At 38.5% G+C, this 144,179-nt stretch overlaps 1 protein-coding gene across 2 annotated transcripts; it reads right to left on the reverse strand.

Moving 5' to 3' along the window:
- Positions 1-15,009: 15,009 nt before the first annotated feature.
- On the reverse strand, positions 15,010-88,432 carry ADGRL4 (adhesion G protein-coupled receptor L4). 2 transcript variants are annotated; one of them, XM_041421435.1, is made up of 16 exons: positions 87,952-88,430; positions 86,220-86,369; positions 50,550-50,702; positions 44,415-44,570; positions 43,826-43,896; positions 42,003-42,170; positions 41,730-41,913; positions 39,356-39,472; positions 38,068-38,261; positions 36,629-36,796; positions 34,920-35,123; positions 33,673-33,893; positions 33,512-33,578; positions 18,861-18,952; positions 17,138-17,306; positions 15,010-16,699 (listed from the first exon to the last, which is right to left on the reverse strand). In XM_041421435.1, exons 1-16 carry the CDS (start codon positions 87,971-87,973, stop codon positions 16,637-16,639), a joined length of 2,199 nt encoding a protein of 732 aa, XP_041277369.1. In that variant the 5' UTR covers positions 87,974-88,430; the 3' UTR covers positions 15,010-16,636. The 2 variants fall into 2 exon arrangements, with proteins under 2 accessions (XP_041277369.1, XP_041277370.1); XM_041421436.1 differs by lacking the exon at positions 44,415-44,570 and having other exon boundaries at positions 87,952-88,432.
- Positions 88,433-144,179: the final 55,747 nt, after the last annotated feature.

Raw genomic sequence — 144,179 nt, forward strand, 5'->3', positions numbered from 1 at the left:
ATAAGAAAACTGGGGCAAAACAAACAAAAGTGCAAATAGCAATTTCAGAACAAAAGGAGATTCCTCTGTACTGAGTGTGTCACTAAGCACAACATGCCCCAGCTATTGAAAAATATCCATGACTAATTGGAAATCTTCTGAAACAAATTGCTACTAAGGCTCATACAGAGCTATCCCACTTGGACCAAAAAAGACTCAATGCCCCTGGTGGCAACACTGAGAAAATATAAATACTTGTTATTTTCTGGAGTTCATTCTTAGGTATTGTCTTTTGGTTGCAGACAGTACGTGTGGCTCTGTGAGTAAGAATAGCAGAGCCAGCATGAGGCAAGGGGGTTATTATTCCTAAATGTTATGTTATTGTTCTTAAAACATTCTTCTGCTGAGAAACTGAGCAGCAAGATAAAAACAATGGTATTATACTCAGGAGAAAAAAAAACAACAATGGCTTTGGCAAAAAACAACTCTGGGAAATGGAGAGGAGGTTTTGCAAAGAGCTCTTGTTTTTCTTCTCAAGGCTTTACATGGGACTGAGCACACATAATGGCTAAGAGCAGAGACCAGAGCATTTAAATGAGCTTTTCAGAAGTTTACTTAATAGATACACGTTTTACATCAGGGACAGATGATAGTAACTTTCCTTGCCCTGAGTTTTTAATTCTGATAAAGGTGTGAGAAAAAGATAAACATACCTGCTCATGTTTATTACTATTCTAGTGAGAGAAAGAAATTTGATTAAAACTGTAATTTACTTTATAGCTACAGGAGTTATATGCTAGTCTTTGGTGCTCAATAAGTGTTTGTTATGTCCTCTCAAGCATTAAAACTGGTAGGTCCCCTGTCTTAAAATCCTTCACCTTTTTGCCAGTCCTCTTAATTTTTGTTCTTATTCCCTAACCCCTTTTCCAGCTGTCCGCAATTATAAAAGTAAATGATTTCAATATGATGCAAAAGAGTAAACAAACCCTTACCCTGCAATTGTTCTAGGCACTGTGAAAGAACAAATAATCATTTTGACAGGTAGACAGGAGACAGGTCAAAGTGATCTGCTGAAAGTCTGCCTTCAAGAAAGGACAGCAATGCAAAGCTTCTTTCCTTTTCTTCTTTGTTTTCTTTCCTTCCCCTCACTCTCCTAAATTTCAGGGTGACCCAAGAGCATTCATAGATACTGAGCTAAAATAGTGACTTTGTCACAGCAAACCATAAGGCAGACACTGCAGAAATACATGATCTTTTCTGCATTTTTTAAAGTAGCAGTATGAGATCCCTTTGGTTTTGCATAATGTTATAGAGCCATTTTCTCAATATATTACAATAAAATGCACTCTGAATATTAACTACTTAGAGATATGGTAATGAGAAACTTTCTTTCAAGAGGAAATTTTGGACACAGGAATGGGAAAGGTACAGCTCAGCAACTTTTTCTTTCTGCTTCTCACTGCTGGAAGAAGACATCCCATCCAGTTAAAACAAGGTGGGTTTGAAATAATAATTTGGAACCCTTAATTGTGTACTTTCAAAAAATCACGCAAATTCTGCAATATATTTCTGGAGACATCTATACACGTTACACATATATCTTCATGTGAATAATACATTTAAAAATTATTTTTAAGGACCTTCTGTGTCTTTTTCTGAACATTCATCCATGTTCTCAAGCTTTGGCCATCCCCCAGGCTGTGGGGATTAGATTTTTCTCCCCCTAATGGCAGCTAGCACCAACCATCACTTTCCAGCAGCTGCTCTGGTGGTATGTGGACAGCCTTACGGTGATGTGGGGACAAAGGGCAGTTGGGACACCTGCTCTGGCACTCCTGGCCTGCTGTGACCCGCGGGATGCAGCTGGGGCTGGGGGAGGAGGCAGGGCCTGGCCACGGTGTCCTGGCAGCAGGGTGGGGGCTGGAGGTCCTGCTGGCCCTGCGAGCAGGGCTGCCACGGGGGTGTGGAGGTGTCGGGGTGCCGTGGTGGCCCAGTGCTGGTGGCAGGCCTGGACTGCTCCTGCCTGTGCGGGGAGCTGGCTCCAGGAGGCACCACCAGCCCGCACCAGAGGCCTTTGTATTCTGGTAGCTCTCAGCTACACATTTGCTTGTGCTATTACTTCTCATGCTGGCAGGCTTAAACCACCAAGGGTAATCCTGGGACAAGCTACAATTACAACTTCTTTCTGTTGTGGAGACATGACCTTTGCCTGTTTGATTGCAGCTGGCTTTGGATCAGGGCCTGCAGCCAAAGCTGTGTCGCTAGCATAACATGCAACACTCTCTGCAGAGCCCCTAAGTATAAGCCATCACCTCTCTGATCTAAAATACACATAACTGCAATGAGCTGTGAGATCCTCCAGCATTTCACAGCATATACAAGAGATTTATTAACAAAGATTTTCTGTTTCCAGATCGAGAATTATACAGAAAGCCAAATTTTTAGCTTTCATGAAAAAATGAAGCCCAGAGTGTGAAGAAGGGGTGAATTCTGGGGGCGTGTGTTTCCCCATGGAAAAGGGGACACACCTTTTCCATGTACCACTTGGTAGTTCTATGAAAACAGATTTTCAAAGGAGCCAGAAAAACCTGACAAAATTGTTGTAGCTTTACAGTCCGGTTTAGGTTAAAACACAACTACTAAAAAAAATTTGGATCATGCCTTTTACATACACAGTGATGGTAAATTCTTATTAGTAATCCATACGCAACAGAATTATACTTCTGAGTTCATGAAAGAACTGTGGTTAAGACTAGTTCGGCAGTCGGACTGCTACAAAGGTTATCCTTTGTAGCATCCCAGCATCCCAGCTTTAGGCACAAGACAGGGCTGTCTGGATCAGGGGGACTCTGCCTGCAACTCCTCTATGCTGTGCAAGCTGGGACCAGACTACTCTGACCCTGGCAGCAAAGCAGGCCTGTGAGAGGAGCACTGCAGCTACCAGTTCACTGAATATCACTGAAGCTTCCAGCGTCAAAAAACAACACTAAAAATCTCTCTCAAACCAACTGCCCTGTCAACCTCTACATAATCCAGTTTAACTGTCACACATGCTTTGTAAAAGCACCAGCCTATTAAATTAAACAGAGTCGACTTCAAACTTGCTAAAAAGGGAACAGGACACCATGGATATATTTTGGCCAGGCACAGTACAATATTTATGGCCTTTCTTCCCCACTACAGTTATGCTGCAGATGTGTTTTATGTGAGTAGATATTGTTAGACAAGCAAGCCTTTCCACAGCATCACAAACAATCAAGCTGGCCTTGATTGGGCAGCTTGTTTAAACATCAGGTTAAATCCTTTTAAAGTGAAGTGCCTAATAGAGGTTTTGCAGCAGTGCTCTTAATGACTGTAAAAAAAAAAAAAAAAAAAAAAAAAAAAAAAAAGTCAAGAAACAAAATAAGAAACAGAATAAGGTCAGCTCACATTTTCTTTCAGCTAACTACTCCAACACACCTATCCCAAATTGTTTTTTCACATACATGAATTCTGCGTGGAATCGGAGGGAATATGTGTTTTTTTCATCCTCCCCAGCCAAGCATCCTGCCGATGCTACCCCACCTCCCTGAACCTTCCCCCCGGTCTCGGTTCCCAGCGGTTCCAGCCGCTGCAGTCCCGGCAGGTGGCACTCGGGCTCCGCGCCTCGGGCCGCGCTGCGCGGACAGGAGCGGAGAGGGAGAGGGAGAGGGAGAGGAGCTTTCTGGCCTGAAATCTCCGACAGCAGCGTCTGTCGTGACTGACCCGCAGGTGAGGCGGCCGTGTCGCAGGGAGAGGAGGCTCACGGCTGAGCATCACTGCAAACCGCCATGGAAGGAGAACTTAAGGCACAGTTATCCCCAGGGGAAATGCCTGCATCGAGAAGGGAATATATATATATACACACATACATATATATATACACACATATGTATACATATATATATACACACACATATATATATACACACATATATATATGTGTGTATTCACACTATAACTCCTACTAGTGTTAATGGGAATTATGTGTGTAAATCCCCAAATTGCCGCCTACAAAGATGAGAGTGTCCCTGCAAGGGTCTGAATTATGCATTTGAATTAAATCTGACTGTTGGGAAACTCATAACGCTGTAGCTCTTATTATAAATTTATACTTAGTAGGACTAAGTTTCACCTGAAACAACAGAGCCTGAAGTGTTATTTGTTCCAGCGCATTATTTTGTTAGATGTGATAATCAGCTCACAGCAGGACTGTGAGAGGCTACTCAGCTTGTTGACAATTCTGGGTCCCATCCAGCTTCAAGCAGCTTCTGAAGCAGCTCTGAAGCCGACAGAGGGGGATCCCAAACCTGGCTCCTCAGTGAGACATGGCCAGGGCACTGCTGACTGTCCACAGTCTCTTCCCAGGACATCTCTTTCCTGGGTGCAGAGTTACCTGTTCTGTTCTGTGTGCACTCCAAAGCAAAGACCACAGGTGAGACTCAGCTGCTGTTTCCAGCCCCCTGTATTTTGCCAGGCGGATGAGATTTTTTTTCTTATGAACTAAGTGCCTAAAAAAGCAGTCTGAGGTGAGGAAGAGCTTCAAATGAGTTCTCCTTGATTTACTGGGCTACTTTGTAGATTATTTCAGGAATTATGTGACCTAAGGGTATGACTTCCATTGGCATTACATTTGAATTAGGAAGGTGCCTTTCACAGGAGCTTTTGTCCCGCATTTATCATCTCAGCCTCAGATCTCTTTTAATCCCAAGGTATCCCTTCTCTCAAGGCTGCTGGTTTTCTGTCTGGTCTGAAAGGAAGAAAATCCTGTCCTGACCCTCATGTGTCAGCAGCTGGATTTGGTGAATAACCATGGTGCTGCAGGAGGGATGCCATGGAGTTGGGGGAGTTCCTAATAGGGAAACATGCCTAAAGAAGTCATGTCCATGGCTTCAGCCTGCCCTATCTTACCTTCATCACCTTATCATATGGCCCAGCGCCTCTAGGGAGGAAAACAGAGAAACACACAGGACAGCTGTGGAGATCCTGAGGCAGCAGGGCAGGTGTGGCAGGGAGGGGTCCCCTTTTCAGGGGTGTGCAGCTTACGTGTCTCAGGGATGCAACAGTGCTGGGTGCCAGCATGAGCTCCAGGACCACAGCATACAGGGATGGCCATAACCATGGTACAAAAAAACTGCCAAACAGCCCCTCACCCCCTCTCATGTGGTCATATTTTCTCCTCCTTCCTGTCTCTTTTTTGTTCAGTGCTCAGACACTTCATTTCTCTCAGCTGCCCCATGCGAGAGCAGCCATGCATGCCCTCTAATCCTGTGCAGTCCCAAGCTTAGGCTGAAGCAGACCAGCACTTAATGCCACCCTGGATTTAAATACCAATCACAGAAGCAAGGAATTGCTTTATTGTGAATGAATCCTTAATCTATTGAGTTATTTGGAGCAGCACAGTTAATTATTTTTAAACCTTCCTCTCCTACCTTAAGCCTGGGGGTGTCTGCAAAAAATTCACTTTCAAATCTTGTAATGGAATAGAAGTATTGCCAGTCCTCATTAGAAACACCACAAAAGCCACAGCAGCAGTGCTGTGTTCCTTGTAATGATTTGTTTTACTGATAGATCAAGCAGCCTGTTGACAATGGTTGACTGCAACTGACAGCCTCTTCTAATAAGATAAAGAAGCTGTACATTTTATTGATTATAAAACAAATTGGGTTTTTGTCTCTTTAAATTTTTTATTGGATAAAATCGGAGAACTTAGGCCTTTGAAACTGCAGCTTGCCATAACATTACAAGGAATTATAATCCTAACCTATTCATGCTTCCTCAAAGGCCTGACCCGTTTGCCATGCAAGCATGTTGTAAAATGCCCCACATTTACATACATATTTTCAGGAGCTTTTTATTCAAGAACTGCGGCAGACTGGAGAAAGAGAAAGAAGCTGAATGGGCAAGAATTCTCAAGATCTTGGAATTTTAAGACTCTTGCAATATTTTGTCACAAGCTGAGAGCTAGAGGCAGACATTTTCGGATAAGGTTCTTAGTTCTTCATTACACAGGAGTGGAAGTTTTTAATCCTTTCTGGCTCTGAAGATCTATGTTCCTGAACATCCTGGGGATAGAGCCCATATTGCTGAAATAAATCTAACACTTTCTACATCAATTTTAGGCTCAGATCTTAGAGAAACTTAAGGCAAAGCAAGATTTTTAAAGACCAGCTCCCAGTATCGGGACCCCCAAATCTGTTCTCAGCACTTTCTTGCAACCCCAGATGTCTCCCAGATGTCTCTCTCTCTCTTTCTTGCAACCATTCAGATGTCTGAATCCATGCTGTGCAGGCACCTTCGGCTCTGCCTGTGCATTTGGACAGAGAGGAGCAGGTGGCTGGGGGTGTGTTACTGAGTGACACCCAAGTCTGGCACAGTTTGAAGGGGGAGGCCAGTGAACACCTGTGACCATCAGCACAGAGTGCCTCAAAAACATCATAGTGTCAGCTTTACTCCACTTGCAGAAAGAGAAAGGGAGGGAGAAGAATTGCTTGTGCCTTCCCTGACACATCTTTGTGGGTAGGAAAGCTGGAGCACCTGACTGTCAGTAAAGCTGCACAGTTGAGACAGCAGCATGAAGCAGCCCTGACTCCTGGTCTCCAGTCTCAGTGCTGTTTTTGTTCTGTCACTCTTCCTGCTCTTTTCCTGCTCACCCACAGCAGTGATAAATGAGGAGGTGGGGGTGGGGTGGGGAAGTTTTGGAAGGAGCTGTCAGAGCACAGGCTTCCACCTACTCTCTCAGGCACTTCCAAAGAGAGAGACATTTGGGCACCTCTTGGGCCATGATTTCTTGCTTCAGCAGCTGAGGTTTGTCAGGAAAGCATACCCCTACTGTGCTGAGCAGCAGCTCATGGGCAGGTTTCTGCCAAACACTCCCAAAAAGTCAGAGATTTAGATTTGAATCCTTACAGGAGCTGGAGCACATGCTACCTGGACCCACTGCTCTGGGTTACAAGGCACTTCAGGATAAGTGGATCAGTGTCACCATTGCAGCTTGCTATGAATCAAGAGTGTAAAAAACAACCCTTGCTCTGTTATTATGCAGCTGGATGTAGGTTACCTCTCCCAGAAATGCTGAATCTAGCACAAAATGATAGCAATTGCCTTCCTAATCACATCTCTCTTAAAAGGACTGACTATTCCTGTACTCCTCTTTTTCTAAACTGGTTCGTATATATGAAAAAAAATACAACGTGTCAGATACCCCGAAACACCACCCTGAAAAACATCACTCTGGACTGAGCCTTTTGACCACATGACCCTTTCCATGTTCTCAGCCTCAACCTCTTTCAGGAAGGAGGAAACAGACACACGCATATACACACAGAGTCCACAGCAAGCGACAAGGGAAAAGTGAAACTCAGTTTCCAGTTTCTTTATGGTGGGCAGCTTGTGAGCTGCTGCCCACAAAGTGATGAGGCACCTTAAATCACTGCAGCCAGCGTGGCACTTTCACCTCTGATGTACCTCTGGCTCTGTTTAAGGAGCAGCTCCTCGAGCTGCACATCTGCTCTGCCAGCCTGGAAATGGGATCTGAAACCCAGCTCTTCCAACTGGCAGCACATCCACAAATGGTGACCACCCACAGTTTGGTGCTTATGTATCTTATTTTTTTTTAAATATTATCTGAAGTGGTTTAGTAACTCCATCATAAATTTCAGTGGGTTGTTTGGGTTTAGGAGACTGGTTTGAAAATTTGACCCAAGTATATGGGTTATTTCCAGGTAACATCCATTCACTCACAAAGAGGATGAGTTAAAAGCAGCTTGCAGTGCAGCAATTCATGCTACTTCTGTCTTACAGGGATGAAAAGTACTTTGGTTTCCTGTTTGTTGATCGGGTGCTTTCTCCAGTGCTCAAGTCAGTCAAAGGAAGAAAAAAAAAATTAACAGAGCTTTATAGAAATACTACATTCTTTCCTGGAGTGGAGGCAAAACAAACAGAAGTTTAAAGTAAACAATCTCTACCAGCAGATCTTTTCCCCTTTTATTGCATGAATTACAAAGCCCTTCAGCCAGCAGAAGGCAGAGAAAGTTCTGCCAGGAAAAAGAGTTATTTGAAAAAGTTTACTTTAAACTTTTGTTTGTTTTGCTGCACACACACACACATAAAAAAAAAAAAGAAAAAAAGAAAAGAGAACCTTTATTTTTCCACTTTAGTGCTAGGTAGAAATAAAATGGATTTCTCTTTATCAACTGGCATGTGATTGGCAGAAGTTGGCAGAAGTAAAGGCAAGTTTCCTCATGGTCATGCCTCTGTGCTCAACCATGACCTGGAAGAACATTGTGAGAGATAAAGCAGGACTGTCCTGTTCAACAAGGACATGTAGAGCAGTGGAAAAAACAAAATATGAGTGTCTCTGATCAATCCACTGATATAAACAAGCACAAAGCTACCAAACACAAACAGCCCAATTTTATTCTAATATAACTGCTCAATGAATATTTTTCTTCTAAATCTCTGTCCCTTTTGTAATGAGGACAAAAATTGCAGTCTGTTTTCATTCTCACTCTTGTAAATCTGGAGTAACTGGGAAAGAGATAAAAAAGCTCTTTGTTGGCTAGGACAAAAATTCTGACTAAAAAGTAAAGTGTTCTCAAAACAAAACCCATCACCTTTTGTGAAAAATGTTCCCATTTCTGATCGGTTCTAATGTTTTCATTTGAAACAGACTTCTTGATCAGAAGTTAATAAAAGTGTGTTGTGAAATGCTCACAGCATTTTATAAAAATGTATAACAAAAATAGGTGGTTTCGTGAAGACTTTATAATAGACAGAATAAGAAAAAGAGACAAAGGAAGATAAAAGGAGGTTTCTAGCAATTTATAAGCAGAGGGGGATAAAGCTGAATAGCAGTTGGATTAGTGCAGCATGAGTTTGTTTTTAAAGTACATCCCTTTTCTGCGCTTCCACCCTCTCCTGTTTGCCCCACAACCCTGACCTTGTTCCTCCCCATTTCAAAAGAGCCGTCCCTTCTTATTTCCCTTCTGACCTGCATTCCTCACTGCTGGCTGTAATGTGGCGATAAAGGCACCAGTAAACCCAGCCAGCTTGCCTAAGATCAGAAGATATGGAGGGTGATGTTAGCAAATTAACTGATTGGTATAAAACAAAGGGGGGAAAAAAAGTCGTCAGGAAGCTGAGAACTTTTGAACCCATTTAAACAAATACGTGGCAGAGGAGCAGGCTTGTCTGTTACAGGAATAGTGTCTGCAAGAGCCAAGCCAGAGCTTGGAAACCACAATCAGATGCAGCCTCAGAGAGCAGCCCCTGGTAGGGGAACAAAGCTGTTTAAGAAAGGGGAGTTCCTGCCTTGCAGAAGGTGGGACACAATGGGATGCTCCTCACTGCTGTTTCTGCCCTTGCAGACCTTGCTCCAGCCCCTCCACTCTGCAGCACCTGCAAAGAGACAGCCAAGCCTCTTGGGCACTCCCCTTGTGTGTGTTCAGGAGCCTGGGCTGGCAAAGAAAGCATGCAGTACTGAAAAGAATTGCAGTTAAGGCATTGAGACACACAGAGACGCATTTATTTAGTACTACTAAGATTTCCTGCTTCTCACCAGCACTAATACCTTCCTCCTGGGCTGGCCTCCAGATATACTGCTCTTTGTGGCTCCAGCTGGCTTTCAGAAATCTCCAAAGGGAGACTGGTCAGGGGAGGAGGCTAAAATAACCATAAAATGGGATGATTTCTGTATGGGCTTGAAGTAGATGGTACATAGTAGAGAGAATCTAACTTTTTGGTCATTCAGGTAGTTAAGATAGCACTGCCACTTGAAAGGATAGCTCACTTTAAGACATGGTTTTATGTAACTATTGCACACTATGCATGACCAGAAAGCACATTTCTGTTAATCCTTCTCTGCACAGACATACAACATGTGCAGAGAAAATATCTCTGAAATGGATGCAGCCTAAGGTTGCCAGATTCAGAATGATGCTACTCATTTGTAGCTCACAGCACATGTATTCCATGCACACAATATTTTTCTGAAGAAAGCAATAGTTTTAAAGGAGAAAAAACAACTAAACAAGACCATTCAAGCTCAGCAACAGTATAAGTAATATAAGCAGATCTCACAGGCTCACATGGTTTCAGATGGTGCAGAACGACAGGGTCTTTCCCTTCTTCTCTCTTACTGTAAACTTTCCTGATCTTCATGCAAGATTATGATGTCTGATTCATTAATGCATAAAATTTTTAGTCCAGAAATAATTCATTAAAAAGATAACACATAGGATGCAATTGGGAGTTGCTTCAAGGATCAGTTGACTTTTTCCACTTTTGTTTAGCTTCAGGGAAGACATCATTACAAAATTACCATTTGATGCTACTCTAATTTTCCCGATAATCCATAACCAGTTGGTGTTGCCCCCACACCCTGAGCCTCCTTTGAGTGCTACCACCTCCTCTTTCCCAGCACTACTCCCCTTTTCTTTTGGCAAATAGAGTTATTCAGGCAGGGAACAATGAGGTTCTCTAGATGACAGCTCTCAACTATCTATTTTGTAGCAGAATTTATTCATTTGTCTTTCTCCCCCCCCTTTAAAAATGTTACATATTAGGGTTAGGAGGCATTCATGCCTTTGTTTTGCTACTCACCAAGTATCACTGTTTCTACTTTTGTTTTCCTATTGCAGCACTGGTATCTCTTGCTCACTCCAAAGCCAAATGTTGCACTCCAGCCTTCTCAGCTGGACTGGAGATGGAAGAACTGAACTGAACTGAACTGAACTGAACTCAACTCAACTCAACTCAACTCAACTCTCAGCTGTACTGGGAACTGCAGGTCAGCTGTGGGAGCTGGGCGCTCCACAGAGGGAGGGTCTCTGGGGAGGTGTGTCCTCATCAGTACCTGCCAGGGAAAGGTGGACACCTGGTCCTGCTCCATCATTTAGAGAGGGAGTAAATGCAGCACTGCTTCTGAGAACAAGGAATCAAGCCCCAGAGTCTTTAGGAGTTGTATTATAGGCATTAAGTGTCAATCATAATGAAGACAAAGCAGAGCTGAGCATCAGAAGGGAGATTATCCTTCAGTAGGACATGCACTGTAATTTCAGTGAGGATATACTTTACTTTTTTCTGCTTCAATGCGACCCACTTGCGAGGGAGGAGTACAGGCTGCCTCTCCCTTAGCTGGCATCTAGACTAAATGGGTTTCAGCTGCTACTCACTTCATTTAGGGCCTAACCCCTGGACGACAGAAGCCATGACTCGTGCACAGGATTTTGATGAGTCCTAGCTAGGTATTTGCAATTGGTGTTTCTGCAGATCTCTTACACAGCATGGAGCATATTTTCAGCTTAAGAAATGTGACCTGATCTTTCATCTTGAGCATAAATGAGCTCATACTACCATGACTAAGGCGGGCACTTGCAAAGGGAGAGAAAAACCCCACATATGTTAAGTGACAGGGACAAAATCAAAAATGGCTGAGGACTGGTAATCAAAACAACTTGAAGTTCAAAAAAAAAAAAAAAAAAAGGAAAAAAAGAGAAAAGCCTCATAAACATCATGGAATGAAAAACAGCTAAATTAATTCCACTACTGATAATGAGCAGGAAGCCCAGTGCTTGGGATCATGAGTTTATGCAAATCTGTTATTACTGCAAATTGGCGTCCTAAGACCCTGATCATACAACACTTGCACATATGCTTAACTTTATGCACATGAGCAGCCTCATTAACGCCAAAGACTTAGTCGTGCATAAAACTGAGCAAATACGTGAGTGTTTGTAAGACTGGGATTTAAACACAAGGGAGAGAAAACAAATTTACTGTATCATCAACAATTATTTCTGAAACCCAGCAGAAGCCAAGGTGATGCCAGAAGTCTGCATAGTGCAGAAACATTCAAAGAGAGAGAGGAAGGGGATTTGGAAGTTTGTTGCCTTTAACTCAGTACATTAGACCAAATAATGGTGGGCCAGACACAGGAAGAAAACATCCCTGCCGAGATTAAAATATAACTTATTTTAACAAAGTAAACTGGATTGTCTCTTAGAAACATTGTTTTCAAACTTATGTATTATAAATAAGAACAGTTTATAATCAACCTGGATTTGACTAAATTAACACTGTCTCACAAAAATCTTACAAAATTAATTTAAATGATGTTAGGTTTATGTGGATACAGAGCTGACTATATAAATAGTTACAATAATTACAAAGGCTTACATTGCAGGGAGGTGCCTAATGCACTGCAGTGAAAACTGATGGTCAGTCTTGGAGCTAGTTTTATTTAGAATATTCAGCAATGCTTTGCGAAACAGAGGAGCTTCCCCTATGTTTGATGAAAATTCACTTTTTCCTTGGGAATCCAGAGGAGCAAATACAATAAAATATGAATACTTACCAGCAAGGCAAGAAAAAAACCAAGGAGCTGCAAAACAACATCTGCAGAAGTAAAGCTTCTGCCAAATTTAAAGAGATAGTTCTGGAAAAGGAATTCTGGAAAAAATGCAACCCTGCATGGAGAAGATGTAAAATAAGGCCTCCACAAAACATGATTTTCATAAATAGAATCAGTAATAATTTATGTTTCGTGATAATTTCAGTGTGCTTTTTAAGCATTTTTTATTTTCCACATGAAAAAAAAAGAAAAGTACATTCTTGAAAGTCAGTTTTACTGTTACTTTTTGGTGTGTATGGAATTTTTTTCATACTTTCTGTTCTTCTGACCCAGGAGGACTGCTGCTGTCAATACTGCTGTGTAGCAGTAAAGTTGGTGGAATTATTGCATTTCATATTAGTCACATCTTGCAGCGTGTTTTGAAGCGCCAGTTCCAGGGGCTCCAGGTTCCGTGCGTGGCCAATGGATCTGACTCCTGGCAAAGTCTGGATGAGTCAAGGGCTCTTGGTTCTCCATAAGGTTTGCTCAGGAGTGTTGTCATGGAGATACAGAGTCTGAAAGCAGCAGTCCTGTCCTTCTGTGCCTGCAGCTCCATGGACAGGCTGCCCACAGCGACGGCCGTGGGAGCTGAGCTGGCAGGGAGCCAGGCAACTTGTGAAAGTGCTTTAGCACGTTTGCACTTGACAGTTTGGTTGTTTTTAAATGGACTATCAGTGCATTGATGATCAGCTATTTTCAAAGCTGCATCCATCTTAATGGCTTAATTTTATACAAAAATTGCATGGGGGATGACTTTGGTGAGGTGGCACGGCTGCTTCTGTGGTCTCACAGCAAAGCACTCAGCACTGAATGTATGAGAACCAAGGGAAAAGAGTAACACAGGCTGGAGGAAGCTATTGGCCAGTGGCCCTCCTCCTAACACCTCTTTTCCCAGAGGAAAGAAAGTTTTAACTTCATGGGTTTTGACTTTTTTGTCTAATCTATACAGATTTCAAAGAAGGAGGTAGGGCTTCTCCTGGGGTTAATTGGCACATGGCAAGAGTGTGATTATGGACTGGCCTTTAAGGAACTATTATGGTAAAGGTATAAAAAGTGAAATTATTGATGAGAAAAGTGATGCTGGAAGCGTAGCAGCTGGAGGAATCAGCCCTGAAAATATTTGTTCTGCTTCACATAATCATGTGCAGCATTGCTTTATATGTGTGGTTTACAAGGTGCTCAAGTCCTGGCTTAGGAGCATCACCAGGTTCTGAGATGAAGGTCTGTGACAACTGGGGAGTGGAGAAAAGTCTGAAATAAATTTGCACTGTATTTATCTTTTAAATGACTGCCTGCTTCATTCCAATAGGAAAAGAACACAGAAGATCTGTTTATTAGCACAGCTCCAGCAGACTGAATCTCCCAATGGCTATGGTGATAATATTGCAGTTTCTTTGAAATACCATTCTAATTCTTCGAGGGAATATTTATTTCAGAATAGAGGAGTCTTTACCTTATTTATTGTATTCTGAAACACACCTTGAAATGCAACACAGAACACAAATTTCTGTTTGGTTTAATGAAAAAAATTCTTCATTAAGCAATTAAAACCTTAACATTTTACTTTTTATATATCTGGTCAATCAATGATTTGTTTTTACTTATTTATTTTTTCTGTTGGCCCCACTGGACATGTTACATGCCTCTCAAAAGTGTGTAATCTTAAAAAGTGTTGAACAAAATTCTTAGTTTTCAGACCAGTCAGCTAGTTGATCTGATAAATAGATAACATGAATTTACCTTTGGAAAAACTGTTTGCATAGCACTTGAGTGCAAGTTTGCATAACAAAATTGTAACTAATGCCTGATTATTATTTTTCTGATTTGATACCACAGACTAATAGAACAACCCAGGCTGGAAGGGATCTCAGAGGGCCAGCTCATCCACCCTCCTGCTCAGAGCAGGGTCAGGTTGAGATCAGGTTGCTGGAAACTTTATGCAGTCTTAAAAACCTCCAAAGATTTTTAACACAACTGTATGAACTCTCTGGGCAATCCTTTCCAACACTTGACTGTCCTCATGGTGAAAAGGGTTTTCCTCATATCTTGTTGAAATCTCTCTTTTTTCAATCTATGTCCAATGTCATTCCTTCTCTCTCTGCCGGGCTGGGGTTCATGTAACTGAGGGCTGTGACAAATAAACCTTTTAATTGCTTTTAGTTGCAACATCCTTCAGGGATAGGGAGGCAGGGAATCTAAAAAAATGTATCTGCTCTTTATGTGCTGTAGTAAAAGATGAAAACTCATCCTTGTATGTAAGGAAAACAGAGTTTCAATGAAGATCTGACCCAGACACAGGAGAGCAGTTTTCCTATAAAAGATGCTCTTTCATTGCAAGGACTATTGTAGGCTAAACATTTATGATATATTTTCTTTCCAAGGAACTTTTTCAATCTCCCTGAGCATGCTGAAGTCATTATATAGTTACTAGAGATGCTTTGTCCAGATCAGCTTACTATAGGTTACAGTTCTGCAGGAGATTAAAAATGATGGGCTGGTAGATATCCTTCTAAAAATACTCTTTTAAGTAATGTGTATCTGCATTTCCCAACCTTAGAAGAACATATGCAAAAGCAAAGGAAATACAGCAAATAATTGAGGGCAAATGATATGTAACAAAGTGAACTTTTACCATTGTATTTATTTAAATGAATGGAAATGTCAAAATTGAAAGCAAAGCACTCCAGTTTATTCACATATTTTACATTCAAAGGACCAGGAGATTTCTTTAGTATTTTTTTGAAAAATAGACTACTCTTTTTTCAAAAAACTCAGCACAGGCATGGAACATACTTAATGAAGCCTATCATTGCAGTGCATACAATGAAAACCTTGTGTATAAGGAAAAAAAAGATAAAAACTAAAGTTGACCATTACTAAAAAAAGATTTCCTTTAATATAAATAAAATTCAGACTAGAGCTTTGTTTTAACAGACAACACAACAGTGGAATTTATTAACAACTACATATTTACAGTGCCTCACTGGCAAAAATACTGGGCTTCAGGTGAGATCCTAGACACTTCCTGAGAAGGCAAAGTGGACAGGAAATTGCTCAGAACTTCACATAATTTTGGTACTAAAAGGGTGAAATTAAAGCATCCTTTTCAAATAAGTCAGATGCCATAGGTGGAATGGTTGATGCCTCGTGTTTGTGCTCTGATCTGCCAAATGTGCACCTCAGTACTCCCTTTGATTTTAGTGGTTCTGTACATACTCCTAAGGTTAAGTGCAGGATTGAGTCAAACTCGGGAGCCTCAGAGGAGACAACTGCTTGACTCAAAGATGCTATGAGAAAATTGCTGTAATTGGAATTTTACATGGTACAGAGCCACATTACCTTGAATTAAATCTGTCTTCTGCATGGGTGATTTCCACCACTTTAATTTGATCCCGGATTCCAACTATCTATGAAGTGACAGACATGTGAAAGCATCTTCTTCCCACAGCCTCCAAAATCATAGTGCCAGTTAAGCAGATCTCAGTCTTTTTCACAATTAAATAAAACGAGAACCAGATCTTTTTCAAAGTATTCACAAAATAATATTTCAGTTATAAAATGACTGTCCCACAATTCTTGTATCAGATCTGACCTCAGCTCTTTAGATCTAAACAATTCTTTAGAAGTTATAAAAATAAAGGATTGATTAATATACAAATATATATTTCAGAGTGATAAGAGAATAATATTAAACAAATTCCTTTTTTAATCTACTTTAAATTAAAAGAAATGTTTTCAAAAGTCTAGGCTGAAGCAGATCTTTATCTATTGACTCTTTAATGGAACCCATTCCCTGCAGATGGTCACATACAACTTAATGTATGAAGTTTTTTACTACAAAAGGATGGTGAATATGTTTCCACTAGCAAAGCACTTCATAAAATCTGCTGTGCCAGTTGGTTTTGGTATCTTGCTTTCAAGAACCGCAGATATTTTTAATATTAGACACAAAACCTCAGTCATGAAGTCTTGAGATTCTTTAGAAATTTGTTTCTTTCCCTTTTCTTTATTAATATTTGTTTTGCAATGGTCCAGTTTGTTGTGTATACTGTTAGTATACAGAATAATACAGATGTTCTGCATGAATGCACATGTATGCACAAAACCAGTAATTCAGTTAAGAGATATGCCTGCTCACTGGGTCATTTCATACTTTCACAATGCCATATTTTGCTGTAATATCCATAACAACACCATGTAGGTTGCTTCTTTCTTCTGCTGAGATGCTTTTGGGTGCTTTCCTTCCCTTTATCTCAAGCAGCCAAAACAGCAAGGAACATTTTTGAACAATCTATAATACTCCTCCTGAATCTGAAATAAAAATATTGAATTTCATTATGAAATAGATTTATTAATAGGTCTATATGTCTTTGAACTCATTTTGTACTGCTCCTGCCACTAGATGTTTTAAGGTGGGGCTGATATTTACTTTAGGACAGACCACTGAAGAAAGTATCATCCCAGGCTAGTGTGGGTGAATCTTGCTGCTAATTGAAAAGACTGGAGGGTTTATTGCCCACATTGTGCTATTTCATCAGGTTAATGACACTGTAACCAGTTTTACAGTTAAAAAGCCCCATTTTCCCATGTTTCATACTTAGTTTTAAAACTGGAGAAAATATGTGAGAGTGTAAAAACCGGACAGAGGTTCTGCCTCCACTGAAGGCAGAAGCTCAGCTTCAGGGCTGGGCACCTGGACAGTGCAGGGACATGAGACTGAGTCACTTCCACAAGGAGCAGGATACTTACCTTCCTAGACAGCACACAAAGAAATATGAAGATGAACATCCCCTGGAATGCATTGAAGATTGTAAAAAGATAGGCAGTAACCACAGATCCCTGGACCACATGGAGGACCCCGAAAATCCAGGTAGCCCCAAGGAGGAACAGGAGAGCAAGAGCACCACGGGCACAGGATCTGGACAGGAAGAAAACATTGTGAACAACACACAGGCACATGCTGCTTGCCTTCTCCTCCACTTTGGGTGCTGAATGCTGCCTTGGAAATTTTTTCACAGCTGCAAAGGCCTGAGAAGTGCAAGTGCAGGGGCTGCTCTTCGGGGTGTGCTGTAGCACTGCAGCATGAGCAAAGTCACATAATCACTTCGGAAGAGCAAAGGAGTAAAACTGGAGGGCCTTAAAACACTGGGTTCTTTAATCTTCAGATATGTTTTCTCTGGTGTACTGCAGCACCATATGATTTGATTTAAATCTACTGTTAGTGTAATTCCCCAAGGAAAAACATATGTCTGTTATGAAGCATTCCCCCACTTTTCCTCCTCCCCCCTATCTTCCTCAAAAAAATAACCCAGAAAAATGTTCAGTATGCTCTTAGGTCAGTGCATGTACATGACATCAAAGGATTCCCAGGCTGCCTCTCAGGTTCACTGCAGAGGACGGTGCCAGTTGTAAAACCAGAATATTTTTAAAATTCTGTCTCTTAAAAAAGAAAAAAAAAATGTTTTTAGAACACAAATACTCTCAAATAGTTCCTGGGTCAGCATATTGATGTCTTTAAATTGTAGGAACTGATTTGCTAAGATTTTTTTTTCCAAGATGCTGTAGAGCCCTGCTCACAGACTTGCACAAATTACAGCATGTTGTCTTGGAAATGAAGCCACTGATTACTTTCTTATTCTTTCTCAGCTCAGTCATTGCAGGACTTCCTTTGAACAGCAGACATTTTTAGCACTGTTCTCCTGAAAATGAATAATTTTCAACTTCATTAGAAACAGGCCACCACATGAAGCTACGAAAGGTAGGAATAAGAGAAAGTAATCAATCAAACAATTGCTAAATCCTAACTATAAATCTAGTGCAATGCATTGAAACTGCAGGAGTGTTCCTAAGCAACACAAACAGTAAGTTGTTTTCAATGTTCCCTGTAGTACACTTCAGCTTTTCCTGCACAAACGGTTTTCAAGGTCCCTATAAATCAGTTTTAAAGAGAGTGAGTTGATGGAAAAATCATAGCAGCATGCAAAGTAAAGAATCTGCTCCATCCCCCCAGTGCCACAGAACCATAATGTCCTACTGCAGACTTTTCCCAAGTAACGTGAGTGGCTCCCATCTCTTATCACTTGTTACTTCAAGGCAAATATTTTGGTCCCATTTCAGACATAGATTTGAATCCTATTTTGCCTTGCATTGAGGCTGTGGAAAATACTTAAGAAAAAAAGACAATTATTTCTTTAACTTTGCCATCAGCTTTTACTCTCTGGTTGATATCAGCCACTTGTTTTCTTTGTGCATCTTTCACACACACCCTATCATACAAGGTATGACTCAGTGGGAATAATGATTGCAAATTTTATGTCCAAATATATATAAAGGTAATAACAGAAAAAAAAAATCTTTCTTTTTCTACAAATCTCAGGATATTAAACTGTCACTTTTGAATACTCATTATCATCTCTGTCTGTATTTAAACGTACAGAAAGAAGGTAGAATTTGTACTGAATGGCAAACTTACCTTATATTTTCATAACAACTGACTTCTGGCTTTAACATTGCAGTGTGTCGAAATACTTTATAAATAATGACTCCAAAAGCCAACAAATTAACCTGGGGGGAGCGAAGAAAAAACCTTTTAGTTCAAACCAGGATACCTTTGAATGCCAATAACTGTTAAACATTTAAATTAAACAAGTCAGATAAAATTTCTGTGTATCTGAAATCTACAGAATCCCGTGCCAGAAATGGAAAAAGCCCACCCTGTTCTGATTCACTTCTATTAAAAAAATATGAGCCCTGAAACAAACATTGATCAAACAGGGATGTCCCCTACCTTATCTCAACAGTATCACTACCAGCAGTCTGCAAACGTTTATTGATTTTATTGGTAAATCTCTTCGATTTCCTGCTGAGATTATTTTTCCTAAGTAGCAATGAAGGAAAGGAAAGAAAAGGGAAAGGAAAGGAAAGGAAAGGAAAGGAAAGGAAAGGAAAGGAAAGGAAAGGAAAGGAAAGGAAAGGAATTTAAAAAAAGGAAAGAGAAATTCAGAAACTCCCAAAAAACCTTCTGCCCTCTGGGTTTTTATTGTACTGTATCATATTGATCTTGGAATATGTGTGTCTTTTGTTGCTAAATAACATTAATAACCTCATATGATTTGAGGTCTTTGGGGTGTGAAAACTTTCAAGTGACAGAAAAATCTTAGGGGCTTCCTTAAACAATAATATAAAAAGTCTGGCTTTTACTGAAAGACTTCTTGCTGTATATCTTCTCTTTTATGGCTTTTTTTCATAGATGAATAGTTTTGGTATTTTTTCCATGATTTTTTACAATGGCTTTGCTTTATTTGAGTTTGAAACAAAGAAAAGCAACTAAAATAAGCAATTTTGCAAATGATGCTCAGTTGTGATTCTGATCCTCTCTTGGCTTGTCTAGGCTTCACTGATCTTTCAGTTAAATTTATATTACATTCCTTTAAAAATGTGGATGGTTGCCTTCTTACTTTGCAGCATTTAACATCAGAATATATTTAAAATATTAGTAAAGGAACCAAATTTTAGCTCTGTGTCATTCAGGTACTATTTGTAAATCTTTGGTTGCAATCCCTTGGTCAGTTCCTGTGGGCTTCCAGCTGTAGAATGAATAGAATTAATGCCATCCCCAAGTTGTTTCTCCAGAAAGACTGTATGGTTTTCCCTCTGCTTCTTTTACTTAAAAAAACAAACCAAAAACCCAACCCAAACTAAAAAAAGGTCTCTGAAATAAAAACAAAAAGCTGCTAGAGCACAGCACCACTAGAAAAGGAATCACTTTCATTTGTTAACACTCATAAGGTATGTCCTTTGAACATTTTTCTTGAGTCAAGGGGGGAGGATCTAATATTAAAGCAGTCTCTGCTTTAATTAGCTGCATGCTTCTAGTTTAATGCAGCATAATATATTTACAATTTGATAAGACAAGCGATAGAGCTGATGAGCAGTTTAGGGAATTAATCCTTGAATACCTTGTACTAGTGCTGATTGTGAGAGCTATTCTGCAGCTCCTTATCTTTAAAATTGTAATCTATGATATCTCCTAAACCAGCAATTTTTCAAAGTTAATTATGAGTCAGTCAGCAGTTGTGGATAATTATATGCAGACTTACTTTTATCTTATATTTGTTGGTGAATAATATATCAAATAACTTCATGCATACACTGTAATCTGCATAACCCACCTAATGTACTTATTAATTTGAAAAAGGTAGCTGGAAATGTGATCAAAGTACCAGAAGTATGAAGAACACACTGCAACTTCTTTAGAAACTGCCAGAAATAGGTTCTGTGAGAAGCTGCATGGGCCAACCCCCCTTTCCCACAAAAACAGCTGCAGAACTGGCAAGGTTTTGGTTTTGCTGAGCAAGGACGGGGCGGGCAGCAGCTCCATTTCTCCTTGTCCCAGTGGGGCTCCTTTGCACAAATACCATTTGCACTGTCCGTTTCACAGCATAATAGGATTTGGCCTTCTGCATTAAAGTAATACCCATTAACTATGATCTTTTCATTCACCAACCCATTCTAATGGGAATAATCTGTATGTATCAGGAGAGCAGGGGAGGTTAACACCAGCTTCTTGGAGTCAGCTGCCAGAACACAATTATTGTACAATATGTCTCAGGTAGCCTCACAGGAGGTAGTGTTACAGGGTAATGAGGGTGAACTTAACTTCTGAAACACCAGCTCGTTTCCAAGATTTATTAAAGTCTTAAGTCAGTCTTTGCCCCATTTTTAAGCACTCCATTAATAAAAAATTTCTATAGCAAAGTGAAAGCGCATAGACTGGCTTTACACAATGCTTCAACCTAAGTTAGAAACCTCTGGAACTGCATCCCCCTTTGAGGGGGGATGAAATGGATGACAACAAAGTTGTAGTAACTACCCTGTGACACAGAAATGAAGCAAAGCACGAGGGAAAACAATAGCATGAACTCATGGGTAAATCCAGGAGGGAAAAACTAGCTAATGTAAACAATGTGTCAAGTGCAGCCTTTGGAGAAAACTGGTAATCCAAAAGATATCCCAAAAGGTATCCTAAACTTAATGCATCCTGCTTCAACCTGATACTCTGCTGGTTCTTTGCTGTGAACATACCAATGGCCTCAACTATTTCTGGGAAATGTAAAGTAAAAAGTTCATATTGGATGGCAGGACTGAGTATAAATACTAATAAGTTGAACTCATTAGGACTAAAGGGGAAATAGAACTGATATCCCCAAAGAGCTTTATGTGTTCCAACAAATGGAACGAGAAGTCAAATCACTTAAAACACCTAGCCAAAAGATACAAGCACATAAGACATTTGAATTTGTATCCAAAACTGAGTTTCAAACAGGCAGAAATTGAGGTAGTAGGCTGTAGAAGTAATCTAAAATATAGATGTACACAAGAAGTCCTGGATCCTCAAATTTTCTGTCTGAGAGAGAGGGGGTTCTGGGTGAGAGACACTGAAACATCCAAAAAGTTTTGATTGCTCCTTACAGCCAAATATTTTTTTATACTTACTTTGGCTGCAATAATGTGTTTTCATTTTTGTAACTAAACCACAGTCTTAAGATCTTGTTGAGTAAACCTTCAATGATACTATAATTAAGACTGCCTTAAGGTGACAGGCAAGGTGAGTGAGAACGAGGTGGCAAACTCAAGGCGTGCTGTCCCCGGAGAGGGAGCAGGCTGGAGCAGAGCAGGATGTGCAGGCAGCTGTGACACCGTGCTCAGGACAGGCTCTGCACAGGGCCAGCCTGGGGACGAGTTACCTGAATAATGAGCACAGTTATTCTGCAGCTTGGGGCAAACCCAGAGCGTGAGGTGCTGTGGCCTGGCCGCAGTTTTATCAAGTGAATAACGATGCTACAGTGTGACAAGGGGAGTTCTGGTGCCTTTGTTTTCAGTGCTATTACATGGCTGAGCAGTCAGAGAAACTGCTGCATGTCCTGAGAGGGGCTTCTCGGCAAGTCTAATAGACTAGAGGGGAATTGCATTGATTCCAAGCCCTGAACTGAATAATTTTTTTTTTGTATTTTATTTATTTAACAAACCACCCCAGACTGCTATTGGGCAAACAGTGCACTCAGTCCTTATGATTTTACAAAGAACACCTCTGACTTTCTCCCTACCAGGGCAATTCTCTGAAGTGCTGTGCATCCTGTGCCCTGCCTCCTCTGCAGTTCAGTGGGAATCATGTTTCACTCATCATTGCTCAGGTGCACTACAGGACTAATTTCAATAATTAATCTATTCCTTTCTTTTAAGTGGTTAATCAAAGTCAAGGACTGATACAGAAAAAGCCTCCACTCACAGCATCTTCAGGGAATCAAGTCTCCCTAAAGATATTTGTAAAAGTATTTTTAGCCTTCTTAAATTCTAGAAATGTTGTGGGATATTTATGAACAAATGGAAAGCTTAAAATATATTTGTGTGAAATAGACAATGAACAAGAGCAATTATTAGGATGTCCATGAAATCAGGATTCTGTAGATATGGGTAACTACATTTATGTAGCTGTATAACCCTGGATAATCTCTAAGGAGATACAAACCTGCAGGAGCTGGGTTGTATTGTACACCTGAGATGGAGTTTAAAGGAAGGATGATAAGTGTTATATCTCTCTCTGGGACATCACATATGAAAAGGGTCAGAAGGATTTACAGTTTTAGAGTGAATTCTGGCCCCATTAAGCTAATATGCAGAACACCAGTTAAATAGTAAAACTCCTATTGCCACCAGCATTGTCAAGGCTTTATCACTACACGCCACAGAGAATGGCAGTCCCAAGATATTCACAGGCAACAGTGGACACTGCTGCAGGTTTTAGCACTTAGATGTGTCATGGATGCAACTGTGGTAAACAGCAGAACAGTGAACTTTTCCTGCAGCTGTTTTGGGGATCTCCATGTTACAGTTCCCATGCTCAGAACTGTGATGTTGGTGGGTTAGGCCCGGCAGGCGCACAAGGAAGAGTTTAGAGCAATCTGGAGTGGTACAACTCCTAGGATCAGATCTGACCCACAGCACTGATCTGGATAATGTCCTCTTGTAGGAGAGAAAAAGCAATTTAGAATTCAAAGACATTTCCTTATGCTCTCCTAATCATCTGGTTAACAATAAGGAGACTTTGCCAAAGGAATTAGCCCAATCATATGTATTTTAGAACAAGGATGGGAAAAGCAGTGTATGGAGTTAACCTACCTCCATCTATATCTAGGATAGCTCTGAAAATCTGCTTGCAGATTAGTATCCCTCCCTCTGTCTCCCTAATACCTGAGCAGGTGCTCCTGCCATGAAGGAAAGCTGGGCATGGACAGAGCAAGGTGCTGCTGCTCTGGCTGCCACTCCTATCAGGTCTGTGACTGCCCTAGCAGAGAGCACTGAGGAATAATCTCATCTATTGTCTAAGCAAATGACCAGCTTCTCTGTGGATTGCTAGTATGTTAGAAACTAAGTAATAACATAAGAATGCACATGTAGGTCCTAAAATCCTAAATGTTCCAGGCTGCTGGAGTTCTGCTAATAACACATTGCCTAGCAACAGCTATATTTAAAATAGGTCCTTAATTCCACTCTGAAATGTACCTATTTTACATACTGGAAGAGTATTGTAGTGTTCTGTCCTCAAGTAAATATGATGTTAGTGCTTCACGCTGCATGAGATTCTCCCTGTGTAGATACAGAACGGTGAATAGGATGAGCTGAACACTGAATAGGATGAGCTACACAAAATTTAATAAAACTTGCAAATAAAAATATTTGCACTCATGTTGAAGAGCTGTAATTTATTTCATAATTAATTACAATTAAATTGTAAGACACAGAGTGAAGTGATCTATCATCGTTTTGCTCCATCAAGGTAGCTGAAAGCTGTCAAATTTGACAACTAAGACATCTGTTTTCCTTCTTCCTCCCTTTCTTTTTTTAAAGCAAGAGAAAGAGCACTTGAAAGCTCAGAGGGGAATGATCTGTCTTTCATGGTGGTAGCTAAGTTAGCACCTGGACTTCTGGTGGAATTAAATGGATCAGGACAGGGTATTCAAAAAAAATTCGTCCAATACTTTTTTTCTTGAGAAATGTCAGTTCATTAGCACTAAAAGACATTTACTGTTTTAGACTGTGTTTTCACCAGGAAACGCTTCCTGACTAGGATAGCTTTTCTGAATAAAACCAGAAAGGACACTCCTGAACAATGAAAATCCCTGTGGACAGCACATTTATACAGGATGTTGGAGACATGGGGCACAGTTTTCTGTTTTACTTAATATTCAGACTAGGCTGTGACCCTTGGTTTCTCCAGCTCTGTAGAGTTATTCACTTCTACTGCTACTGCTGGATCTATTCCATGCCATATAAATAATTAAATATTCACTGGAGCAGAAAGACCTGGATTTCCCTCACCCCCTGGTTCCTCATCCAAGATTATCCAAAGACAGTTTTGTTTAAAAAACAAAACTGCTGCAATTGTTTAATATGAGGCAGAGGTTTTGAGACTATTTCCAATACACATTATTTATAGAATGAAAAAGGAATTAGTAATTTCATGTACAAAATCTTTGTGTAAAAATATACACCCCAGCCTTTCAAAAGTTATTAAAACATTTCAAATACCAGCCTTTAAAGGCTCTCTAGTGTTACAAAGAAGAGAAGGTATAAGAAAGAGGCAGCTAATTCTAAAGACTCAGACATACTAGTTCTGATTCAGTCTGAGCACTTTACATTCAAACTTCAAAAATGAAACCCCCAAATCATTCCCTTTTCCTTTCTTAGTCTCTGTCTCAATAATTGATGAAACCATCTATATGCTGATGTCAGATCTCACAAAAAAGAATGAGAAAATTTCTCCTGCTGCTCTCTTAGGCATATACTTGAATTTTTTACATATATCATATCGAATTTGGCTCTTTCAAAAAATGTCTGAAGTTCAGAGCAGCTGTATCTGTATCAGTCTGTACAATGACCCTCATTACAAGTGTTTGAATTAATGAGCTTGTGATGGTCTGAGTTCTGCCACGGAGAGCAATACATTTCTGTCTTTCTGGCTGGATGGCTAATGGCTGGGTAAAACGGCAACGTTCAGTGGGTCATCGTTATTTCAGTCAGGGGAGAAGGGAATTAAGTTATTAACAATACAACCGTTTAAGCTTCAAAATGAAAATGTATGCTATATTAATTGCATAAAATTGGACACAAGCTGGCAGTCAAACAGTCAGGGTTTGTCTCCTGACTGATTTATCTCATTACCATGTCCCCAGTGAATATATCTTCTTGAAATCTTTGAGTATACAACAGCAGTCTTATCTGGGAGTAGGAAATAGAACAAAAAACATTAATGAACCCCCTTTAGGCTGTATTTTTGGGAAATATTTTCAATTATTCAGGGGTAGAATTTTATGCTTCTAAGATTTTAATGATTTCACTTGTTTTAAAAGTTAAAACACAGCCAAATTAGTTTATTACATAGCCTTTTTTTGTGGGGGGGGGAAGCTCACATAGGATTGCTTTTTATTTATGAATACTTCAAAGTTTTCTTTTACATACTTCAAGCTATAGAATTAGACTCAAATAAGTGTTTCTTTATATTTTTAGAACACTTAAAAGAAGATGTAAATAAATAAATAAATGGGGGTTCCATGCTTTTCATCAGGGTAAACAGCTTTGCGGACTTGTGCATTCAATGTTATTTCTTATTGGATTGCAAAACCAAACACATTATTTACTGTCAGCTCTGCAGCCAAGGGCAGGAGGGATGAACCAACAGAGCTGTACCTGACCTCACCCATAAATGTTACCCCAGTTAGATCCAGTGATAGGACTGGGGTCTATTTTGCTCACAGTGTAAATAATTTCTAGGTTTACTCTTCTTTCCCAAGAAGCTTTTGAGAAGATGTATTGTCTTGTGAATTGGGAGTGACATAAATCAGGCTGTTTAATGAACTGATTCAAGTTACATCAAAAAGTTCAGACTACACATTTGCTCCTATCCCTATGGTTTCCTTGCATACATGGAAACCTTTCTTAGGCTGCATCTGGAGCCTTGTGCAGGAGCTCTGCAGGTGTTTTACACAGCAAAGAGGAGTGAAATAGTTGTACATCATCTTTTAGTACAACTAGCTTCAGTGACTGGATGATCTACCAAGAAGGAGAAAGTATCAGGAGCATGATTGAGATGTGAAGTCTGAGAACAAGCTGTATTTTCAATTTTGGAGGTCTGAATATTTGTTAGAAAGCTATCCGTACTTTCCACAATTTGCCAAATCCTCTTGAGGATTTGGTCTTTTGCTTTTTCAGAACTATCTATGATTCTGCTGTGGACATGGTCACAAAATCCCATGGTGTGATTTGTTCAAAACCACAAAAACTTCTTTTAGTGTCCAGGTGAGATTTCCAAGCACAGTATTCCTGTGCAATTACTATAGTGAATTTAAGTTCACCTCTCTGAATGCCTGTCAAGGATGAATCAAAGGGGCAGTAGGATAGTGGAAGAAAATCTGATTCAAGTGAGATGTCATGTGGATGAAGTCATTATGTAATTGTTAAGAAAGTCCAAAAGACCTCATCAGTCTGTGCTAACTACCTAAAGCAAACCTATGGTGTCCTTTCAGTGAACAATTTAGGGTGAGCATATATGTTTATAGTAATTGTGCTTAGAACAAGGCATATAACAGAACCACATAGAAGATATTAAAAAATTATAAAACCCTAAAATACAAAACAACAAAACCAACCTATTTCAGTCAATTGTGTGGCTTTCCTGAAAAAAAATCCACAAAAGCTGATTATACATCCACTAAAAGAGTGGGCACAGTATGTCTTTCTAGAACTGAAGGAGGATGTGTGAGACATTAATCTGTGCTGAGCTCTGGAACATCTCAGGAAATCTGCAGCCAGCTGGCACATGCAGGTGCTCTTCTCCTTTCCCTTGACATCCACCTGTGCTCCCTCCCCTGCTGTGTCTGCTTGGTTCACTCTGGGTGACAGAGGACAAGCTTGAGTTTCAACTCTAGTGTCCTTCCAGTGACTGCAAGGGAGAACTTCATGTAGTTTTTTCTTACAGAACTACTAAGTTGATTTTTTAAAAAACAAACTTTTGTTTGGAACATCCTTCAAGGACACTTCAGCCTTCTGTGATGAATTTGTTACTATGCAATAACATAGGATCAAGTAATTTTTCTAATTACTTTAATATAACTAATGGACACACCCTCTTTTTTCTAAGTATTTCCAGGGACCATAGAATTGGGGATTTAATGGCAGAGAGCAGGAAGATAAAACCTGGATTCATGTGAAAGCTCTGGTCTTGCTGAAAAATTTCATCCATTGGGTTTGGCAATATGGGAGCTGTGTCTTGGAGATTGAAGCTGATCCTGTCCACTGAACAGGGAAAGTATTTTCTGACTCAGTTATTATTTAGCACAGCAGGTATTGTTGCTGAACAGCACTGTGGTTTAAACAAATCTGTTTCAAGCAAAGTTGCAGACTCGGTCTTTAATGCCACTATATAATTAATTCTCTCCACTTTATCCACAATGGCATAGGAAATGCCATGGAGACACCTTTAACTGAAGCCACTGAGAGGCTAATGAAAAGGGGACTATTACTCTTTAAAAAAGAATAATAAAGGCATTGCTAATCCCAGTAGGAATTTATTTCCACTAAAAAGGCAGACTGAGAAATAACAGTAGATATAAAAAAATGTTTAAAACTGCTATTTTCTGAAAAACATACAATAAACAGTAGAGTATATCTTTTACATCTATCTAAGAAACATAACTAAGCATTTATCACACAAAAAAAAAAAAAGTAGAATTTTTCAGAGCATAAATATTCACTGAAAAATGTGTGGTGGCGCTAGGTTTTGTAGTGGTGGTAGTCAGAGGTCAAGCAACATTTTTGATAATAATAAGAATATCAAGAAATGTCAGGAATACTGATTGTGCAATATTTCACTGAAAAACAGGGATAATAAGGTGAGGAAGCCCAAAGAGGCAGTGGATTTGACATCACTGTGATGTGACTCACCTCAGAGGGGCTGCTTATTTTTTTTCTCTTCATTTTTATTTTTAAATTGTAATCATGGTCTATCAGACTATGTTCTTTATTGAAGCTTGGGAAAATGTAATATCTTAGATTCTTTGAATGTTTTTTTTTTTTTTTAAAAAATTCAGTTCAGTTTGAATAGTCTAGATTAAGTACGTGAAATTTGTGAGTATATGAGAAAACAGCACAGTAATGGATTTGCCAGGAATTCTTCTGCATTGATTGCAGCAGTATTACTAATCCTGAATCAACCTAAATGTACAGAACTGAATAAGTATTAGAGCTGTCCATTAAGATTTGATAAATGCACTAATCCATTAATTTTACCTTTTTTTGTTGAAAAAATTATTTGACAAATAATGGTAAAATTCATCAAATAAATTATCTGATGAATGTATTTTTTAAGTAATCGACTAGCTCTAATGAATATGCAGGCAGTTCCTTAATGAAAAGCATTACTCTACTGTTAGCCTGCTTTCATCACTCATATGTCACTTTTTTGCATTTTGCAACTGCAATCTGTATATTTTATTCATTTACCCATTCATTTATACAATAAAGGTTCAAGCCAATATGGTTAATCAATCACTGAAGTTCTTGGAATATTTTTGCTTTACAGTCGATTATTCATTACATTTATTAAAAAAGAGCTTGGATTTTCTGGGGACACCACTCCCAAGAATTATTCTTGACTTGTACGTTCTAAGCCAAGTGCACAAGAATGCTCTGAAAATTGCAGGGTTCATGTATAAGGCATTTTTATAGTTGTAAACACTACAATTACCAATTGTTTCAAGAAACTGGAACCTGAAGCCAAGCCAGACACCTTCAAAGTCCCTAAAAACACTCATTAGAGGAGTAAAACAAGGAATAGCGTGCAGGAGCTACCTCCTCACTGCACAGCACTGGGATGTTTGGATAAAAGCCACAGAGAGGATTATTTGGATGATGTTCAATTTTGGAAACGTTCCAACCTCAAAGAGCAAGTCTGTATTTTTTATTACAGAGGTGATCTCAACAAATGATAGTGATAGATTTATACTGTCAAATGGCAAATTGTACCTATTAATGTTACAACACGTCACACTTCTGAGTCCTGGTTCCTCACAGAGGTGTGCCAATTTATTGTGACAGTGACAGTAGGTACAACAGTCAAGTCTGCATGACTCTGTTGATACTGTAAAGGTACAAATCATGTTTTCATGGGTGACTTTGAACTTGCTGCACAAAGCTCAGCTGAACAGATTTGATGGGAGAACATTGTGGGAGACAGGTATATTAGAAGGGTTGGCTAGAGCTGCACTTGGAATAGCAGTGATTCTTTTCCAAATTTTCCTTTTAATGTCTCGTAGACTTTCATAACTACAGTGTTAATAGCCCTTGGCCAACCCTTCCAGACATCATTTCTACTCCCAAACGGATAACTAATATATAGCTGAACCTCAAAATAGGTACAAGTGGAAGGACTTATCCTGTGTCTATAGAGTTTAAAAGATGAAGTTTCCAAAACCATCAGGGGTGCAGAATAAAACACTTACATAGATCTACTCCCACTCCAAAAGCTATGATGCCAGAGTGGGGAAAGTCATGTTGAAATCCTCCAAAATGGGAAGGAGTTTGTTGATGACAGATATCACATGCTAATCAAAACTGCAGCCACGTCAGCCTGGCGACAAATAGTAATTTCCATTCCATACACACTTATTACAGGGAGATTATTACTGTAAGAGTGTATTACAATAGAAAGGAAAGTCTTCTAGGGCTTCTTTTTATTTTCTGGGTTTTTTTCCTCCCCCATTTTCATACCTTTTATCTCTTGGGTTTATATTTGTCTTTGCCTCAGTCAGTCTCTGGATGCCATGTGTGTGAATGCTTGTCCCTTAAAGCTTGAGATAAACTCATATTTCTATTAAAAAGTTTAAATACTTGTTATAAATAATTTATCCTTACTTGTATGCTTTGATCTAATCTACTGCATAGTTTTAGTTAAAATGGTTGTGGTTCTAAAGATTACAAATATTAGGAGGAAGGAATAAGTTGTAGAAATTATCTTCAGTTTGCAGCTTGTTTTTTAAAGGTTTAAAATGCTCTTTCTTTGCTAAGTCCATCTAAAGAGTTTCTGACCCACTTCTTCTTATGTACAGTCACCAATCTAAGAATAATAATAATTTTTAGATGGGATCAATAGGGCCATTGCTTTTCACTTAAGACTTCTAATGGAACCTTAGTATTAATAAGCAAACACCTTCAGAAGTAGTGTTTCTGCTTAGGCAATCAGAGGAGAACTTAATTTGTACTACTGATAAACACTTGAGCTCCGTGTGCTTCATTATTACTACAGATTTACAGCCCAAGGACATGTTTGAAACTATGTGCCCTGAGACAGAAAACTCAGTGGCCCAGGAGTGGTTCTGTTCATCATTTACATGCTGTCTCAGAAGCATATTACAGTATAATCCAAACCACAAATCTCCTGGGTCCCACTCACAGAATGGAAACCACCATTTGGGTACATGGACATTTGTCCTGACAATGATTTTTATGGTTTTGTGCAAGAATTTTGTGGTGAGTAGCCCTCCAGAGAATTGGTATCCATGGTCTCCTAGCTATCTTGGAAAACCTGCAAATTCAATGCTATTAGTAGATGAAGTTTAGGATTAAAGGTAAACTTGAAGCTGCCAGACTTTTCAGCTTTGAATATGGTGGTTGCAGTGCCCTATCTGGTTACCCCAGAACAAAAGTGATGTTTTCTTATCAGAGTTCTTAATTAATATATTTTTTAAATTCTTTCTCTTTAATTAGCTGTGGGCAGAACAGAAATATTGGGAAAAGATTGGCTCCTATAATTAAAAGGACTGCCTGAGTGGCACTACTTTGGAAAGAGTAATCTTTGTCATGTTGAAACCCATGCAGTGTTCTCAACAGGAAGGCTGGACAATGGAAACAGAATTACTACCAACAATGTGCTTTCCATGGAGAAGACATCTGACGCCAACTTCATCTTCTAGTGTCAGTGCCTGTTTTCATAGGGTTTGCCATATTTTCCTTTACTACTTGGATAGAGCATGAGCAAAATACAGAGGTCCCTACACCCTTAGAAAATATCCCTCTTGAAGTTCAGGCTTCATTTGCTATCATTCCATCAAAACAAGCTGTCAAAACCCTCAAAAAAACCCTGGAGCAGCTGAAGAACCTTGCTGAAAGCAGATTGCCTTTTCCCCATGGCCTAGGAGCACGTTGTTGTGAAGAGACACTAAATGAAATTATGGGAATACTGTGGAAACAAGTTAGCACAAAATACTTCTATAACACACAAAAAGTGGCTGAACAACCACAGGACTCTCTGCTGTTCAGCTACAGGTCTTGGGCAAAGGAGTGTGAGAAAAAGAAACTCTCTGGCTGCTCTCCTCATCCATAGGAGGGCAGCACTGGCATACAGGCCTGGATCAACTTCTAACACCTCCCTTTTTCCTTTTAATTTGCAGGGATTGTTGGAAGATCTGGAGTGCTCAAAGAGTGTCTACAGACCTCAGAGTACAGCTTGCAGGATTTGCTTCTGCAGCCAGCCAGATTTACAGCAAAGCCACTGCAGACCTGCTCTGCCTCTGCACTGTGTACCTGAGATCCCCAGTGGGCACAGCTCAGCTGGAGCTGAAAACAAGGTTACAGATGCCTGCACTTGGGGCATTTTTATATGTTTTGATAATGTGATTTTCGTGTGCTAACCCTACAGAGGTACATCACTGTGCATAAATCTTTACTTGAAGGCAGATGAGGAACAGCAATGAGAGAAATAACAACAAAACCCCAGACCTGCTGCCTTCATGGAAGAAAAGATAAGGTCCAAATAGGAAACAGGAAATTGTAAACTTAAGAACTGTAAGAATATCCTAGTAAAGGATGATGTCTTGCCATGATTTTATTCCATCTTAGTAACCTGCTGGACACCACTGCTATCTTATTCAGAAGCACTGACCCAAGGGAGGTCGTGGTGCTTTGCCTCTCAAAATCTGCTGTGCACACCAGAAGGGTGAGATGGGGAGGCATAACCTTGCAGTTATATCTGGCGGGTTGTTTCCAGTTGTACCTGATATGCACTGGGAATTTGGCGTGAAATTTGACCAGAATTATTCCTGATACTTTATTCAGCTTTGAAATGGATAAATGCCTTGAAATAAAACTGTTTCACTACCAAGTTATATGTGTTAGGATCTTCCACTTCTTTTTTTAACAAATCCTCACAAATAGCTTAAAAAGCAACACAGCTGTAACTGACTTGACCATAGGTGTTGTGAGGCCTCGCTATTGCACCTTCTCCTTCTGTTAGCTCAGCTATCACTGTCAACACAGTCACAGAATAAAGCCCCATTACAGCTAGAATGGTTCCTTAAACTTCATAGCACTTAGAAATGCTCCCGAGACACCAAAAGCATCTCGATTCAGAATTGAACATGTAATACCTGCCAAATTTGCAGGTTTGATACCACTTCCAATAGGAATTAAAAAGGCCCTCTTCAGAGCTGAAATAGGGCTATCAATACTTGACTTGTCTGCCCATGTGAAATAGCAGGTTCTTTTCTCTGACGTCGCAATTTAGTTTAAAATGGCTTTGATGATGACAGGGTACATGCGAATGATAAAACCATAAAGATGACAGTCTAATCTTACAAAGATGACCGATCACTGATAAGAGATTAAGTCACACAACATTTGAAAAACCAGATTATCTGTCTGCTAGGATGGTGTCTGTGTAACACCTCCTGCTGAGCCATGCTGAGATGCCAGTGACATACAAAGATGCTTCTCTGTAAAAACCAGAAATGCTTCAGAAAATTTCACAAACCATTGGGATAAAATAAAGAGAGTAGGAAAAAAACTCCTCTGATATTATATTGGACTTTTTTTGTCAAACATTCATTTTTCAGACTAGTAAAGTATTTAGATGTACAGCATATAAATAATTTAGAGGTACTATAAAAAGGTCTAAATTAGTCAGTTCTGCCCTATAATTAGCACTCACAGCTATGCTGGCAGTGGGTGGGTGATTATTAAACACCTTTTATTATTGGCTTTATGTACTACAATAAAAATTAAAATTATACTTACAAGAATTATTAGACATGCTGGTCCTATAAAACTCCATATAAAGTTGTTCTTAGTGCTGAGCCAACATCTGAAAATTAAACAGCAGAAAATGCCTTGAAATGTGCTTTTGTGATTATTGTCTCCTTTTGTACAACAATCTGGACACAGGAACAGTGACTTACACTTCTGTGGTGCCATAGTACTTGTATCCCAGTGCAGCAGAGATTCCAACGACCACGGCTGGACTGACATAGCCAAAGACATAGAAATTTTTGTGCAAGAAACCCTTGTTGTAGATGACTCCCACAACTATAAGGTAGAGGTGAATACCTTCAATGCACATCCATGCAAAAGCAGCTAGAAGGAAATAATGGAGTAGTCCAGCAGTAATTGAACAGAAGAGCTAGAAATTCAATCAGAGAAAACAGGAGTCATAATTCTATTAACAGGTTTTTGTCAATATATATTATAATATAACAGCACATGCACAGCAACTGAGTGACCTTAAAGTGGGGATTCAGCCCAGTTGTAATGCTGGTTAACAAGAACTTGGCCTGCACCCATTTGTACATTTGCTCATTAGTGTTTTCTGCAGCAAATGGTAAAATAAAGAGACTACCTAAAAATAAAGAGACTACCTTCAACTTTCAAAATTAGGGTTTGTCTTCCCAAAAAAACTGTATAAATGGTTTGGCTAGGTTGATCTTATTGTTATAGCTGAGTAGTCTATATGCTTGATTTACAGAAAGTTAATTTTTTATTATTTTGATAACACTGTAATTAGGCACCACAAGGAATTATTTCTGAAATAACTTTTGTTATACAGAGTGTTTATAAAATTATATTTTTCAATCCATCAGTACTGGAGTGCTACCTCAGGGATAGCAGCTCATATTTTTTCAAGTGATTTTAAATCCTATTCAGCTACTTATAGAAGGGTATTTTGATAATTTATGCACAATTTAATTTCTTAAAACTAATCTGAGATGCAAAAATCAACACCCTAGCTTTCTGACAAGCAAAAGGGACAGGTCAAGATCTCCAATGTGGTCCTCCAGCTAACAGCTCAATATCTCAGATGTGAGCTTGGGATTGCAGCTCTGGCCTGATTTTAGAGAAAACAACCTGGGGGCCACCAGTGTAGCTTTATATAGCATCCTAAGTGAAGTGAAAATGCTAAACACATTGAGATCACAGTCTCAGTAAAGGTGACAAATTTTAAATGAAGCCCATGGAGCAAAGTCAATACACACCAGCTCAGATGAAGGCCCTGCTTCTTTAAATGACAATTTTGTATTTCCTGTTACTGTTCTGGCCAGTCAGGGTCACTATTGTAGGTAGGAAGTGTGGGGAGTAGAAGGAAGATCATATCTTATACTGTATATTTATTTTGCAATACAAAATCAAGGCACAAGTGAAAGCTACCCACCTTGTTATTGTTCATATTAATTCCAATCAGAAAAATAAGTTCTGCCAGGAAAAGGCTGCAGCAGAGGTTTTTGTGGATTGTCGTTCTAGTGCTTTGAATTTCACTGAAGAACCAGAAGGTGAAAATGCACATGGAGAGGCAAATCAACGAAATAATTATTCCTAGCTGAGTGATTCTTGTAAGAATGCTATAATTTGTAACACCCTGGGGGAAAATTATAATATAGTATTTAAAAGAACAGCTTTGTAATGTCTCAAGAAAGACCTCATTCTATAATAGAGTTCCTTTCTTCTTTTTTACAAAATATTAATCAAAACTCTTTGTAGAGTTTCACTGGAAATGTACACTTTGGATAATCTAAAAAGTATTGGGTTTTTGTGAGACAGATACAATTCTAGGGGAAATTAGTAATAAACTGCATATATTCCTGCTCTTGCATTTTCTGATATTTCTTAACAAAACTTTTTATTAACATCAGTATCTCCTAATAAGATTTTCAAAATCAGATCATTTCAGTGAATGACAAATACACTGGCAGTAGGACATCTATTAATATGACACAAACATTTTCTCATATAAAAGGACTTATCACAGCAGTGACTTAGATAAGCAAAACTGAATAAGTCTTACTGAATTTGCAACATGATCAAAACAAGACTCTGAAATAACAATCACTTCAAGCAAATGCTATTCCAGATATTTAACATGAACTTTCTCCAGAGAAACACAAGATACTTCAATACCGGACGTGAATATTTTCTGTATAAGAATACAATTTCTTTTGCTGTTTGCTATTTGAACAAAGAAACTCTGAAATACATGACTGTACATAGGCAAACAGATAGCATTCAGCTGACCATAAAATGCATCTAAGTATTTTTTTTACTAAATAAAGGATGAGAGATTCTTCACTTCCCAGCCTTTCTTTTCAAAATAACTATATGGGTACCTGCAAAGGTTTTAAATTTGAACTGAAGTCTTAGGATGCTATTTAGCAACCAGGAAACAGCCTCTATCAGCATGAAATTCACAGTGTGAGAGAACTGTCTCAATACAGTATATTCATGCTAATATTCTGCTTGCTGTCAGTTCTGATACCTTATAAAGCTGCCTCCTGAGGCAGGACCTGAGCTCCTGCAGATCCCCACTGAGACCCTGGAAATCTATGGGGCTTCTCAATATAAGAAGGACATAAATTGAATGGCCATTCTCCCAGTTTTGTGCTGGTCGTGAGTGTCCATGTTTAATAGTCATAAACTTCAGATTGATTATGCTGCTGCAAACTCTCCAGAGAGAATTTAAAGCAGATTTTTAGATGCCAAGGTTAGACAAATGGGTGGCAAAGTTTTGAGAGACAGAAATTCAGGGCCATATGGTTACTGACCACCAATGAATGGCAGATAAATCCCACAGCAGTATTAAAGTGAGATGTAAAATGAAATGCAATGCTCCAAAAATAAGCACAACAGACTGTGTTTTTGGAACAAGATACTTTGCTGCATCACTGCTCTGTAATACTGCAGAAAGGACATAAGGAAATTCAAACACATATGGGAGGAATTTTGTTTGCTTTGTGCACAATAAATTGTGTGTTTGCTGAACAAAACCGAGAGACAACCAAAAGTATGCAGGTTGCACTAAAATAAAAACATAAGGAATGAAAAGAGAAGAAAGTATCAGGTAAAACACTAAACTAAAATAGCACTTACAACGGAGCCACCTGAGGACATCAAAACAGCAAAATGAGTCAGATGATTACATTTGCATGAGATATGAGTGGAGTTGGAATGTGTCAGCTCACAGCCTTCTGTAGCCCAGTTGCCATTCATTGTGTCTGAGTAGTTCCAAAATGCACATTTAATGTCTTTATCTGCAGTCTGGAACAGAAACAAGATGTTCTGCTGATGGCAAAAGGCAGGATATTTCCCATCAAGAGACCTTTCTTACGCTAGACCGCACAATTCATTAAAAAGTTCTTGTTATCATTGGAAGGTTGGGAAACAAAAAACACATTCTGCAAGGCCTATTCCAAGCAATTAAAACGTGGCTGGGGATGGAAGCAATTTATTCACACAGCTAAAACCCCACCAAACATGTAGTCTAATCAGATTACTGAACCCTGCTGGCACCTGCAAAGATGTTGGAATTTTTACCTATTGAAAACATTGTTATATATATGCTTGCACCTGCTGAACATGGAGTAGACTCCAAGGTTACAGCCACATTGCTTATCCATTCCAAATGAGCAGCTCAAAAACTGAGACTTATTCCATGTATTTTACAAAGCAATCTGGGATAAAGCCAGGGTCATATCACACCTGCTATATCACCTGCTACACAACAGTGATGAGTAAGACCATTAGTATTATTTAGTACAGTTAGTGCTTACTAAATCCACTCAAAGACTAAGTCTCCCCTGTAATATAGGCTTTATAAATATATGCAAATTTATATAAAGGTGATTTCTAACTCAGAAGGGAAGTAACAAATTTAAAAGCTGTGGAACCAAGGTTTGCACCTTGTTCCATTGCTCATCTCTCTACGGAATTTCTTTCTTGTTATGTTTCTGATGATTCTTTGTGCCATGTAAGGTGATTTTTCACATATGATTCAAGCCAGCAAAAATCTGTATTTGCTGGAAGTAAACCTCTCAGTTTTAAATAAGTGTGTTCAGATTTCAGAAATAACAAAGCTCCAAAACTATAGGTTCTACTATTATCCCCTAATTCCAGGTTACCTTTTTTGCATTAACCTTGAAGCATTACTTCCCTTTTTTTTAAAGTATACATGCTTAACTGTCTGATAAACTTTCAGAAAGAAAACCCACCTAAATACAGAACAATCAAGACCCTGCAATAGTCTCTGGCTCAGACATCTACATTTTATCCATACTACAACCCAGCAAAGATGGCATTATTTCCCTTGCTTTAGTCCCATAGCAATTTTCCTCTGTACCATATTTAGTATATTGCACTTAGGATGTCACATTTGAGATTAATCTTGTTAGAGTAATAAATTGCAACTTCACATCAGCAAACAACAGAATTATGTCTTAGTTCATCATATGCTGCAGGTATGCTTACATCACATACAATGATTAACTAATGTTTTGTTTTACTTGAAGCTGATAATACAAAAACCCCCTTACCTTGGCATACTTTAAGGTAAATGTTATTTTCTCAAGCTCATAGAGTGTGGGTGGATTTGAGCTAATTGCAACAGCTATAACTGCTGAGCTTACTGTCTGTCTCTGCTCAGAGGGGTCTTTGGAGGAGAGGTTTTTAGGCGAGGAAAGCAGAGAACCGATGTTGCTGTACCGCAGAAAGACAACTGCTACAGTGCCTATCAATCAAACAGACCATGGTTAGGGTTTGCGAGTTTTTATGGAAGAACAAAATTGAAGGCATTAAGGAAACAATAAACAATAGACATTATTGCTGCTATTGCATAAAGTATGCAAAACAGATGGAGTCTTTGTGGAATACTTATAAAAATGTTTTAGAGACAATGAAATATAGCTTTATTTAAAACAATATAGCTGGCATTAGAAATAAAAAATATGTGTTTGCACTGGCAATACTAATTAGATATAAGCATATGGATTTTTCCTAGAATAATGTATGCTTGCTGCTGTTCTGCAACTGGTTACACATGTGGTGTCAACCCTTATAAACTGAAATGCCTCTGACCTGAAGTAAATACTGGACTTTTCTGAAGTACCTGGCTTGTTTTGACTTCCATTATATTGGACCCAGGATGGGAAAAAGAAAAAGTATTTTTAGGATGCAATGCTGATCTTAAAAATGTAGAGACTTTCTCCCTGGTACCACAATAAACCACATTTTTAGGTACTGATATGAGTCGAGATACAGATTAGATGGAAGATGAAGATTTAGAAATATCTACCATGTTTATTACATTATGTGGTATAAGTCCAAAGCTGTTTAAACACATGTATTTATATTTAGTGATATGTATTTATATAGTGACAACAGTAGTTGTAAGCCCTTTCTGTATCACTCTGAGGTATAAGCCAGATCTGGGTCCTGCTGTTTTGGCACTAAAGATTACAGGTTCTTGCCCCAGTGAGGTATTCTCTGAACAGAAAAATACACCAAATTTTGAAGGAGAAGTAGCACAGAGAGTTGAAGGGGCTGGTCCAAAGTCATACAGCAGATCTATTGCTGAGAAAAGGATAAAGCTCAGGTCTGTAGTACCAATGCCCAGTGTGAAAACTCATTGGACACACTGGATAAGTTAGAAATATCAGTCTTGAGACAATAAAGGAGAAAGGATGCTAAAAGTACCTTGTCTTCTTTGTAGTTAGCAGTGGGGAAGTTCAGCCTTGGTAAACTGCACATTTGGCTGTTTTCTAGTGGGTAAAATCTATCTAAGGTGTTTATTAACCCACCTACTCTCCCACCTTTGTTTCTTACCATTTGGATGAGGTTCCTTTCTCTTCTTAGGAGAGATCTTTATGTAATCTCCCCCTGTGTACACATGAGGGTGGATATGTTTCATGTGGTGTGAATCAAAAGCAAAAACCTTGAGTGCTGTAAAAGAAGAAAAATACTGTACAAATCACGGCTCCATTATGGCCTGCCATAATTTAGAGTTGGGTTAGTAAGTGTGCTACTGGATTGCATAATTACTGTGAATTTTAAAACTCTATCCTTGTGCAAAATATTTCAAGAAAAATGTCATTAATATAACATGTTTGTTTAAACATCTATGGTTTTTTTTTGCTTTCATGCATACATTTTGCTCTCATACTTTTTACTCTTTCCATGAAAAATATAGTCTCTTATTTACCTTGCCTTAAATTAGGTACTGGAAAAAACAATGTAGGTTACTTTAGGAAGAACTATTGCTTTATTAAAAATGTATTTCTGAAAGGGGCTACAAATCACAATTATAAAAAGGAAAGCATAAAATTCTCCACTGAATAATAACATTTGATAAAAGCCAACTTTTGAAAAGTATATATTTTATGGTTGTCTATCCATGCTAGCAAATACACATTGCACCATGAACTAATGATGTGTCTTGTCAAAAAGCAAACAAACAAGCATCACCCCTTAGGACAAAAACTACATTAGAGACTATTGAGCTCTTTACTTGCTTCATTACAGTGCTGAGTTTCAATCACCCAGGATGTGAAAAAAAAAAGAAGTCAATTGGGCTTTTTTTGAAAAAACAAAACAAAACAAAGCAAAACAAAATAAAACAAAACAAATCGAAAACTTGACTGACAGAGGAATATCACTAAGCTAGACCATCTGCATTGCTTATAGCACAGCACACAAAAATAATATGAGCTATTCAATAGACCAGCTGTCAGAAAATGTTTGTAAGGGCATAAGAAATTGTTTTCTTTGGCTGGAGTTTTGAAAAGCTCATAGTTCAAGAGCTTGCACCAAAAAAAGCAGTGGAGAGAGAAGGATGATGTTGTAGGTCTTATCCTAAAATAGTTGTGTCTGGCACATATGAGAACTGTGAAAAATATATTCATGCTGAAAAACAGTAACAAAAAATGTTAGTGTTTGGGTCCAATTTGGAAATGAGCTGGTTCAGTTTACCATTTTAGAATAAAACCATAGAATACAACCATTAACCTTTCAACACAGGAATTCCTCTCCATTCTCTTTATCAGCTTTTTCTGTCACCTTGGTGACCGATGCCTACAGTTCCACTGGAGGCTGCACCCGAATTCTCTCTTCCTGACATTCACGGCCTCAGCTCGGTGGTCACAGAGCCTCTGCTTTCAAGCAAGGGAGGTGTGGGGAAGGGGCACGGGGGCTTTACAGCCAGCCCCTGGTACTGCTCTGCACCTGCTGCAGACCCAGAGGTGCTCTGCAATGAGCCTGATTCCACAGGGTCTGTGTCGAGGGACAAATCCCTCCCTTCTTTTTCATCACTCTAATTTATTTTCGGAAAGGTGAAGGAAGAACAGGTGGCTTGACCTGCCTTGAGAGCACAGCGGGAATCTTACTCATCAAGTCATCATATAAAACAGCAAGCTGGTGAGAGACACTGAAGAGCTGTATTAAATCTAAAATAAGAAATCAGATCGCATACAGTTTGGGGACATTCAGAAAAATAAAGATGAAAGAGTAGCCATTGACAAAGGAATCAGCCATGCTTTATCAGGATTTCCAAAAGCAGCTGGTGTCAGCCTTACTCTGCTCTCAGTAGAAGGAATGGTAAAACTATTGTCACCACAGCAAAATCAGCAGGTATTGGTGGGAAGACACCAGCACACAGGGAGAAGGTAGGTGAACAACATGGTGTAGTTGGGACTAACCAATTCTCCTCCTGGGGAATTGCTCTTAAAATGAGAAATTCTTCTTGAGATAAAGCCACTCAAGATTAAACTCACTAGGTACAATCCTTATTACAAGTTCATTTATAAGAACTACACTGAACCAAAAAGAGTAAAAAAAATCTGTAGAAAGCAAGTCCAAATTTTGTTCCACTGGTGTTTTTTATACAGATAAGATGTATAGGATAATTTTGTGCTTATAAAATGAATCTAGACCATGTGAGTATGGCCATAATGAGAGATTTAAAGAGAATATAAAAATGAGTACCTACAGACTCTCAATTTATTTTTTTGCTCTGGACTCAAAGGTTTAGTCTTCAAAAATTATGATACCTCCACTGAAAGTCAGGTGTTAGTTACAAAAATCAAACAAATTAACACCTGTGTCTTTCACATAACACCACTTCTAATCTTCATAATTGTGCTGAAAAACTCCTCAGTTTAATCCACATCTAAAGTATACCTTAGAATAATTTTCTTTATCTTACCTATGTCACTTGCATTAGCATCCAGCTGGGCTGTCTTTTTGAAGCTCTGTGACATGAGAAGTGTTGCCTGCTCTGCGGTGTGCAGCAGCTTAGTCAGGCTCCGCCTTTGGTTATCCACAGGCAGAGCTTCCCAGACTGTAATTTTGTCTTTTTGTAAAAAATTGTTCACAGTGTTGACCAAAACCTGTAAGTAAAAGCATGTGTTTGAGAAGAGTCACATGCTATCTTTGGAATAAGGACAAACCCCACAACTCCAAGGCTTGATCCACTCACGTTAATGGTGGTGTTGCGGAGGGCTTCATTGTCAGAGTCACTCATGGTGTTCCACGATGCATAGGACAGTGCTTCAACATATGAAATCACTTCTACAGGCAACAGTGGTCCCAAAGTATTTTTATTAATTTCTTGCAGCTTCTCCAGAGGTGTTTTAAAATGACTAATCTGAAAAATGCCAGAATTCATAACTTAATGAAACAATTAAAGCCGTATTTCTGCATGTGAAAATGAACCCAATAGACTGATTTCTGTTAATTAACATACTGGTTTATAAGACACTTGTGCATAAACCCTACCCAATCAACAGGTTGACTATAAATTATTGAAATTACACATGTCTAGTATAACCTTCACAAGCAACCACGATTAAAAAAATGGTGTGTTATCATCACACATTTTTTTCCTACAGCAGCTAAGATGAACTAAAGTGAACTAGTAAATGTTCTGCAAAAATAGTTACATATCAATGATATGGTTGTTGTGTATTAATCTATTGACTTTTCTTTTAAAATTTAACTGAAGAGGTGGGAGCAGATAAGAAGTATTTGTATTTTTTTTAGTTGTTTTTTGTCAAATGGAAATTATAAAGCATGTAGTTGAGGGAACTGTACTGTCTATTTCTCCTTCAGTGCTTCAGCTTATAAACTGCTAAATGCACTTACATAAAACAGCTAGTTTAAAATATAGGCAGGAGAGTGTGAGATGAAGACTAACCTTCCACATTTCAGTCTCATGGCTGAATAAGAGAAGAATTCTTACTTCACAATACTGGAATTTAATTAATAAAACACTCAACATCTGATTTGGTATGATCTCTACTCTGCTGTTGAACAGCTTTTATGGGGCTTGATTTGCCTTGAGAACTAGAGAACTGGCTAAAAATCTGACATTTATTTACATGAAATAATTTTTAATTATTAATTTAAGTTTAGTTTGAGTATATATTTTAAAAAATCTCACTCTAAGATTCCGCTGTAACATTTATCATGCCTTTGTACCTAACTGTGATAAGCAAGTATTTTATCTGATATGATACATTGCAGGTAACAGAAAAAGTATGCTAACACTACCTATATGTAAAAGTAGGTTAATAAAATTTTTTAAATTAATATCTTTTTTAATCCAGTAACTGAATCAAATTGCTTAACATCAAATGGAAACATATACAATTGATTTTATTTATGCTTATGCTTCCTGTATCTTTTTAAATTAAACAATACTGTAGCTGAAGAATAATCAATAGTGCATTCATTAATATAATTTTAATTGGCTTCTGGAATCTCTGTTTCTGGGGAAAAAAATATTTTCTGGTGAAAAATACTCTGACCACAAATATTTGTTTCTAGAAATCCTGTATCTCTTTACACACTGGCCTTTGAGGAGTAAATAAACCAGCATACGAAGATGCTATGGCTCCCTTTTCTATTTAGTCACTTGTTGACATTACTTTAGTAAGCTATCTTGCCTTCCTTCTGAACAAGCAAATAATTGCACATCAGTAAATGCAGCAGTGTGTAACTCCAGAAATTACAGAAACAGCTGAGTTATTACCACACTTCTGAATTTTTCATGCATCATGATTCACTTTGCTGGAAAGAGAACATGCAGATTCCCAGCAAGTTATTATCATGAGTAGAACATACAATCCAGTTCAAATAACTTGAAATTATTAAAAAGCCTTCTGTCAACATCCTTAAGTTCAATTTTATGCTTCAAGCCTTTGTTAAAAACTGTTTAAGAACTATTATAATTGAAATAGCAGTTTCAAACAGAAACAATTAAAAGATTTGAAAATTAATCTACAAACCAGTGCTACTTACTCTGGCTAAAGTTCTATTAATATGTTCAGCTATACAGTCTTTGAATAACTCACACTTGGCCTTTGGGTTTTCTGTAAAAATAGAAAGGGAAACTAATTATACATTGCAGTTCAATCAATATTCAATACATACTAATTGCAAAAGCTCTTGTCCAGGTCATTCCCCAAACCACCAGCATTCTGAATTTATGCACATAAACCACAGCATTCCATTCTCCAACTACAATTACAGAGACTTTATCTTGGCCAAAATTATGGCATTGGGTTGGAATGAGCTGCTTTATTCAGGTAGAGGATTTGGTCCCTTTTATGGGACTTTCACAGATGGAGCAGAGAGAGCCCAAATTTACAGAGAGCAGTACAGATCTGACAACTATGAGGAGGCAACCATTATTTCAGATGGATCTCATCACACTGTTTAGCAAAAATACATTTACAAAATTATTCTATTTTCAGGAATTGTAGATGCCACAGCCTTGCCTCTTTTTCATGTCTTGCTGATTAATCTAACTGAAGATAAATAGGCACTGGTGGGTTTCTCAGAAGATGTATCTCTATAATAACACATAAACCTTTATAATATCATGTACCTTGGCAGGAAGTGCCATCATTTGGCTTAAACTGCAATTTTCCTGTGGATGGTTGATAACCTTCCTTACAGGAGCAGTTAAACCCTCCATCCACGTTTTCACATTTTGCATGATCTCCACAGGCAACACTTCCTTCATTGCTGCACTCATCTACATCTGCAAATATTGTGAGAAATTGAATTTTTATTAAGTATTTACAGAATAGCATCTTGCTGCTTTGTTGATAATAGCCCCGCACACTACAAGCAGTTTCACAATAAAATTTCATGTAATAAAAAAGCAAAAACTAAACCTACAATCTCAATGACAAAACCCCTGCCAATTATAATACTTAAGGATTAGAAGAATAAATCATAATTGATAATATTTTTATACCACCACTTTTATTGCTATATAATACTACACTGCTCATGTTTTAAAACCGTATTAATTCTATCATAACAAAATGGTTGGCATGATGCAAATCATCTGAAATCCATTTTTCAGAGATTAGACTAAATAGATTTTCTCAGCTCAGCAAGAAAAAGAAAAAAACCCTGCAGACATCTCTTTTAAGATGCAGCTTTAAAAAGACACTGCAAAAGCTCACTCTGACCATCTTGTTAATATAAGAATTAAAGCTGTTACCTTTAAAGTGCTTGGCATATCCTTTCTTTTTTTTTTTTTTTTAATCAACATTTAAATTACATTTGCCTAAAATGTCTTTTGTGCTTCTAAATAAATGGTCATTAGGTAGACAAGTTCAGTAACCGGGTGGGGCATAGTCCAAGAGTAAAACCAATGAATTCCAGTAAGGGAATCTATGAATTGATCAGTTTAGGAAAGCTGGGTACTAAATCCCTGGCTGGAGTACTGATTATTTTGCATTATTTGTCTGGCTAAGGATAAAGATCAAGTAACTCAATGGAGAAAGCAAACTGGGAGCTATACCAAATAATTCTGGAGAATGAAGTAATGGACTGTGAAGTGCTGTGCTGGAAAGGAGAAAAACATGAAGAGCTTTGGGACAGGTATATATGAAAAATGAAGTGGTACATGAGTGGGTTTAAATCAACAGCCTGAGAACTGAACTGAAGGAAAGGAAAGACAGTGCAGGGAATGGAGGAGAGAGGATGGCAGCTGCACTCAAGAACTGGTATGATGCTTAGTTTTGGAAAGAAATTGGTGAAAAAAGGAGAAGTGGTTAATTGTTAATTGGAAGAGAAGAGCTATCTGAATTCATAGGCAGCCTCTGCTCAGCCAGAATAAGAATAGACAAGCTGAAAGCAGAGATGGGGTGGCTGGATAAATACATTATTAGCATATGGGAACTAGTTTCACACTCTGCTTTTGGTACAAGAATCTTGGTGGTTTTCAAAAAGGAGCACAAAAAAAAGCAACAATACATGTGAAATAAGGTTATTATTGAAAAATGAAAAGATATACTGCATGCATATGGATATAGAGAGGGAATACAAAAAAAAATACATGAAGGATACTTGAGGGCCATCTGTCTATTTGGACAGAGGTCTTCCTGGGATTTAAGGCTGAAGTCCCACCTGACTTTCATATATCTCTTTTTCTCAATGAGCCAATGCTCTGATTTGAACCTGATATTCTGTGTTTAAAGCCAGAAGCTGCCATGGAAAAGCCATTCAGAGTCCTGCACAGACAGGAAGGAGATGTGGGGCTGGAGGTGCATTTGCCCTCCCCAGCACAGCCACCACTGCTCTGGAGGGAGAGCCACCAAGAAAGCTATGTGTTTAAATGGCTTGGTGCCAGCATGGAAGTTTAAAGCAGGAGGTTAAATTATCATTTTCTGCATTAGAGCAATAGTTTATTTCTATATTTAATGTCCCAAACTGCTAATGTTTCTCTTTAAGAAGTTGAGTTTTGCATTATCCGCATTTGTATGGTTTCTGTGACCTCAGTATTCATAGTTATGGAGCTAACCACATTATACATGAACCAGTCTGGCAAAAGGGAAGGAAAATAGCATGATATAGTGCTACACACAGGATACCTCATAATTAAATGCTGTCATTTAAAGACATAAGGCTAAAGTTCTTACTCTTGGCATTTAAATAACCTCTCACATCAGTAAATTATAAAGCTCTGCTTGAAACAACTGAGTGTCTGTCAGTGCCTTGTTGTGTGACTCCGTAAGACAGAGAGACTTTGAATGAAGTGGCAGGGGTGAAAATCATGACAAAGCCAGTTTGTCTAACTAGAAAGCACCATCACCCTCAAACCAAAGATTTCTTTGGCCTTGTCAGCTGCATGGAGGGCATGTACATCTAAACAAGCCAATCATCATGTAATGCAGTGCTAAAACACCAGCAATTGACAACAATCTTTGCCAAAACTTACAATAAAAAAAGTAATATTTGAATGCTTTTGAGAACACTAAGGATCAGGTTTCCATATGATTTATTGATACAAATGTTTCAAAACTGTCATGACGTTTCTTTTTATAAACTTTTAGATCAGTAAATAATTGATTTGTTATTATTGGGCAATCATGCAAATTCTTTTTGTAATTATATAAGATATAAAGTGTAATGGTGATTTTAATGAGAAGAGAGGATTATTGAAAACAAAATCAGAAATTCAAGTATTTGGCACATCTCTGGCAACAGGACTGCTATTTAAAGTCTCATAGAGACACTCCATTGAGTATATGCAAATAGACTTTCTGCAGTTGAGTTGTCCATATGGAATGAGTCCGTATCATGCTTATGTAATTTGCTGTTTTCAGAAGAAAAAACAACTCCTGGATGACAAAATTAAAAGGCAATATGCCTGAACTTGTAAGGTACTAATCAGCTTTGTATCCCTTTTAAATCAATGAGATTGTCAGGAGCAGCCAACAGTTTGTGACAGTTGCAAGAATGCAGCTTTTAAGTTCCTGCTTTGAAATGCTGTGCACAGTAGCTGCAGGCTTTTGTTTCTTTATATTTTGTAGCTATGCCTTTTTAACCAAATATGCAATTTTTGGACCGCACACGAACAACAGCTTGTCAGTTCTTTCAGCAATCCAATTTTAGTGGAGCTTTGGTGAGGATCCCAAACTCTCCTCCTCGATGTACTGTGGGAGCAGGAGCGGGCTGCCAAGGCTGTGTGAGCAGTCTTCACAGACAGCATTCCTGAGCAAAGGTTGAAGAACAGCAGCTTTTTAAACAGAAGAGCATTTGCCACAGGTCTGTAAAAAGCCCTGGCCTTTCAGTAAATATTCAAAACAAATCCTGGAGCTGAACTTTGAAGCTTTTATAATAGCTGCAATCAGAAAAATAATATCACCAACGCCACTTAGGCTAGTGTGAAAATGGATTTATAACCTTTTATTTTACTTCTTTGCTTTGTCACTCCTCATCTATTGCAGCAGGCAAGGAAATTCCAATTAAATTAAAAGTACGGAGAACAGTTATTATGTTCAGTCTTGCCAATTACAGGATTGTACCTACATCGCTTTGATTCTTCACCAGCCAGTCAAGACAGCTTGATGTCTACATTATACCTTCTGCTTATTAGTAGCTTGCAAGTGATTGAAAAGTCCAATTGCAAAGGGCTAGATGTTCCCTCCCCGTGTCTCCACGCTGTGGAAGGCAGCAGCACACACAAAGTAGAAATGTAAAAGGCTATGAATGGCAAAGGTAAAAGAAAAGTTAGCAACGTGGCCCAATGCCAGATCCCATCCCCTGTACAGCTCCCTTGTCACAGCAAAGGATGAGATGGAGAATGGGTGCCTTCCCAGTGCTCTCAGAAATACCTGAAGGGGGCTAATAGCATGTTCTCAGAAAAAGCAGAATGGCGTGGATGTCACTTTCATTCCACAGATGGCCATTTTCATGTTTTTACTCTGTTGACTGGGGTGAAAAAAGTAGGTTTCTATTTCACTTTTTTATCTGCAGCTGAACATTCAATAAATTGTGAAGTCTAAGGAAAAGTATGGCTTTTGCACAAATCAAAAAATAGATTTTAATAGCTCACTTTCAGGACAGAAGAAAAACATCTTCAGAAATGTAACATCTCTGCATTCTTATTTTTCTGTTCTTAATTTCCTTTATCATTTTCTTCTCTCTCTCCCTTCTTACTCTTCAGTTCCTCCTCTATCTGCATCTTTGTCATCTCTTCAGCAATTCTACCTGATAACATGGATGAAATACTTTTGACCCTCAACTCAAAACTCAGCATTCAGATTAAGGATGAGCCAACATTTCTCAAAGCCATTTTCCCAAGATTTCTTTTGATCTACTACCTTGGGGAACATTATCATTTCTTTTGATCTACTACCTTGGGGAACATTATCATTTTTTACTTGGGAGCTTATTGTGGTTTCCAAACAGGGAACACACAGGTATGTGCATGGACTTTGAAAGTGACTGCACACACATGGTTATGTGCCACAATTGCACTACTGTTTTGAGGGCACAAACAAATAGGGTTCGTAATGGCATACACTCCAAAATTCCAACACTAGTTTTAAAGTACTGCCATGTACATATATACATATATTCATATATTAAAAAGAAGATTTAAGACTTTGCAGAATCTAAAAATATATTGTGGGGCCCCATAAACTTGTGTAGGATGGATACCTGGTAGTTCTGTTCTGTGATTTGTACTAAATAGCTTGTACTCTATTTAAAATAAAATGTTGATATTTGCTTCAGCTGTCACCCTGAATGCACAAATATCAGCTGCTTGTGTGAAAGTCATATCTGCTACCTGTAGCAGCAGAACCATTGGGTACAAAATATCCTATTATGGTTTCCCTGATGGATAAGGAAAAAAATTAATTGTGGATCAAACGGTTGTGTTTAGGACTCACATGTTGGCAAAGTAATTGGCACACTTGTTTAATGAAAAAAGGTGCCCACAGGTAATTTTTTTATTTCAGTGTGTGTTTTAAAAGCTCTTGGCTCCTCCATGTGGGTATTCAAAAAGAAGGAGTACTCTAGTAGAGGATAAAAAAAGAGATCAGTCTGCCCAGTAAAGAGGGGAAAAAAGCAGAAATTACCAAGCTAAGGGTAAGAAGTTAAAGCGACACAAAACCAGTCAGAGAAATAACTTTGAAGACAAACTTCCGAAGCTGAAGAAATATCATAATGTAAAAATCAAAACCTGGAGCAGAAATGGTGAGAATATTTACAGCTCAATGTGCTAACTGTCTCCATCCCAGCTAATTTAAGAATGATTCATAGCAGCTGGATAAAGCAGAGCACTTTTAGATGGATGTGAGCAATGGGCAAGAAATGTTGATTAGATCACTTTCTGGCTTAATATGCAACCACTCTGCTGATATTAAGAGCAGTGAGAAGAGAGGTTGTCAGCACTCACAAGCTCACAGGAGACATACCTAGAATGAGACACAGTCAGCATAAAGGTGTAAAGGGCAATAGATTTATTTCTCATTTTCCCATTCCCTGAGGACTTTTGCAACATACAGAGAAAATTACCAGGAGTTTGAAAAAGAGAAATAGTTGCAGTTCTTTCATTCAGAGGAAATCCTAAAGGATTGCAGGGTTGTTCAGAAATAACATTTTTCCAGAGAACTTTTCCTCCCCTGTAATCTTGAACATGTTCCATTCAACTGCTAGAGAGCCAGAGGCTAATGAATGGTACAGGATGTAAGATAACCACTGATCTTGCTTGTTGCTTTTGATTAGACTTGAAAAATTACCAAAAGTATCCTAACCAAGTTCCCAAACAAAAGATATTTGAAGTATACTAGTTCAAACTCATAGAGAATTTTATTGATCCAGAACTGATTGCAGAATATTTTGACACTTTTTCTCCTGAGAATGTGACCACCTTGTTCAGAGATCAGTGAAACAGTGGCACAAATGGGTAAATTGGTGATTTCTGTGTTGCCTAAAATATATTGTGTAAATCTGTGACATGTAGATTTAAATAAGCAAGCAGAGCTAAGAAGCACATGTCATTGAAAGCAATGGCAGATGCTCTGTTGTCAGGGAGAAGTGTGGGCCTGACCTGGAATATTAAGCAAGCCTGTTCCAGTCCAAAATGTGGGAATTTTATACCCAAACTCAAACTTCACAAATATGAAAGCATTTTGCTAGATTTCTATAATTAAGAGAAGCAATAAGAGAAGAATGACAGTGTAAAGCTCTCTGGCACACAGTAATAACTTACCCACACAGGAGGTTCCATCATTAGGAACAAAAATTTGTTGACCATTGCTGGGTTTGAAACCAGACATACACGTGCAGTAATAACTTCCCTCTGTGTTTGTGCAATTGGCATGCTCTCCACAAGGCTGAGTAGCATTTTCACACTCATTATCATCTGCAAGACAAATTATGGAAAAATATATTTACATTTGATGATTGAAGAAAGCAGTATTGTATAAGCTTAAATTGGCTCTGGCATTTCACTTGCATAAGTCTTGAATGCTGAGCTGGCAGTCTTGGTATTTGTCTATACAGTTTTCCCATTACTAAGGATGTAATCAGGTGTTCAGCAGCACTCATCTGCCCTCATCCTGTGTGAACCAACAAGTGAGAGATCAGTGGGATGCTGAAATAAATGGTTTAATTGGATATACACTTGGAATAAGGGACTGAGACAAGTGCGTGTTCTGCCATGGTTGGAATTGATAACATTGTTTTCCTATCCAAAAATCTACAGGTAGAAGCTCACTCTGAGGATGTGCCTGGGAATTCTGAATTATAAAAAACATAGGTCAAAAGGATATGAACAAATCACCCCCTTCAGTCTCTGACATCAAAGCTAAACCACTATAGCTAAATGCACATTTTAATGGCCTGTTTTAAAAGATCTTTATGGTATTTCTCAGCTTTACTGGAAAACAGACTTAAAAATTCATCTACTGCCTGGCCTGAGTCTTCAAGTATATTGTTTTTTCTTAGTTATCCCAAAGGTCTTAATAAAGAGATGAGCAAGGTTCATGTCTTGAGCCTTACCTCTTAGCAATTGCTCTGCAAGTCACAATTTTTGTACCTGAAAATTTACATGAACAATTTTACAGGGCTAATCCCAGGCCTCCAATGACACAGTGAAAAGGAGTGGTAGACACAAATTTGAGACTGTCATCTGCAGAGCCTCAGCACGCGCTGTCATTATGAGCATGGGGATCCAGCAATCTTAATCAAAGGTCAAACAAAACCATAAACTCATCCTTTGAACTGCATAGTTGATTTCCTGCAATGACTCAATAAAACCATTTCCTCTCCAAAATCTTCCAAGGTTTCTGTTGTCTATTAAATAATTTTCAGACCAAACTTAAAAAAAAAAATTCAAAAGCTTTCATATCCAGGCATACTTTTTATCAAACTGAAAGAAACACTCACAATACTGATAAATCAATCTTTCCAATAGCCCATTTTTTTGAAGTACCCCAAAACTTTGAAACAAAAATCAATAAAAGTCTCCCAAAGAAGGTGGCACTCCTGAGTGGAATTTTCTATTTTCTACATCATGAGAAAGGAAAAGAGTTAAAGACATCCTGAAATGTACTGGGATTTTGTTCCTGCTCTCAAGCAAAAGGTACTCATAACATGATGAATGACAGGAAAGAATTCTAACAGGGAGAGAAATAACAATTTATTGCAGAAGAGAAATGATTTAGGAGCATGACAGGGAGAAGAAATATGATTTCAGAAAAGACATCGAAGGATGAGCTTTAGAAAGGTGCTCCTGCTTCCTGATGGTCAGTATTCTCATAAGCTGCTTACAGAGATAGGATGCAGATAAGGAAAGTGGCATGCAAGCTGGGGCAGTGACAAGATTAAAGTACAACAAGAGCCACAAAGCCTTGCAGGAATACATTTCTGGAATAAAACTTAGTCACAACCCCCAGCATATCTCAAACAGGACATTTTTTGATATTTGAAGTCTGACAAGATTTTGAATGTGACTCAGTTGACTCAGACATGCAAATATCAATTCAGAGTTGCAGTTTTCCTCAGGGGAATTTGGGTCAACAGTATCAAATGGATTATGCTCATTAAAACTAAAATGTAATGTAATTTAATGAGGAATCCAAGTATAAAAGCACTGTGCCAACACACATCAACAATATTTATTCCACAGCCTTGGTATTCATGAGAATACAGCAGAGGATGTGTATCATTTGGATCTTAAAGAATGCCAAAATAAAACCTAATTAGCACAAGTGGAATTACGATAGGGAGGAAAAAGTGTGATGTTGATCCCAACTCAAAAAAACCCCATGAGAATGTGAAAAAATCTGGTTTGTCACGTAGCATTGCAGAGATCAAGTCCCAGAAAACTTTGCAAACCTTAATTACAGGGTCCACATCTAATGTATTTTGTGTGTGTCTGACTCCTTTGCAACCCAAATTTACCTAGCATTTAGTGACAACAAAAGAGAGTGCACTACCCTATTATAGTTAGTTGTAAAATTAATTTGTTCTTGGGAAAATATTACAGATTCTAGAAAAGAGTATATGTTGACTTTGGAAAGCTCATGGGATTGTAGTCTTGGAAAATGAGAAGTAGAAGGTCACTGATGGTGGCAGAACTTGGTTTGAAGTAGAGGAATAACAGAGCTGAGGAGTCTAAAGGCTACATGCAAGAACATTTATTTTGGATGTTTTTTCTAGGACTTCAACTGTAGTCCTTGATATCCAGCAATATTGCCTTTTTTAGGTGGTCCAAAGGATTTATAACCAATATTAAAATGACTCATAGAATGACTCTAGAATTACACCTAAATAACTTCACCGGATTATTGGGGTTTTCCCTCAATATTTATGATGTCTGCAAGGGGTTTAATGATGACTGCATGGCCTTGGTAAGCTTTCTTATTGAGAGATCTTTCAGATCATTACAGGACCATTTTGAACATTGAAGAACAGCAGTAACTTATATTGCAAACACAAGAATGAATATTTTAAAGAGTTAAATTCACATGGAGCTTTCATTTCACTATTCCCATGGCCTAAAGTAATAGTGAGCAGACTGTGCAGGGGGATAATTTACTGGACCACATCCTGCTTGCATTGAAATTAATGACGTAAAAGTTACTGATGTAAGTAGGCTATGGAAAACTACCAGGTTAATGAGGAAGGCAAGAGAAGAAGTTTGAAGAAAACAGAAAGGATTTTCATATACAGTCTATCTCAACATTTCTTTTTACGCAAAATATTCTACAAGATAAAAAATGATGGCAAAATATTATTAAGTTCTCTGTGTAAACAACCTGAATTTTTTATTCAGACAGCACTCCAATGAGGAGCCCAAGGGCTTAAAGTAATATTCCAAATTTTACATGATTTATAATGTCGTTGGATTTGTGATATAAAGGATGACAGGAGAAAAACAATGGGATTTATAGGTGAAAAAATGTTTTTCTAACAAAATTTTCTGCCTATACAGAAAGGATACTTTAAGTGACAGAACTCATATAGTCCACCTGCTTTGTTGCTGCCTAATTTAATTACAGCATGTGCATTTAATGCTGCACAGCTACTCATTGAACACTGCAGGCAGTATTTCAGGAATACACATTGCTTTAAAGATTTTTTTGTCTCCAGTAAATTGTGAAAAATTTGGAGACTTTAGAGGCACAACAACCTAAATGACAAAGTTAATTATCATGGCCAAATGGTAATGTTACATTCAAGTCTGTTTGATGTACAAGGCATTTCCTGAATAGCTGCACTGTCTTGAGAAATGACAGTGGGGGCATGGAGCTGGTTTTTGGGATTCTAGGCTTGGTTGGTTTTTCTGGGTTTCTTTCCATTTTTGTCCAGTTATTTTTTTACATGGCAGTTCTATGATTTGGATTGCTCTAAAATCTCATCATTCCTAACTGAAATGTAAGGAAGGTTATAAATAATTTGCAATGGAATTTGTGTTGAGTAACTCAAAGATACGTGGGAGATATAAGAATGTGTACCTGAATACTGGTAGGATGTTTACATAGTAGAGTTGTATAATAAAATCCATTTAAAATTTTTACCTTAAAATTACAGCTAGCATGTATTTTACTGTACATAAATGTCATAGTTAGACAGAATCAACTACTGTTATAGTAATCAATGCAATGTAATCATACGTCTACTAGTCTCTTGAGAATGTATTATAGATCTTTAAAAACAAAAAAAAAGGGAAAAAAAATGAAAAACTGATATACCACTCTAGATCTCCATTTTGATTTGAGCTAGTAATTCTGTTACCAAACACTTCTGCTCATTAATATGAGCACATTTTTGTACAGAGAGCATTAAATTCTTTTAGAAACTTTAAAATATACCAGTAAAAAAAAGAAGATTGATTTGTAGATTTTAGGGTCATGATGCACTTGGAAGCCAGAGAAATCTGGTTTTAGGAGGAGAAAAGATTTTAGGAGGAGAAAAATGAACCTGCAATATTTCCTTTGTTGTATTCTATGTCCCTTTTAAAGTGCAAGATTTACCATGTCATGTATGGTAAATATATGGTATTTTAATAATGTGTTGATTATGAAATTATGCATATGGTTATGAAATTATAATCTACAATTGGAAAACAGCTACAAAAGTACATAATTTGCTTTTTTTTTTTTTTTTTTTTTTTTTTGTGAAGAAAATTGGTAAATTCTTTATCAACTTTGGATAGAAGATTTTTGTAATACCGCATACATGAAAAGTATGAGGACAAATTTTGGTAGTGGATTTATTAAACAGATATGAAAGATTTTCATTGCACTGGGCATATCTCTGTCACAGACTTTTTGATGCTATGATGACATATAATATGAAGAGTTAGTTTTGGGGTGAAACTTGTCATATTGATTCACAATCACACAGAAATTTTTCTTGTTTTACTTTTCATAAATTTTTAAATAAATTGTTCCTCCCTTCAAGTAACAAACAAGGTGGAAATCCAAAATTAAAAAGAATGATTTGTGCATTTTCTCATTTCCATGCAAAATGAGATTTTTGCAGAAATGAAGAGAATATTAAAGACTCCTGATCAGAGCTTGAATTTGTTAACCTGAGGTTTCCCAAAGCCTCACTGGAACAAGCATCAATGCTGTGATTTTCAGAAGTTTACTGAAGCCTGATGTTACTAAGGACCACAAGCGGCTCTTACACTACAATGTATGTACCTTGTATTTAGTGCGTGACATAAAGTTAATGCAATTAAAACATCAACAATTAATTTTTCTAATTCATGCAAACCTCTCTGTGGAAACCTGGAAGGCTGGAGGCCTCTGGAGCACACCCATCTATCAGATGGACACGGTATCCCGGACACAGCAGCCTGAGCAGCGGACAGCAGCGGGTGGGAAGGAAATGCAGCCGGGCTGGCAGGGGAATGCACTGATTCATTGCATCCGCTGCTTTCTGACAGCCCTCTGCTGCCAGAGCTGCTATGGAGCCCCTGGGGGACAGGAAAACTACCCTTCCCTAGCATAACCCTCATGGGAGAACAGGGCTTGAAGTGCCTCACTTAACCCCTCAAAAGCAAGGAAATGAAAGGCTTCCTGTAAAACAAATTCCAGTGCTACACCCCCCGCTGTGCTCAGCTCGTCTGGGGGTCTCAGAGCAGTGGGTGATTTTACATACATTACTTCTGTGCTGCAGGACTGCATCTACTGCCATCAAAGCCCGAGTTAAGAACAGCAATACCATTAAGAACCTCGCCTCTCCTTCCTTGTGATTTGTTTCCATTAATGGCAATTTAACACAATTTGTTTATGATTCTCCAAAGATTCAGCATTCGAGCTTGGTCTAAATCAGCATGAAAGAGCAGATGCTTAGAATAACCACTTGAGACTGTAGAAACTGGGCTGGAAATCTCATTTAAATATGAATTGCTTTCATAATGGGCCTGATTCATCTTTGTCCTACACCTGGGCAGGGAACCATGCAGTTGCGGCATAGAAAATCTTACTGCTGCAAGCTCTGCCTTGTTAAGATTTCACATTTCCCTACCACCTTCAAGAGCTTTTCACAATGCCTTCTTGGGTTGCTTTTGTAGCTTGGTAGGAGATTTTAACCAGTTTTAACTGGGTGGCTCTAAAACTAGCTGGTCTCCTATAGGGTCTTAGTGCAGCAAACAAATATTTTCTCTCACATCTTCATAGCCTATGTGTATACAAAGGGATGATTTCAGATCAACAGTTCTTTCATGTCTGAAGGAACTAAAGGGCACACAATAGAAAATTCCCTTAGTCCCAGTTTAAGGAACAGGACAGAACAGTCCAAAAATAAGGAGGAAAGGAAAGTTACCTACATATTAAAGTCACACTCAGATTGAGTTTCAGAGAATAGACAAGGTTTAGAGGGGTTAATATATTACCCAACTGTTTCCCTCATCTCTTGCTGATATTTCCATACATTATAAATTAAACATGAACAGCATTTATTATCAGGTAAGTGCCAGTGAGGAAACTGTAATTTTGTTTAGCCACACAGAATGTCCTGCCTTTTCAACACTTGTGAAATACCAGAAAAAGGAAATCTATATTTTGTGATCACTCATATGTAAAGAATGGGGATGTGGTGGGATATATTTCATTAAAGGTACTAGTCCTTGACTGGAAACAAACCATTTACCCAGAGAGGCATCTGCAAGAATTTGAGAACAAAAAGGAACAAGTGAAACAGAAATAAAATGGGGGATTAAATAATGGAAGGAGGGAATAAATATTGAGTGGTCCTGTCACATTTTCCCCCATCACTTCCTCCCCTGCACCTCTGGAGAGCAGAGGCCCACATGGAGTGTATCAATACCCTCCCATCACTCTCCCAGAAGAGACCTCATTGCTTTACTGACCCACAGAGATCCAGCAAGAACAATTCAGAGCTGCAAGCGCAGAGCACCAGTTTGGGTGTCCAAACCACAAATTAGTTATTCATTGTCTGACTGATCCCTTCCCTGACTGGGTTGTGAGGGAAAGACCTGGGAGTGCTATGAAGATTTTCTACTGCAGGAAAACTTGGAGCTGGTCAGGCATCCCCTGTGTGTGGAGAGCAGGGTCCCAGGTGCCTGTCAGTGGTGTGGGTGCTGAGCACAGCCCAAGAGGCAGCTCAGGCACAAGGGACAAGGAGCTGCCACTCACTCTCAGGGTAGCAGACTGTGATCTCCTTGTATCTGGAGTACTCCAGGATCCCCTTCTGTTTTTCTGCCAAGAACATGCATTAATTTACCAGCTGAGAAGTTGGTCTGATGAGCTGTTAAAATGCAATGTTAAAGAAGGAGAGAGACTGTAGCAGAGTAATGTCAGAGACAGTACAGTGTGAAAAAGCCCCTGAAGAGGCTGAAGATGGTCTGCTGGAGTTCCAAGGCTGGTTTTTGAGGTGAGAAGTTGTGACTAGGTGAATTATTTTGAAAACTGGTTAATAGATGCTGAATAGGAGTGGATAAAAAATAAACCTAATTTCAGTTCCAGTTACATGCAGCTCCTAGTTGGTTATATTGTGAACTCAAACAGCACAATGCTCCCATCTGACAGGATGTGAATAAGTGAGATGTCACTCAAATCTAAACATTTTGGTCCCACGCAGGAGATTAGACAAAAGGAAAGTGGCTTAGGAAACAGTCTGATTAAGGGGGAATACAAACTTCCAGGCAACACTGTCCTAAATTTCAAAACAAAAAAGTGTATTTATTCAGAAAACACAGCCAGGAAATGCATCAGCACTTCACAGCTTATATATGAAATCCAGAGGGGGGCCATCATGGTGTGGGTGAGCAAGATGTGGAGAAGGTGTAACTGAGAGAAAACACAGCTTGACTGAGGCAGTGGAACATTGAGCCGTATCTGATGAGCTTTATCAAACTTACTACAAACATGCAGCAAAGGCTATGAGAAGAAATGATGCTGTTCTATGTCAGGATATGGGCTTATCTTCCTTCAGTCACCCAGGACTACATCCTGGGGTCTGGAATGTCACATGGCAACAGCAGCACTGTGTTCCCACTATGCCAGGCAGCTGGGGCTGGAAGCCCACAAAAGCACCTGTGCTGTTCTGGGAGCCTCTGCAAAGCACAAAGGGCAGTATCAAATATTTAACATCAGTGACACTGTGATGTGTGTGAGCTGGTTGCACAGGTGGTACACAGTGATGGACACAAATGAGCAAATACATGGGGCTCTGCAATGATTCATAAAATAACTGCTCAGGCACAAAGCTAGCTGGTAAAGGTACTTCTAATTGGAGTTGATAGGATCAATTTGTTTGGGGTGGTTCATATTATACATTTGGGAGACAGAAATTAAAACTAGGCTGCTGAGTTCCTCCCTGGAGTGGGCAGACAGGTGTGTTTGAGCTAAAGGACAAGCTCAGGTTCATATTTAATTCTGAAGCAGGCTTTCCCCTAGCTGACTTGCTCCATTGCTCCTTGTGGCAGGCTCAGAAATACCAGGACTGTTTCTGCATTTCTTTCCAAGTGAATGTGCTCACGTTTGGTTTAAGTGTGTGAAAAGTCTTTTTCCATAAAAGAGCCTGACCTGAAACTCACAAATGCCCAAGGAGTGACTCCCATTAACCTACACCATTGCTATTACAGGAGCAAAGGGGCAAAACCTGCCTAGAGCAGAAGTCAAGAACCAAGATCACATTGCTCTTCTTTCATCACTGACACTGATGTAATTACAAAACCCAGCCTCAGCATCCTGGCAGACACCTGTGTCAAGCTTGCTATTTCAGGATTAGACAGAATGCAATTGAGACACATCATTAGTTTCTTGGTTTGCCTCCTTCAAAAACAAGGAATTAACACAAAGTGAAGTGCAGCTGAATGGGGATATGCTGGATTTGAACTGCTGGCAATGTGCAGGTATCAGTGTTTTTCTGAATGCTACCAGCAGAAGCGTTTTAGAAACTTCACTGTTATTAAATTACATATTTTCCCTTATAGCTTTCATTTTTGTTGTTAACTTGTTTGTTTTCACTGAAAAACAACCTTTAACTGCGGACATGCACAATCAGAATATTTTTGCTTAAAGGAAAGTAAGCAGCACAGCAGTCCCCTGCTGAAAGGGATTTGCCAGTAGGTAACCATGCCCCCTCCTGCAGAACTGAATGGGAGCCCAAGTAAAGTTCTGTTTCAGCACTGCAAATACAACTGGTAAAAAAAAAAGTATTAAAAAAACCCAAAAAACAAAGGAAACCAGAAATCCAACCAAACCCAAATCAAACTGCAGCCAGACAATATTAGCATTCTAATTTCTTGCAGATTTCCCAGTGCATTTTCCATAATTCTGGCATAGAATCAGCACCATCCATGAAAGTAGATTTATCAGAATGTGAGAGTGAAGTCTTGATTATATATTATAATCAAGACTTGATTATATATGAAGTCTTCTTTCTTCAGAGTATTTATTATTCTGTATTTATTATGTGTACACATATCTGTCCAATACTCCAATAGCCACTCTATAATAGTATTAAGGAAAATAAGACTCAAAGTTCTTCAATTACCAATGCACCTGGTTCTTGTTATTTCTAGCACAAACTTCTCAAAACTCTGCTTGCAGAACTTCCTGAAACACATAAACTTAGTATGACAGAATTTTTTGCACGTTCCATCAGAACCATAAACACTCTTGGAGAAGACATGATTCTCCAGTAGCTGCAAAGAGGTGCACCAAATCTTGTGATTTATTTAATCTGCATGCAACAGATGTTAAATGCATCTAAAGAAAGACAGTATAACCAAATCAGGATTACTCTTTTAACATCTAAATCCCAAAAGCTACTAGATGTCTCCTACAGACAGTTCCAGAGGGTATCACTCAGAGGCAGTGATCTCTTTGGCTTCCTTAAAATTGACACATCAAACAGCAAAACCCACAAAGCTAGAGGTCATGGTGAACCTGAATTCCTACATCTCACATTTCCAGACTAGCTTCCTGGTCCATGAGGGATAAACTCTGTTTACATTTCCCATTTTACCAGCATTTTTGGAAGAGAAAAGAGGAACTGAATTTTACTTAGAAGGATTTTGCTAGATCCTAAATTTAAAACCGCAGCATTAAGACTTTCTTTGGGCAACAACCAAAGGACAGCTAGACATGTAGGAAGGACAACTGGGCTCCTCAGTGTTCAGCTTTTGAATCTGCTGCTTAAAAACAGGTAGTACCTTGTGAAGTCCAGGTATCATTGTGTTACATTTTTTTGCAAAGGACAAATTTATTGCAAATAATTTCCTGTAACATATTTGAAACAGTATTAAGAACATTTCTTGCTTTTGAGATGTGTACTATGTTCCACTTTGGATTTAAAAAGCAGAATACAATAAAAGATATGGTAAAATTTCATTGAGAGAAGTAGTAACTCAAATAACATGGAAGGCCATAAAACAGTGACTACAGAAGCTATTTTTTTTCCATTGTGGAACAGTGCTCATTGATTTCTGAAACCACAGGCTAATTATACTCTGAGTGGATGGAGTACCTTAAGGAGTCTGGTCTGAGCATCAGAGACACAGACATCACTATTTACTTTTGTCAAACCTAACTTACAGTACTAAAGACAAGAGTATCTTGACAAAATTTGATTGCCACTCTTCAGGAGGTTAGATGAGGTGACCTAATCCTGCTCTATGAAACACTTGGACCTATATTGCTCTAAGCTAGTATTAGGGTTAGGTCATTATAAGAAGACACTGCAATAGTGAATAATGGTTTTATTTATTTTATTTTTAAAGTAAAAAAAATTACATGTGAAATATTCATCCTCCATCTTCTGCAGTGGCCCACATAGCTTTCATGTGGCTTGATGACTGAGCTTTTTATATTAGTCCTATTTGTGAGTTATCCCATTTAAATGTTCTGGAATTCAATAGCTTCACTTCTGGATAATAGACTAAATCACAAAAGGAAATAATTTCAATCTATAACTGAGAAAGGCCATTAATTGCTGGAATACATCCAGTCTCCAAACCTGAAGATATCAAATATGGTCTGGCAAGGAGGAGACAATTAGGCTGAGGAATTCTACCCAGAGGGAAAACATGCCAGCGTTATTTCAGCTGGACTAATGACTACAACAATAACCACTGAAGTATTTCCAGCTACTGTCAATGCTGCAAGTATTTAACTCCATGGTCAAAACATCTTAACTACTGACAGTGATATTCTCAGAGACTGACCCCAGTGGATGATTTCAGAAAAAAATCACTATAAAATCATAAAGATTTTGGTGCTGTGTACTACTCCCCACAGCCTCTCCCTTTTTTTTTTTTTTCTTCTGATGTGAATTAAAGCTAAATGTAATAAATGTAATGATAGAAGTGGAACGGGAGGTTGTAAAACTTAGGAGGAGTCAGGTCTGTGATACTGCTTGGCTCAGTTAAAAGGTTGCAGGTATTTGGATGATTATAATAGTTTTCCCATATAATAGGCAAATATCATCTGAGTGGAATTTGCTACTTTGAAAAGCATCGAGCTCTCCTCCTTTCTGTAGCAACCTCTTCCAAAAACCAGACTGGTCTTAAGGCCAAATTTCCTCTTTCATCTCTCCCTCCTGAAACATACAGCTTTGAATTGATGGAACTCATGGTCTCCTCATGCCAAATAGTCTGGTAGCTCTTTCTGGACCTTTTCTCTAAGGCATAAAATCTGGAAAATTTTAGTTTAATGTCAAACAGCAGAATGAGTTAACTTACTCAGATCTCTTAATGAATTTTGTGTGTGAGAGGAGTACATGGCATCCTTAATGAATTTTAAGTGACTTTTCCCTTGCTGATACACTAACAACTCTACTCTTCATTAGTTAATACAACCTAGGTTGAAATATTCTGTTTATTCATAATCACTGTTGTCTACATGAATTTGTAATTTTCCAGTGAAGGTTTTTATTCTCAGAAACAGGGGCTAAGGACTTTATTATCCCAACGATACAAAACACTTAGTAGGCAAAACCCAAAATTCCATTAAAAACATATCAGATTTTGGACAGAACTAATACTTACACCATGGAATAAAATTGAAATGTGGCATGAGTCAGAGATGAAAACAGTTTTAAGTTGTTTACCGTAATAGGACCTGCCACACAGAGTGTTACTATGCGCACTTTATGCCTGGGAGGTGTGGATATGTTGTAAAAATGCTGTGTGTCTTCTAATGGGAGCCAGGCCGTGTGCCACACTGGGGGGCTGCGTGAGCCCAGAGGTGTGTCCCATCACAGGCAGTGGTGCTGCCCTCTGGCCAGGTTAATGTTCCCTTTAAAGCCAGTCTCTATCAGCCTGGCCACGGCACCACAGCCCCAGCTCTGCTCGCTGCCGCCTGACCTGCTCACCCAGCACTGCCCTCCCTCAGGAATAGTCCCAATCACACAGCACAGAGAAAACACTGCTGTCCCCAGTTAAAGTGAGGGGTATAATTTGCATACTGGGATTAGAGAAAAGGAGGATTGTCATAAGGTACTGAATAAATGCCCATAAAACACAACACGTTTCCATGGACTGCCATGCTGAGGTGCCAGCTGAGAGGGAGGCACTGCAGAAACTTTCACCAGTATTGTTCTCTGAGCATTACTCAGCTTCAAAGTTCTCAGCTGGAAAGGCTAAAAACTTGCTTCCCGAGAAAATCACTCAAAAATATAAAAAGAACCTTCCCTTCACATATTGAAATAAACCCCTCAAAGTAAGTGCCTAAACCTAAGTTCAAGCAAAAATAATCAAGATAAATATTACGATTACTGCATCAACTGAACTCGTAGAAGCATTAGGTAGATTTCTGCAGCATGTTAAGTCTCCCTGAAATTGGGCCGTCTAATTGGAAATGTGGTAAAGTGCTGCAAGCTGCAGTAAAGATGGTTACTTTGTTTTCAATCTAGGAAAACTATTATACCATGTATCAAATGTTTTATTCATCAAAAGAAGTGATTGCCTTTTGTCCTCTGCACCTGCCTGTGAATGCATCAGCACAGGCAGTTCAATAGGATAGCCTCAATTTTGGTCCAAAAGTCCTAACACAATCAACATACTAAAAATCCCAGTTTCAATTTGTTGGGAAATGTTCTCTGTGGTTGAAATTGTTGCAAATTTTATATTATCTAAACATTAAACATTTCACTTAGAGTAGGTTTATGCCTCAAATCTAAATTCAGACTATGGACACAAAAAGTAGCATTTAAAAAGACATTATTTTCAAATGGTCAAGCTGTTATGTAAGAAAATAATATATTTGAGCTCAAATTCTTGCACCAGCTGCCTTGGCTCCAGATCAGGCACTGTAAAGTTAACCTCCAGGACCTCCTCCAGAGGCTCACTGAAAGATCTGGGATACAGAACAGCTGGAGCCAGGGAAAAGGGCATGTTGGGGATGGGACAGCATGCCATACTTTGGGAAGGTTGATATTTTGCAGAGGGCTGACTATTGTTCAGAGAAGTGTTTTACCAGTCCTAAAATCTACACAGGGATTAGAGTAAAGAAAGGGCATGCCTTTCTCTTAGCTGGTGACATCCATGTTACAGCTGCTAGAGACAACTGGCAGAGTCACCCTGTGGCTTAAGGCTCAGACAAGAAGGAAAAATTGTTTTCTAAGCAGGCTCCAGTTTTAGGCCATTAAACTGCAAGATAATGATGGGTTTTTTGAGGAGCAACAAATTCTTTAGGACTTCATTTGGTGCCTGCTCTAGCCAAAGGCTGCTGTGTTGTGATATTTTATGTTTAAACGTACCCTACTCTGACAAGTCACCGAAGTCTTTAAAGTCTTCTCATCTTTATTGCAGACAGTACTTTGATCTCAATGCCAGAAAAGGTCAAGACAAGAACTTCAGAATGAGACTTGTTTACATCCAACATAAAATACAAATAAATGAATGTGGCAAGGACATCTCAGGCAGATTAAATAAGGCCACATTTTCTTAGTTCCACTCAAAATGTTTTTGTTTTTGCCAACCATTGTGCAAGCAATATCATCATCAAATCCCATGAAATTCACTTATTGAGGCACTTTCCCCCTCAAAATGTTTCATCAATCATAGCCCAGAAGGGCTCTGTCACAGGATAATTGCAACTTGGCGTACCAACAAAGAGCATCCCAGCATCCTCAGCTTCCTTATCTATACAATAGGCAGGGATGACAGCCATTTTATTAGCTGAGATATTGTTACCCACATCAGATAAAATAGCATGTTTTGTTGCTTTGATGTTTTCTGTCAGCAGAGCAGAGTTGACATTTCCAACTGCATGTTTAGAGAATGGCTGTGGTAGCAGCTTATGTTCCCTCACAACACCCCTGCCCACAAACATCTCACAGAGTGAGTCAAGGGATGTACTAATTGCACTTTATCAGAAAGGAATGGGAAGACCAAACAGAGCTTCTGTAATTTCTAGCCAAGACATAATTGTGGAGTAATTTTTTTGTCTAAATACTTTTCTTTGAGGGAGAAAAAAAAAAAAAAATCACCAGAGTGAATTCCCTCTGAAAGCAACCAGCTGAGAAGTTACATAGAAATTATTTCAGCCATTCCTGTTCCACTGTCTCCACATACTGTGGAGATTATTAATCCACAGAATATTTAGTGAATTAAAATAACATTTGGGGTAACTACTTACCTTTAACAATTTTCCAAAATAACAAAAATTATAGCACTCAGAAATATGTATCTTGCTTCCACATGCTTGGTTAGATCATGCAGACTTTGAAGGCTAACAAAAAATCTGTCATGCAGAGCAATATGCAAACGCATTTAATTTTCTATTTAAATTCTTCCTGAGAGAGTGGACTTTTCTTGAATTTCAAAATAGCAAGCCTGTTAACCAAACTCTGAAGGTGGAAAAGTCTGCTTGTCGACACCAGGCTTATCTTGCTGCACCATCACTTGGGCAATAATTATATGAAGTGCTGTAGACATAATTTAATAATTCAACATTTGCCTACTGCTACCGAAGACTTCCCATCTATACTAAGCACAGGGAAGTGTTCTGGACTGTCCAGTGGACAGCATGACAAATACTGTCCACATCTTTTATGACAGCAGGGCTATAGCACACTGCTTTGTGATGAAGGGTGTTGTTAGAATGATAACAGGAACAGCGCAATTAAAAGTCATTAACCCAGCAGGAAATCTCATCTTTGGTGGCTACTCAGCAAGGGGTTGCCCCTGATAACAAAGAGCAAAGTAAGCAAGTGTAAACTGTTCTGACAAATACCAGCATCTCTGTTGACCTTCACAGTTGCACACATGCCACGTGCCTCCAGAGAGTCAGGCATTTCCAGTGATGCTCTGTCCAACAGCCCTGACATAATGACACCTCTCTCTGCCACATCTCTACCTCCCCAGCTCCTAAGTAATTCCCAAATGCAAAATGTGTGTTCTTCCTTTACACAGCAGTCTCCTTTCCTGATTTTTCACCTCCATACATGCTCCTGAAGCCACTTCCACAACCAAAGTCTGTGAGCTGGATGCGCCCTTGATTATATGACCTTGAGAGACTCACAGATTTCATTTTCTTTTATTGACTGTCCTATAGACTGTGGGTGGAAGCCTGTGGAATCGCTTAGCCTGCCTTTGTCTCAGTTCCCCATCTACCAAATCCTTTCATTTACCTTGTCTGTTTTGATTTAAACAAAATGAGCTCAAACATTTAAAGGTCACATTTGCTTTGATAGCAATATGAACTCATTTGGTACCTTGATCTTGTTTGGGTAAGCTTAAACCACATAATGAATCTTAAGAAATGAAACAAACTGAAACTTCCTTTCAAACACTACTCTCCAGAATGTTTTTACTTCGAGCAAAGAACTGCGCAAGATTAGGTTGCACGGTTAGAAAGGTACCTTATTACCCCATTAAAAAGTAGAGCTAAAAAGGAAATTCTGTCATGGATTTGAGTGGTTGGGAGGTTTAACCCTGAGTACCCTTTTGGTATTACAGAGAAGTTACACGTCCCTCATGCTTGTCTTTAAGCCCTGTGCTGTTGTTTCCCTTGTTGGGCTCTGGAGATGATCTGGAGACACAGAAGTGAGGTCCTCTAACCCAGTCAGCAGATGCCCTCCTTGCAGCAACTTTGTCAGGCAGACGCTGCTCTAAACAAAAGTTCCTTCTCCTACGAAAAATGTTCTAACATAGAATCTAAGGTCAAAATTGCAGGCAAAAAGAGGGTTGTGATAGTCTATTTTGAGCAGAATTGCATGTTATTGCTTGTTATTTTTATGCATCAATGGGCACCTAAAGGCTAAAGTGCTAAGTCTTTAGAAATGCCTCCATTATATGAAATTAGTACTTTTACAACACTCACTATTTTTTTTCTGCTTAAAGCTTTAGCTCCTGAAATCACATTAACAACTCCAATACTGCAAACTTAAACAAAAACCCCCCAAACCCAAGTATCTGCAGCTCCTAGCAACAGAAATTTTAATCTATTTTAAATGAAAGAAAGTCAAATATTCTCATGGTTCCACTTTTCTGGTTTGCAGAATAATGCATACATGAGGTCTGATTCACAGATACATAACTTGGCAAGAAGGTTCTACAAAGCCAGTGATCCTACTCTTTATCTTATGAAATTCTTTGGTTTTTCTAGTTTTCAGACACACCCTGGGCACAATGTCTATCAAATCTCTTGAAAATTTATAAAACATTGAGTTAAATAATTGTGCCTCCTTGTTTTGTTTATGCATCTCTGAAAACCTCTTCACAAGAATGACAGATGATAAACTAACAATAAAGAAGACAGAGACAAGCAAACTATCAAGGCAAAGTCAGTGGCAGGGAATCACTCATTTCATTACCTGTACATATTTCTTCAAACAGCAGCTTCTGACACACTTCAGTCTTGCAGCTCTGACTAACACCTGCTGACAGACTTAGCTCATATCTGTCTACCTGCTTCACAGAGAAAATAACTGTGTAAGGGTCCCACCTTGCTTTCTGCATTTAAAAACATGGAAGCACTTACCCTTCCTTCTTTTTTCCTTCCTTCTGCTGCTGCTGCTCTCTGCCATATCTGCCTATACCCTGAACAGACTGTCAGTGGAAATCTCAGTGCTGCTTCCACTTCCTTCCCTTTTAATAGCTAGTTCAGGAGAGAGGTAGTAGATTGGCATCTGGAGTATTGGGGCCCAGGAAACTACTCAGCTGCAATTGAAACCTTGTGTGTGTCAGGTGTGATGAGTTCTGAGAAAAAAAGTCAGAAACTTTCATAAATGAACTGCAACTGCCTTAATCACAGCATGGAGATAAAAGGGGCTCTTCAATGAACAGAGTGCTACTTGGCCATTTATCAAGGATTATTCAATTATCTAATAATGAAACCTTTAGATAATGAAATATTTTTTAAAAGGTGGAGGGAGAAAAAAACAACAACAAGGACTTTGCTGAAGCAGATGTAAAACTGACACATCTGCCTCCCTCGACACCACAAAATTGGCTCTTTCAATATGTTTCATTTGTTCTCCTGCCAATTGCTGATCTCTCATCAATTTACTTTCAGACTTGGAAGAAAATTAAATGGTTTGATGACATATCGGTATTTTATCTTTGAAATGTAAAATATGTATTTCAATGATCTTAGAAATGTTTCACTTCTTTGAAATGTTTGCAATTGTATGATGTGTGACTTGATCTCCATCTGGAATAAAAGAGTACAACTCCATCTAACTAAATGAATCTAGGCATTTTATCACAGCTGGTGATCTTGTCCATAGTTTTCGCATTGATTAAAAAAGAATATATCATATACTTATTTAGAAATATGCAGTGTGAAAGGTGATGATACCCTATATGCTTTAGGCATGCTTGAAAATATCTGTACTAGATGATTATCCAAAAACGCTTCCTAATAGCCTTAAATAGTCAAAATGAAATGACAGAACTGTCATCACAACAAATCACATAGGGAAATAAAAATGATGCCAGCATTAACTGCATCAGCCACCTGCTCTATATAGATTATTAAAATGATGGAAACGGTATGTTGGCTGTTCCATACATGCAGGCTAAAACCACCCACAGGTCCAATGTTTCATAATACTAGATGTAATTTACATGCCTGTAATTTATACAGCATTTCTCAAAATGCTGGCTGGAAAAGACTGGCTACTGACTGGGATACTCTAATTCCTTTCTCTGTGACTACTTCCTTCTTTAATCACAACTTGAAAAAAGAATTTTGGCACCGAAAGCACTTTGACAAATGCTATGTTGTGATTCTTGATATGGTCAGGACTGTATTGATCCTGTCAACAATAAATGGGGCAGTCTTTATTTTTTAATGATGCCTCAATTCCACTGAAAACTCTTTTCCAAAGGGTTGGGGTCCTATAAACAACTCTGGGAGCTCGTGCTATGATCAGCACAGTTGCAGTCACTTTTATTCAAACACAGGAAGAAGAAAAGGAGAAAGACATGGAGGTGATGGCAATGTCCTCTTCATTAGCAGTGTTTTAGCAGGAAGGAGTTTAGAGGCAGTCCTAAACAAACCTGCCCTCCCCTCATCCCGAAAAACACACTAATCACCCAGCTGCAGGCAGAGCTTGAGTAGAACTTCACCCCTTCCCTCCCACCTAGGCTACTTCAGGTGGCAAGAGTAGCTCAATCACCCTGAGCCAGGAGTGCATCTCTCCAGATGGGCAGGTAATGTCTCATGTGCCAGTCTTGATTTCAGGTTCCTGCCTTAGGGATACCTAATATATTTTACCCAAGAATTGTTTAAAGTAAAATAATCTGTCATATAAATGAATGGAAAGAGGCTCATTTTAGGTGCCATTGCCACTGTGACTGACCAATATAGATGAAAGTGCTCACATTTAGGCTTTCTTAACTCAAAGCAGTGGCTTTCCTCTCTTTATGCTAAGTTTACCCATCTGTAAAGTAGACACATTACAGTTTACCTAACTCAGAGAAATGAGATAATACAACTTTGGCAAAAGAAAGGCTCTATCACATTGCTTTACTAGACATAAAATGGTAATATGAATATATGATTTTAAATCAACATTAAGATAGTGTAGACTCTGGGACATTTCTGATATTGCTTTGGCTGGATAATGTAATTTATTTTCAAACAGGTTTCTAGAAGTGCTTGATATTCCACAAAGTCAGCCTGTGTTACATGATGTACATAGCTAATCTGCTCAGAAAAGAAATCATAAACAACACTTTATCCCATATAATTTTATTCATGAGAGCATTTTTCCAATTGGTGCAATCTTGAAGTATGGATTGGATCTTGGGATCACATAGCCATGACAACACACCCCCTAAGTTAGTCTGCTTTAAACATTCTTAATTTCCAGAGGAGGAAGGTGGTGCAAAATATTTAAGGCTGTCATATCTGGTTTAAAACATCCTTGTATTTTCTTTCTTCTTTTGTTTTTCCATATTTTCATAAGGGGAAAAAAAATCTCATTACACTATTACCCATACTTTCCTATGTGAGTATTCTGAGCAGGGTATTAACTATATTAGCAGTTAGTTTCCAGGGTGGAAATGACAGCATTTGCCTCTGATTGTCCCAGCACAGGAAGTATGACTCTTGGGAGCTCTCAGAACAGGCACCCACCACTGCCAGAAGCAGAGCAAGATTATATTGCTTCTTGCAAGAGGAAGAGCTTCTTGCTCTCGAGTGGGATTATATTGCTTCTTTTTTTTTCCCCAGGAGCTGGACTGAAATTTTTGAAATATGCATTAAGTGCTGCACATAACTTACAAATCAGCCATCACAGATCTTCAGTAGTTTTGTTTTCACAGGGTAATCCTTGGTGATATCCAAAATGAAATCTGTTATTTCTTTGATGAATGCATTTTAAAGTCCAAGGAAGAACATGGGTAAGTTACACAAAGAAGAGAGCGAAGATTTGCAAGCAATGATGAGAGTTGACAGGAAGGAAAACTACTATTGTTATAAGTGGCTTCTCAGAAGTCATCTCCCCCAAAAATGTAACTCTTCTAATCCACACTTGTGCAGTACATATATATTAACACAAAAGCTTCATTAGATGCTATCCCTGTAAATTATTTTAGTTTTAGAGTGGTAGATCCCAAGGTCTTGAAGACATTGGCCAGAAGATCCTGCTAGATTGGATGCTGAGTGCTGTCTCCCATGACAGTCCTGGATACTAAGCCACAGTTAAATGTCTGTCTTGACGGAGATTTATTTTGTATGTGCTTGAAACTGAACCATGTCACATATTTGGCAGGAAACGTAATCCCTTCAGAAAGAGGATTTGATCCTCAGTGTGATCTTGCCATTCTCAGGCAGGAATAGCTCTTGGTAGAGCCAGTGCAAGGTCTGTCCATGTATTTCTGTTTTGAGTAAGGGTCAAGTCCCAAACATGGGGCTATGAGAGCAAAAGCTCCTGTCCCCACCCATCCACATGGCCCTGATCACAAGAGAAGAGATGTCCTACAGATACCAACTGCACAGTGCACACACAAAATACCTCCATCTGAATTCATCCAGAGAATTGCTGGATATTTTTGAAATTGTTTCCCAAACCCCCAAGTAGCATGAGATGCAAACAGCAGCAAAAGAATTACTGTGAAGGAAACTAAGGCATGGCTCCTGGTTTGAAGAGAAACAAACAAAATCACTGTATGAATGACAGCTTAGAGATCCTCCCTTAGAGCTGACAGCTCCAGTATTTCCCCATCAAGCTGATTCCCAGCTTTGAGACTCTTTGGCTTGCCCTTCTCCTTTCTTCTGTTCAGACCATGACGACAGCCCTCTCCCTGCTATCAGCTGTACTGTGCCTTTCTGTCCTTTCCTTCTGACTGTGCCTCTTAAGTGCAGCTAGTCCCACCTCTCTGCCATTCCTTGTTTTCTGGTGGCACTTCTCATATGAGATTCCCATTGCTGAAGTATATGAGTTAGGATTTCCTACTCCCTTTTCCTGAAAACCTTAGGTATGAGTCTCAGCAATGGCTGAAAGTACAACATATCTGGGATGTAGCATAGCATTTGATACAGTGGCTCACAAAATCTTATTAGAAAAATGTCTTATAATGTCTTGGGGGTGCTGTCAAGGGGATTGCAAACTGGCTGCAGGAATGTAAACAAAGGACAATGGGATCATGACAAACAGTGCTGCACTGAGCTGTGAAGGGGTACCCAGAGCATTTTCCCAGGAGCTGGTAAGCCCAGTTTCATTTTACATATTTCTTAATGCTCTGGAAAAAGTGATTAACATTCTGAGAATTAAATTTGTGGATGATACTAAATTACTAGGTGCTTTTAATATCAATAAGGACAGAGTTATTCTATAGAGGGAAAGCAGAGAGGATGGGAATGGGAAGAGTCTGTGACCAGACTCAGCTATACAAATATGTGAGGAAGGGTTTTATGTCCCAGCTGATAATAATGAGAGGCCACTGAAAGTCCAGCCAAAAGCACCTTATATCTGGTCTGCCAAAGGCAGGAGCAGAGAAATAACAACAAAATCAGCTAGGAGGCAATTATTAGTCATAACATTTCTCCCAAAGAAGCCAGATATTAATTCTCATTTTCTAGTCTCAATAAATTTCAATGTTTGCAGTTTTCTAAGATTTTGTGTGGTTTCATGCTGCAGAGTAGCAATGCCATGTGTCTTCATATAACATCTAACATATGTATAACATATAACATCTCTTTTCTGAGGAGAAACCAGTGATAAAAATCTTACTATTTTCTTTGTATGACTTTGCATATACTATCAACATGATGAGAACAGTAGTAAAAAATTGACACAGAGGTCTTTTTAGGACTTTCACTCTCTGCAAGCAAAACAATGCACCCAGATGGAAACTGCCAAGAGGTGCAAAAGCAAAAATTAATTCTGCATGTGTCCAATAGGTCCTATGTTATGGAATCATTCAATCACCAGAGAATGGTTTGTGTTTGGAGGGACCATAAAGACCTAATTCTAACCCACAGCAATGGGCAGGCTTTCACTAGACCAGGCTCCTCATGAAAAATAAGAATTATTCCAAGTACTGGGCTGTGTATGCTATGGAAACACCCATGAAAACACCACTGTCCTTATCTATCTTAGTGACAGTATGCGCAGAGTGCTTAACTATATGACACTATTCTGTAACAGATTGTGTCATGCTCAGCATGTACAGCTGGAAGAAGAAGGTGGAAGGGGGGGCATTCAGAGGGATGGCTGTTGTTTTTCTAAGTTACAGATGAAGGAGCCCTGCTGTCCTGAAATGACTGAACACCTGCCTGCTCATGAGAGTGGTGAATGAAAGCCCTCTTCTGCTTTTTTGTGTGCATGACTCTTGTTGTACTTGTAAAACTGTATTTTCTTCAACCCACAAGTTTTCTTACTTTTACTTTTCTGATTCTCTCCCCTGCCCCACTGGGGAAAGAAAAGCAGCTGCTGTGTGGGGCTGAGTTGCTGGTTGGAGTTAAACCATGACACAAAAACCTTAACATGTCAGCTAAAATAAAGGTATCCATCAAAGATTATACCATTCCCTACTTTCCTTCCTGACTGGCAAACACTGATATAGAGAACTAGAGCAAAATCAGGCTAAGAAAGGGTATGTAACACACACAAAATTTTTTCAGGCTGCTTTAAGTCATGACAGAGGACAACTTCAGCAAAGGAACGAAAACCATGCCTAGCTCCAAGCGCAAATCCCAAATGTTTGAGGAGCTGATAAGAGATGATTTTAATCCACCTTTTGAAATACCTATCACTGCTAGTGGCTTCTATTTTTTTCATGTAAGTATTGCTGAAGAGACTACTTAGAGAGCAAGATTAAAAATGTCCAGGTGTTTAGTTGCAGTACTATCCAAGTAAATACAAATTTTACTTTTATGCAATGCAATTACTTGCTTGACATAAAACACTAATGTGCGGATGCTCTATTTTTTAAGTGAAGGTTACACCTAGAAATTCTTAGGACTGGCAAGGGGAAAAATACCTGGGCCTGAATCTCATTTGATTAAAATTTGTATCGTGACTTTAAATTTAGTGAATGCCTTTCAAATATGATAAAAAGTGTTTTTAATGAGTTATCTCATAATTTTTTCTCTTTTCTCAAGAATTTAACACATCTTTTCCATAGAATATTTGTAGAGACTCTTTCTTTCTCCAAAGTTTCTACAGAAGTTAAACACAAATTTGCCTAGAAAAGTTATGTTGAGCTACTTTCTGGCAGCAATCTGTCAGCATCTTTATGTCTGCACAGCACTGTGATTATCTCACAAATTCACAATACTTTAATTCTGAACCCTACTATTTTCCATAGAGGCAATATCTTCAGTGCTAGTCTGAATGCTCTGAATGTTAAGTGTCTGGCTCTGGCTGGATTCCCTACATTTTTTGTCTGTGAACACGTAGCACATGGCTCTTGATTACTACTTTTAAATTGATCTGTGTCTGCTATGAAAATATATTGCTTCATAAAAGTCTTTCAGGGTATCAGCTTCCAAATTAATGATTTTTCTCTCAAGCTCTGACTTTGAGAGCTTACAGTACAGAATCATGCAGTCCAGCTACTTGAATCAAATTGAAATCCATCCATCTGCAATTCAGATCCAAATTCTTTCAGTGCTCTTGGCTCATCTCTAGGTAAAGAGCAGCTGTTGTCCTGTTAAAGTGACTGTAAATAATTCTAACTTCAAGCTTCAGCAGTGAAATGCACTGGGGACCGCTTAATCCCCAGGATGTTCCTGGGTTTGCTCTTCAGCTGGTGCAAGCTGCACGCTGTGGCTGCAGTGGTGCTGCTTTGCAGGGTCTGACCCTGGCAGAGCCAGTGCCCAGCAGTGCCAGGGCAGTGTCCCCTCCTGGGGACACAATGCTGAGCCAGAAACCCTGCCTTGGGCTAATTTCACAGGGTGCTTGCACCCCTAGACACACGTGAGGAGGGGAAAAAAGCTAGAGTTTTTTTCTCTCACTGTTTTCTCCTTTTTCATGCCAAATAAGCCTGTCACTGTGCTTTTTAGGGGCTACATGTCTTCTGCAACACAAACAGTACAGCACCAGAGAAAGGCTTGTTTACAGCAGAGATTCAGTAAAGTGTTTAAAGGAAGAATTTTCCAGTAAAAAGAGATAGGCCCTAACCAAGAAGGAAGGTACTTGTTAAAGCAACTCTATCAGAATAGCAGATGAATCACAATGTGATATAGCACTATTTGAAAGGATGTTTTGAATGGAGCTGTCAGCAAGTATTTTAATAGCAAGTCTTCAATTTCTGCTTTATGAGGTTTTTAACCACCAAGAAGAAAACATAAGTAACAAGGAGGGATTTAGGAATTGTTTAGTGTTTGGCTGTTCAAAGACAGAAAAGAGCCCTCCACATGCATTGCAGCTAATGAAAATTGCCATTATGGGGTTTTTTACTCCATTTATGAATGCTAAACACTGTAATAATACAAAGTCCTTATGATTTTCTAAATCTCCTCAATAAAGAGGATATTATCTACTTATTTAATGACCCAATCTCTAATGGCAAGGAGCTGCTACCACCAGCAGCTCCAGCTCATTCACATAGTTCCTCTCCCTAATTAAAAGGTCTTTACAGTTAAAAATAAAGAAATAAATCAATCAAAAACCCAAACTGCCATCAGATGGTAGGAAAAGAAAAGGCACTTCAGGGAGAGATTTTCAATTGCTTGGCATCCACAACTGGGAGTATTCTTTTGAAACAACTCAGTCTTCCTTTAGGAACCTCAGATAGAGCCAGAGAGTTCAAAAATCCTGAACATATATTTCTTTGGAAAATCCATCCCTAACTGTGGCTTTGTGTCCTACAGCCATTGTGGCTAGTGAGACTCAATCGTAAGTCACCTACCTCCCTGCTGGAGGAATGTCATCAGCATCACCCCTTCTGCAGGATGCTCTGATAAAACACCCTACTGTACTCATCTGTGCTCCTGCCACTGCTTGCTGCTGCCAGAACAGAGGCAGTAGGGCTGTTTTTTCCACACTGCCAGTGAAGGCAGCAATACCCCTGCTCTTGGATTTCCCTTGCAGCTCTCAAAGCCAGATTGTCTATATTGCAGCACAGACTCCTTACTAGATTAAATTTCAAGCTCAAAACCGAATGTGGCTGTCTGCATGGCATTCCTTGAGGGTAATGTGCCATTGCCAGGTTAAAAGTTTCCTGTAGGGTGATCAGTCTAAGGCCAAACCTTGAGTAATAATTCAAGAGCTGTTTACAGCTAATGAAAGCTGCAGTGGTTTTCTCTAAGAACAGAGGATAAAGCTCAGATGTTTTATAGCATATCACTGTGCTCAAACAAGAAGCATTTGGTGGTATTAGCACACTACCTGTTTATTCAATAGGAAATACAAAAAGTTAACAGTTCTTTTTTTCTTCAATCTACAGCTGTGTAAATATTTTTCCAGTCTCTCCTCTGACATCCACCTAAACCCCAGACCTTGTGTGCAAAATGATATAAATGGAGCTCAACACTTGTGTGACCCACTCTGTGTCCCAACATACCTAGGACTGAGTGTTTGACTTCTGTGAGACCAGTGATGCTGTAAGATGCATCCCTGAAGTGACTTCATTTTCTAAAGGCAGCTTTACTATGAGTTTCCTAGGTTTGAACTTCAAAGTTGAGTATGATGAAAGAGTTGTGGAATCGCCATACCAAGATTTGCATGACAACACTGATAAAGAAGCCAAATTGTAGTTCTGCATAGTTTACAACTGCTACCCTCCACAGTTGCTATTTTGATCTGTTCAGATGAAAAGCTACGTTAAGTTTTAGAAACTTCTCCTCATCTCTGCTTTTGAGTCACTTTTGAAGGTTGTTTGCCTTTCCCATTTTCTCTGTGGTAGCTAAGGAGATGAAAGTCTTTCTGTATGCACCAGATATCCCTGACACAATGGGAGAGAAATATTGATATTTTTTATATTGCACAGTGGGTCATATTTATGAATTGATGCATGCTTCATCATACCTCTAAATAATGGAACATTTTGGATAGGAACAAAGGGCCTGAAACTGTCTGTCTGAGTACCTCCAGTTTCCTCTTGCTTCTGAACTCCTTACAGGCTGATTTTGGAAAGGAAGAGCTTCCTCAGGATCAATGTTACCCATGAAAATGATTTATTCAAGAGAAAAAGTAAGCAAAGCCTTCATCGTAATACAATTTTCCACCTACTCCTTTCCCATCACCACAAGGAAAAAATGCAGGACTCCGAGCTCCTATTCAGGCCTGCAGAGCTTAACTGAATTTCTCTTTCAGCCCATGACAACACCCTGAAGCTTCTCTGGGATCAGTGATGAAGACTGTCGTGTGATGCAGAGATTATTGCTGCAATATCTCCCTGCCTGCCATGTCACTCTGATGCAAGCTGTGAGCCAAGGCTGGGTTACCCTCAGCCCTTTTGAGCTTTGGGGATACCCAAAACTCACCGGAACATTAGGAGGACAGTGAAGATGACTACTCTGTCCCAGCTGGGGCTGAACATGAGAAGACAGGACAATGGTTGTGGGAACAGACCCACAGCTCATCTGCACAGATGGGGCAGAGAGAAACAGTGGTCTCCTAGTCTAGGATGAATTCACCTTTTCTCTTTGTCTTCCACTGGTAAAATTCCAGGGATGAAATCTGCAATACCTCAGGCTAATTTCACTTTTTTAAAAATTGAGATGCAGGCACTTTGCAACAAATAAAAAGTAAATATATAAACATGCAAGTCATCATCCAAGCTTATGTTCTCCTTCACTGTAACTTATGTAGATTGCTGCCTGTGTGCCTAGCTTTCATTACAAATAAAACATAAAAGCCAGTGCATATCCTGAAGAACTGTTTTTCTTTATTGCAACACCATTACACGGAGCCTAGTAACATAAACAAAGATTAGACTTGGCTGTTTTGAACAAATAACCATTTATTGTCAAGGCTTTTCAGGAGCTTTCATTTTCCTTTTTGAAAAACAAGATCCTGTGCCAACCTAACATTAAATAATAAGCAAAATGATGGGATACCCTACCACACCATTTTATAGACCATCTCAGAGTGTCACAGTTGTACATGTCCAAGCTAAGGCAAAACCCAGTCAAATTAAGCGTATTCAATCAAAACCCCACCAGAAGAGTCCCTTGGGACATGGCTGCTGTTCCTCAAAGCTGCAACCAGCCTTTAGAGCAGGAGAACACACAGGAGGAACCATCCAGGGGCAGAGGGCTCCATGCCACTGGAACAGCACACAGCAGAACACAGCCAGAGAATCTTTTCCCAGTTTCCTGTCCTGGCACAGAGCCAGAGAGCACAGGACAGAGGTGTCTCAGCCCCAAAGGAGCAGCCAGGTTTGTGGTGGGCAGGTGGAAGGAGAACCCCCTGCACCTCCCCGTGCTCCGGCTGTGGCACCGCAGCTGCTGAGGCTCTGGCCCCTGGCACTCCCTGGACGTTAATTGCACCAGAATTATCTATTTTAAAGTAATCGTGGTTCTCCTAAACCCAGCCAGAAGTAATCACACAACAAGTTATCCCTTAGACAATGAGCAGAGATTATTCAGCTTCCTTGTACCCCAGTGAAACAGCAGCTTCCTTCCTGCCCGTGATTGGGGCTGTGATTAACCACGCAGTTCAAGGTGAAAGAAGAATGCAGCTCCAGGCATATATGGCTTCCTTTAACCTCAGCAAAACACAGTGCCAGATATTTCAATTAGTGTGCACCAAGGTCACAAAATCAATTTCTTATCGCCGAAAAACACACATACTGTAAATTTCATTTTCAAGCCATAATCTCTAAATTAAATCTGTGTACCTAAAAAATATACAGTGCAAAATTGCAGTCCTTCAGCCCCCTCCCTCTCTTGCAGCCCAGCAGCATTTTCACAAACATCACCTGGCTTTGTGCTCTATATTTAGAGCACAATGTTTGGTTAGATTCTAATCTTCTTGGAGAACGTCATTATCTCTTTCTTTGGCAAATAGAGGTCCAAAGTGTCAATTACCTTCTTAAACTCTTTCATACACACAGTGCTGAGCGGGGTTTGATATTCACTCTGCCAACAGCTCAGTCGGCAATTTTTCACAGTCATACACAGAAAAATTGTGCACCAGCATATCATCCTGGATAAATTACACATTTCAAATGTGGTTACATACAACTTCACCACTCCTACCCAGTATTTTCTGGCAGATTAAATAAAAAACAACAATTACAAAAAAGGCAAAAAAAATCCCAAAGAGAATATTTTTCTGCAATTGAACTCTATCAGTTCAATATAGAGTTACAGAGAAAAAAGTGAAATGAGTATAGGAGATTAGTGGGCTATTATTATACATAAATCAGTGGAGCTGTGCAGAGCTGACACCATCTCTTATGTGTGTAATTCCTGAAGATACATCCCTTGTTCTGTGAGTGACACTGACTTCATAGCCCCAAGGCAGCTGCACAGTCTGATGGCTGCAGCAGCCTCTACCATGGGTGAGCCTAGGCTGAGGAGTCTCAAGGAAGTGGAACGTATGGAAGCAATTTCTTTGCAATAAATCCTGCTCTTTCCTTAACAAAAAGTAATTTTGACTATACAGTCACAGAACAAGTAAAACTGACAATTTTGAGATTACTTTACTTTTTTTTTTCATAGAAAATTCTGCTTTTATTCACATGCCTGCTTATACACCTAATTTTGACTATACAGTCACAGAACGAGTAAAACTGACAATTTTGAGATTATCTTACTTTTTTTTTCATAGAAAATTCTGCTTTTATTCACATGCCTGCTTATACACAGGTCCCCATGCACATGGTTGTGTGCATTTAATATACATGTATGAGTATACATGTTCAGGAAATACTTTTCATCCTTTTACTTCAAACCAGCAAGTGAGAAGAACATATTGTTACTGTTGGACCTCCTGGGACTACTTCAGATGTTAGAGACACAGGAAGGGAATCATATCTCTGGTAAACACAAAGTAAGCAAACTCTGAAATAACAAGTTTATAGCTCCTTAAATGAATTTCCCCACATCCTCTGAACATGTAACATATTGATTCTTAGTACCATAAAGCAGGATGAAAGGAGTATTTTCTCAAGAAAGGAAATTAGCGTTATTTGGCAAGGGTTAAAACACATTTTGAATTAAACAAGTAAGAAACCATCCAAGTGCAGATGATCAGCCTAAAAGTTTGGGTAAATTTTTGAGAGAGACAAATAACTCTTTTCTACCTCATCATCTGCACACATTTTAAAAGCTCTTTTTAGATGCAAACAGGACTAATTTAAAAGAGAGTCTGGTTATGATTAAAGATATAACAAGAGGAAGTTTTGTTTTTTTCTGGTTCTTTCAAAAATGCATTACTGTATTTTAGTCATGCTCAAAGTACCATTTCAAGAAAATGTAAACAAAACACATTAAAGAAATAGAGGGGTCTTTTTTTTTTTTCCCCCCCTCAATTCTGTGAATGTAATGAATCCATGTAAAAAGTCCCTAAAATGAACTTTGTCCAAGGCTTCTAAAAGTTAGGGTCAATCTTACAAATAGTTATTGTAGGCTGTGTCTTTGGCCCAGCTGAACTGTGTCTTCTGGCAGTAGGAAGAAGAGCTAACTCTCTGAAGATCCTCTGTCTCTCTAATTTGAGTGGGAAAAGGGGAGGGACATCTTCATTTCTGGATTTGACACTTTGGATGCATAAGATGCTTTGAGTCAAAATTTTATGGATGCAGCCATTTACAGAGGTAAGACTATAGGGGTGAGAGAGCCTCCACCTTTCCTTATTCAGCAGGGTTGTATTGTTACTTCAGACATCCTGCACTGCTTTCTTCCTGATTGATGCTCTCATGCATCATCAGGCACTGCTGTAACACATGGTCTCCTTTCAAATTCCTGACCTAGTCTTAAAAAATCCAACTAAAATATAATTTGAATAGCTATAAAAATAAATTCAAGGCTACAGAAGCTGTTTTGACTAACACTGTTAGCCAAGGGTATGGCTATTTTCAGGAACATAAACATAACTCCATCCTTTGTGGCTGGAAGGCAACCATACAACAGCTGGTTAGTCCCCAGCAGCCTACGGACATCACAGCCATCAAGCCCTTCCCAAATTCACAGAAACTGTGACATCTTGTACATGAAAAGGCAAAAGACATACATAAAGCCATAGGTCCCCAAATGGCCAGGAGCCTGCTATGTCAACATCAATGCCAGCCCTTTCCTAGGCAATTGGACTGTTATGCACCAGAAAATCAAATCCTCCTGGTTAATTTATCCAGACTTTTCAATTCCATGATCTGCCCACAGGTTTAATCTGGAATGTGAAATCAAGATACCTCAGCTGGCAAACATCTCACAGCTCAGCAGTCAATCTCTGCACTTCATGAAAACTAAAAAACCATTCAACTGTATTATTAGCAAAGAAGACACAAGGGAAGAAACTTTCTGTCCCCTGGAGAGGACCCCTGAAGCCATGGGCTAAGTAAATATAATACCTAAATATGCAACAAACAGAATATGTCTCCCAAAAAATCTTGGGAAATGCCTAACACCTAAATCTGCAGTAGGAATTCTGAATTTGAAGGTGACTCTTGCTTCTTCCCTGAAACCATGTAAAAGCTCCAGCAGAATACAGAGGCAAAGAAATTGAGATTAGGAGGTGCAGGAAGAGAAGGGGAAAGGAAAAAGGGTAAGGAGCATGTCAAAAAGGCTGGGAATTAGTGATCTTCTTTGGCCCCCTGTACAGCATATCCCAAGTTTTCCAAGCTGTCACACGCTGAGTTGAGCCCTGTTAGTGCTTGGCTATGGCATATCTTTCTCCTGCTGTGCTATGCTAGAGCAGCTGCAGTTTGCCTTTTTATAGCTTGTGGTAACTGATAGCAGTGAAATGAATTTAGGAAGTGTGTGGATTGGATCTTCCATATCAGTGATTTCAGACTATTTGGTAAACACAGAAGTGACATCCACTGATGTATGCCTGCTGTTAAAAAAAAAAAAAATTTCCTTTGGTGAATCAACATTTGAATTAAATAATTTTCTATTGAAGAACAATTTTGGATAGAATAAAATGATTATACACATTGGTTTTACAGGGTCATTTTAATTTGAAAGCAAAAATTCTCTCCATAAAAACTATACATAAACTGGGTGTTGCAGAATGGCCACAATGACACCAGTGAATCCAAACAAATTCAGTTACTGCAATAAAAGTCAATGGTGGGACTCAGCAACATCATGTTAGAACAAAGAACTGAGGTCTCACAGGAAAACTTCCTTTTATAGCTGGGAAAAGCCGGAGAGTTGGTATTTTGACCCTACATAAAACAAGAAAATATGTTTGTGTTCAGATATTGAGCATGCTTTCAATTTGATTCAGTTGGATTTATACAAATTGCCCTGTGTTCTAACAGGGATTCTGTATTTTGATACAAAATACCACTTTGCACTGATGTACTTTTTACCTCTGTAAAATGATAAATCCTCCTACAGTGCACTTCAGAAACAGAGTTACTGCCTTGCCCCAATAGAAAGTTTCTCCGACAGCCTAAGTCCTTGCTCAATATTTCTGGAAGAGCTGTAACTATTTTACAAGTAATACTGATTAATCTTGCAGTATAATTTGCAAGTGACATTTACAAGGGAATATTGTGTAGGGATATCTGGGAGGGATATTGTGTTCAGGCTTTTCCTGCTTGCCTGCCTACCCTCCTGGAACAAACAGCACTGCTTCATTTTCCTTCCGTATTTTACAAAGTTAAAGTAAACACTGTGATCACACTGTTTACTTTAATTTCCTGCAGTGTGCCAGCAAAGCAGCAAATTGGCAGTCAGCAATCAAGAAGCAGCCAGCATTTGAAACAGCAGAGCTGCTTAGGAAAGCATCACTGATGCCAACTCATTTTCCCTTTTGTTTTAAAAATAAAATATTGGCTTCTATGAAGTTTTACTTCTACCCTTATCTTTTGTAAAGGATCAAAAATTTTGTTCATTTCCTTTAATTTTCTTTGGGAAAAAAGCTGGAATTATGAACAACACCTAATTTATATGTCCAACCCTTCTTACATAAATGGCAAATATATTCTATTTATCTGTAAAAAATCCATGGCATTTTTTGCATGAGAGGAAGTTAACTGGTCCATAAATCAGTTGTTTCTGAGTATATCTTTATTTTTTATGCCAAGAGTTTTAGCCCATGTTACTTCAATTAAGTGTGTGATATTGTGAAGCTAAAGTCTTGTGCATTACAAGCATAATACATATCTGCCCAAGAACAGTCCTAAAAAGCAAATAGATGTACTATCAGAGGTCATTCTCTCTTATTTAATACTATATAAAGCAAGGAATATAAATACAAAAGAAAAAGTAAGGAGTCTGGGATAGTATTTTGTGTCTCAGAGGTGTAAAACTTGACAAGGTGACTCATTTATGGCTTTCTGGAAGATACTGTACAGAAGGAATTTATTGCTCTGTAAGTTATAATTCCAATATATAAAAGAAGCCAGATACCACAATCAATTATTCTCCTGACTATGTGAATTCCTGCATATATTCTTGCTGAAGACAATGAGATTATGAAGAGGATTAGGTTTTTGTCAGAGTAGCCAAATATGCCTTCAGAAAGTCCAAAACATGACCTAATTTAAAGTGGCTGAAACCTTGTGGGAAAGATTGTAAAAGGATAATTATTTTAAAAGCCATGACTTTGACACCAGGAAATTAAATTCATATCTATGTGTCTTTATCTATACACAGTAAATCCAATAATCTTGAGCTCTCTGCAGTCACTTAGCCAGCTGGCAAAGGGAGCAAAGTCAAAACTAACAAACCCCATTCCTAAGGTATGTTGACATCAGTGATTCATGATTCATCAATAATGGTGCTAGGAAATAAATGTAAGAGGACATTATTGCCTTTTGCAGCACAGAAAACTCAAGGGAAAATGTCTAAGTGTGTCACAGTGAAAAGACAGGGCTAGCAAAGAAATAACTTTTACAAGTATTTAAGAGGTGTTACAAGCAAGCAAAAGTAGAGAAACAAATGTAAACCTTTCACTGTAAGATTGTACCTATAAATAAAAATGAAGAGTTTCTCGGCTATGAAAGCTGAAGAGGACTACCCTGAAAACTAACATTTTCTGTTCAACATGTTTATAAGGAGGAAGAATTTGAATTGCTTGTTTCAGAATAAAGTCTCAAAACAATGACTGTTCTGGTTTAATTGTCTACCAGGATAACCACAATGAAGGAGCTGGTTCTACATTATGCAATATTACTAATGTTGTTGACAGTAATTATGACTCTAACAGCCTATCTAAATAACAAAAAGGGCAAAAATGTAAACATAATGTATTACACAGGCTCTTTAGAAAGTGCCAGTATTAGCACATAATTGATGATCTCCTTTGAAGGTGACTGCACTAGCATTGTAAAAGCCTAAGATTATTAACTGAATAAAAGTAGGTAGCTATCTCTAGAAGAGCACATACACCTGCTGCTTTTGCCACACAGAACAGCAAGATCTCATACATCATTAAACAACTGAGGCTTTGCTTTACGTCTTCACAGCTTTAAACTATTCATGATAGGGTGTAGCCTATATTTCTAATCCTTTATAGAACCTACCCAATTAAAATTCTGGTTAATTTTTTATGCTATTAGAGGACTACTGCACAATATTAGTAATGCACTTTGTTACATGCTGCCCTAGAGAAACATTGTCTCTCTTTCAGGACCCACACCATTCTGATATAAGCTTTGTTGCTTTGCTAGAGGGTGACTTTGGCGGCTGTTGATGTATTTTACTAGAGAAAATGTTGGTCTCCAGACATGAGACTTGCTTCAAACCATTGCCACTTGACTGCAAAGCACCACAAATACATCTGGTATCTTGTTTGCCAGAGCTGACTTTAGAAATTTTATTTTAAAGACTGAGTTTTCAAACACTGAGTATAATTCTTAATAAACAATTAATGGATTAACAAGATTTGTGAATGCATATTTCACTGCACTGAATTTTCTTTAACTGCTCAATAAATGCTTTTATGAAAGTTGAATGTAGATTTCTCTAAGAAAATACAGGTAAAAGGGAAAGTAAGAAAAAGGTATTGTATGAAAAAAAAAAACAACAGCATGGAAGGCAAGATAAATCTGTCCTCACAAATCTGGGTTTAATAACATTATATTAGGTGCATATATAATGGATGGGTTTAAGAACATCAAACATGGCAGTGAGAACAACAGGTATCCTTACTGCAAATTTAATTGATTATTCATAATTGCAGACTTTCTAGACCGATACAGACAATGTAGTGGGTACCAGATGATGCTAAGCAAGCAAATGCTAGTTTGATTTATATCAAGGCAGTATTGCTAAAATTGACTTGTTTTTCTTCTTTCTCTGCATATTCACAAGTGCAGGCCCTTGACTCTGCAAACATGGTGTGCACTTATTATTCAAACCAGCTGACTTTCATGGTACTACAATTGAACTAATGCAAGAACAAAACCAGTGTTGTGAAGGCCATTTCTTACTTTCTTTTGACCAGCTTGATAGACAAATCAAAGCATTAACCCATCAAAGCAAGGTTAGCACTAAATTCAAGCAATATATTTAGAAAGTACATGAAACTTGATGGGAAGAAGAGACTGAGAGAACAGTGTTTGTTCAGACTTTAGAAGGGAAGGCAAAGGGCAAATAATAATGCTGCCTACACTACTTAATGGGAGGTCATGAGGGCTTATGGAAGAGATGAAGCTAAACTATTATTAGAAATGTACAGTGGTAAGCGCACATGGGAAGGAAAATTACAAACTGCAACCAGAGAAACCTCAACCAGATATCAGAAAAGACATTTTCACAATTGGTCAGACAGTGAAACAAGGACCCAGAGAGGTGCAGGTTTCATCCTTGGAGATACTCAAAACTCAGCTGGCCAAAGCCTTAAGTTACCTGCTCTGAGTTGGACCTGCTCTGAGTGGGGAGCTGGACCAGATGACCTACAGAAGTCTCTTCCAAACTAAATTATTCTATGATTTTGTGATTTGTCATTTTTTTTGTTATTTTATGCATCTATATTTCTCTTTAAACATTCCCACCTTATAAACAAAAAAAGAAGGCCTTAGAAAAAAGGTCTTTGCATTCTAAATCTTCTTAAACAAACATACTTCCAAGCACAGCATGGGAAATAAGCTATAAAACTCCAAAATACCTGTGGGCTGCTTTCCTATACTATACCAAACCAAAGGGTTACTGCTATGTAGTAACTGCTAAATTTCCCAAGAAGCTTGAAACACAAAAACCGATCTGGTAAATGGTTACTTCTCATAACTACTTCTCAGGATGCTGAAAACTGACAAGATTCATTTCAGCCTGTCTGCAGCTGGACACAGCCATACCTATCAGTGAAAATAAATATTAGAGCTATTCATAGTAGAAGACAACTCAAATATGAAGGCAGCGAAAATATCCTTTTCTTTAGAAGAAAGACAGAGTCATCCTAAAGTAGGTAGCTTAGTAGGATTTCTGGCATTTTTTCTGGCAAGAAGCTGCAGTAGAAAAATCAACACTGGCATGTCTCTGTGGCATACACACCTCCTTGTTTTCCTAGAGCAGCCCAGGAGCTGTTACTTGATGGTGATCAGCTGCTGGGAAGAGTGGCCAAGTGCTGTGGGTGTGAGGCAGGGAGCTGAGGGCTGTGCAGTAGTCACCACACCAGCCCAAACTTCAGAAATCCTGAGTCACAAGGGAAATTGCTGAAGGTAAATCAGCAAAGATTAGTTAGCAGCTCTCATGGAAAAGAAAATCTGGAAAATGGGTCATAGTCAACTGGGACACATGGCAAGCTATATCAAAACACCAGGCTGAGCAAAATTTGTACAATTTCCCAGAAAATATTGAAGTGTTTGGCTTTGAAGACATGTTAGTGTAGGACAACGCTGTGACATAAAGTTTAATCCTTGAGCTAGTGGGCTCTTGGGTAATTTTTTCAAGTGAGCACATAACAAAAAAACATATAGGTAAAATCTGTTTACCTTTACAGACTGTTATGCCATTTCCTGTGTATCCTTGGGAGCAGTAGCAGCCTGTTGTCCCACCCTGAACTTCACACCTGGCGTCTTTGTGGCATGTCATGTTGCAGCTTGGAGAAGTGCAGCCATAGTCCAGCAGACTGGAAATTAAAACTGGAACAAAGGAAAATCAGACTTGTTTAATTATGTAAAACCTTTATTCTGAGCTCTAAGGCAAGATCTGGGCCAAAGGTTTCCTCTAAATGGGTGCATTCCAGTAAACATCATCACAGACTCCGTTGTACTGCAGGTTAGGGCAAGGGCCACCAGCTACTGGGACATCTTTGGTAGTACAGCAGACACCACAGATAAACAACTCAAATGTGTTCTCACCTAGTAAAAAATTGGTGAACAGCATAGAAGTTACCCAGTGATCTGAGGGAAACATTTGGATGGCTTTAAAAACTCTCTAGTAGTTTCCAGTAAAGCCCAGGCATTTATCTGCACTCTGAATTATGTACGGAGCGTAATCCGAACTGCCCTACGTGTCTGAGGGAAAAATACCAAAGAGGGTTCCCCTGATCACAGTTTTTATTCTTATAAGCACTCTCATACTTCTGAAGTTAACACATAAGCATGGTCTGGTAGATTAAAATGAAATGTCACATATTTACATCATTATGGTAGCAAGGTTTAAAAGTGATATATGGTGTGGCAAATTATTTAAATTTATATTATAAATTATATATATACATATAAAATTATATATATTTATATATTATATACACATATATATGTAATATATATACTATATAATATATGTATATATATAATTTTTATATATTATTTATAAATAAATTCAATTATAAATTATATTAAATTATTTAATCTCTCAAAATATCATAACTATTTTCCCATTGTATGAATGCATATGGTTTTCAATACAAAGAAAGAAAAGGAATCTCTTCTTTTGAGAAAACTTACAGAGAACTGTACTGTCACACACACCCTCTAACTGGTTAGATATAAGCTATTTAGCTCAGACAGAAAAGTAAGTTTTTTACTTTGTAGTTTACAAATTGTTAGCAGGACATAGTGAAAGTTGCAGAACACAAAGATCCTTCTGGGTGCTGTCTTTACCTGGAGTTCTGCTTTTCCCGACCTAAATGTCATTCTGGATATTTGCTAGCCTACTGTTACAGTTTCACTGCCACATGAAATCTCATCAAGATGTTGTTTTCTTGGAAAAATGAAGACTTCAGAAAAAAAATTCAAATTATTTAAAATTACACACAATTTTTAAATAATTATATATAATCTAGGTCAACTTAGATACCAATAAATCTCACATTTTCTCTGTGGTTCTGAGAGGAGACTGTCTTGCACAGGGATTAAAACAGAAACCTGTTGATTTTGTTGTCATTTTACTGTTTTCAGCATGTGAAATCTAAAAATTTCCCAAGCAGATGGAGAAAGAAAAATACCCAAAACAAATACACAGAAACTCACAATGTTTTTGCGTTTTTTCAGTACAAAAGCCACAGTGAGATAAAGACAGGCGTTTGGGGTTTGGTTGTGGGATGATACAAGCCATGGATTTACCAAATCCAGCAGCAGCATGGATCAAGGCTACAGGGACTTCCAGTCCTGTGTACCCAGCAACTTTCAACCATACCCAATATAATAATTTCTCCTTGTCAAACCCCACTCCCTTCTCACCTGCCACACACTCCCCAGAGGCAGAGGTTTCACCTACCTAGGAATGGAAGCAGCTTCATTGGTGATGCCGTTGCTGTGCAGCGCCTGGTGCAGAGCCCCTGTGTCAGAGAAAAAATCTCCCTGCTTTAAAATATATGACCATGTGCAAAATACGCACATATGACTACGGGGAGAGCGATGTCCCGGCACAGGCACAGCCCTGACACTGCCTTTTGTCCCAAGCCTCACGCTTCCAAAAGTTCCTGAGGCTCTCAGGCAGGACAGGAAGGGTCAGGAGGGGCTGAGGACCTGGTCTTCTGGCAAGTAGGAAAGCAATGGGAAAGCAAAAGGAAAACAAGAGGCTGCGTCTTGCAGAGGATATCAGAGAGGATTCCGGGGTGAGGAGGTTAGAGGAGCATGGAGCAGTTTGGGAAGGTGGCTGGGGCAGGGGGAGGGTGAAGCTGGAAGGGGTGGCTGCAGCCTGCTGGCAGTACGGGAGCAGCAGGTGGAGCAGATGAGGGAGGGTGAGGAAGAGGTGGGGGAGGATAGTAACTTGCTCGGTGTTTACGAGCTCAGAGGTAATGGTCTACACGCTTCCTTCCACCTTTTCCTGCTGACATGAGTACATGAGAGCCCTGAGATTCTTTTTGTTTGGAATCAGTCTTGGCTAACTGCTGTTGTTCTTACTGCTTTCTTCAGTTTTGAGATGGATCTTTACTGCAGTCAAGTGATGTTGCTTTAAGGGTAATGGGATGTAAGGGAGGTACAGGAAACCGCTGAACTCTGCTTTGTGAGGAAAACAAAGACATAGGCAGGGAGGAAAGAGGCAGGAAACTCAGGAACTGAAGGAGACCAAATTTCTATGAGTTCATGGGTTGTGTAATAAGACATGTTCAATACAGCATTTGACATGTCTTTGTGTTTAACTCGAGTGCAGCTCTGTTCTCATTATAGCATCCTGAAGAGACTTCAGCATGTACTTGTATCATGCATTGATATGCCAATATTTTCTCTAATCTTGCCGGAGACAATGTGCCTACAGTCATTTCCAGCTTTCTGGAGATGATGACTCTCATGTTGAAGCACTGTGAAACTGAAGCAATGACGTGTGTCCTTATAGATGCAATGATAATGTCCTTATAGATGCAAGCTGGGGGATGTGCACAAACAGCCATGCTGCTGGGAGAATTGAGAATCTCTCTAAGGCAAATAAAACACGTGAGATTGTGGAATATCACTGTGATAAAGTATATCATGTCTGACTAGAAAGTTTTGAGGCTGGGAATTTGGTGGGTACCTGATGGGAGAGCATCAGTCTGCTCTTGGGAATTATTTCTACATCTGGCAACATTTTTTTCTAAACTTTTTAAGAGCTATTTGCTCACCACCATTTTCCAGCCTCATGATCACTGCTGGCTGGAGTTCAGTGGGTAAATCTCTACTCAGGCCAGGGAGGTGTGAGGCGTGTAGAAATAGCACGTAGGTGTCGGGTTGGCACAAAATACTTCTGGAGCACCTTGGTAAGCGGAGAGGAAGCTCCAGGAAGCGGATGTTAATTTCTGATGAACTGCAGAATAATGAACAAAGGGTCCAGGTGTAGAAAGACTTTTTTCCTCCTGTTTGACTTTGTAATGGGGGGAGGACTTAAAGGGTATGAGAGGAAGGGACTAGGAATTTGTTTGTTTTCTCAAGTTTTCCCATAATCTAGTGCATTGAGGAACACAAAATCAGATGACCTAAGGACAGCTTTGATCTGCACATCCTGTCCTGTCCCTTGTGCTGGCATGTACTACAAAGCTGGTCTGTACTAACTTACAAATCCTGCTGCTAAACTTCAGTGGAATAATAGGGGATGAAAACCTATAATGCAGAAAATAAATGTTATTATTTTGTGTCTTATTACTCCCCAAAATCAAGCTGAAAGATTTTAACAGGAAGCAAGAAAGCAAGAAGTTACAACCTAAGATTCAGGCCTTAAGAGCTGGAAACACATTTTTACCACTCAGGGGTGTACATTTCAGTTTTGTCTAGACACCAGCATTCTGCAAGGGGTGTCCAGATGGACTGGTTGGAGAGCAATTTCATGACCCCAGTGATAGTAAATTTATAGTAAAAAAATTTATTTTCTTTTAGATTGAAGGCCTAAGGATGCAAGAGAAATTGTGGGTAACTCAGAAAAATACCCCATAATCCTACTATTGGGAGATGAATGCCTCCTTTTCTTTTGCTAAAAAGGCATGTGTTAGCACCTTTCCATAGTCAGTGATTCAAAGTTGCAAGGGCGACCATGGCAATCAGGTCAGGATGTTTCCGTTTGGAATGGGGTGTGACCGACTCAGGTACCCTGGGTGACACCGAAGGCATGCACAGGTCTGGCTGGCCAGGGTTCACGCTGTGGCTGCACTGGGTGAGCAGGCAGCACATAAAGAAGAAATGAGGAAGAACAGAGCAAGGACAGGAGAAGGTAGGCTAGGTCAAGAGCAACTCGGTGATAAAAGGAGCTTCGATCAGATTTAGAAGGCAATAGGGAGACAGTGAAGAAGAGGGATTTAGGAATATCTTAATGAGATCTCAATACTGGGAGCAGTGGATTACTTTTGCATTACACTGCTTTAAAAACTGGCTAATGTGAGTGTCATTTAGAGGCTGAAGACAGCAAGGTCACAATAGGAATGGATGTGGAGAAGGATGGACTTGACAAAGATTTTATGGGGAGAATGAGGAGGAAAGAAGAGATTTCTGAGACATTTTGGAGATTAAACCAGAAGGATTTACTGATAATATCTATTGGCATACAGGGACAGGAGTTAAACAGGTGGAGATGAGCAAGTGAACACATGAAAAGGAGACACTTTCAAATTTGTGCTGTCAAAAATTTCAAAAAATGCTGAGAAAAAAATATTGAGGTGTCACAAAACTGAAGTATTGATGGGTACCTGTCTTTGTAGGCAGGGAGGAGGGACATGCACAAATGTGCATATTCCTGAAAGAGTGGAGAACATGCCTAAGCTAAATAAAATGGATACAAGGGTGTGGAATGCCAGTACTGCAGAATCCATCATTAAGAAACATTAAAAATAAATGGTTTCTGGAAATATTTCAAAAGTCAGTCTTTCCATTCTTATCTATGGAGAGCAAAGCCCCAGTTCTATACTTAACTGTCTTGCTCATTTTATAAATGGGCTCATTTATCTTTGCAAGACTGAGTTAGGAAGGCATAAGTAAATGATATACACAGGTTAACATGCTTGACTTCAAACCACACATTTCTGCTACTGATCACTGTGATTATAACATCTTACATGTGACTGTAGAATTCTCAAGCTGTTGTTTTTTGCCTGTGAACTGATGGGAAGACATCAGCCTGCTTTTAGAAATTATTGGGTACTTTCCAAGATTTGTATAATGAAAAAACCTATTTATTCATAGTTGTTTTAAAGGTAATTGGAATGCTGATTGTGCAGACAATGCTGTGAAAATAACATGCACAGCTGATGGCTTTCTAGAGCTCAATCTGATGCAGCTTTCAAAAGATAAATATAGATAAATACAGAGCACTGCTTTCATTCCAGAAACTGCCTATAGTGCCAACAAAGGAGGAAAAACTGAACACAGCTAGCATTAGGTGTGTTTTTTAAGTGAGCAGAAGCATGATCTGATGTATTAGAGATACTGTTTGGTGTGATCAAATTTGGACTACTAGCTGAATATATAGGAAAGAATCTCACCAAATTTGCGGTTTGCCATAGGTTGCAGACCCCACTTTCAGACCACAGCAGGTCATCCTCAAAGGAGATGCTGAGAGGGTGTACCAGCTTGAGAGATCCTGAATGCCCTTGGTATTGTTTCTAAATCTTCAGCCTCCTTGGTGTTGAGTTCTCTGTATTTTCAGCACCCTCAAATGCCAGTACTAACCCATCACAGTCTGCTGCAGTGTAATCCACCCTGTATGTGCAGAACAGCCAAAGGCATGTGCATGCAACACAAGCATTTATCTCTGTCACATAAGTACACAAATGTATCAGTTACTGAATTGGGATAATAAATATTTAATGCAAATAATAAAATTATGATAATTATGATCATGATCTTTCCTTTCATTCTTTGCTTCTTTTTTTTTTTTTTTTTTTTTGACAAATGAACGTTGAGTTACCCAGTTTCCTGCCAAAAAGAAAATATGATATAAAACAGACAGAGGATGTACAAATGCAATGTATAAAGTTTTTCTCTGATGCTTGCTGTGTTTTTCAATATCAAATTTATTTATTGCTTTCAAATCAAGTCCTATGGCTTCAAAAATTTAGATGGTCTTTATAATACTTCCAAAATATTTCATTTATCCTTCTGACTAGGACAATTATAGGTTTTTTCTTCTGGTCACTGAAACCTGGATGCAATTGAAAATGTATTTAAATGTCAGATCAAAATAATGAATTTCCATTATTGGTTAAAATGATTTTCAAATAAAAAAATCCATGGAAAGTATTTTTCAAACACAGGGCACTCAATCACAGGGCAGCATATCTCAGAGGACTCTAGCTCAAAAGTAGTGTCAGCATCTGTTTTATAACAGTCTCACCTCACCTTCCTGTCTGAGTGCTTTACAAATCCTTATCATTTTATGTGCAAACATCATATTCCATCTGAGCATACAGGCCTGAATAGATCTCTTGGGATGATGTAACTCTAGGCAATTCTGAAGCCATAAACACACAAACTCACATAAACATATGCATGCACACATCCTCCTAAATCTGCGTGGCTATGTCCATCTGAAGGAAATGGCACATTTCAGTGCTCAGAGCCAGTTTCTTTTTTCTCTTTGTTTTACCTTGGATGAAGCCATGAAATAAGGGAATTTAAAGTGAATGCAATGTTTCTGAAAGCCAGATTAACTGCCCTGAAACTGGGCTCTGTTTCTGCATCTGCTATAATACTGCAGAGATGTACAGATTGAGTATAAAGTTCCCCACAGCTAAAAGGGATAAAGTAATTCAGTTTCCATGTCTGTTTGTGTTCTCCTGGTCATGCTACAGTGAAATTGTAACAATAGTCTAATTTCTGCAGGAGAAATAGAGTGAACTCCATGAATAATTACACCAATGAAATGCCAGACTACCAGTTCCTTTTAATACACTCATTTTATCCCAGAGCAGCAGAAGTGAAGGGCTCTTACAGTGCCAACATCTGAACCACCAGATGACCAGACTGGGTCCATGATTACATCTTTGTGGTTTTCACATGGGAGAAGAGTTCTGACATTTCTCTTTTGCCTGCCACAGAGTCCCAGACTGGTAATCCCTGTCCTGACCTGTCCAGGTGTTTACCCTCTCAATGCTCCAGTCAATCTCTCATCAGAGCAATACCCCACAAAAGCCATCTTGAATTTTTTGTCCTCAGGTAGCACTCTGAAAACTGGTTAATTTATGACATAGGTTTGGGGTCTTACCAATTAACTTCAATATCTATTGAAGAATGACATGGTCCTAGGCAAGGATATCGGGATTTGGTCCTGCATTCCCAGGAACCTTGATGTGCCATGGGGGTGTATCATGCAGAAATGCAGGTCAAAGGGAGCAGAGAAGGAGGTGTGACCAGCTAGATATGGCCACAGGAATGGACAGAGCTGTGGTCAGAATGAGGTATGCACAATACTGGAAAAGAAGATGCTCTTTTACATCCTCTCAGTCCCTCACAATTACAGATGTCCTGGATAAGAGTTCACAGAAGTTCTGCCTCACTTCTCACAGTCCTGCCAGAGCCCCCTTCCCCCTGCCCTCCTTCCTTCCTTACTGCCTTACCCCTACACCCTTTCTCCCAGTGACTCCTCAAGAATTTGTGCATTTCCTATCTGAGAACTCTAGCAGAAGGAAAAATACTTGAGGACCATGACAGGAAAAAAATAATGCTCAGAGGAGGAAAATAATGAATGATCATTTAGGACTGAGAGTGGAAAGTTCATCATATGAACTGCCAAGAGTGCTTTAAGTCAAACCCAAACATCTGCATTACAAACAACAATCATATAATCACTGACTTGCGTTATCCCTTCCCAGGCAGAAAGTACTCTGTGGTGCATGGGCCAATAAAACAATTATTCTGTAATATTCCTTCTCTGTGATATCATCTCCTTCCTTGAAGGTTTCAGGAACATGAGAATTTGCTGGGAAGTTGAAATGTTTGGAGAAAAGTTGGCTGCAGCACATGGAGTGTAAGTGAAGCCTCTCCATTCAATGACAGAAGGATAAAGCTTTGAGAGCATGGGCAGGAGGGACAGGTCCTCAGGGAACCCTGCTGTTACCCAATTGCTTTTCTACCACACCAGTCTCTTGGTAAAGCCTGTTCTTCATGTGCACTGACTCCAGAAAGGGCTTTCTCTGGACCCAGTATGACAAAGCAGAGAGTTCATAGCAGCTACAGAAAAGTTCAGTTTTTTTTGTTTAGGCCAGTGACTTAGAGCCATATTCTCCCTCATGCTACAGGGTCGTGTTTCTCTGGTGTTGGGGCACTAGTGGCTGAGTGCTGGCAAGTTCTGTTGGAGCAGTTTAAAATGAAAACCTGAAGTGTGCGGTGTGCTGAAATGGTTAGCATCCTTATACAAGCCTATAAATTCATTGCTAAAACTTTCTGTCTCTTCTCTCATGCTAGACATGGGATTGTGGCATGTCTTAAAGAAACTCATAATATGCCCCTCACAGAATTGCATATTTTATATGGTGCTGGTGCTCTTGATGCTCTCTTGACTTTGAAAATAAACTTGCAAGTTTAACTTGCATCCTTTAGACCCCTTCTCACATGTACTGGCCATTTCAACTGAAATTGTTTGACTCTGTCCTTCCAGAGTTACCTTTTAGCTTAAATTAATGTAATTTTATCTCCAAAAAGAGAAATCGATTATAAATAAATCAGTCTAGGAATTATTGTTTCCCAGCTTGAACTCTTTCTTACAGGTCTAGGGGTCACTATTTCTAACTTACTTTAGCCCTGTTCATGGCTGGAGTAGGACTGAAGAGATATTTCTGCTCTGGACTTACCCTCCCCCCTGGCTTACAGCACTTTTCCTTCCTCTCTGCTGCTGGATAGTACATCCATCCTAACCCAGAGGTTAGGGCTAATTCACACCTCATCAATAAGCAAAAGCAGTTTAAATGATTTCTTACAGTGTTCATTATCTTGTACCTGTCTGCAGCGAGCTTCATCTGGTATCTTGTTAGTCAGTCACTCAGGTTTTATTAGCTCCTCCTGAAATTCCTTACTTTGCTCCTTGGTTTATATTAACTTAAATAATTGTGTATTGTCAGCAAATTTCAACACCTTGTTATTCATTCCATTTCCCATATCATTAAATATGAGTGGTGAGCAAACAGCGGAGGAAATTATTAATGAATATTCATTTAAAGTTAAAAGCAAATTCCATTTTCACAGCATTTGTGACCAGCCCTTGTTCACTTTCTACAAACAACTGAGTGCTAAAGATTTACTCATGTAAATGCATGCTAAAGATTCACATTTTATTCCCATATACAAATAATCCCTCCAAAAATTTACACCTGCGTGTTTCTAGACAAAATTCACATTTCGTGAGTAGAGGAGATATCTCTACAAAGGGGACAAAATCCCAGCAGCTAAGAGTATATTTTAAAGACCTACTCCTTTCTCATGCAGAGATAATCTGACACAAGTGAGGAGAGAACTGCTTTTCTGACACATCCCATTCAACATCTGCACCTGCATTCACCCAGCGCCAAGCAGAGACCTGCAGCCTTCTGTCGCCATCTGCATGGGCTCCTGACCATACTTCCAGCTAGTCTGGTTTATGGATTGGCTATTCCACACATCCTGGCACTCTGGTCCCGTTCTGTCTGGTAGGGCATGGTGGGTTCCCTGCCAGTGTTGGCGCTGCCTGGTCGCGGTCAGCGGAGCCGTTCACACGCAGGCTGCTGGCCCTGCTCTGCTCTGCAGCTGCACAGCCGGACCAAGCTTGGGCAGCCCACTGCACCTCCTGGCTCCCTGGCCACCTTCGCCATTTCCAGAAGCCTCCCTCACCTGAAGGGTGACAGTGCAACTGCAGAGGTGACACTGCTCGGTTACACCAAGCACAGCTCCTTTTAAACATTACCCTGTGCGTTTCTGAAACAGCGTAATGAGATGAGTTGTAAATGAAGACCATAAAAGAATGAGCTGTTTTTATAATAGCAGTTAAGAACCCCTCCAGTCTATTAGCAATTCTGTTATGAGTTGCACAGCAGCACTAACCTAGATGAAGGTTATCTTTGGAATCCATGTAGATGCTGAAAAGAGAGAAAGAAAAGCAGGGCTTGTGAGCGAGGCAGGACATCTGTGATACTGTGACACCGTGCATGAGAAACATCAGTGCAGCCAAGTGGCTACATTGATTTGTCTTCCAAATGGCAAGAAGAGGTTGAATGGAGGTGGCTGGTAAGCCACCTTAGTTTGATTGCCCCCTTATTTTTAAAAAATGGTACCAATACTCTATTAAGTGTGCATATAAGGAAAAGAACCTCTTCAGTTGCTTCAGTAAATTCAAATCTATGCTCCACATTTAGCTCCACATGAACACAATGTCACACACACATACTCATAGTGGACAATTCAGCCTTTTGGGTGATTAGCCAAAATTGTTTTAAGGTCTGCTCCATGCATTAATATAATGACAAAAACAGGACGGAATGGTTTGCAGAACTTACAAAGCAGCAAGAAATATGTGCTTGCTTCAATCGTAGGTAGTTCTGCCTGTGAACACCCAGGTGTGGCAGGCATTTCCTGGACAAACTCCTGCCTGTAAACTAAATTTAGTGGAAATTTTGCTCATGCATAGCTACAGGACTTGTTCTTTAAAAGAACTGGCATACAATAAGTCTGTCCATGAAATGCTTTCAGTAATACACTGAAGTCTTCACTTACTAAATCAGATGTTTTCAGATTAAATATTTAAAACATTTTCAAAACACACTGCTGCTGTATTTATGTGGCCCAGTCAGTGCTGATTATACCATATGATACAGCTTTTTTCATAAGATTGCAGGAAAGGAGACGTGCAGATACTCATATGCAACTTCCTTCACAGAAATGCTTGTATTTAAAGTGGAAAAAGAAAGGAAATTAAAATGAGATTCCATTGTTTAGATGAAAAAGTGCAAAGGTTCACGACTAAATTAATGTAATTCTGACTTTGACCTTTAGACAAAGCATTTAAGATCTTTCCAATAATGACATCATATTTACTTGGTGCCTATGCCTTATTTTGCAGTTTAGTTACTCAAAGAATAAACCAACTACAGACTTATATATATGCATTCTATAATAAATATGCTATAACTCTTACACTCATCACAGTTGCTTTAATTAATTCCAGTGACGATATGCTGGATTTCAGCTCTATAAGCCTTTCCCTATATCCTCATTGCCACAATCCTAGAAACATCTGGGTGCACAAATGGATGCTTACAAGAAATTTCAGTGTGTTTCAGGGAACTACAGAGATGCAGAAGATTAATGTATACATTTGCTATTCTATATTTCACACTGTTTGTCAATCTTCATTTTTAAAAATTCTCCCCTAGATATCTTGAATTATCTTTTATTTCAACATTTTTGGAACCTCCCTATCAAGAGGAGGGTTTTCTTGGAGATTTTGAGATTCTGAGTTCACTGAAGTCAAGGGAACTATTCAACTTTATGCAAGCTGGGGATTTAGTCTGATAGTCTGATCTTAGTGAACACAGAGCAGATTGAATCTATCCAAACTTAAGAAAGCCACATGAATAAGTTTGTTTGAACAATTCTGTTGCATCCCCTCTGTATTTCCAGTGCAATTTAGCAGGCTGAAATTAATTTTTCCTCTCTGATTATGTTTTCTACCGACACTGGAAAGGTTGATGAGTGCAATACAGTTTTAAATGATGTGCCTTATTCATGCTTTTTTCTTTATGTTCCATTACTGTAGGATTTGAGTGGAACCATATGATTATAGTCTTAGGCTGTCATGCAAATGGACTAATTTTGTTCCATTTCCCATTCCCCTCACTGTCCTTGTCAATGCAACAGATAAATCTTGCTCTGTGTTCCGTTCCTCATAGACTTGCAGGGCTGTCATCAGAGTGGATTAATCTACTGCCTGTGTTATCACAAAATTCTCTGTCCTAACAATGACTTATCACCGAATATAAAACTTGATATATTTTATATTCAATCTGTAGACTTAGTCTTGCAACAAAAATTGTAATGAGAGCTAAAAACGGTACAAAAATAATCCATTCTTATCACAGTCTTTGAATTGTAATTTCATGGATTTCCTTGAATACAGTATTTTACTGAACAATAGCAAGAGAAAGCATGACAGAATAACATATTTGAAATTTCAATTTTAAATGTCACCTAAAATAAGCTTCCAAATTGTTTAATTAAGTGGCCATAGCTCTATTAGAGGCTATTGTCAGCACAATCTCTGTGCAAGCCAGTTCCTTTGATAAAAGCCAGGGTGTGGACAAACTATTACTCAACAGCATATAAAAACACCACTAAAAACAATTATAATGGTGGGACTTGAACCTGAAATAATACAAATTTTAGAGTTACTTTTTCCACATATAATCCTTTAACTCCCCCCCTTCATCCTTGGCTATTGCATGGTTTTTAAACTAAGATGTGGTTGTTATACATGCTTATAATTTATTCTTTTCTCAGTATTCTCACACTGGTCTACATTACAAGAAAAAATGTTTAAGTATTTCTTTAAAATATGTATTTATCTGTATACTCAAGATACTAGATGAAATAACAATTTTTTATTATTTTTTCCTCTGATGTATGGTATAAAATGCCAAAAGAAACTGACTTAAGCTAGTCTACATAAAAATAATGCCTTCTAAACTTTAAGCTATCTTGTTAATTTTTAGCATATTAGGTTTGTCTACATGGGAATTTTAGAATGAGGCAAAGAACTCGGTCCTAGATTATGGTAAATGGAAGAAGGAGCTTCCACTCCACTACCTAGAGCTGATTTACAGAAATTCCTGTGTTAACCATTTCATTTACAGATTCTGTGTTTTTTTTTTTTACTTCATAGTTGGCATTTTGGCAAGGAACCCAGTGCAAACTTTTGCGTGTCAGCTTTGTGATTTTTCTCTGCGTGCTTTATGAGATGCCTCCTACAACTGGCAGTAGGCCTGAGGCTGGCTGTGTAAAACTGCCACGATGCTTTTCCCGTAACTCAGCTGTGCTTTGCCAGCTCCATTCCTAAACTGCCATGAGAGCAGCCTGGACGACACACTGCTCACTTCCAGCAGTCTTTAAGATAAACAGGATAATGCCTTGCATTGGCACTCATGTAGTCAGATGGATTTGCCCAAGTAGCTTTGGAGGAGTGACATTATGATTTCAGAAGAAAGAAATCTGGAGGATGAAGTAAAAAGCAGTGTGTCGTTTATTGTGTTTTTGGTAGTTTTGTTTTGGTTTTTTGTTGTTTGTTTGTTTGTTTTGTTTTTCTTTGAAGGCCTCTCTCTGCAAGAGCATTCAGAAAGTGCAACATTGCTGCTTTGCTTGGCAAGCTGTCAATGTCTGGTAGGATGAATTTCTGGGTGGAAAAGCACTGCTGAATAATTTTATGCTGGAGAAGGTGATGATCCTACTAAGCTTTTTGGTGGTCATTTGAAGGTACAGCATATCCACACGAAAACCTTTTTATCCCTATAATTTAATACCATTCATGCCTAAAATACTGAAGAAGTAAAAGCTTGAAAGGCGACAGCAACAGGTGGGGTATTATGGATGCCCCCTACAGACATTAAGGACATTTGGCTAGGTCTGTAACATACTGTGCTGCCCCTGGGTGGGAAATGACTGCCTCAGAAATGGAAAAAGACCTTATTCACAAGATAAAGCCTGCCTTGAAATGAGCATGTTAAAACAGACTGTCTGTTTTGCCATGAGCTGTCCTTTATCACACCCACATTCCACACATCTCACTTTGCACCCACAGTATAAAGAATGTTTTAAAATTATTAAAATTTCTTTAAAAGTGTTCCTACTTTGAACATTAGCCCATCAATGCAGCATTTCAGATCCATTGCTTTGTGTCTGCACTACAGCACAGATGCACAGTTCAGTCTTGGAAGCGAAATTCCAGCCCTGACTTTTACAAATTCCACAACACATACACAGAAATGATGTGCAATAAGAGCTCTCATTGTCTGCAAAGTCATATAGTTTATGAGCACTGTTAAAAGTCTCCTCCTGGTAAGATCTCAGCATTTATGCAGAAAGGTTGTTTTTCTCTCATTGTGGTATCATGGGAATTTTTCACCTTTTCTTGGGTTCCTGTTTGGCTTCAACCATTTTTGAGAAACTTTCCAATTTTTGAGAAACTTTTTGTGGTGGTAAGCACACTGGAAGTGTGCACTGATAGAACATCTTGCCAAAGTGCTCTCTGTTTTCCAAGCAAACAGGAAGGTATTGGAAGCACTGACCGAGGCTTGGTCCTCTCTTGTCTTTAGTCACTACCACAGAATATTTTTCCTTTGACTTGGCACAGGGAGTAGGAGCAGGAATTACCATCTCAGTTTTATTTATTCCAACAACATCTTGTAGACATTTGCTTTTGTGACACCCTTCCAGATGGGACTGAGCACGCAGCTATTTGAGTCCCAGAGCTCTACAGATGTCCAGATGGAAGACTAGAGTGCACAGCAATCAGTGAGTAATTGGGTAAGTGATAGACCTGCTGCAAAGCAGCATTACCTCAGCCTTAAGGAGGATTAATTACAAAAGACCTATGATGCAAATTAATTCTCTTTAAAAAGTTGTGTGTGGATTCAAGGCACTTTAAGTAAAAGAAGCTGTACTTAATTCAACATAATATGCCTACATAAATAAGCAAGTGTTGAAAGATATTAAGCACTTTATATAGCACACTAACAAAAGTATCTGAGGTTTTTTTTTTGTTTTTGTTTTTTTTTTGTAAACGTATTCTGGAAACAGTGATAAACTGATCCCCCTGTCACCAGAGGTGGTCTTCCTAAAGCATAGTGTAACCACCAGTTTTGTCTCACACATAGCACCCAGTGCTGAATACTGAACATGAAGTTTGATCCCAAAGTGCTGATAAAATACAGCTGATTTCTCAACTTAGGCTGACAAGATTTGTTCATGCTTAAAAAAATAATGCCTCAAGTGACAAGCCCTCAAGATTTCAAAGGAGCCCTAAGAGAGTTTTGCTCAATCAGAAGGTAACAGAGATGCTCTTCCTGACACATCGCTGCAGTCTCAATGGAATAAGATAGACACCAAGGGGGGGAAATACTACTGATCAGGGTAACATGAAAACTTTTTTGCAAGCACTAATTGGAATGCAAATCTTTGTACCATAAAAAACCCGAGCTATGAATAGAGCATTGGAGTTTAATTGATTAAATCTGTCAGTTTCTAAAAAAGCCAGAGATACACACTCTGATATACTTGACTCCCAACAGTTTTATTAATAGCTATGTGGTGCTTCAGCCTCCATAGAGGTGCAGGTATAAAACACTGTATATTTTTACACTTAGGTAGATTTCCTATGAAAGGCACACAGCAGTGTGACTCACAAGGTGAGCAGGAATGTGCCTGCCAGTGGGGGCTGGCCCTGCTAGCAAGGCTGAACTGCTGAGGCTGCAGAGCTCTGCAGCAGCAGGAGTGAGGCTGACAGCCACTGAAGACCAGGCACATGTAGAGGTTTGCCTTTGCTCCATGAAAGAAATTGCAATAAATTGTAACAAACACGGGCTGTAAAATACCAGGAAATCAAAGAGAAAGAATAAGGGGAAAAAAAAAATGAAGCCCAGCTAATTGCTGTTTAAATATCAGAGCCATTTTTCCAAATTTGTGCTCTAAGAAGCTAACAAATCTATGAATCCTGCAGCGAGAGATGTGCTCCCCTTTAGATAAGTATGACAGAGTGCATGGGTGTATGTGTGTGAGGAGGGTATCAGCCCCTCTGCTTATCAGCATGCCCAAGCTTAATGCTTAACATGACAACCTCACCCACAGCTGCTTTCTCATTATAACTCAAGTAGGTTAGTTTCAAAACTATATATCCAGTAAGTCACTCTACAGATGTTCACTGTCACCCTATGAATCCTCTGCCTTATTCCCTCAATGTGAATTACATTTTTCTCAGATCCTGGACCAACTTTTATTACAACATATATCAGAACTTTTCAAAATTACTGTAATTAATTGAGAGTCTGTAAATTCCTTACCTATCCAAGGGCAAGGGTAAAACACTAAAATGAAATGCCATTAAAAATTGTGGTACAAACTAAAACCAAACTAGAATGCTTTTGTTAATTTTGCATCCTGCCTCCAAACTTTAAAAAATAAAAAAGACTTCATGATCTTATGATCGAAGATAACAATACCCATGTATACAGCATGGCACATAGTATCCTCCTGTTTCATTAGTAAGACTGCTATATATGGCTTGTGGTTTATTACTGCAATAGTATTTAATAGATAGTTCTTGCACGTTGCATTGCATACCTGGTCTCACATTGTGGCTCAAATATTTAGTCTTTGAAGGAGAGAATATGAAAAGAGGAAATAAAAATATTAATTCAATAGGCTTATATTTCTAGTCTGTGTAGAACCACATTAATCTTTTCTGATTTTCTAGCAATTCCAAGAAGTCTGAAATGGTTCCAAACCACCTGAGTCAGAATGAAAAAGCATGAACTACCTGAAAACATAAGATAGCAGTTTAAAAATTAAAATGGTAAAGAAAAAAGACCTTCAAGTAGAAAAAAATCCTTTCAATTTGGAATACTGGAATATCAAGATATTGAATCAGAGCAAAGCACTTTGACTTCTATTTCAGTTTTTATTAAATTTCCATCAATATCTTCTTGACCCAAACAATTCAGAAAAATTGAAATGGAGCCAAGGAAAAATTCATTGCCACCCAATCAGTGTTTTCCAGCAAATTTGACCTACCCCTACTTTCTCCTGGTACTTGGCACGTAGCTTATTTATGAATTTTTCAACTTTACTTTTTATGTTTTTATATAAAAAAAAATAAACACAACTGGGGAAGAGGTTCCAGCATAAATATATTTGACAGCTCATGGAGAGATAACTTGCTGCTTTTAATCCTGCTGGCTAATAACAACATAAATTTACCCTGCACAGAGTTCTCCTTCTAAGATATGAGCACTCCAGTTGGGATATATTAAATAAGTGAGTGACTTGTTACAGTGCAGGTGCACTGAGGCTGGCTGGGTGTGGGCAGCAGCGCAGGAGCAAAGCCCAAAGCCGTGGTGGGGCTGTGGCACCTGCGGCTGGCCGATGTGGGAAGCCTCCAGCCAAGGTTTCATGGTCTGAGCAGCAGCAGCAAGGGAAATTTGGAACTGCCCCGCCCCCAAGAGCCCAGCATCGACTTCACCCAAGCAAACTTTGAGGGGTCAGGGAGAAGGAGTTCCTGGGGAGGTGGAGGGCAGGGGACAGGGCTGTCACCTGTCCTTGCAGGGCGATGCCCTTGGTGCAGCAGAGCAGGCACAGGATGTGCAAACCTCTCCTCCCATGCAGAGGAGCTGGGCCCAACACCTGTAGAGTGTGGCTTTGGTCAAGGTGTCCTCACAGCCAGGTTCAGGGCATTTCAGCGGAGGAGCAGAGGTCACAAATAGTGCCCTTTAATTAACACTGTACAATATGTTTCCTATACAGGCTGACACAACTGTCTATATTTCAAGTGGTAGGTTTATATAGCAATGGTTGGAAATGAGCAGATTTACTGCAAATACCGCCATAAATAAACTTCCCTGAACCAACACTGGTAACACAAACAAATGATTATGTCTGTTGTCTGAAATGCAGCAAAAAGCAAAATTGTGGCAGGTGTGACACCTGATAGCTAAATTGAAATTTATAGAATGCATATGGCAGAACTTCATTTTTCTTTTTCATTTAGTGATCAAAAACTAGATGACAGACAGTGCAAAATGAAAACAGATGAAATGAATTTCCGAATGGATCCTGCCAAGTTTCATTTTCTCCACAAGTTCTTGGAAAGCCCAGAACCTATTCCCATGTGCACAGCCAGAATTTGCAGATTCTGCTCTTTACCTCTTCATCCTGCCATCTGATAGTTTGCCAAGTCCTGTGTGCAGCAGAATGATTGTGAAGAGAGGTCTGTTTATTACAGTACCAAGATCATTCTGTCAGAATTGATAGCCTAATTTTTAATGGAGTATAAATAAAATATAATAATATACAAATATATATGTACACATGCACACATTAATTATAAAAGTTTTCAAAGTCACAGTGATTATAATGCTTCCTCTGATGAAAGTAGAAAGACTGGATAATGAATGAAGTGTAATGGAAATTTGATATGAGTTTTTAAATGTGGGCTGAGGTAAAAGGTGAACATAAGCAACAGATCCTTTTACTCGTCCGATATGAAACAAGATTCTCTGTGGAATAAGTTTCAGACAGGCATGGAAAATTTATTTTTAATCAGCTTTAAAATACAGTCTATAATAAGCATGCCCTTAGGCAGTTTTACTGTGCATGCCATCATAAAAAGAAGAAAAAAAAAGAAAAAAAATCTTACCATGAGGCTTAAGAAAAATGGTCAACTGCATGCTAGATTTTTTTAATCTAAGATTGTCTTTGCCCCTGCTGAGGATTCCTATATCATCTTTTCATCAGGAGAGTTTGGCAAAGCCACTCAGCGGGTGCTGTATGTTGGGAGCCACAAAAATCAATATAGGGAATATGAAGGCAATTTTTAAAAGCTAATGTGTGAAACATTAAAAATCCATGCAGTATAAACCATGTATAATCGTAGCAACTCCCTGGCTCAAATGGATCAAACAGCAGAAATTGTGGTATATTGCACACTAAAGTGAAGTAACCTTTAAGGCTGAAGATTGATTCTTTTGGGAAAGTATTTACAATATGGTATATTAAGCACCATGGATAGAAATAACATGCCTTCTCATAACAGGGATATACACTTGTGAAAGAAAACAACTGGACAGTGATCTCATGAGCTAAAGGAAAGGATCCAAGCTTACAGGGGAAAAGCTCAAAATTTATGCCTTTTCATTAGAAAATTATTGGATAGTTTTCATTTCAGAGTGTAACATCATTCAATTACAGCTTTTAATTAGGACATATTAGTTACAAATTTATGTAGTGTTTTCTTGGAGACAACATATGTCATATTGCACTGAAATTATTTTGGCTAAAGCTTTATAAACCTCTTAAGCATCTAATGAGGTCCAGTGCTAGAAAAAAAAAATTGCCTTTGGCAGAATTTCCACGTATCAAAGATATCCCACTAAAATCGAAGTGATTGCTCTGGGGAAAAATTGTGCAAAACACCAAAGCATGCTACAATCTACCCCAAAGAGATGAGAGGTGGGGAGTATTTCTGTCTTGGCTGGGTAGCTGGAAACATGAAGAACAGAGAGATGAGGGGACATGCCAAGGTTATGTACAAAGTCTTTGTCAAGGCAGGATCTAAATATACATCTTGAGAGTCCTAGAGGGCACAATATTGTCTAATTTTGAATCGAAGTACTCTTTCTAATTCAGTGCAATCTTCCAAAACAATTATAGCCTACAGCATATGCACAATACCATTGAAAAAAATTAGCATGTGTTTTGTATAAAATTCCCAGCACAATTATTGTCCTAGCACACTAGTACGAAATCAAGAGTAAAGAGGTAGGTAAAAGAAAACAGCAATACACAGAAAACATTGAGAAAGGTAAAAAATGGAAAATCTCCACCAAACCCCAAACAGAGAACTGAAGCAGACATTCTTACCCTCAACCCTACCTTGTGCCTGTACTGGCTGACCAGATTAAAAGGGCAAAGGAATCAAAATGTGAGCCTAATTGTAACTTGTCTCAGTTTCTGTGCAAATACCTACACAATGTCTCCAAACAGATGTACTTTGTTACTTTGCCATAGGAATAATATATTCCATGGCTCCTTAATTATTTAATTGAGACCTATGGAAGTCCCTTGTTAAAACTTTTGCTGTGATGCAAAGTCACACTTCTTATTATTTAACATTTTTGTATTGTGTGTTTTGTATTTGAAGAATTTTAACTGGAACATTAAAAACCTTCTTCAGAACAGAAGCATATTAAGTACAGAACAGATTTGCATAAGGTTTCTTAAGAGAGACAGCAGGATTAACTGCCCCTACAACATCTAAAATACCTGCTAGCAGTCAAGAACTGAAGGAGGAAAATTAAATTCTCCAAAATATTATCAATTTCTGTGCTGTAATATTAAACAAAAAGGCACAGAATTTTCAAATATGTCCAGGGGAAAGAAAAACAAAAGACTGAGTAAGATTTTTGAATAACAGAGAAGGAGAAACAATCACCAAGGACTTAGGTATGGCAAAACTACTGTGCAAACACTTCATACTTATAATAGGAATTAATCAGAAGCAAAAGTGTATTGGATGCAAAATCCCAAAAAAAAAAAAAAAAAGGGAAAATGTTAAACTGATCTTCAGTGAAGGGAATGTAAACATGTACTTAAGTTAACCAAATACTTCAGGATCTGAAGGGTTTTGCTACTTGGGGACAAGGAACTGGCAGAGATGATAGCAGGGGGCATCTGACTGATTTCGCAGATCAGGCTCCACCACCCAAATATTAAACAAAGTGTAATGCTTAAGTTTAAAAAGAGAGGAAAGAATGAGTGACCAGGATATGTAAACTTTTAACCTGGCTTTTGTTCCAGGTGAAGAACCTGAAAGGATCACAGAGGAATTAATTTATGAGAACTGATGGAGTGGAAGGCATCCCAGCAGAGTCAGCTTGCGTTTGCTGAACTCAGGCTAGCATCACCGATCGACTTTTTCCACACACTGAACTGAGCAAAAAAGGATGAGGTAAAATTAATCTGGACTGCAGCAAGATGTTTTGATCTAGTTGCAGTCAGAAGAGCCACTGAGATAATGGAGATGAATTGCTGGCTCAAGATGATGATATGGTGGGTGGTGATTAGTTTTCAGATAGAGTATTATCAGGCTGAGTCATGGTTCAGCTCAGACAGCACTGTACTACATAATCTCTAGTGATTTTAAGGCAGTGATTAATTTGGTCTTGGCCAAATCTATTGTTGGAATTGGGAGCAGCAATAAATATTTTCTTGGAGTTACTGTTGTATACATTAAAAACATCTGAGGGGGACTCTGGGTATTGATGGAGCAGCAGTTATGAGCTCTTATGTCAAGAAATGGAAGAGATAGTGAGTCACAATTTATAAAACAATTTTTAAGTGTTACTTAGAAAATGATTACAAATATAGTGATAGGAGAAAAGTAGTGAGCAAAGAAGGGGAAAAATACACATATAATGGCCATTGAAAAGGCAGTTTTCTCCTGGGATGAATACAGGGGACATAAGCTATGCTTATTGCATAGGAATGTGTATTCAGCTCGAGCTGAATACAAAGGACCACCAAGCAGAAGCACTTGCAGTTTCTCACTGCTTCCAGGAGTGTGACAGGCTGTGTGTGGTACTGAGTGGAGAATTCAGGTCAGCAGAGTTCCCAATTCAGAAACTTCAAAGCAATTCTAAATGGCCTAAATTACATTTAGAATACCACAAAATATGCATTTTGCATCCAGTGGATTTTTTATAAATGACATCACAAAGGGAAAAGTGGTTCCTGAAATGGAAATTTAACGTGAAATGCAGATTTGCCTAGTCAAGATGCCACTGGGCCTCCGTCTCCACAACAGTCTTACAAAGGCTCTACTTTCCCTGCCAGCAGCACCATTCCACATAGCCCTATTATTTGTCCTCCAATTTAATGCCCAGGCTAGAATTTAGAGAAGAGCAAATTACATTACTTTGGAGATTGAAATAATTAATTTGCACTTGGGTAGGGGGAACATTCAATAGCCCTGACATTTTTACTTCTGCACTGAGCCTCAGCTGCTTCTCCCCAGGTAGGGAACAGTCTCTGGACTCTTTGTCTTACTATTTCCCATGGTGGGCATCATTCTGGTGCTCAGGATACTGATAGAAGGACATAAAACAGCTCATAAGAGAACTGATCACCTTATGAATGCTTTGTACCAGCCCTACTTTCTTACAACTGAATTGGTTTGATGGGGGAAGAAAGATTTCAAACCCAGAAATGCTGGCAGTAGCAAAGCTGTGCTGATTTGCCTAAGTATGTTCATTCAGAAATCAGTCACTCCAGCTCCAGTTCAGATCTGCTGGGACTGGAATAACAGTCTTTGTTGTTCAATGTTTTCTTGATTTTTCCTTTCTACATACAAAATTTTGTATTCCCATACCTCTAACAGGATGTGTTTTTACTTTTTCCTGGCTCCTCTTCCTGGCAGGAAACTGGATCAGCCTCTCTGTATTTAGTGTAAAAAGAGATAAAAGAGTCAAGACGGTGACTTTTGATAATATTTTGCCATTATTTATGTCACAGAATTTTCTTCTCAACAGTAGGTACTATTTCCAGAGTATTTCCCCTGATTTTTAGTGTCTATTCTCTGGGAAAAAGAAGAAAAATAATAACATTTTTTTTTGGGGTGTAAGCCATCCTGACAAAAAAAGACAAAGAAACCAAGTTGGCTTTATTTCAGCAAATTAACCATATGCCTTATATCAGTGGGAGATGTGCTCCATTGAGAGGAAATAATCACCCATGATTTTATGGAGATCTATGCCAGGCTGTGGGCTTGGCTTCTGGTCTGCACACGCATTTATTGATGCTTACAGGTTTGTTGGAATTATTCCTCTATGCTTATGCTGACAGAGACCAAAGTAGATGGGAAAAAGAAGGGACTTATATGATAGAATAATATAAATGCAATAATATAAACACAATATTGTGTTTATATTATTGCATGTGTTTGGACCACAAGACTGTGGTCGAAACACAGCAGTGTTCACATATCTTGATACACTTTAAAGAGGAACTTCTCCTTTTCCTACTCATCGGGAGAGAGAGCACAAAGATTCTGACCCATAAACATTAGCGCACAGGTTCAATTTTTACTTCTAATAGTAATCAAGCCTTCCCACTGGCCTCGTCACATATTTAAAGCTGAGTATAAGACCTAAGAACTCACAGGGACAGAAATATGAGTCAGGATTTACACAGAGAGAATTGAGGTCCAGAGGGATGCAGTTGCCAGGAAGTGACAATATATCAGAAGAAAAATTGAATTCAGACCTCTGAGATCCAAATAAATCACAAGAGCACATTTCCTTTATTTAATCATTAGATAAAAAGTGAGGTTGAAGAAAAACTTCAATTTGTTTGGAAACATTTTTGCCTCCATTTTGGGACCAGATTTCAAAAACAGTACCTTTATCAAATTCAAAGGGTAAGTGCCCACAGAAAGTGCCAGTGGGAAACTGTGATTTCCCATTTGGTTGTTGTTTTTTTTTCTCCCCCACAAGAATCCTAAAATAATCTAAAATACCTGTTGTTTACGTCTGAAGAAGACAATAGTTTAAAATATGCATACCTGTTTCTAGTGAGTTGAAAGCACAATGTAGCTACGATTTTATTGCCATATCTTTTGTTCTCTGGTTTTCTATTCCAAGGGTTTGATCAAAATTAATGTGGTCTCTCTACCCAATGGCATTTATTTTGGTTATAAGATTAGAAATGTAAATTTGCAATAAAAGAAGAAAATAGAAAGCTGTTTTTAATGAATATTTTACACATGACTAATTAACAGAATCCCCTACAGGAATTTGGAAGTAATAAGGAATTGACTGAAAATAAATTAAAAATTAATAAAGGGGTCTCCAAACAACTTTGTTTATGAGCATTACCAGTTGCATTCTTAGTTATGAATATTTCAAGCTGCTTTACTATTCAGGATGTTTTATTCTTGGAACGTTCATAATTTTAGAGGTGATTAGGCAAAAAAAGAAGAACAACACAAAACAAAATGTCTGGAAATGATAAAGCCTACCTGGGGAAAACTTGCTAATGCACAAATAATGGCTTAATATCCATTGCTTTTTGTCTAATAATACCTGTGGTATGATGTTCCCCTTAATCCTCATCTTCTAAATGGACGGAACAGAATTGCTCGCTAATTCATTGAGAAAAATTAAAAACTTCTCCCAGGTGTTGTTTTAAGTCAGGAGCTGCAGTGACACAGCCGTGCAGGGTTGTAATGACTGAGGGCTGAGCCTGGAGAGGGCTTTGCCCTGGGCTTGGGCTGCTGCAGCACTCGGAGCTGTGGTGGGGATGGGGCTGCAGCCCCGAGCGGAGCTGGGGTCAGGCTGGCGTGACCTGCTCAGAAGGACTCTGCTGATGGCAGAAAGCACGAGCACCACCCTGCTACTCTGCTCCCATTTTCTCTGCTGAACCCATGTGTTAAGGTGCATCACAAGGTAATGGTATAAAAAATATACCTTTATATGTTTACAATGTGTCTCCATTTATATCAGTTTAACAGAAATATTTCCTGGGGAGGGCGGAGGGGAGAGGGAAACACACAAGTGCCATGTGTTCTCATGTGCCTAATGTGATGTTTTAGCTAGGTGAAAAGCCTTTGAAATAAAAGTGATTTAAATTCTCTGGCATTGTCTTTGATACAAAAACTGATATAAAAAATTCCCCAGAGTATTTAAGCTAAACCATCCAACACTTTTAGCTGAGGAAAGTCAGAACATAAACCTGAAGAATAGAAAAGGAAATAAATGACCATTTCAAAATAAATAAATAAATAGATCCCCTTCCCTGTTAGATGATCTGAGATGATCCAATGAATCTAGGTATCCTAATATCAAAGATAAATTACAGCAAGACTAGAATAAAACAGTAAACACTGACTGAGGGTATCTGGGTTTTTTTGTTGTTGTTGGCTTTTTTTTTTTTTTTTTGGTTTTGGTGTTTTTTTTTTTAAATTTAAAACAAACTAAACCATGGCAGGTTTTACTCAGCTGATCATTTTTTTTCTCTCTGAAATTCAAGGACTGAAGCCTCTTCTTGGGTCATGTACACCAAAAGCAGAGTTCCAAAAATGTGACACAGAGCATTTTTTTTTTTAAGCAGTGGTGCTTCCTGCTGATACCACATATTCACAGAGAAGATGCTTGGTATGTATGTTCGGAAGTAAAGAACCAATACATTCAGTGTAATCAGTGAAGACTGTTTGATGGTTCCCTCAACATTCCCACTGCCCAGAATGAAATGAACAGCGCAATATTTTTGTAAACTTGTTCTGCACAAATAGGAATATAATACTGCTGCTACTAGTAGTAATAAAAAATAATGCATTTGGTCACATATGGAAAGAGAAGTCACACATATTAATATGGGAAATTCTAACTCTTCACTTCAGTGGCACAGTTTCCCTGTCCAACAGAGCAAACAGAGCTCTTTGCTAGCTAAGTGTTTGGGCAAGTATCATTCCCATTTTGCTTCAGTTTCAGGGAATATGTGTCTCACAGACAGTGCATGTCTCCAGTATTTCATGGCTCTTTTCAAAGGCTGTACTGCACAAGATATATGTGCCTTATTCTTCCCCCCCTTGCCCAGGGAGACAGAAGAATAGCAAGAGAATTCTGCTACCTCCCATGGTAAAATAACCCATAGAAAAATGAGATTAAAAAAATATTAAAATCCAGTCCCACCTTTTAATGCACTAATTGCTTTTACACTGTCACTGCCACCTAGAGAAGTTTAAGGCATCTTAAATGATGAACTAACATTTAGGGTGTGACCTCCTCCCTTGGAAAAAATCTGCAGATCTCTTGGGAATAAAGAGAATGATGACTCAATCATCATCAAAGCCAAAATACCTTAAAGAAGAAGTAAGAACCTATTACATTTCAGGCCTGGCAGTTATCATCATAAAATTACAAGTTTCTGTTCCAGTGCATGGCAAAACTAGAACTTCTCCATCGCACAGAGGAAGACCACATATTTCTCTGATCAACAGCACAGACTAACTAATTTTGCTTAAGTTTTCTTAAACAGAAATACTCCTCTGTGTCTTTCAGGACCCTAAAAAATTCATGGTCAGATTTGATCTTAGGCAGACTCCAATGAAACCTAGAAAAGCTCCTAAGACTCTGAATTCCTATCTGAACATGACAGTCTTCAGATATCCTGTGCTAGTAATTTAAAACAACAATACATACTCTTGAAAAGTCAAGGAATTCTCTCCGAGTGTGAAGTCTGATTTTTTTTCCATTGCCCTTGTCTAACAATGAACCAACTAAATAAAGCTTCAAGCACTTCTGACCAATCTGTAAATGTGATGTGTTTCTTAAAAACTAGTAACTGATTATGATGATTTAGTTATCAGTAAAAGCTTTTAAATAAAGCCTAAACTATATCCACATTGTAAAAAGAAATTGTAACTTCTGAGTTTTATTGATAAGACCATTTATTGAGGACTTTGGAGCTGATTTGCTCATTTGAAGATAAGCTTTGAACAACATTTGTTGGATAGTCATTTAATTCTCCACAAGCTTTGTTCATTCCTGTCTTCCTAATGGAAACACTGTGGAGTTTTTTTCCTTCTTCTTATTTTTCTTTTAAGATAGAAAATCACCTTGTGAGCTTCAGAACGGCCTGCAAAGACTAGACTGAAACAATGGCTGATGCTGAAACATCAACAGCTGCCAGCAGACACTGGCAAGGAGCCAAACCATGGGCAGGGAGTTTTTACTGGGAGCAATAAGACCGTCCTTCTCCTTTGGGAATGAGCAGAGCTGCGCGCGGGAGTGCTCCGGGAGCGCGGTGTCACCGCCAGCCTTCACCGCGGCAGAGCCGGAGCGGCCACGGGTGCGCGACCAACACCCGGGAACAGTTGGACTTGCAGATGCTCCAAGGTTGCTAGAAAGGCTTGTGGTGAAATTCATGGATGTTTTACAAATAACAAACCCACTAAAGCTATTCCAGCTGTTAATAGGCAAGCTGTAGATGATAGTGTGAGGTTCCAGGCCAATTCTCCCCAGAGCTACAAGGCAGTGTGGTGGATTGCTGTGTGACTGCAGTGCTTTTTGCCCACACGAGTGGTGGAACAAGGGAGGCGCAGCCTCTCCTCCCCTCTCTGTAGCACTACAGATCATGCACAAAATTCAGCACCAAATTCAGCTGTGTCTTTACACAACCAGCTGCCAGACTGTAAACATTTTGAACATCAAACCTTTCAAACCACTCTACCAAAGAAGAAAACCGTGCCTTCAGAAAAATAGAAAGATCAATTACAGACCCTGATTCACATTTTGCAAGTTTTTCTTCAAAACAAGCCCTAGAAACCAAAAGAGCAATTTGTATATATTTTCTAAGGTTTTGTTGTACTAATTCTTTAGAAAACTCTGGCAAATCTTCCTCACAAGATACAAGTAACAAGTAGACATAAACCAGACTTCTCAAGTCATACAGTTTAGTTCAAGAAAACTGGAAACAAATAGAACAAGAAGTGAAAAGTGAATGAAAATTTTGAAGTCTCTTCTGTATAATTTCTTCAGGTCTTACAATGAGTCTTCAGAGCAGCTATTACAGGGTCTAACTCTATAATTCATATTTATAATACAGCAGCAAGCAGGTGAGCAGTAGAGGTAGAAGTAATTTGCACTAGCCATTGTGGAATTACTTACAAATGATGGCTCTAATGGACACATATGATTAAAAAAAATTAATTATTTAATGCTGGAAAATGACATGCAAAAGAGTCTTGTGAGGGCATACTAATTGTGTATACACTGAGTCATGCTCCATGGGAGAAACAAAATTCCTTTACTTAAAAAATAAAAATAAAATAAAAAAGACTAGTAATGATTTGAAAGCAGAAGTCTTTGTATAAGGAGCTAAAAACTATATAAAACAGATTGAAAAATGTGTTTAATTGACATTTCTAGCATCTGTTTTATTTTCATCTTCAATTAGGAACCAAATCCAAAGAACAGGAGTGTTTTGGCTCTGAGTCAAGTTAAATTTTTCTGGATTTAGTCAATTTTTATCAAGTGCAGTTTCAATGCCTTTTATTTATTTATTTATTTGTGGATTTTAATGTCTCAGTCTTTTATAGCACATCTTGCATACGTGGATGAGTTTTAGATCAGGAATAAAGCAACATACATTGACATTTCCAGTAAAAGCTATAGAAAGGTTATGAAACTGACATGCCTTCCTATCCTCCCCATTCCTCCCTTCCCCAAACAGCAGTAATTTCTGGCAGTTATTATTGTCTCTGCAAAGCATGAAGAATTTTGAGTTCTGGCAAAAGTAATGATCAGATATAATTTAGTCTTTTATTTCAGTCTCCCAGCAGAACTCTTCCTACAACAAATTGAACATAATTTCCTTTCCCATAATGAGCCTAAATCATGATAAGTTTATGTCTCTGCAGACACCACCCTAGCTTCTGTCCTTTCCCCAGATTTCCTACTTGCATGCTGTCAAGACCAACAACTCAGGCCATTTTTGACCTGGTGGATGCTTTACTTTCTTGTCTCCTTCTCTGAAATCTGGTCACTCTTGTGGACTGAAAATTTCTGGGAGTGCAGGTGATGCACTGTCTCTGACCGTTGCTGTTGTGGATCATACATCCCATTGGAATTATTCCAAACTCCCATGGAACCATACATGTCAAAATTCACACCCAAAAAAAATTGGAGGGCCCATAAGAAACCGCTACCTGTGATCTACTTGCTACCTGAAAGCCTTGCTAATAAATCTTTAAATAAGATTTAGCTAAGATACAGCTTCATCCTTACTTGAAAAGAAAAGGTTGTAAGATGTGAGCAAGTGGCAAGAAACTTGGCCTTCAATGACAGTACACTGACAGGGACAGAGCTTTTTAAAACAAAACCAACTGTAGCTATGAGCTTAAATAAGGTGTATTTTATTGCTTCTTTTCCTTGTTGTATTACCCAGGGACTGTAATGTAATTTGCTGGTGCCACCTGCCCTATTCAAATACATTAAAATAAGGATTCTTTGCTGTATTCTGAAGAACATAGCCACTTTCTCCTTTGATCTCAAACTTGTATTAAAAATCATGTGTGGATGTTTGATTTGTTTTTACAATGAGTAAGCAGGCAGTGCTTTGCAGTGGGTTTCCATAATCAGATATTCACTTCTATCTGGCACTTTAAATAAAGTGTGGGCATGGAGAAAAAGTACAAAGCTATTCTAAAAGGAAGCACACTGATTAAGAATGAATAAATAAGTTCAAATAATGAAAGACTATAAAAAAAAAAGCTAAAATCCACATTCCAATGCAGGCAATGTATGACAATGACAATATGTTTATCTTAAGTTTCTATTTAACTCTACTGACAGCTATTCAAAGTAATACTGAAATAATGGTAACACACCTTTCATTCTCTTTCCCTTACATATGTGCATATATAAATACATGTATGTGTGTTATGACACATAGATACTAGTACCAGCATTTCTTCTATAAACTGAACTTGGATTAAGACCTCAGCCCTGCAGCCTGGGAGATTTAATCACATCATCCAGAGCTTTCAATGAATGGTATTTCTGTACTCACAAGAGCTGAATCACAGGTATTAAGCTGAGAGAGAGGTTAAGTGCTTACACCTCTCTTGCCTGGGACCCTCCTGCTTTGATACCATTTTTAGCTCCTTGTAAGAGATAACTAAGCCCCAGAAACACTTTCATGGAAGACCTTTGAGCATTCATGTACATCAGACCAGGGCTGGAATCTGTAGATTGCTGATCAAGATCCTTTCTCTTATAACATCAAAGTATTTCTTTTTTATTTCATGAACAGTCCTTGAAACTGCTCCTCTATCCACTAAAAACCCATACTAGAGCCAATTAAGGTGTCATATGAAATTGATTGGGCATTAAACTGAAAAATTTGTGTTTAAAGCCTTGCCTTCATGCAAGCTGGCTTTACAACTGGACTGACCTATAGCAAATGGTCAAGACCATCAGAAATGGTATGATGGACCACTGTATAAATGGAAACTTGTAGTCAGGCAGAAGAGTTTTCACTTTATTGATTAGCTAAGACGAGAAAAAAGGTCTGTAAGTGCAAGTCTGAAAATAAGGGGAGTTCTAGCACACCTTGTTTACCGGGACCAGAAACTAGAATGCCTGGATTCCTCAACGCTGTGGAAGCCTCAGTACTGAGTTTAGAGGTTCAGCAAACCAAAATACTACCCTAAACAATCTGTAGCCAAAACTTCAGACAAAAGAAAGAGCTCAGCATCTGTCATGACCATTTCTGAATTAACATGTTGTAGCTAAACTGTTGTGTATTTCACACACACACACACTCAAAAAAGTGAATTACTTTTTGCATGAATATTGGCCATTCCAAAGGTATACAGGTGGTATAAATGTTCCATACTTTTGAACATAAATTATGTTATCAGTCCTATATAGCAGTTACAAATATGTCTGGAAGAAGCAGGAGAATTTAATGTAAAACCTTTATAAACAGGAGGGATATTGATCAATAACATCTCTTATCCAAATCCTTATCAGGTAGAAAACTCTCCTTCCTGCTGAATGGTACCCTGAGGGAGGGAGGTTGTCATGAAAACTGAACACTGTAAATACACTGAATGATTTCTTTTATAATGGTGTATTACTAATGACTCCCTGGTTAAGATTGGGTTGAGATTTGCATTTAAATCAAGGCTGAAACAGCCTTATTTCACACTTTAATGGTTGAGTAGTCTCTAAATTTGGCACAGTAAGCTTCAGAGTAGAATTTTGCTAGTTACTTTCTTTAGTACATATTTACTACGCAGTTATTAAATATTTGCAAATGAAAGTTGCAAAGGAAACAACTTTCTTTTTGTGTCTCATTTTCTTGGATTTTACAGTCCTCAAGTCCAGCAAACTTCACAAACACCTAAGTGCATATATGTGTATGTGCACACCTTACAGTCCTTCAGGTATTTTTTACCTGGTAAATTATTGCCAACACACACTCTGGAAATTCTGAATGAAGCACAAGCTGCTGTTTTGCCAAAACAGCCAACCAGCCTACTGGAGCTGCATGTAGAGGAGACCCTTCACCTAGGCTTGTTTTGTTTAAAATAAATCTTTTGTTCCTTGAGTTTACTCATCCTTTTATTCCTGTGTGGAGCTTGGCAGCTCATCACATATATAATATCATCATTACTGTATTAATGCTTGTTACAATCATGGAATTTTATGACTGGATACTTTGATCCATAAAAAGAACACAGTCATAACTGTAATGGGAAAATGACACTGTTTTGTTATAGAGATGCATAACAAGGTGATAGAATTAGAGAACTTACCCAAAGCTAATCATAAGGACTGGAAAAGTGGAAAAATTGGATAGGATCTGAGTGAATAATATAGTTCTTCATTCCTACTTTGAATCTTTTTGTTGCAAACCTCCTGTTAGCCTCATAACTCCTTCACCTCCTCACATTTTTTATTCGAACAGCCAAAATCCCCTCTGCAGGACAGCCTCAATCCAAGGCTCTTCACTACTAAGATATGAGAGGTTTCTTTTGTACTAAGCCAGAAATTCACCAGAATGAAGACAAGCAAGAGGTGAGGATTTGAATTAGACTAAGTTTAAGGTGGGTAGGGTTAAGGAATAGGCCAAGGAGAGAAATAATAAATCAAATGCCAGCAGAATATCAGGTAACTTCAGAGCTTATTTGCCTTTCATAGCTGGTATTACTGGGATGTACTATCCAATAACCCCATCCATGGAAAAGAAAGCAAACAACAAACCTGTATGGACTTCATGGAGTGTATGAAGTATCAGGTTTAATGTATAATGTTACAATTGGTTATGAATAATGGCTCGAATTTCTCTTTGATTAAGTAGTGCTGGATTAGGAAACAAGTAGCCTCAGATCAAACAGCTTGTGAAAAGAATTAGCACAGTTCTTGAGAAGCCTAGCAACTAGCAAAAAAGAAAAAGAGTGAGAAGAACGTTAAAAGAGCGCAATAAAAAAGTTCCCAGCTTCAGAAGGGCCGTGAGACTCCAAAGAGCAGTGAATCTTGGGTGCAAGTGAGAGGTTGCCACATCCCGCCCCATGAGAAGAACTGAAAACTGCCACAGGGATTTTCTCCTCTGTCCATCGTGTTTCCTCCAGTTCCTCTACTGTTTGTCTTTGTGAAAGACCCTATTTTTTTCAATTACATAAAAGGACAAGAAGAGATAAAAGATAGGTCCAGGAAGTTATGCTGCCCAGATAATGACCCTTTCTTTGTTAAAATTCCTAAATGTGAAATCCCAAAGAGAACAAATTCAGCCTCTCATCTTCTATTTCCCTTCCTCCTTTTGTCCATGTTGCTGTCAGTCTCTTTGACACATTATTCTTCAAACACTCCCTATCAACTCTAATATTTCCCAAGAAGGAGACTCTTTTATGTTCTTCATCATCATGAAGACACCATACATTTCTTTGGGTCAATGAACAACTTTCTCTCTGACCATTCAACCTGACAAGTAAATTACACTCAGACTTCAGAAGAAAATAATACATCTATGACCAAGATCAAACAAAACCCATACTAACAGTGTCTGATTCACCATGAGCCCTTTACTCATTTCAGTGTTACTGGAAATATAGCTTATCAATGTTTACTACCCTCAATATTTTCATGCTTTTAAAAGCAAATGGAAATTTTAAGATTTCAGTTATCCCTTATATAGAAAGCCTTTGATTATTTCTTGCAGCTTCTGCTGACACAGCAGCATTTAAAGAGAAAAGCTGCCAGGCCAAGCACAGACCAAAGGAACATGTAAATTATCTATTCAGAAGCCCTAACTGGCTGCAAAACAGACACCACTGATGCACTTTAAGTGAGTGCAAATGACAATAAAGTGCTGCAGGTCATGGAAAGGAAAGCAAGTGACTGTCAGATAAAAGCCCAGTGATGCAGTACAAGCAAAGTAGGAGACAACTTTAAGAGATGAATATTTAGATACGGGGCTAAAACCAAATATTTCCATGGTAACTTAATTAATTTTTTTTTTTTTTTTGTGGAAACATTTGAAAATTATTATGGCTGCAACAGAAATTGAACTATGTTTTTTTCTTGAAGTCTTTATTTAGGCTAGGGTTCACAATTTAATTGTTGTCCAGCATCACATACCAAAAGACAGCTAAAATGAGTAAATATTGCATGATTGTCTTAATATTTGAAGGATTAGGTGCATAAAGGATGTGGCATACACAAGTAGGTAAGTAATACAAATCTCTAAGATATCAAGGTGTTATACGTGGGATTTTAAGTTTGAAGTACATTTCCCTGAGATGGGCATGGCTTACCCAGCTACTGCATAGTATATACAGCAAAAAAGCAGAAGGAGATAGAAAATTCCCTATGAAAAACAGGACAGACAGTGTCTTTTCTAAACTACTTAAAAATTAATTTTTTTTACATTGTTTATTGTAGTTTTATACAATATTACTGATAAATTTTTTATTTGCTTTATGAGAACAACTGTGCTATTCTGTAAGCTGAAAAACTTAGTATTAAACAACCTGTTAATACATTGCACAATTGAATCAGAATAACAGCTTAAAACAGGCATTTCGCACAGCTAAAAATGGGTAACTGGAACACAAAAAATAATTGAAAGGTCTTATCATCAGATACTGTGTGTTCCTGCTAAAAGAACAATAACAACAGTGATTCATGCACATCTCTCATGTGCAGAGAGACGCTTAGCTGCTGAAACATCCTTTACTAGTAATTTTGGTCCCATAAAGATTTTGAAGATGTAAGTCTTCATTAAACTTATTAACTCTTGGAGCTTTTCGAGTAATTTGTACTTTAGGGAGATTTTTTTTTTCAATTTTTAAGATTTTTCAGATTCTGGAATTTCTATTTTTTTTTTCTGTACAGAGAAATAATAGCATGTTTTACAGTCTATGAGCAGAAATAGTATACAGAATATGCATCCCTTTTCTGGGCAAACTTTGAAATACTGAGATATGGAATTCAAACTCTTCAAAGAGTTTGTTACCTGCCAGAGTATGTAAGCTGCTTTCTGCTCATACTTTAATAATCAAATAATTCTGTTGGTCCATCTCACCCATTTTCTTTCTCACATCAAGCTTTCTACCTTAGTGTAGAATGTGACAGTGTACTTTTCCTTAAATAAAATAATATTTTCCATATCAAAAGCTATACACGTGGAATCAAGGGTGGAGCTGAAAAGAAAATTATGAATAACAAATTTGCTGAAAAACTCAGCAAAACAAACCCCCTCCCCCCTTCCTTTTTAAATGGGATGACTTATGAAAATATTTTTACTCAAAAAATGAAACATTTTGTTTTGAGATATTTTGAAATTGAAATATTCCTTTATGGAAATACCAAAATCTTTCACTTTAACATTTTCTAAGAGAATATTTCTGAATTTTTATTTTGAAATTAATTTTTAATTTGAAACTGGCCCAAAAATTGAATATGCTTTAAATAAGGAAGAATAATCTGCTCAAGGTAAAAGAAAAAAAAAATTCCTTATCTTGAAGAAAAGACATAAAAGGAGCATTTTCCAGTTTTCTTTATTTTTGGACGTATACTTTTTCTCTGATTTTTGGATTGTTTAAATATGTTGCTTATAGTCAGAACCTATAACAAATACTATGGTTCATCCACTTTCATTGGTTTCTACCACTTGACTTCAGCTGGACCACAGTGTTTATTGAATGAACAAAACTCTATATTCTTTTAGAAAGGAGGAGACCACAGGAAGGGAAAGGGACTGCTGTCATCAGCAGTGTGCCTGTGTGTGTCCCTGACTGTCCATTCCTCCCTCCCCCTCTCACAGCTGATTCCCCATCTTCCATCTGTTTAATTTGTTTAAGCAATTAATTAATTTATAGGCAACTTGTGTCAATATGTTTTGTTAGCAAGTAGCTGTCACAGGAGTATCCCATCCCACTAGTGGGAAGATGATTTTAGTTGTCAGATGAGAATTTAATGATGTAAATGTTGGTATTTTGTCACAAATCCTGCTTTACATCAGGGGGATAGGCACATGACATCTTATCTACCTTTTGTTTATAGAGGAAGGCTATAGCCCTGTCCTCATGAGATCTGCCCACCAGGGAGGGAAGGGCAATTTATCCCAGCATTTACAGGACCAGCTCAAAACAGGCATACCAGGGCAGGATTTTTGTTGATACTTTTTAGAGAATAGTTCTAGAAACTGTCAGTGCCCCTCTGAACTATGAGCTGTTTTCTTTATGTTTTTACAGGCAAAGAAGAAATTCCCTCATTGATTCTCTCAAGATCTTTCCTCCCCGTGACCTCTGGTCCCATTTCATATTCGGTCATTTCCTATTTCACAGGTACTCTGGGCTCTCTCACTAGAGTGGGCCATTCACGCATGGCGACATTTCTTGTCAAATCAGGCTTGAAATGCCACTGCACTTTTGCTTTTATTAACCACCTTTACATGATAATCATCACCTTGCTTGCTGTGACTCAGCACTGAGCATTAGTGATCTATGTGCAGCAGATCACTGCAGTTGGTGAAAAAAGTGGCTTTTTCCTTCTCCTCCCTGATAATTGAGGCTTTGCTTAGATGGTGGGAGTGAAAATATTAACACCTGGAAATGAGGGAAAAACAAACAGCATTGTTGAGCTTCATTATAACTAAGAGCTTTACTAAAAGGAACACCAGTGCAATTAGAGTGTAATCCAAAGCCCATTAAAGTCATTGGGAATCAGTCCACTGAATTAAACAGACTTTAGATCAGGCCCACACCGCATATCAGAAAGCAGTGTTATCTGAAGGAGATTGCATTTCTAAGTGTGAATAACACTGCTGCACACACAGCTTTGCTAACAGAAATTCCAGCTCTGTCACATTTTCTGTTGCTGGCATCCTCTTTTCATCAACATTTGTCTTGTAGCAGATTGTGGTTATTATTCTAAATCCAAAGTGCTTTTTGGAAAAGCATCATCATCATCTGGGCAGATCGGCTGAATAGTTCTATAACATGGTGGGCATGGCCATGGCCGACACCAAGCAATAATAAAAAGGCACCTTGGAAAAGTCATTTTAATGTCCTATCAATTTTATAGACATTTTAAATGTTTTGTAGCTATGACCAGAACTGGCTCTGTAAGTGGAAAAAAAAGCACGATTGGGGTCAGTTGCTCAGAATGCTTGAATCTCTTACAGAAGCCCCATGTCAAAAGGCCTTGAAATAACCATACATTTCTCCCTGTGATGTTGCCAAGAGAGGAGAGGTGGCAGAAAGTATTCTAATCAATAGTAGCAACTTTGTCCCTAAATTCATTGCTGGTATCCATTGCTGGCCCAGCTAATTATGGTGAGTCAGGACAGGACAGATTGCTGCATTTACTGAATTTAAAATGAAGAAAAGGAGTGTGCTAAGGGAGCTGGCATTAAACAAACTTCCTTCGCCAACATGTAGCACACTGTGTGGCTCTCCTCTTCCTCTTGCATGGATGAACTTTTTTGTAGGGGTCATGCACCATCTCTACCAGCTACATCTCTGATCACCCATGGGCAGGGGATTTGTGCAGAACTCTCAGATCCGGGAGGAGCTCAAGGCATCCCTGCCCTGCTGTGCTCGAGAACTCTGCCTCCACCTCTGTGGCTAATCCTGATTTCAACATGGGAGCCATTGTGGGAAAGAAAAAACAAGTCTAGATAAGCTAGAAGGAAGGGATTTTCTGACCTGGCCCATTTTTTCTCACTCGACACATTTCCAGGACTTTTGTAAAAGCTGTGTTTTGTAAGAGAAGCTCCAGGAAGGTGAAACAGTGATATTTACTGTATGCCTTACCCAGGATGAGGGGATGAAGAGAAAAAGTTATGAAAGAGATGCAAAAAACCCAAGTAAAACAGTTAATTAATTTGATGTTGGGAGATGAGAGCACAAGTCTGCTCTGTATCAGGCAAGAGAAAAGGTGGTGGCTCTCCAGGGTTGAAGAAGGCGATGAGTGGAAGAGCCCATCAGTCTCTAATCCAAAGGCAACTGGTGCAGCTCACAAGAAGACAATGTTCTTTGGTTGTGGAGATTGTAAAAAGCATTGAACAAAATTGTTTTTATATCTCAGGCCAAATAAGGCAATATTTATACTGTCAAATAATTTTCGGAGTTTTTTTTCCATTGGTGGCCTTTAAAGAGACTAAGAGACTTACAAATGAATTCTGTGTTAATATCTGACATAAAGACAAAGCAAAGAAACAGTACATGAGCTACACTTGAAGAACCTGGACACTTTGAACCAGGCAGGGAGAACAGATGGAAATAATGGGGAACAGAAGCCACATTTCTTTTTCACCCATCTATGACAAAATTCAAGACAAAGATTAAATCAATTAATAAAAGCAGAAGAATATTTCTTTCTCAAATTCTGGGGTGGAACTATTAATTCTTAGATATGAGAGTTTACAAAACCCCCAAAGAACCTGCTAGAAATGCTGTTGCTGAGAGCATTGAAGTTTTGCTACCGGTGGCAAGTAATAAAATATGGGAAGCCAAGACATAGAGTTTGCTGTTCCTTTTATAAATATGCATCCTTCTTCACCCAGCAGAGAAGAGAAATTTAAATTCTCAGTTCTTCAATTCAGCTGCATCATTTGGAATTAATTTCCCTAAAGAAAAAGCAAGGGATCAAACAAGGTTGATCTGTTACAGTCACCGAATAAAATTGAACTTGACACCAAATATTAATAATCCTTGGGCATAACCAGTGGTAGAAACAGCAAATTTCTGACTGAAGGCAGAATAAGTTAGCTCTAATAAAAAAGGCTTGGATTAAATTTATGATTTGTGGATGAAGCATCTAACACAATTATATTCTGATAAACTCACATGTCAGAAACAGGCCAGAATATTTTGCCCAGTGTCTGTGTTGGATGAGGCAAGTAAGAATTTTTCTGAAGAAACCGGAATGGCTTACAAGCATCACTTCACCTATGGAAACAATGGAGAATGGATAATTACAAGCTGAAATAAAACTGCCCTGGTGTGAAACTCAAAAACAATCCACAAAAGTTTAATCAGGTGAGAAGACTATTCTCCCCTGGAAACAGCAATAGCACGTTGGAGATGCAGTATGGACATTTATGCAAAGCAGTCAGGACCTCAGTTTCACATTTTGCATTTTCACATTCAATAGCTTATTACCCCATATACTTTTCTTCATCTTTAATTTAATTACAACTGGATGCTAAAATGATGTGTATTGAATAATTAGTGCCCCTTCCTACAGCCTATTGTTCTGCCCATTTAAAAAGTCTGATAGACTTACAGTAGAAAGTGGTACAACAAAGTGCTATCATATTGTGAAGTGAAGGAAATAAAATCAAATTAACGCTAATTTAATTCTGAATACAAGTGTCCACAATAAGGCCTTAAAGTGATTTAGCTCCACTATTTAAATGGCCAATTCAGATTAATTTTCTGGTATTCATGCAGATAAGGTCTTATTCAAGAGCAAATGACTTCTCACTTCTGGGGAACCATTTCATTGACAATGTAAAAACCAGGAAAGGTGTTCATTACCAAAGTGACCCAGAAAGAAACCTATTAGCTATTGACTGGATAATTTAGCCAGGAAGTGACAACAAGAGGATTACATCCAGGTTACATACAACTAAGTTCAACAGTCATTGAGGAGCTATGATATAAGAGGGAGTGGATGAATTATCACAAACTGCTTGAACTTTGAATAAATATAAAGGCAGGGACTAAATGTATCAACATGCAAAACTTTGAAATATGTGCAAGTCAGAGTGCAATCATTTTGCTATTTTGAGCAATTTTGATTTCCGTTAAGAGTAACTTTCATCTTCTATTTTATCCACTTTGAAATAAGTCGTTTGTACCATGGTGTCAGGCTTTGCCCTTTTAGAAATGAAATTTTATCTGTCAGATATTAGTGGAATATTAGTATGTGCCCACATTCTCACACACTGGCATCTTAAACTGATTTTGTGAGGAAGATATTTTAAGTCATGCTTAAAAAGAACAAAATAAAATCAGCTCATATATATTCTCTGTATAACAGAAATTGATTTTAACATTACTTTGGAGAACATACATCACTTCTGCACACTGCTTCCTTTGTATTTTCTTCAAACTCCCTCTCCCCTCTAGCAAAATCAACAAATATAAAATATTGCTGCTTAAAAGCACATCATAAAATATGTCTGATGGACATAGGTATGACATGCTGAATGCTGGTTTGGGTAGAACTTTTCATTCACTGTGCTTTGCTATTAGCATTTTTGAGTTTTCTGTATTTCAAGTATTTTCCTTTTAATTTTAAGGGATGGTACTCATGCTTATCTGCACAAAGGTGTTGCAAAGGGATTAAGATGGAATAGAGAAAAAAACCAAAACAGACACCTTTTATTTTCTGTTCACCAACATTTCTATGTGAGAGGTCTTTGTTGTATTTCCAAAAAGCAGTACTCTTGCAAAAACACAGAGAGACAACTCCATCTTTCTGCTTTCCTAAAATGTTTTCCTGAGGCAGCTGAAGGAAGGCAGTAAAAATAGACATATAATTGTTTTGATTTCAATAAAAGTAACCAGTTTCACCTCTCAGGTCAGGTGTTGTGGTGTGATAATGCCATTTAGATGCAGAGTAATTTCTAGAGAAGCAAGCATTTTCATAGCCCAAGGAACAGTGGCCCAGCTCTTTAGCTGGCATAAATCTGCACAGTTGCACTGAACTAAATGGAGCAACTCTGATTTACATAAACCAAAAACATGGTTCTGTGTTTCCAGAACCACATTTTGCAATATCCTGAGGATATGTTTTGAAATAAATAAATAATTCAGGGTTGTGTTATTCACCTGGCAAGCTTGACTTGCTGTGCCGAGCCAAGACTTGAGCACAGCTCTTATGGCTGACAGGCACCATTAACTCACAATTTCACAGCAATATCCACAAATACCCAGTTTGACTCAAGAACATTATGGGTACCACTTTCCCACCCCAGATCTCTGTCATGAAGGAATATCAAATGGCTACTTAGCACAAGAGTTTCTTCTGGAGAAATTGCCCATAAATGGATATCTCATCCTTGCAGAGAGTATGAGACTCAAAATCCTGCTTTAATTAGGTTTTGATGAAGATGGAGCACCCAAAGCAGGGCACAAGAAAACAGAAGAGCAGTGTTATAAATAAAACTTGTTTACGTTGGTTATCAAGTGATGTAATTTAACAATATGAGAATTTTCTATACTAAACATCAGGGAGTATGTGGCAGCCCTTGGTAATTCCCCTCAGGCCCACCTGTATCCCATACTTTAAATTAAGGAGAGAGAAAAAACACTGGTTTAAATTTTACAACAATTTTGGCCTGAAGCAAACCTCACATTTTCCCCAACACGAATCAGCTGCATTTAATTCCCCAGACAGCTGGCATGAACACAGCCTCTCCACAGGACACCTGAATTACAAAATTAGCACATTCAGAACTCTAAATCATATTCCATTACATTAAGCCCTAAGGTCCAACGTTATGGAGAAGGAGAATAAATTGCAGAACTTCTGAATTAACCCTCTTAGCACACTTTCAAAGTTAAATTGCCCTTTCCTCCCCTTCATGGAGTCATGGAAACTTAAACACTCCCTCCTGCCCTTTCTCATCTGTTTCTCTTCTTGCCTAATGACACAGCTTATGGGACAGAAGTTGAATACCTTGTCACAAATTCAGATTTGTAAATTAGCACATCACAAGCTATTTTTTCCTCACTTAGGAAACGTGTGAGTTAATTTTTATGCCTCGTCCTTCAAGACAGTACTGACGCATCCAATTCTCCTCAGCAGCACACAGCTGAAGCTTGATGGCACACCTGCCTAAAACAAGTACATGCTCATCAGGATTTCTTGTGTGCAAGTTGCTGCAAAACAGTAGTAATTCCTGGGAGAAGAAATGTAAGTTTATGAGACAGTGTTGTGTGTAGCTATGCAGAACTGACCTGATTATAGTGTTGTAAATTTGCTAGTTCTTACTATGCTATGATCACATTATTTTTCTGTTGCAATTACTATGAATTTTCCTGTTAGGTGTTGTATACTTAAAGACCATTGTTTTACAGGCTCATCTTTTGACTCAGTAGATTAAGACAATTAAAAAGTTAATGAAAAAGTAGCAGCTGACCTTCAAGGAGGAAGAATAGGATCAGAAAAAGTCATAGCCATGCACTTGAGAAAAAAAAAAATGTTTGAAAAAACACCTTTTTTCCAAATTTTTGATTCGTCTTAATATTAAGTACTGAATATCAATGTAATGTTAAGATATCTCAAATAAGTATAAAAATTTTTACATTTGCTCTAGATGTGCATTAATAGAATGCCAACATGTGTGGAATTAAGTCCTTCCCCCCATCCACCTCACAGAAACTCCTGGGCAGTTCTGCATGTGTCTCCTTCAAGGACTTGCTCCATTTACAGGTTCAGCAGTGCTGAGATGGAAGTACAGTCAAGATTCACTGTTTGCAGGGAAGTTCTGTCATTTGCTCTTTCCTTGTCACATTTTTTTCAGGGTGATAGGAAAAGGACTGGGTTGAATCATTATAAGCACATCCAGGACTTGTTGCTTGAAATTACCTCACATCAAAACATTAATGATTTCTGCCTCGAAATGCCTCTCTGCTGCTGAATCTGCTCTCTTCTCTCTTTTCTTTCATACTTTGTTGACTGTCACAGAAAATAATTTTTTAACAGTGACATTCATTATTTATATACCTGAGATGACTTTTGCTGGGCTAAACCCAGCCTGTTAATATTGTCTCTGCTCTAAAGCCAGGTAAAGCTATGCACTTCTATTGTACACTTTAAACTTCTTTAATCATTTAAATCAATTATTTCTGAGGTGTTTTTGAATACATGTTCATTCAGTGCATCTCTGCCTCTTATTTCTTGTTACAGATATTAAATTACTATTGAATGGGATACCAGAAATCTATGACAACTGTGGCAATGAGTTTTGTACTTTACAGAAAATTTCAGTGCTTGGAGAATGAGAATAAGCAATGATTCAGTATTTATTGCCAAAAACCTTACTGGATCCATCTTTGCAAAATGTATTTCATAAGCAAATAACCTATGTAGTTTAAATTCTCTTGTAAATAGTAGATGTAAAACTTGTGATAAAATAGACTGAAACAAATTGATTGTGCTAAGAAAAACCCCTGCCAGCTAAGCTAGGAATCCTGATCTTTTATAAGATGTGCAAGGGAGTTGCAATAGTTAGCAGAGTAATTTGTGTAGAGATATTTGATTTCAGGAACTGATTCTCATGTGAATGCAGCCTGGTCTGGAGAGACTCCTCCTTGGGCTGTGAGTTACAGCTGCATCCCACAACGCAGGGGACTGCCAGCACCCTTGTCCTGAAATAGTTCAAGAGGGGACATCAAGCTCTGGAAATCCAAGTTTGCTGGGACAGAGACCTTTGCAGAGGCCCCCTGAACTCCAGAAGCAGCTGGAGGCTGCAGAGGCAGAGCCACTCAGCTCCCAGAGGGCAGAAGGCAATCACTCACAGCAGGAGGACAGCCAAGATAGCCAAGTGAAAATCATGTCCAACAAAAAATGTAAAAAAGCCATGTATCTTCTATCTTTTCCCAGGTTTGTGTATCTCACACACCCGGGAAAAGGTGGAAGATACATGCATTTTTTACATTTTTTGTTGGACATGCCGTGTGGTGTGCTCAGAAGGGGCATTGCTTTGCTTGAGGGTCTTCTGCTGCCTTTTTGTTGCCTTTGGCTGAGCCTCACATATACTTTTCCCTGCTGAGAAAATCAAATAAATATCTGGAGGGTCACTCCACATTATAAAAAAGAGATAGGTAATACATACATAAACTTTGCATCAGGCGGTTAAAAGGGAAGACACCATCTCCAATACTAAGAAATCACATTGTAGTGGAGGAGAAGAAAAAAAATAAGTATGGTGGAGGAGTTCCATGAGGAAGGAAAGTGACTCTCTGCCCTCAGGGATACTGGGTGTTAGATTTTAGAATAGAGGAATTAGACAATGTTGTGATTTGTTTTGTGGATTTTTTGCAGTGAAAACTAAAAACATAAAATAACTTTTCAAAACAGATTTAGTTTAAATTTGTGCGTTGCTGGGTTTTTCAAGAGAGGATTTGAAGAATTCAAAGAACTTAATGAAAAATAATAACAGCCAAAGAGAACAATTTGCAGTAAGTGGAACAAATAGAAAATAATGAAAGCAAACTGATTCAGTCTAATCTACTAAAACTAAACTCTTAGCTGAGTACATGATAATGGAAATAATTAAAATTACTGATTGGATGGGGGACAAGAAAGTAGCAATAAAGAATATTGAGCTAAAGTATGGGAGAAACAGATGTTTTTGCAAATATTGTGCATGGCAGGCTTAGTGAGAGTACAAAAAAGGCTGCATATTTGAATATAAATAAAATATTTCTCATAAACAATGTTTCCAGCTTCTTTTTCCCATGGCTTTTGCTGTCCTTTAGTCAATTTAGTGAGAAATTTATCCTTGGGCATACTTTTTGCCTTCTCTGTCACAATGCATCAATTATACTTCACACCATACAGTGACATTGCCTTGCAACATTGTTTTATGCTCTATTCTGTTATTATTTATGAAAAAAATCCTATAAAAGCTATTTTAGAGAAAAAAAAGCTTCAACACATTCAGCCATGCATTCTCATCCATGGTGAATTTTAATGTCCTATATTAGTCCCTGCTAAAGAGAATTTTAGGTTATAGAATTCAAATGTCTTTTCCCTCCACTCTGCATAGATTCAATCATCGTATCTTCAAAGTCCATGGTGTGTGTCAGCTCATGCTCAAGAAGCCAGCAGTGACAGAGAATTGAGATGTGCTGCCTTTTTGCATTCTTTATCATCCTTGCCTGGGAGAAAGGATATTCTTTACTGCAGTCCAGTAGCTGTGAAAACACGCTTGCGTATTCAGTAAGCATCTACCTAACATTATTTATGAAAAAATAACTCAAAGATTGTTTACAAGAGGACAGTGTCCATCTGGAAGACTAAGGGTCAGAAAACGGGCTGTGTAAGTGATTCTGTCACCTCCTGTTCTTCTCATACCTTCTCTTTCCGTGTTGGGTTCCTGACAGCTGAATGAGTAGGGGGAAAATGACTATGAAGATATATATTTTGACAGATCATTATTGCCATCAGTATATGATTTAGTTAGGAACACTGCAAACCAACTCTTTCGTCAGCTGGATCATATTTTAACCCAGCAAGCTGACTTTACCATCCATCTCTTATTCTTACAGTGTTTGGAGGAAAAACTATTTATGCTTTTCCAAAGCACAATCAAATAAGGTGCTCATAAAAATACTACCTAAAGAGACCCAGGCTTACTCTGAGGAAAACACAGGTAAATTAATTTATCAGGTTATAGATCATAGTTTTCTAAGAATAGCATTTACATGGAAGTTGTTAGGAGAAAAAGCTTACCTATTCCAATTTAGAAATTCCATCCTCTGCAATCTAAAAAGTTCTAGGGATGCCCCTTTCTCTCCAGAGAAGACATGAGCTTATCTGGGATGTGATCTTAACCGGTATCTAATTTGGTGACACATAGATCCCTAACATTAATAAATATTAGCAAGGAGCCATGAAGATGACAGATGAAATGGAGCATCCACTATGTAAAGAGACACTTGAAATCTTCAGCCTGGAGAACAAATGGCTCAAGGGATCTCACCAATGTGTAAAAATACCTGATGGGAGGGAATAAAGGAGATGTAGTTAGAGTCCTCTTCACTGTGCCCACAGGACAAATCAACTAAAATACTGGAAATTCCTTTCAAATATAAGAGAAAATATATTTTTTTTTCCTGTACAGATGATCAAAAGTAGGAGCAGGTCAAACAGAGAAGGTTAAGAGTCTCTATCTGTGCAGATATTTAAAATCCACGTGCCCAGAGCAACCTGCTCTCACTGACCCTGCTTTGGGCAGGTATTGCAGTAGATGATCTCCAGAGGGGCATCACTGCCCACCTCAGCTGTTCTGTGATCAAGGGGCCAGAGCTCACCATGCATTTTAAAAAACCTCACAGAAATTTCTTAGCTGATTAAAAAAAAAAAAAAAAGATTTATTGCATCTCTGATGTTTGATGATCTTTACCCTTATCAGGTTCTCAACTTCATAATGAGTGACAAAGACAGCACATTCATATTCTTTTCTAAGAGATAATACCATCTACTAAAAGAACAGACTTATCAAATACTATTTGGAGATAGCAGCTGTGTTCAGTGAAAAGACAGACAAAATCTGGATGAAGTCAATGAATTTTGCTGATGATACGTAAATAGATGTATTTTTCCCTTTTAATATTAGGCCAGGAAAAAAAAAATCCACATTAATTCATTCTTTGTCAGAGAACTCATGAGCTGTCTTGAGGGAATCACTCAGAGATCTGCTCTGATCTGCGAAGAGACACAGCATAGAAAGTTTCTTCATTCCCAAAAGGCAAAAAAGGATGAGTGAGAGAGAGACTGAAAGACAAGGTGTCAAAATCCCACAAAATTTGCTATCACAAGAACAGGAGGTAACTGAACAGTCTGAAACCTGACACCCTAATGTGTCAGCTTGGATGGGATGTGTTACAGACTCAGCTTGCAGAAAGCTGTGCGGTCTGTTAAATTAAAACATTGCAACAGTAGTAGCAAGGCTAATTTGTTGCATTTACATAAGGTAACCAAAGAGTAATGTTGTTGGGAAAATGATTATATTTGTCCAGAGTATTGATTAAACACAGTGGTTGTTTGGAGTAGTCCCCATGCTCTGTGCAAGAACATACAGATTCCCTGGCAAAAGCAGACATAAGATCCCTTTGGGACCTTGACCTGGAGCAGCACTTATTTGCATCAGAGGGAGTCAAGATCTGCAAATAGAACAGTTTGTTTCACTCTAGATTTGCAAAATAATCTAAGGTCCCCAGGTGAATCTGCTGTACTTGCATAAACTGAGCATCACTGTGAGAATATTCTGCAATGGAGTGTTGAAGTTTGACCCTGACTGTCTCCTTTGTACTCTGCCCTAGGTGCCAAGAGAATGAAGAACTATTTTAACAGGACAGCTGGAGAATTCTTTGATGTAGCCAGTGCTGCGCCACCCACAGTCATTGGGAACATGGCAGGGTGGGCCCAAAAGAAAGGTTCGGGCCAGGTGCAGAGTGAGCTGTGCTGGTAGAGCACAGCAGACTCAGAAGGATCTCTTCCATTCAGCAGACTAAATTTTAGAGTCCTTAACTTCCCTATGTATTTTAGGGATCACCTTCACTCGAAGCAAAGTTCTCAGGGAAAGTCAGCATGAAGCCCACCTTTTATTTTTTTTTGACCATGCTCTTAATACATTAAGGAGAGATCTTTGTCATCCATTCACATGAGTTCCTGTGCAGGTACTGTGCAACATAAATGATGACAATACTAAATTTTTTTGTTAGAAACCCTAGAGTACCCCAGGTGTTTGAAGAGGTCATTTACATAATTTGACGACATGTTCAGATTAAGTAATATTTTTGTCTTATTTTATAAAGGTAAAACAGAACAAATCCTTCATTACTGTGTTGTAACACAATGTGCTTGCCACCTTAGCCATAAAAAATGCTACAAACAGCTAGTGGTACAACTCTCCTTCTCCAAACTTTTTTGTCTCTGCTAAACTTTAAGAGAGGAGCCCAGCTCTTTCTTTTTCAGCAAATGAATTCCATAAGTCTATTGGGTAAAGCAGTTCAACCAGAGTGATGCAATATGCAGGATGTTTGCAGGCATAGGTTTAATATGACTACATTGTTCCATATTTATAAATGTGTCACTTTTTACTGGCACAGCTTCACACATTTTTTATGAGAGCTGCTCTTTTCTTGGCAAAGCAACACATTCATTACACCAGCATCAAGACTTCAATGAATAGAACCATCTTTGCATGACTCAGAGGTCTTACTCAGAGGTAGGGCAGATCGAAGAGATAAAGCAAGGAAAAACATTCCTGAAATACAGGAAACCAACTGGGAATGACAGGGGTTTAGAAGGGAATGGGGAATATATATATTCTGTGGTGCATTGTCTTATTTTGGAAAGAGTCAGAATTCTCTTGTAGGTTTGTCTCTGATCCTTTCAAACTATTTTGGTGTATACTTGTATGCTTAAAATTATTTCTCCTTCCTTTTATTGTGCTGTCATGTTAATGGATTCATGTGTCACTTTTTATTTTCATTACAATTTCTGTAAGGAACATGAAAAACTCAAATGCATTAGTAACTTGTAAACTACCACAATGTACTTTGCCCTGACCTTGTCATTATTGTATAACTTAATTGGCCAACTACTCCACTTTTCTTTTTCATAGCCTTATTATAGTAGAAAATGAAAAGAGACTTGTCATTGACCAGTCAATCAAAAATACACACCATTCATAGATGAAAATAACAACCTCTCAATTAATTTAATAGAATTAACACTAATTATGATAAAAGTCTCCTGAGATAAAGATTGAGATCAGGACTAATGAGCAGACATTTAGCCATTCCTCCGACAAAGCCTGTAATAAAATTAAGAAGGGGAACAGTTTAATTCAATCACAGAATTGCAGTTCCAAAGTTTCTACCTCAGACTAGCAGATATTTAAGAGATGCCCATTTTTCTCTGTATAAAGAGTCAGAGTACATCTCATTTTGCCTGTTCTGTTGGCTGAAGTGTAGATCTGGCTGTAATTTCAAAAAATGTCTTTCCCAAGATACTTGATGACATTTTCACATTTTGGACCACCTTTCTGATAGGAAGCATAATCATTTCACTATTATGCTGTTATTTCTTGCAATAGCTTTAGTTTTTCTCACACAGTTTCTGTCTTCAGATGGAGTAATTTTAAACTTGATAAGGAAAGGGAACTCTTCTATTTTTTCAACCGGTGCCCATAGGGTTTGCAACAAGATACTCTCTGCTCTATCACAACAGGAACAATAATTTAAAAGAAATAAAATAAGCAATAGACATGACAGAAACTGGTGCTCCAGAACTGGCCATAAATCAGTGAGGTCTGGGGAGAAGAAAGCCACTGGGGAAGGCTGCTTTATTATTACTATGGGAAAATCAGACACTAGTCATTTAGTACCTGATTTAAGGTAACACAGGCTTCAAAATGAAAAACTGTTCAAGACAGAAGCTTTTCATTTCTATGAAAACAAGCATTGTTATCACTGAATCAGTGCTCATCACAAGAAGTATATCCCGCTATAGTTATGAATATTTGTTGGTCCAGTATCTTGGGCAAATACTTAAGATGATATATTCTGGTTCACTGTATAAAAATTATGTCTCTAATTTAACACTACTTAAAATTGATTATGCATTACTTTAATTTAGTAATTTTTTTTTCCTCTTTCTCGCCTGCCTTGTAAAAAACCCCATCTAGAGATCTTTCCCAAGATATGCACCTGCACTTCACCTTTTTCTCTCTGCATTTCAGAGGCTACCTCTGCAAAAACCCACAAGCAAGAAAGAGAAAATGGATGAAGTTTTGAAAGAAGTCATTTGATCAGGCTGATTACATGATGGACACCAGATTAGAAGGCCCAGGACAGGGAAACACTGATCAGGTAGAAATTACCTTTCTTTCCCCTTCTTTTTTTATTTCAGGTCAAAGAGCACCGATTCAAAATGAGAGAATGGCCTTTGGAAAATAAGGACTTAAACCTTTCTGTCATATCTTGCAGTAGTTCAGGACCATATTTTGCCTACCTTGCAGATATCTGGGCAGAAAGTTTTGTTTATAGGGGATATGTGACCTGTTATGTGATCTGGTACACTGTAAAGAAAATACAGATATGGTCAAGCAGGACTAAAAGTGTAAGTATTTGGATTGTCATGCACCTACCACAAACAAAACTTTCTGCTTCTTCACAGACCTGTCAGAATTGGGAATTAATTTGTTATAATTGATGAAAAAAAAAGTTTTAAAAATTTACATAGAAAGGGTTTAATGTCTTGGAATGCAAAATTCTACAGTGGTCTATATCTAAAAGTTGAAATAATTATTCAATTTTAATAATATTCCTGAGGTCACAAACAAAAGTTAAAATCTCATTGATCAAAATTATTAAGGTTCTATTCCAATAATCTAACAATAATTAAATAGGAAAATAGGGGGAAATCTGCCTTTAATACAGAGGTTCTGTAACAGTTTTGAAGATTGTAATCAAAGTCTGGGAGGAAGAGGATTAAGTTAAGCTATCTCAACTGTTGTCTCTTCTGTTGTATTGGTATAGTATGGTTCTAATATAGAAAATGCTGTCTCCATTGAAATTATTCATACTCTTTTTTCATTAGACAATTTAAAAACTTAGTAAAATTTTTATGAAATCCAGAGCCCCACAATAACTTTGACTCTGTGTTCCAAGGTAACAAACTTTTCCTCATAATTTCTTTTCTCAATAAAAACAAATTTTTAAATGTACATCTCTCAGGAGTGATGAGGCCCTGTAAACAAATATAAATATGTATAGCTCTGTTCCAGGTTGGATGTCTGTCACTCAAATCACTGTCTTGCCACAAGCTACCTTGATACAATCAGAAGGGAAACTAGATCTAGTTAGATGGGTTTAGAGGATGATGTCTGCATGAGTGACAGATGTTTGTGTTCTAGCAACATTATTGCTTCTAATAGCTTTCACTTTTATGTTCAAGGTGTTGCAAATTTACCTCCATTTCTGACAAAAAAAAAAAAAAAAAAAAAAAGAAAATAAAAGAACAGAGGAATATTACCATTTTATTCCCCCTCTCCCCCCAAATAAAAGCATTTTTTTCAATAGAAAGTAATTTGGGCAGCTGGTGAACTGTGGAGCTCACCAATCTATGAGATCTCAAACACACACAAGCTGTGTCTTCATGGTTCAAGGAAGAACTGACATTATGCCTGCAAGGATTATCAATCACCAGCTGCACAATATCATCTGTTGTAAATTGGGAGCCTGATTAATAACAGGGATTCGTGCATGGTCCTTGAAAATTGTGATCTTTATTGACTAACTGGACTGGTGACTTTCTTTTTTCATGCTGTTTGCACTCAATTTGTGCTGTTTTCTGTTACTGCTAGTGTGTATTACTATTTCTGTTGTGATTGTTTTCCACATTATATAAAGTCAACAGTGAAGTGTTGGGTGAGGCTGGTAAATTTTTTATCAGTTGTGTATGAGACTTACCCTACTTTTGATTTTCTTTCTCATTCATCAATGATTGTAGTGCACCTCTGTTTTCTACTCTTTTCATTATGGGAATATCTAGAAAATAAGGCGAAATACCTAACCCCTTTGGTTAAAACAGCCTTTGAACAATGTTCAGCTTTTCAGAATTCTGTATTTTCCCTTAAGTATTGAATAAGTATTTTGGAGGCAGTTTGTTTTTGAAAAAGAACCATTTCAGGAAGTTTGATTTTCTATTAGCACACCCACATTAACAATTTTAAACCTGACTCTTTACACTGAACTTTGTGTATTTTTGAAGTGATAAAGTCAACCTATTGCTGAAAAAAAGGGACTTTGGTTTTCTATCCTTCAGTCACCCATTACATTTTAGGAGCTCTATGAAAAGGAATAGGTTAAACTGTTTTGGGGTTTTGGTTTTTTCAACTCAGTAAATTCTGGTTTTAGTTTCTTCATCCTATTTCCTTAGTCTAGTCTGAGGAGTGCCCCACCAGATTTTTCTCTTGAATGGCATGGATGAACTAGAGCTTGTGTCCACAGGATTCCCAGCCAGTGTGTCTCACAGAACTGGCAGAGCTGACCCTTTTCTCCTGAGGTAGAACACTCAAACTGTGTAACTGCCAAAAAAGTCACATGCTCTGCAGAACTCCAGTAATTATTGACAACTGTAGGTCAATTCATGGGTAACATTACTCTCCAGATCAGCTTCAGAATAGACCAATTGTAGAAGCTTAATTTCTTAAGGTGTTACCTATCTTAAAAAGTGGATGTAAGTTGGGACTTTTACCTGACACCATAGTCACTACCAGACTTTTTTTGAAATTAGTAAATGTATCAGCAAAACCTTGCAGTGCAAAAAAACTGCAACCCCAACTCTCAAGCAAAAAAGCCCCAAACTCAACCTTAGCATGATAGGAAGTAAACTAATGTTGACACAGTCAGTACATTTTTGCAATCAGATCTCATGAAGGACAATCAGCACAAGCCCCTTGAAAACTTTTAAAACTTATGACCTTGAGACACGATGTGTACCCCAAGAAATAAAGCAGATCACGATACAGAAGCCAAAAGCCCATGCCAGTTTTTGCTGGAAGTTTAACAATGAGCATCCATGAATGGCTTTTATGAAAATAAAATTGATTTAGCATAGATCACCTTTGTTATGTTCAATTGCTATATATTTTTTTACTTGTAACAACTAAAAGTCTCAAACCTCATTACAATTATTTGTAAAGGAGGTCTTCCTTTTTCTTTCCTTTTTAAAGATCCAAGGTTAGCATTATGAATTAAATGTGATTGTAAGTTCTGTTCTTTATCAAAATAGAAAAAATTCCCACCTAAATATGTTCAATTTCCCTATTGCCATCCTCCTCTAACCTAATCACAACAAACTCATCACACCAAAGTTTTAGAAACATGTTACTGCACTAAAATACTTGTCAGTTTTCAGATGATGATTTATAAGTGTTAAACCTCTAAGTCTATGGTTAGGAGACAAATATTGATGCTCCTCTAATTAGAGTGGAAAGAATTTCACAAGAAGTTTGTTGCAAATGTGCCCATGGTACAACATTGCATAACCAAATCCCATAACTATGAAATCTGTTAAGGGACCTCATCTTGCTGGGGACTCAGCTGTGGGCAGACTCTCCCAGTAACTCAAGATTCTCTGTGAAGCAGTGAAATAAAGAAGATGGAGTTACAAATGCTGAGTGTCTCACTAATATGTGTAATCTACTGGGAGGATGGAGAGGAACCCCAGGAAAACTCCAGCATCTCTCAAAAGGTGCAGCAGAGAAATTTGCTCTTTCAAAAATTCAGCTCCTTTCTCAGGATACTAAAGGGAGAATGTCTGCCTTGAAAGAACAATTTCTTCAGCAGCAAGAAACCTTTTTCACTGGTTAAATGGAATGAAATGCAGACCAGGACGCTTTAGGAGGAGGAATTTTCTTCAGACTGAAATTACTAAAGATACACTCTCAAGAGTAGCTCTTAAGAAAAGGTGAGGCCCAGAAGCACAAATGCTAAGAAGCCTCAATAAGGGAGCAGGGACATTTCCAAAAGAATATAATTTGCTGGAAACTATTCTCAGATGTGCAGTATTTTGAGCAAAGAGCTAAACTTCATGATGAACCCTGTAGCATCAGTGATTTGGAATATGATTAGTGTCCCATTGAAGTCAGTGGGAGATTTCTTCTGCATTCAACTGGCTTTCCATTGCACCCTTGTGGGATGGAAAATTCAGAGTGTAATTTGTAGCCTAAGGTATGCAGTCAGGGGAGAAAAAACACTGCATGCAACAAATCAACCCACAACCAGGCCAGCTGCCACAGACAAAAAAATAAAAGATACAGCCAGAGTGACAGCAGGAGGAATATCAGCCATCTCTGGACAGGAGAGCAGGTGGCAACATCCAGGCAGAGCCACTGCCAACAGCTGCCCAAGGAGCACCAGCCAACAGCCCAGACCTCCAGGAGCAAGCAGCAGAGGTGTGGGTACATGAACAAACTGATGCACTTCAGTGCAAGCAGCCACACATTAGCCAGCATGACAAATCAAGGGAGTCAGGGACTCTTCTGGACAGACACAGGTTGAGGATGAGTGGATTGCTCCTGCTTCAAGCAGCAGCCCAGGTAGTACACTCAGGGCCCATTTTAAGTCCATTAGCAGAGTGTCTGAACAAAGCCACCCCTTCCACCCCTTCCTGAAGTGTTAGTGGTTAGGCTGGCACTGCACAGAAGTCTCCATCCCTGTGTTGGCACTCGGGGCTCACTTTTAACTCAAGGCAGCTGTTTATATCTGCTGCTCAAAGGAAAACAGAGTCCCTGTTGTGACCTGGAAAAGGATGTCTGGAGGCTGCAGGGTGCCTCAACTGAACAGGCTGCAGCAGGAGCTTAGCACAGCTTTCTCACTCTCTAGTATATTCAGGGATGTCTCTCCCTTCCTGTCATTCCTTCAGGAAGCCGTGACCTCCCTGCTGAGGTCTCATCTCCTACCAGTCCCACACCACCACCACCTGATGGCATCAGTACTGGATTTAGAAAAGAATTTACAGAAGGAGCTGTATTTGTTGCACTGAAAGAAATTCACTGCTGCTTAGACAATACCAGCAGCATTAAGAAATACCTATGGGCCCATTTACATCTGGCCACAGGCTTCACTTACAGTGACAAGCTTAAACAGGACTGAAGCAACGCCCCACCTGAGCATTCAGAGCTTTGCTGCAGCACACACGGGCAGCTTTCATTTCCATTGTTATTTGTGCCATGTGGGGAGATACCATTGCCCACATTTCTGTGCAGATCTAATTTATTTAAGACCTGCAGTAGGAAATAGTCAGTTTGGCAATTCTAATCTGCAGCTCCCCACAGTCCATAGGATTCACTTTTTTCTAACTGGCTGCTGTTGCCCTCCTGCTGCTCTGTCCACCTGCTTTGAATTTATTTCCAAAATGCATCACTACTGTAGGATCTTCTCCCTGAAGGTGAGCAAGTTAATAGGTTTGCTCTACTTGATGTACTCATAGATTCCTTCTGCACTGGGATTTGACTACTGATTATGCATTTTTTCATCCTCTATTTCTAAGCTGAAGATAAAAATCCCCAGGGCAAAGGAAGATACCTTAATGCAAGTTACTTTAATCCAAACCCTGAAATGGGCACATATGAACATGAGTCATGCGCTATTACCAGTTACGTTGTAGTTCTTGTTTCTTTTCAAAACAAGAAGCAATGGAAAAATATACAAAGTAATGTTTTGAAGTAGATCCAAAAGCAGACTAACATTTAGAGCTCATGAAGTTATTTCCCCTGCTCCCCTTCTGGAGAAGACCTGTGAATGTAACATAATGATAACCTCCTTACAAAATATTTAAACCATGAAAGAGAATAATACTCCTACTATAGAATTCTACTCAATGGTTTAAGTAATTTGTAGACAGAATTACACTTTTATTAAACCTTACATACAAATTTCTATACAACCTTATTGGTTTCAGCCTTGCTAAATTGTATGCCACTCTTCAATATGAGACTGTAAGAGCTCCAACTGTGCAAATATTCTTTCACATATTACAGAAGCAAATTTGTTGCTACCTTCTCTTTTTTCCTTCTCACCTAAATTATTATATAGCATTTTGCAAACACTTATGGATTTGCTGAGCAAACAATTCCTTACTGTGTCAAAATGACCATCTTTCCTTGTAACATATCTGTGTGTACACAGATGATGGAGGGAAAGTTTCTTATTTTCAAATGCAGTTGAATGGGCTCTTACTGAAAAATTAAGAATTTCTGGAGAGAATTTGACAGAACAGATGTATGCTTTCCCCAAATGAGAAACATGCATCTGTTTCCTAGAAATCTAAACAACAACAGCAAAGCAGTCACACAAACAAGTTGTGTGGGTTTTTTTTTTTTTTCTTCTGTGGAAGTTTCTAAATGAAGCAATGAAGTGCATTCTTATCAATGAAATTTAAATGGTCTCCAGGATAAAATTTGCTTCGTACAAATCTGCCCAAATTTGAAAACCGTACAAAAGCCTTCCTTATTAAAATGCTGCCTTTCAGCCTCCCTGCTTCCATTTAGTCACAGTCTGATCTCCCTATCAATTCATTTTTTCCATTTCTGTTACCTGTAGATCATTTTGTCTTGCTCCTACAATGTGGATTTACAGTTTGCAGTCAGGAACTGATATGATCCAGTGCAAACCCTTTTATTAGATATTCCTGTTCTATGCTCAGAGCTGACAGGAAGGATATGCTTTTTAATGTCATGAACACCATTTCCCCCCATCCCCATAATCATGTTTTACAGCCACTAAAGAGTGAATTGATAGAAGAGGTACCCAGACTATCAAAAATCCCCCATCCAGAATTTCAAAATAGCTTATTGTAATTAAGCATTAGGAATAATTTCCTAATCCTTAAATTTTTCATTTGTCCATTTGAGAGATGGGTCTCTAATTAAATTTCACTTTGGTCACTGTAATGAAAACAATATCATCTAGAACTCCAGCCTCAGTCAGCCTGTGTGGACAGCAGTGATAAGGCTGAATAATTGCAGGGTTAATAACTGGCCTTTTATTGTGTCTGAAAGCAATGTAACAATATATAGACTTTCTGAGTAACTTTAAAACATAACCACATTGTACAATATTGCTATCCTGATCACTTTCTCCTTTCACTTTTTTTTATTTCTTTTATTTATTTATTTATTTATTTATTTATTTATTTATTTATTTATTAAACATGGGAACAATTGGACTACAAAGGTGTGATTGTTCCTAGGTCATATTCTCCTCTAGGGTTTCCAAAAAGCAAGCAATGCTTCTCAGGCAGCTCCAGTAGCTCTGTGACAAAGTAGAACAACTTTCAATAACCTCTGTTATTCCTCTTCATTTACAGTGCAGGCCACAGGGTAACTATTTAATGTGGTAGCCAGTTCCCTGAACCTCTTGTACATTTGCTGAAACATGAAGCATGTTCCTAACACTTTGAATTTTTTGAATGAGTGCGGGATTTCAAAGTTTAAGAAAAAATAACAATCCAGGGACTAATGCTCTACTGAATAATCTGGCTCTGCACAGTAGCATCCTTCCTTTGTGGCCAGGACACTTCACCCTTAATTAGAAAAAGGTACCTTTTACAGACTCATTCCCCTTTATGACTACATGGTGATCTGAGAAAGTGGTAGGAAGTGGGAGCCAGGCAACCAGCATGCTCCGTCAGGCTGCTATGGATCTTAATTAATGTGCAGAACAGCGTGTAAGCCTGGACAGTTTATCCATGTTGTCTGGATACAGCATGAATGTAAGTGAAACTTGAACCTAATCTAATAGGTACGTAAGTTGCATGAAAAGAGCTGATAAAAATCCCTATGTAAAACAATCTTTTGTTAAATGGGCAGCTTGTGGAAGAGGTTGCAAAATTGCCCAGGCTGCTCTGGAGTCCCTTTGCACTGCCATGGGGCCTTTGGGAAGTTGGGCACTGACTGCAGAACATCCTGCCCCTGCCCGCAGCCCTGCTCCATACCCCACCTTCTCCTGGGCACCGTTCCCACATAAGATTTTTTTTCCATAACTTCTGCAGAAAACATTTCTTTCCTCCCCACCTTCCTCAGGAAATCATATCTGTTTTCTCTCTCTTGCACGAGATTTTCAGTGGCTATGCCACATAGGTTGCCTAACACAAAACAAGCTCATCATAATATATATTCCAATGCATCTTCCTACCAATCCACTCAGAATTCCTCTGAATGAGTCAGTCTTAGGATCTGGCTTAACCATCCTGAAGAAAAAAAACCCGAATAAGAAAAAGCCCAACAGGAACTACCTCAGTAGTATTATTTTGGTTGAACAGACTCAGTTTGCAAATATTGCAAATTCACTAATCCTCAGAAATTCTAAAAAAGCATGTTCTGTAGAATTATAAATATGTTTAAATATCACTGTGACACTTGTTGAACTCATTCACCCTTCCACATCATCATGAACCTCCTTCTCATCTCCCTGTACAACCATTCCCTGCATTAGGAGATTTTATATATCCTTCTCACAGAATTTTACAGTCAGTCAGAGAAGTTAACACTGTTGCTTTTCATTTAACCTTTGAGCTGTATTTTTAGTCTTATTTCTCTGTATGAGTACATATTCCCAACACGAATATGTACCTAACTCTGACCAAATCCAGAAACTCTGCCTCCCACTCAGTATCTTGAGTTTAACAGACTACAAATATTTACATCTCTTTAGGACATGATTTCTTTGACATTTTTGAATGGCAATTGAATGTTTCAGAAATATTGGCCAACGTAAAAACTTCTGAGCCTATACATATTATACAATTTTAGATGTGGAGAAGCATAGCCTTTTCTTTCATATGCATTAGGCCTGTGCATTCACTGTAGTTTAAATTGAGTTCAAAAAGACTGATTTCTTTGAAGGTGGATATTTGCTAAATCCTGAACAGAATTAATTTCAGGATTCAGGGACACAAGCTGAGTACTAGTATTATGACTCTTCAATGGGTCTTTTTGCCCTTTTTAAATAAAAGAAAAGCTATTAGATACAAAACTCTGAAAGACATGACATGATGAATGGTTTAAGACAATGTTTAAAAGTAATTGTTCTACTTTACAAGTTTTGTATTTTCATGGGGGGAAAAAAGCCCATCTGAATTTTAGTAAAACAGTCTCTCCTTCATAACAAAGAAAATCAAAACTGCCAGCTTTGTTTCTTTGCACAATCTAAGTCATCACTGCTCTTCTAAATGAAAATAGAGAGATACTGGAAGACTATTGAAACATCATCCAGTAATTTGAGAGTGAAACATTTTAATTGTTGAGCGTATAACTGGTTGGGAAGTGTAAGAGAGAGGAGCGTGTTTGTGTGCAAGCCCACACATACAAGTCATAGAGGGAAAGAGGAGTCTTTTCTGTTCTCAAGTAACACAAAATCCAAAGGCTTTAGTGAGAGATATTACTTGGAAAACACTGCTTATTCTGAAATCTCCTGAAAAAATATAATGATGTATCTCTTCTAGAGTTTGTATATCTGCATCACTTAGAAATGTGCAGCTGGTAATACTCGTTATCCTGCCTTGGGAAAAACAGCAAGGGAGTCTTCTGTTGGAGAATGGAAAGGGTTGCTCCGTGAGAACACTGAAAGTTTAACTAATTTCTACTGATAATTTCTGTCCTGACATCATACACTGTTGTTCCATCCCACATCCATCTGTAGTGAAATAGGATTAGAAAAAAGAATTGGAAAAGACATGTGAGAACCAAGACCTGAAACTGTTGCCTAGTCATGGAAAGTTTTGCCATGCTTATTAATCTTTAAATCCTTAAGCAGTTGTTTTTTTTTTATTTATCCCTTTAAATACTCCCAAGTCAGTCCAGATGCACAGCACCAAGGTTGTGTGCTAGGAGAAAAAAACTCATCCAAAATTCTTTTGTAATCCAAACACAAACTCACACATGCTGCAGCACACTACATTTTTGTGGTTTCATTTTTAAAACCTGAATCTCAGAAATACTGTATATGACCTGCATCGATTACAAAAAGTACTGCAGCATCTCAGCTTC

Source organism: Onychostruthus taczanowskii, unplaced genomic scaffold, assembly GCF_017590055.1.
Source record: "Onychostruthus taczanowskii isolate IOZ18803 unplaced genomic scaffold, ASM1759005v1 scaffold7, whole genome shotgun sequence".
Classification (NCBI taxonomy): Eukaryota; Metazoa; Chordata; class Aves; order Passeriformes; family Passeridae; genus Onychostruthus; species Onychostruthus taczanowskii.

Bases quoted from the DNA above. Each gene is read 5' to 3' on its own strand.
- ADGRL4 (XM_041421435.1), bottom strand. From the start codon at position 87,973: ATGAAGCTGCTTCCATTCCTAG. The intron at 39,473-41,729 runs GTAAGATAAAGA...CTTCTTTTACAG, and splicing joins TGCTAATGCAAGTGACATAG to CACTCAAGGTTTTTGCTTTT. The intron at 35,124-36,628 runs GTAAGTGCTATT...ATTTTCCCCCAG, and splicing joins TGTCCTCAGGTGGCTCCGTT to GGTGTTACAAATTATAGCAT.